Raw genomic sequence first — 144,179 nt, 5'->3', positions numbered from 1 at the left:
AAACGTTATAAGGTAACGAGCACTAAAGACAGAAAAAAAAGTGCTGTAAATGTATTTGGGTAACACATTATAGCTATTAGGCCGCGTTTCCACCAGACATATGCGATGATAGGATTGTTTCTCATGAACTAATAGAAACGGTTCATTTACCTATCCTATGGCAACAACCTCGCAACTGTTCGCAACACGTCCTCGCACATCTCTGGTGGAAACGCGGCCTTAGATAGGAAGATTTGCCTGTTCTAAATGTTTTAACTCGTCTCTATCAAACATCTGTTTCTAATCAACAATATCAATTCTCAAAAGTACGTTCTAAAACCAGACTACTTACAAAGTGCAGATATAAAACAGCTAATATGTGTTTGCGCAACTGTACTTACTATTTCCAGAGTTCTTCACGAAATGGTTCATGATTGCCTCTAATTAAAGAATGCCATACACTTGAGTCAATATAAGGAGAAACGTGGTGAGAACGTTTAAGTTAAATATTTGATTAATACGGGATTAAAAGTCCGTGACATGTTAAGTTTGGTGAGTTAAAAGCGCTTTTTTGTGAAGGGAAAGTTCGACATTGAATAGTTTCGAGTTTTAGGACCATATTAATATTTAGAGGCCGTAATTTTACGGGTAACTTTTAAGCTGTCATAGTGAATCCTTATCGAATTTCATATTGATCCGTTATACATATTTATAAATTTAATTGTTTGACTCATGTCTACCACCCTAAAGTTTATTATCGTTAGCATGTAATTAAACAATAATGTCGACAGAACGTGTCTGTTAAGAAAAGTTGTTAAAAAATTGATACACCCGTTATGTGGCTGACTATGCAAATGCAAACGAGCATATTTCCAGTTTTACTTGCATTTTAGCGACTGTTAAAAAGTTTTCGTATCAACAAAGTGCAACTCGACCCAAATCCTCTTTATCAGCTTTTGTTGTCAAACATGATAAAGTGTTTATTACAGCCTTTATATGACTTGCTGGCAAGATAAGCTCGTCTTATCGTACTTAACTCGTCCAACTCGTTGCGAAATTTATAAAGCTTTCCGCATCGACTTTTTGGTATACTAGACTTTACCCGTGGTTTCGCATGCGTAATCCTTATCAAACAAAAATAGTAACAAACAAAAATTTTGGTGGTCATTTCCAAAAAATACATCGTGGTTTTCATTGACGATGCATTAAAATCAGCCAAGCAAAATTTTATGACTCTAAGCCGAGTGGTTGTGGTTTTTTTATCCCCAAGAATTTAACCCCAAAGCAAACCTCGGTCGACCAGGCACTAATTATATTAATAGAGGTAAGTAGATATGTCATTATATTAGCGCATTGAAAATGAACCGTAAAAGGGCATCAAAATGAAGTCTCATAGCCTCATGCTACGTCGAAAAAAAGGCTCAGGCCTGGAATGTCTGTTTTCCTAAAATGTACAATTCTCAAAACGTCTGCGTTTTCACAATGTTAGTACCTCTATTTTGTCAGCTTTCTCAAAATGTCTGCTATTTAAAATGTGTACAATCTCAGGAAGTCGTCTATTCATAATGTTTACATTCCTATAATATTAGCATTACCATAATTTCTGCTTTCCCGTTATGTTCACTTTTTAAATAGGCTATAGTCTTGTTATGTTTGTTTTCCCATAATGTCTGCTTTATTTTCAAATCAATGTTCTAAATGTAAAAGGTTTAATTCCTTGCATACCTACTTACTCTTTGATAACATAAACATCTATACCAAATATAAAATTACTGGCATTCAAGATAACATTAATGACCGTTTCGTACCCGAACGAAGGGATTTGCGTAGTTCAGTTTTTTACTAAAATCAATGCTTATAAATGTGAAAGTAACTCAGTCTGTCTGTCTGTTACTCTTTCACGGCTAACCCGCTGAACCGATTTAGATGAAATTTGAAGACCATGATTGGAGACATTTTGGGATTAAGTCTTTTCTAGAAAGCCAACGTTATAAGAAGGCGATATTTTGCGGTTGCAGACATTTTGAGAATAAGCACTTTCTGAAAAGCGAACATTATACAAAAAACTGTCATTCTTGGAGACAGGCAATTTTAAATAGCTGACATTTTGAGAAGCTGACATAATGCAAAAGACGTGTGGACATTCTGAAAAGCAGACATTTTGCGAAAAATACATTTTAGGAAAACTGATATTTCAGGCCTGAGCCGAAAAAAATGACAACCATATGATTTTCATATGATGAACGGGAGTAACAAGGACATAAAGCGTGTATATGTATGTTCGCTGGTGCCGCGTTCGAAGCATTTTTATCGGTTGACTTACACTCATTGAAATATGTTACCTACTTTATTCGATGTTGGTGTCATCCCTAGCCGAGACACCAATTGTCCTAAAAGCGTGGGCGGGCGTCGCCCCGAATCGATCGACTTTAAACCTGCAAACTCTATGTCCATGTATGTGGCCTTAGCTAGGCCTGTACCCATGTGTTTAAACCAATAACAAAGGACCTATTAACCTATCTCACTGTCACGCGATGCTGCGTGTGAACTATCTACTGGTAACATACGACGGGAATACACCACCGACAGTAGCCATATCAATTAGCATGTAAGTGCGCTAGGCATTATTAAAACGGCACGAATGCTTCGTCTACTTTTAAGAATAAAACAAACACTTTAAATTTGTTCTCTAATAATATCTGTTGGTTGGTTTTTTAGAAAAATACGGCTCTGTCCATCGGAGGACAATTTTGCCAGTGTCTAGTAGGTTTTGCCGTTGTACGGTAAAAAAAATATATAAAACGAAATATGAGAGGTAATGGTGGATGAACGATGACAGCGCGAAATCATAATATCTGTTTTTTTTTTTCGTTCTGTCGCTTTTTGCGCCGTATTGAAACGTTAAATTGCCACCCCACGCTCTAGGGACGTACGTCACTTTTAGTGATGAGCCATTGTACGGTATAATTTACCAATCCGTGGGGCTCCGAGGCAAAACTTTTTTTTATTTAAGTGGGGCGCTTTCTTCGTGAGAGAGGTCTTGACGCCCGCTCTGGATCGTTTCTGGTGCAAAGGTTGTCTACCGCGGTTCAACGCGGAACGCGGCGAGTGTACCTATTGGGCACCTTTGCACCTGGTATGACGCGGGGCGGTTTATTTGACTAATTATGATTGTATATTTGTTTTAATTTTAATATCTTGACATTGTTATTTCCTTTAATAAATAGTACAATACAATACATCCGTAATCGTAATAATACAATTGTTGGCTTTTTTCTTCACATAGGAGCAGATCAATCTTATAAATTTTATTTTAATCATGGACGGCAAAGTAACGACTAAATATCGACTTATACGAATAATACTTCAAACAATTTCATTTAAGTCGAAATTTAATATGGTCACGCCTAATCCGTTCCGCTATAAGTCATAATTAAGATAACATTTATCGTTTAAAGTTAAAAAATCCTTAAAGCACTTAAAAAGGATCGCTTACTTAATGGCACGCGCGATGTGGGTGCCTAATGATATGCTGATTCGGATTTGGTTGCATGCGCCTACGCAGGCCTGTAATGACGGGTTGCGAATATTGTCAATGTTATTGTTTTAAGATTTAAGTTTACTTTTTTTGCTGTGGCTTATATTAAAACGGCTATTCTTATTCGTCGTAACAATTCAAACATTTGATTGAACCAAACAAGTATCACATTTTTAATGTTGATAAAAATCGACCATGATTATGTTATCAATGATGTTTGATGCATCAACGCATTTAGTAGATCGAATTCTCTCTTTGTCTAGTCGTTCCCTCATGCCTTAGGGTCGTAGTCATCAACGGGTGGTTTATTCTTGGAATGCATTATTCGTTTCCATAGACTTCTGTCTTTGGCCGTGGCCCTGATGACGGAACTATACCTCAGGAACTTGGAGTTCGTTATTTGATCGATTCATCTGGTAGACCAGTGGCCGTATTGTCTATCACTCTGACATTCGCGCTCGCTTTCACCATCATTTCTACCCTCACCCTACACCGTGTGAGGTGTGACTGAAAGAAATGGTGAAAACGATTGTGATTCCAAGTGTTTTAGACAATAAGGCCTCTGCCCTGAGGGTCTATTGCATAACGTTTCTGACACTTGCGATCAAAATCAAATGACAGTTTTGTAGGTATGCTAAAACTGTCATTTGATTATGATTGCTAGTGTCAGAAACCTTACGTAATATAGGTACTCTCTGAGACCGTAATACCTAACGTTTCTGACGCTCGCGATCGCAATCAAATGACAGTTTTCACATACCTACAAAAACTGTCATTTGATTGTGATCGCGTGCGTCAGAAACGTTAGTCAACTCGTTCTCTGGATTGAATTCTAAACGCTGAGAAATGTCACACGATTCAAACTCCTTTCTAACTACTGCTTGAACATATTTTGAGGACCCTTCTATCAAAACAAACCCAAGATGTCAGAAGCCAAGGTAGAGGTTACGTATGTTTGAAAATAAATTGTTTTCCAAAGGAATGTGCGGAATGCAACCGGTCGTGCTGGGATCCGTTACTATGAATAAAACATTATTACATGCAGGGAATGTACTGGAATACCTATATGCTGTGCCTGTTTGCAAAATCTCAGCGTTTCTATGCTAATGCTACATTAATTGAGATATTTATATTAGCTGACCAATAGGGATGTTGACACCACCAATCAATTGACGTACTTTTTATGAGCTGTCAAAACACAATTCTCCCATAGAGTTTGAATGGAAATAGCACGGAAATAGCAACTTATAACGTCACTTGTTCGCCAACTCAATCATCTTACTATTTATTTGTTTAAAAGCAACAAAAAATCTAATTTTGCAGTTAATCGAAAATGAATCTGGTTTTCAGGGCTAAAATAAAGTTTTTTTTTTACTGAAGTCGTGTCTTCGAATAATTTTTTAATGGTGTCAACATTCCTATTGGGTACCTAGTTTAAATTTTAATTCAATTAGTAGTTATTTTTAGTCCGTCAGTTAGATGACCAATCACAAATTATTGAACATACATTTTTTCTTTTGTCAATCAAACAAAAAATGACAAAGATGAAGCGCATCAAAGTTCGGGAGGGGGGGCTCGTGACGTCACGGGGAACTTTAACTGGCTATATCTTCATATTTTTTTCATTAATTGACAAAAGAATAAATTTGGTTCCAATATTTTCTGATAATCTAGCTGACGGATTTACTTATTACACTTTTTCAGAAAACTAGTTCATTATATTGTAAACTCGCCATCAGATATTTCGGTGCGGCCAAGGTGATCAAAAATATCGATACATGAACTCTAATACCTTAATAATAGAGTTCATGTGCCGATATTATTGACCACCTTGACCGCTCCGAAATATCTGATGTCGACTGTACAGCAAACTGAGCTTGAAACACAAAATGTGAATCACGATTTATATTCCATCCTGTATTAAGTAGAGATGTAGAGACGGCATCACAGATATCTCTGACAGAGGATAACAGGAACTTAACAGTGATTGGTAAAATACGCCCTGATTCTAATATTTATGTGCGGCATGTACTCCGTAATTCGTATTTCAACAGGCAAAATGCTCCTTAATAATTTTGTGTGGCTATAATATCTGTAGGCATATTAAAATAATTATTTCAACCTATGCTCAGTTTATGTAATTTTACGCTGCTGTCAAGGCTTTCGGTTCAATTTCCCAAATTAAGTCCCGCGACCGCGCCTCAATTATTCAGTACCACAAGTACTCAGTACAGGAGATGACAAGGCACGCTTTTCCCTCTACTACTGTATTAAAAACTTTATTGTACAAAAATTCGTGATGTCTTCTCGTCCAATATTCCGCAGTGCCTGAAGACTAGAGTCTTCGACCAGTGTGTGTTGCCAGTGATGACTTATGGCGCTGAGACGTGGTCCTTGACTGTTGGCCTCTTAGAGAGGCTCAGAGTCACTCAACGAGCTATGGAGAGAGCTATGCTTGGAGTTTCTTTGCGCAATAGAATCCGGAATACGAAAATTTGTCGAAGAACTAAAGTCACTGACATAGCTGGAAAAATATGCAAATTGAAGTGGCAATGGGCTGGCCACATCGCTCGAAGAACAGATAACCGTTGGGGGAGAAAAGTCCTCGAGTGGCGACCGCGAACCGGGAGATGAAGCGTTGGTATGCCTCTCACCAGGTGGACTGATGAGATCGTGAGAGTGGCGGGAAACCGGTGGATGCAAGTGGCGAGTTGTCGTTCATTGTGGCGTTCTAAGGGGGAGGCCTTTGTCCAGCAGTGGACGTCTTCCGGCTGATGATGATGATGACGATGTACAAAAATCAAGAAAGAAATGCAATTGATACACGTTGACAAACTTATCCTTTTAAGGGATCTTTACTGGTCGACCTTTGAGTGGATTAGAGATTAAGGGTTGACAAAGAGTGAGTGTCTGTTACTTTTGCATGAACCCATACTGCAAGTACGACTGTCCGGTCGTGGACTTAGTCTCTCAATGTAATCTATCGCGTCGCGTCATGGTGAGTTCTGATCTTTAGAACTTCAATATTTTTTTTATAAGTTTCTGATACTTTTTGTGATAAATTAATTTTATTCTGATAAACAAAGACGGCATCACAGATTTATCAAGAATATCATTTACTTATCAGAATAGTTGTGAATTAGGCCCTTAGTGTTACCAGTTTTGTTTAGTTTCTAGAGACGTAACAACTTTTGAAATGAGCGTAGACGTGTGGTGTGTCTACCTTGCCATGCGCGAAATGTGGCAAACAAAATAAAAAGCAAAGCAAGCTTAAGACATCTCCTGTCAGAAGCGCATAGTGTTCAACACCGTTCAATGTCGCCTTTTTGCTTGTTACGAGGTTTTACAGAAAAAAGCGTTCAGTTTCAATTATGTACCGATAAATCCGAGTTCACGGCTACAAATTCTAACGTGTGCTGAAGTCTGTACCGTTGGGTTTGCAAGTGTCCTCAATTCCTCACAGTAGGTACAAAATCTTTGAGAATATCAATGTCTTCAGTAACAGACGTTCTGGTTTATTCCATTAAGATTGAACCACTTCAGGGAGTAATCAGGAAGCATTTAATTTAACTTTTAGTGTGAACAAGAATGCAGTAAACCGCTTGATGCAATGGAGTCATATTACATTACAGCCTGAGTTATTATGAGAATATTATAAGAATGCGGAGATATTTTGCAACTGCAAATTGTTATTTATCGGTCAAACTCCGCCGTATCTCAACCAATCGATACCATTCAAGTGTTTACAATCAATTTAAAGGCTCGTTGTTGAATAAGACAATCATGTATAGGGCTAGGGTTACTAAAAGTATGGATTTGAATAAACATAACTTAAAATAACTTTCAAATTCCCGTGCCGTCCTGGTTTCAGAATAGGAGGGACCCATCTCTTCTTGTGGGTATCGTAAAAGGCGACCAAGTTACTTATTATTAAAGTGATACGAACTCCGGACTTTGCTGACCGCGTTGATGTGCTTCGCTTTCCGAACTGCGCTGTGAAGATGTGATGATGTGGAAGAACGAAAACTATCACACTATTTTCTCAAGAAAGTAACATGAAGGTTCACTTCTGATCCTCATACGCATTTGTTTGATTTGTTTTCGGACGAATAAAACCAAAATTATTAAACTAGTAGCTTTAAAAATGCCGTACTCTTTTCCACGTTAATATTTTTGGGGCTTCTAATTAATGATACTCGTAGCCCTGATAGTGAGTAATCGAACCGATATAGGGCACTGGGGTGACAGCGCGACACGACCTGAATTAAGGCGCCAATCAATGATGGCTATTGAAAGAATTGGACCCAACTGGGACAGGTTTTTGTTGAGTATAAAGGATTGTGTGTGTAATGATGGTTTTAGGTTACGAAATCGAAATATTTTGATCAACCATTACATTTTATATTTGACGGCAGTTTAGTGGTTAGAGAATCGGCCTACGACGTTTAAGGTTCCGAGTTCGATTCATGGTCAGGGTAGATAGATACAGTTGGTATGTACTTATGAAAAATACTTTTATCTATAGCCTAGTCTTCATAGTACAGGCCATCAGATATTTAAGGAGCGGCCTCGGTGTTCAAAAATATCGGAACATGCATTGTCCTGTCAAGGCATTAGAGTTCATGCTCCGATATTTTTGATCACCTTTGCTGCTTCGAAATATCTGATGGTGGCTTTGCTTAGTTTAGGACTAGGTCAATAGTGTCAGGTGTCCCATGATGATATTTATTTGTTTTACCAAATGAGGGCTATCGTATTTTGTCTCACTAGATGGCGCACTGTTGCGTGAGGTTTTTAAGTGTGGCTTTCAGAGTCTGTTATTACGGGTGTTAAAACAAAGTTTAGATTAAAATCATAATTAATACACCTTAAAACCGTACCATAAAAATATCCAGCAACCACAGTGTTGCTTAGTCCCGTTTTGTTCGGAAAAAAAGGGAGGACAAAAGTTTCCGAAAGACAAAACTGTCTCAAAACACGGACATTCATTGCCCCGTAACGCATAATTGCCATAATTAATTTCAGGTAATGCAAAATATTCACAAAATTATTCTAATTACAAATAAACCCGCGTAGCTCACCCAAAAACTATGAGATTTGACATTTCGGAGACCTCACGCTACACTAGCGCCTCTAGTGGCGAATTCATTCGCGATAGCCCTCATTGAAAAGAAATTTAGTGTCACAAAAATCATACCATATAATCGAGTCGACACAACGTTCAATTTGCGTAACAACGCAAGTTAAATGTCATCGACCACTTAGGCTCAAAATTGCCGGTTCCAACAGTCACAGTGGCTGCGCGAGATAATCGCCGGGGTCAAGGTTCGCTACCGGCGCGTGCGTTGTTTATAAAAAAACAGACAAATTCGAGTCGGACTCGTAAACCTAGACTTCCAAGTAGACAACCGATTTTTGAAAGTATAGCCGTGAAAATAGCATTCGAAAATGATTGAATAGATTGCTACAAAATCAACGCTCTGAAAAAAATTTGGTACCTATAGTTGACAAAGTTAATTAGAGAGGTACATTTTTCATAGCATATTTAAAGTTGTATAGATTTTTTCACATTTTATTACTGTACAGTCACCAGCATTAATATCTGCCACAGCGGAGCGTGCAAAAATATCTGACACGTCCTACCGGCCCTAGTAATAGAGTCGTATCAGATATTTATGCACGCCATGTTGCGTCAGATTTTGGTGCTGGTGAGAAGCCTTTAGGTATTTATGACCAAGACAGTTTATTTTATTATAATATTTGTACAGTTTCGGGTCCCGTTGGTCCCTTGAGTTCAGAACCCTAAATAAATCGGCTGATGGCGTCATGGTGTGTCAATGACTCATCGTTTAGTTTGTTTTTACATATTTACAGTTTTTTGCACATGTGCGCGGACCAGTTTATCTGTGAATTTAAATGTTTACTTATGGAGATGAGTTAAATATCGATTCTTCACGTGACAAGCTTTGTGGGCTATTTGTGGGACATACGGCAAGCATTTTGTAGAACGATACTTTTTAATAAACTAAGTACCTACTTATTTTTTCTTCAATCCTTTCTATTACAATTTTAATACCAATAAGCTTTTATTTAACTTGCAATGTATGCGTACATATGTAGGTATACGTGCGGGTCAAATCTTGCAAGTTGAACTTGACCCACTTCCAGTGGTCGAATTGACTTGAAATTCGGCATACTTATGTAAATCTGGTGACAATGCAATAATCTGGTAGTGGCATCCTGGTGGTCCAGGCAGAATCGTCTATGCAGGACGGAACTCCTCAACGGTTTATGGAATCGACTTGAATTTGGTACCATTAAGTGGACGGAATATGTCGCTAAAGTCGAACTTTCAAGTTGACAGACACGTCTACAATGCAAACGACGTCATGGTACGGAAATGTAGTTTGGATCACAATGCACGTACAGTCAACAAAAGTCTGTAAAAAAAGCTTGAACTAACAATGATAGTTTTAAAAAAGAACTTGTTTTGCAGGTAGTGTCGCATGATGAAAATATAGTTTCTAATCTAATATATATAAACACAAAAGTCACACAAAGAGTTTTCATGAACCTAACTGTTTAAGCTTCTATTTTCGCATAAGAAAGCCTCGTCGCCTGTTATTTCTTTTGTACCGAAATCAATCCTACACTTAACACTCGGCATTCGCAGTATTTTCCGCCGAGTGTGAACTCGTAGCCAACACGGCCGAATGAGCCGACCTTGAACCCGGGACGCAGGATATAAGATTTAGGGTCTCCTCACCACATCCTCACCATCACTAAAATCAATTTGTTTAACGGACCGTTGCTGTAAGACTGATGGCTTTTACAGCTTACCCAGCTACATGCTTTGAATTTTGAGTTGAACTTTATTCATATAGCAAAATAAAAGCGTTCACATGCAACTAGAGTTGCCAAAAGCATGTGAGTGACTAAAGAGAGCGAGCTGCCAGAGGGCCGCTCAAGCAAGGAAATTCTATACCAAGTATTTTCAAAAGAAGTAGCAGCTTAGATATTATAACACATAAATAATCTAACGCCCATCTCGAAGCGTAGGTATAACGCATTGTTTATCATAGCAGATATATTATGATGTTCCTTATTACGGCACATAATCTATATATAGATGTTGATGGGTAAAGATTTCTAAATTAAATGAAAAGGCAATTTAGGTAAAAAAACTTCAGGAAAGTCCTTCTAGCATGAAGCAGTGAGTTTTCACGGAAATTTTTTGTACATAACATACATAGGTATACATGTGTAACTAGCGACGCATCCTGGTATCCCACGGGTGTAATTTTGGGGAATGGGATAGGTGAGTTCTCTTGATGATATGAAATGATAGACTATTACTTTTTTCATTTCTTTTCTTTTTCAAAGTTGCATCCGTGGGAAGCTGGGGCGGATCGCCAGTTAATTATATATTGGTAAAGTTTCACGCGTGCCAACCCTACCTCTACCCTCGTCCTTTTAACGCGTGACGTCACACGAGACGCTGATTCGAGACGTCGCCGGAATTCCAACCGCCTCATATTCAAAATGCGAACGTCAGATGGCCCGCGAACCGTAAGATACTTAGGTAATGTTACTAATCTGACAAGGCACGCTCTTCAATGTTGTTGTATGACTAAAATAATTAAAATGTTAGAAAGAGACCAGTTTAAAAACAAAGAGCCATTAAATTAAGTTATTCTGAAACTATTTAACATTTAACAATGCCTGCTAAACTTTTTCTTGTTATCCTATGAGTATTATGTTCAGTGAATAGCATAAGGAGAGCAGTTCTGAAGCCCAACATGTTTATAAGTCGTGGATGAATCATTTTGGGATCCACAACTACTAATTGACTTCTGCTGCGGATTGCATCTATTTATTATTCTTATTATGGGTACATTACACAGTAGATTATTGATTATGAAGGCATTACTTTTTTGAAATATAAATTGCCAGGAATAATCAATGAAATTTTATAAAAAAAGTACAAACATTGGAACATAGAACCTCCTCCTTTTTTGAAGTCGGTTAAAAAGAGGTAGAGCTATTAGCGCACCCTTTGTAGCCTTTGACGTTGAAGAAAATAACCTCTATGACAGGAGCAAAAAGGATATAAATTGTGTATGTGTGTTGTGGCTCAGTGTATTCGGAGCATATTTTTGCCAAAAAGTTAAAGTTAAATAAACAAACATGCAATTTAACACGAGTGATCTTTATACATACAATCGTACCTAAACGAAGACCACGATGTAAGTTTTGTGAATCCCCATTCGTCATCATCATATCAGCCGTAGGACGTCCACTGTTGTTGGACACAGGCCTCATAGGAGACATAAACATCCGCTTTGGCCTATGGGACTATGTATGGGGTATTTGTCTTCATTACCTTTTTTTGTTAAGAAAATAACCCCATTTATCCCGAGAATTTCCGAGAATCAAATAATAATATATTTGTGTACCTATTTGTTTATTTTTGGAACAATGTTGCCAGTTGATTCGACTTAATATTTCCTTCCTTCCTTGTACGGTACGATATAGCAAAGAACAATACTTACCTATAGTTCTTTGTGCCAGTAATGCTACGTACCATTATTGTGTTTTCGAATAGTTATGGGAGCGTAGCTGTCGAACTTACTTTTGTTTATTTACGTTGTCAAGATATATTTGGGTCAATCAATTTTTTTTTATTTGTTATTCTGTCCTGTTATCCAAGAGAACAGTGACAGAGTATCTTGAAGAACTGTTATGATATGTGCTACTTATTGCTCACTGCGACAAAAAAGTACGCTTGATGAATTTAACATTCAAAACATATAGAAAAATCATGATTTATAAGAGTTGGCCAGGGGACATTACCATTGCAAAGAGGTAGAAGAAAATGTTGATCTACTTATTTTTTAAAACCTAACAGAATATATTAAAGCTAAAGCTAAAAATGAATTGCACAAAAAGTACGAAGAAAGGTACCATCAGCCAAATATGTGGTCTACCATCCTAAAGTTGATTATAATTTGCATGTAATATAACAATAATGCCAATAGACTTGTCTGTCAACTTGAAAGTTCGACTTTAGCGACATATTCAGTTGATAGGAACTTGTTTAAAAATTGATAGACCTTATTTGGCTCATGGTACCTAGTTCATGCATTTCGGCTCTACATTTTTCACAGTTAACCGGTGTTTGATAACCGTTGGGAGAGTTCTCGAGTGGCAACCGGGAATCGGAAGACGAAGCGTTGGCTGGCCTCCCCCTAGGTGAACTGAAGACATCGTGAGAATTGCGGGTAACCGGTGGATGCAAGCGGCGAGTTATTGTTCATTGTGGCGTTCTAAGGGGGAGGCCTTTGTTCAGTAGTGTACGTCTTCTGGCTGTTGATGATGATGATTGTAAGTTAGGAGGAAAAAACAATGAAACTACCGTTTATTTACCGTGGTTGGATTTCAAGAAGAAAAGTAAAGGGATACCTTTTATTAGAGCTCCGTAGTCCTACAAGGAACCCTTGTAGTTTCGCTATGTCTGTCCGTCGGTTTGCGCCTTAGCGTAGAGACTGTTAGAGCTATAAAGCTGTAATTTAGAATGAGTATTCGTATACTTGTTAACCACGTCGACAAAGTGGTAAAATAAAATTAAGAAAAAAAATAGGCTATTCCTTATTGGTACCGTCAGTAATTATAGAGAAATATATGACCCCACTGCGGTACATACATGTATCGTAGGGATCACCTTACTCTGCAGCTGACTGGTCGTAGTGGGGCCTTTTTTTTGTCCTAACCCACAGCATGTGATTCTGTTGGATAGGTCTTTTAAAAACAATATAAGTTTGGTAGAGCCATTTGTCGATTAGTTTGCGAAATATAAGGCCCCCTCTACAAGCTAAACCGTTGGTTTGGTAAATCTAAAAGTGTAGTTAATATGGGTAGCCTATGCTTCTCAATAAGCAATAGAAGTAATAGTCGAATCCAAACTTAGTATTGAATATTTTGCATATAAGTACGGAACCACACTGCGCGTGATCTGACACACACATGGTCAGTTTTGAAACACCTGCCTCACTATTCCAGGTATTAGGTTTAATAATTCCGTTAAGTTCTAAATGTGACTGTGGAGTGTATGTTTCTAGAGATTCCTATTATACATAATTTATTGCGCCATTTTACTAAGAAATGATTAACATGTACGGTGTTTCGGTGTAAAACGATGAGTAATTATTTTTTACTTTACGAGTATTTTTTGTTTACTGTATCTTGCTATGTCGTTTAATTTTAAAAAGAAAAAAGACATTAACAAAAGCCGGGCGGGATCCCAGCTTTATTAAGTAACTTAATTGATACATATTATAAGAAACCACTGTAGAGTGGTTCTATTCCACTAGCCTTGAGGAGTACAGCGAATCTAATTAGAGTTTATATCACAAGAAATAAGTAAGTAATATTCAGTAGAATATTGTTAAATAGTTTACCAGCAAGTGAAATAAATATTGCGGAATAAAGTGACCGTAAGTAACACCTGGACTCTCTCACGACTATCTAGTATCTAATTGTATTAGTAAAAAAGTAAATATACATAGTTAGCTTCAATTAGGTACCTGCATTTGCATGAGCCTGGAACCACTCTTCTCCATCTTGATTGATTAGGAACCAAACTTTAACACAGATCGAAAACTACTTCACCACTCAAATCACTACTAATTGTAAACAGTCGTATAAAAGTAAATAAATACGCGTGATTTTACCGAAATAAATAAATTAACAATCATAACGTTGACATAATTTGACACTGGACTGACTTTGCCATTTGCGGTCGGCGGGAAAATGAAAATTTGAAATTCGAATTCGCGTTCGGGATCGAGTGAATTAAAAAATATAAATTGTTTATGCCCGGGCTTGCGTCCGTAGCGATCAAACAGGCTGTCGCTTGGCGACTAGTGCTGCGCGTGTTCAGTTGTTGTGGCTTGCGAGCGAGTGACTCCAACTTGCCGGCATGACTCGACGCTGACTAATCGACTGCACCTACATGCCCTACAAACCTCGCCATTGCACATTTTAGCTTAACAAAGTAACAACCGACACGCAACTGTATAAGGCTTAAAATTAAATGATATCTTGAACTAAACTTCAAAAAGCTGACTTACTTTTATTCGCGCTCGGCTCGTTCAAATTTGAGCTATAAAGCATTTTGATACAATTTATTTTAGACTCGTTATATATTTTGTTTAGGTTATGAAAGAAATTTGCAAACCCGCAGCTAATTTCAGTGAAAGCAGTGTTATCGCGAAAGCAAAACGATAAATCTGATTAAAGTAACTGTTTATCGGAGATAATAGTTTATCCAATCAAAATAATTTGACTTTGGGGAAGCCTCTACAGTGTAATTATGTAACGAGCTACAGACAATATTTTATATTATTAAAGTCATGTTCAGTACACGGGTTGTACGCAAGAAGCATCGGATTAAATTGTACTTTTGTTTCATTTAAATAAATAGTTAATGTATGCCTGAAGTTTAATCGAGCAGTAAATTTATTTTCTTACCTATGGTACGTACAGTCAGCACTAAAAATAGCTCTCCATATCTGTACTTTGTCGTTTTACAGCCACGTTTACCTACTCAGCGCCATAGTAGATTGCCAAATAACAAATGACAGAGTAAAACGTTGATCTGCTACTTTTGATGCTGACTGTACAGGAAGAGGTACTTGTAAGTATTGATTTTATATGCCAACCAAGAAACGTTATTGAACTGATACCCACGCTTTTATCAAAATTTTAGTCTTGATAGGTTCTAGGATGTTGTATTAATAATACGTGTAGGAGGACTTAGGTCTCTCTCTACGTAATTGGCATTTTACGTCTAAGGCACTTGTCCCACCACCGACGATGAGCGAGAAGCGAGCAGAGCGAGTAACTAGAAACGAGTGGGCGAGAATTGAAAAGCGAGTGTTTGAGCGCGACGGGCGATTACTCGCTCTACTCGCTCGAGCGGGGCGGCCGCCAAGCTAACAGTGCTGAGCGAGTATCGCTGAGCTAGTTTTATAGCTTAGCGAGTCTTATAGCTCTTGTCGCTGCGACAAATGATGTAAGAGCGAGTTCTCGCCGGCAGTGTGAACCGCCAGCGATCAACTATTAATATATGTGTCTCTTTTACTCACACAGGATCTTATATCTTTTGTTCGTTTCTTGAGCGAGAAAATAGACGATAGCCAATCGTTTCCTCGCCGGCGGTGAGACAACTGCCTAACGCCGTGAGACGCTCTTCCTCAAATAATAGGCGTCATAATTTGTAAAAAGTTTTTGGCGTCGTCGTCATCGAAACCCGTGATCGAAACCGATGAGGAGGAGGGCTTCGCCCGCTTGAATTTGGTCATGGCGCGCTGTTCCCTCAGGTACTGTGCATTTTTTGGGGATAAAAAGTAGCTAATGTCACTCTCTGACTCATAAACAATCTTTATGCCAAAAATCACGTCGATCCGTCGCTCCGTTTCGATGTGCAAAACAAACACACACTTTCGCATTTATAATTATTAGTACTTATCTTTTTAAAGTGACGTCGGTCGGATAGATGAAGAGAAGAATAAAACAAAATTTTGCCACAACAGGCGTTTATTTTACAAAAGTTACATACAAACATTCATAATCTGTAATGTGAACATCGCTATGTACGAGTAATGTATATCTGGGTGTAATGTTGCATTGTCCGTCCGCTGAGAGCACTAAACACTGCAGTAATTTTATATATTTAATATTATTTTAAATTATAACATTTGATAATTACATGTGTATTGCTACAAAATAATTTTTCGCCCAATTGACTAGATTTATTAGAGCTGTAAATCACCACATTTTTTTTGAGTGAAGGGATTTAACACGGATTTTAACAATTTGGCTGCCAGTTCCATTTGAGTACTTATATGGTGTCAAGTAGATAATAAACTAAACGAACTATAAGCGTATTGTAATTAATATAAAAACTGCTTCCAAAATGTTAATCAGTGGAAGTTTATTTTTTTTACTATAACCGCGCTTTTGCTAAATGTAAAACTACTCATCTTTCAGCGGCAAAGAATTAGTACCTATAGAGAAACAGTGGCATGGCAGGGCTCAATTTGCCATTTGCCACAGAATGTTGAACTTATAATTGATTATGGACAATAAAAACAAAAAGATTGTAGAGATTTAAGCGTTTGTTATCCATGAACATCGTGATATTTTGACTGGTACTTTATTTTTAAAATTTCACGACACCTTGTTAGGGGTGTATGCTTGGTAACCTCATTGCGTGTCTAAAAGCTACGGTATCCTTCTGAATCCGTTCGCTGAGAAGAGCTGGACACCTGAGCATCGTTAAATGATGTCGTCATGAATCAGATTGGGCTAATAACCCGACACGAGAAGGAAAGAACCATAAACTTATACAGTACTTACTTAATTTATACTTTGACAGATTTATAATTGTTAAACCGCAAATATTCATAGCTCGATTGAGCAAATGAAGTAAAAAGTTAGGTTATGTATGACGGTAGGTATTTCACTGCCACAAATGGTCTAAAAAAATAAAGACATGGCGTAAAAACTATTTTCCAAAGTACTAGTAAGTTTTAAAGTACCTAACCCCGTTTTACGGAATATAGTTTAATCTTCCGAATCCGTAACTTTTTATACCAACTGTAATTTTTTTATATTAACAAATTATTGACATTGGCACAAGCATCGTGGTTACCATTAACGGAAGAAAAAGTATCTTCAACTTTGTAAATAGTAAAAATAGGTATAAGTGTGACTCATTGAAAAGGCTTCTCAGCAAGACGGACGGGGTCCTAAGTCTCCCAACTTAGACATTGCGATGGCATTGTAACCAGTAAACATTTATTACCTTATTGACTGTACAATGGCAATGTCTATCATAGAATACACCCCATAGTGTGCGCAAAAACTTGACTAGGTTGAACTTGTAGCAGTTTGCATTATATTGTTTTAAACCTTTTTAAGGCGATTTCCTTGTTTAAGGAGCGTCTAGCAAGATTTTCAAAATACTTAGTACCTACCAAAATATACATGCAGATCTAAAGTTCAACCCACTCAAAGTTTTGTGCAAAGGCTGCACATTTACGGTGATACTTTTTACGCCTTCATCTGTAGCCATAACATGAATTACAAACTTTGTTTCAATAGGATATTTCAATTTGGATACACGAAGAATGTGCATTACTTCAGTACTTACAAAAATCAGTTAATTTGCTAAAGATCACGTAAGTATTGTAAAGGTAAAGCATCCTCGCAAATGTGCAACCTTGAGGCCAGATCTGAGCCTAATACCACTAAACAAATGGCAAACGCATTTGATACCGGCACAGCCGTGCATGGGTCTACGCAGCGGGTGCTCGGCGCGGGCGCACGCCTGCGGGCGCGGGTACCACGCGACGCGTGCAGTTAGCGCTGCTCACACTATTTTTTAATAGGCTCCACCCGCTCCGTGCAAACCGTGTCAGCTAGCGTAGGCCTTAAGAGGTTAGGCCCAGGTACGGCCTAACTGTAGGAATGGTAACAGTAACACGTGGCACGACGTCGAACTTATCTACTCACGTCTACGCATCTTACTTGTCAATACTGGGCATAAGCCTATGACTACACTTGGTCTCGTTAGAAACACTTGTACGCTTGTGTTACCTCAAGAGTTGGAACTGTTGGAACATTTTAATAAAGGAAAAAGCTAAATTATGAGTAGTATGTGAAGTTTAATGCACATCGTTTTGCATACTTGTAAGTAGGTAAGCTTCATTAGGCAAATTTTGTCATATATTTTTTATATTTTAACTTTACCGAGTTAAATTTGTAGGTAATTTGTTGTTTTAACAACAGACGGCACATTCGACGAATATAATACAACTGTTCCGAGTTTGATTGTAGAAATTTTAAAATAGGGACATGGTGTTGTTTCAGAAAATACAAGGTATTCCTAAACGAGACCAAGCAGCTATAACCACCTAAATATGCATGTACACATGCATATGAAAAGGTCTTAAACCACTCTAGCAAGCACTCACTATACTCTGACGATACCAGCGTCTTTTATTGCTGCTTTGCCGTAACTTCAAATCTTAGTTCCACATTTTTTCTAAACTATAACCTTACCTAGAACAGATTGAGAAACAAAAAAATATATATAGCAGTGCTTCATTATTTCGTGATGCGTGCTTTACCGTGTACAATCGAACCATTGGATTCCTAACCTACCGTAGAACGTTCTCACAGTTAGGTACGTGTCATAATGAATACGGTATTTGACAACTCCTGATTTTGCCATATCTTAATATTATTATGAAAATATAGATATGCAGATAGTGTTTAGCGAAGAGAAAATTTAAATCGGTTGAAAAATGTATTTATAGTGATATTTTGAAAAATCTGTATACCTGTCTCTTTCTCAAACGCTTTTCTCTATGCACCAAGTATACTGGCAGCGGTACTGGCATGTAACATCACATGCGAGTATGTCTTTCTCTGTCTATCTTGAATTTCAAACCTTTATAACTTTGTTATTTGTAAAGGTAGCTTAAAAATTGTTTTTCTATTCGATAACAAGCATTGTGTAGTTTTAATTTATAAAACGTATACAAAATAGTCAAATACCGTATTCCCTTGTCAAGCAATGTGATGTCACTGTGATTTTTTCTACAAAAAGGTTCTACAAGTAGGTTCGATAGCACTCCAATCCGAGGGTTTTTGGTACATAAGGGAAATTTTCCGAAGTATTCTCGAAACTTTTATTTTCATATTACTTAATTCTGATTTTTTGGGCTATACTTTTCTGGTTTTTCAATATGTTCCAGTTGTGGTTTGATTCAGAAAAAATAATATCTAACAGGCAAACCGTGAAAATAAACACAAAAATCGGAAAATATTTCCGAGTTTGATAGTAGAGTAGAGTAGGTTGGATTTCAAAAAGTTGGACCGTACCATACGAAACGTATGAATGGAAAAGAATTCGTTGTGACATAAAAAATATCAATACGCTTACAGGCTGTCGCACAACGGATTCCTTGCTATTTTTATCTAGCGGTGTTACTTAAATGTCCAAGTTTTTGAACTTCACCCTTTTTTTTGTGTAATGAATGAATGGCTTTCGGTCCAAACTTATGTTTTTAAAGGCAAGAAATTTCGGAACCATACAAGTAAATATTTACCTATGTATACAAACGAGCTCGTTATTTGTCGAAATCATATGCTATATTGTGAAACAGGTGTCAATATAGTTTAAAAATCAACAGAGCTTTTCCACATTTCCAATTGTAAGTATAACCTCCTACTTAGGCACAAAGTAGTTATAAAGTTACTTTTTTAAAGTTGAAATTCGACGTAATACTAAAACTTGGTTATGGTTTGCGATTTCTTGCCTTTTAATCGGACAAAGTCAAGTCAATTTTACCATATTAGTATGTAATTTCATTAAAAAAAACCATTTCACAATACTTAATTCCATGTCTTTGACGCCTTCCATTTTGATACAGGCAACAATTATTCGTTCCGCAAAACAAACCAAGTTCTTAAAATAATTTCAGACTCTATTTTCAACATAAAATATACATCAAAATGCAATATTTCTTTACAATTTTCTTTCTCTTCAACGCAGCACACAATCCCGAATCGGAAAAATCCGTTCGTATAAATTATTAAGGTGCTCAAACTTGAGCATTCACAAGTAACAGAACATTGAGCATTCGTCTTATTTAAATATAAACTTAAATAGAGCCAAACATTGCCACAAACGTTTTTTTACACGGTAATTCTAGGGAACGCTCTAGTCTAGTAAATGCTCGTCAAAAATTGTATTATTCACCATGATGTCGGACGGGTACTCGACTAAAAGCTCGAAGCTGGGGGCTACTACGAAATCCGAAAATCGAAGTTCGTATCGTACCGGCCCTCTCACTCTCGTATTAAATAATATAAGCGTCAAAGGAACGGCAACATACGAAGTTCGAATTTTGCACTACGCATTAAACCAGATTCCGTCGTTTACCGTCGTTTCGCTTGAATGCTCGCTATAACGCTCCTTTTTGTTCTGTGAGCTTTTAACCTGTGATGTAAAATTCGCTTGAACGCTCATAACGAGTGAATGCTCAAGATTATCAGCACTTATTTTAACCGTTTCAAACAAAATTTACTTATGGCACATTCGCGGAGTACCGCGCTTACTAAATTTCATAACACCTAAACTTATATAATACTGGTACTGGGCTAACTCCTGAAGTATTTTTCTTACTTACAATTGTAAAGCCCTTTACACCGAATTGATCTACCACATTAAAGGCTTCATTGCAAGATGTCACAAGTAAAATGTTGAACTCACGTTCAAAGTTTTACAACATATGCTTAGATATGTTAACACATTGTAATAGACGCGAATGGAATCAAACTAATGCGACGTAGGTCGATTCCTTGAACGAAGGACCAAATGCTTGAATAAGTTCTTGCAGAATTCATGTGATTAGTCCACCTTAAATCATTCAAGGTCCTCTGGGGTCATGTAAGGCCCAAGCAAAAGAAAGAGGTAACATTTGAAATAGAAATATCATTGTTCATTATCTCCAGGACACACAAGACCCGTATGACGCGCTCATATTCACAATCGCGTTCATTATCTCTTTCTACCACCATCTTTTAGTTTGGCGGGTTGCCAGTGCTACAATACTATACAATAAAGTCCCCACCGCTATCGTTGACTTAACATTGCCATGCAGCTGACTCCCGAAAGTGTAGGTACTCTGTGATTGAACATGAAACTACCGTGAGACTCACTCATATTAAATATAATGACCCGGATAACTCATGTCTTAAATCGAGTTTAGCTCGATATTATTTATTTATTATTTATTTTATATGTTTCGGGGTAATCCGTAGCCCTTCGTCTTCGGAGCAACGCGACTCAGCGGCTACTGCAACACGCGCACTGCGCGCCGCCGCTCTGCTCGCGCGACGAAGACGAAGACGAAGGGCTACGGGTTAGCCGGAAACATGTCGAGCTAAACTCGATTTAAGACGTGAGTTATCCGGGTCATTATATTTAATACCTACTCTGTGATTGCTATTACACTTACACCGTCGGCGTTGAGCCGAATTTAAGAAGAAAACTTGTTTTCTAATAAGATCTGTTATTATTCGTTCTCTCGCTTTTCGCACCAAATCGAAACGCCAAATTGCCACCCCGAGCTCTGGGAATGTACATACCTAACTACGTCACTTTTAGTGATGTACCTACCATTGTATGGTAATGACCAATTCGTAACCACATACACTTCCCCACAGCTATCATTGGTACGCACTGATTCTGTTGTCTTTGGTATTGGTAACTGACTGCTACTCAAGACGCGTTTTCAGATTATCCGATCCGATGTCGGATCATATTTCATACATTTAACTTGCCCCGATATCGGTATCGGACGCCGATATCGGATCGGATAATCTGAAAGCGCTCTTACACCGTCGCGTCGGCGGTAACATGGCTGGTAGGTGAATATAGAGGTTGTCAGACACGAGCGTCGGATCTGTTTGTGCTAGGTACATGACATACCTACATTATATGATTGCCCCATATGTCCCATGTGACCTTTCATCGCATAAGTATTTGGAAAAACTCGATATTTACTACATTATCGTGGTTGTAAAGAATAAGGTAACTTATTATAATTTTATTATTGTATCGTCTTGAATATTGCATTGAGCCGCACCGGCTAGGGAGGCGCCGTCGCGCGGCGTAACGCTACGCAGTCTTTAGGGTAGGTCGGAAGAATGGCGCCTAAACACTCGAGCTAGCTACATCACTAAATATGACTATGCCGACACGACTTAGGCCCTTGAAAAGGAACTGTAAAGGACCAAGAATCTGCAGCGCTTGGTCGAAAAAAATGCACATAATCTCTATCTCGCTCTGGGCGAAACATTTACAATTTTCGTTCTTGTAAATTACATATTATGGCTTTGAGTAGGTACCAGTAGCGTGGCGCTGTAACACACGATTTCCACAGGGTAAATGTACACGTGTCTGTTACTCTCCAGGTTTATTCACTCCACGCCAGTACATGCCTTATAGGTACAAAGTTTTAAGTTACTTTTTGGAGATCATGTGCATTTTTATTGTATTAAGTGCTTACTTAAATTGATTTCCAAATTACTTTTCAAGAGCCTAGATCCGGGGTGTTACAATCAACTTCTCTCTACCGACCACAATCTCTACATGACTAACATCAACTCTAACTTACGCTATTTAATTTCTCAGTAATTGGTGTTTTTGGAGACCGACCGCAACTATTGAATTACACAAGTATTGTGACTTAGTCAAAGTGTAGATGGCTTTTTATGGGTTTGGCGGTAACCTGCTATAATTGAAAGTATCATCAGAGATGGGGCGACTAATAACAACAATTTTCTTAGACCACTTGCTTCTTTGACCAGCTGCTTTTATATAAAACCAAGTTTCAGTTATTAAAAATCAGTGACAATCTACTAATAACGATGTAATTATTGTACAAGGTGACACAAAATTAGAAGTAACGTGTCCGTATAAAGTTGACGTTACAAAAATTAGCAAATGCCATAATTTTTTTATCAGTTGTATGCAGTTCAATAAAGTTTTTCAAAGATTCAGTTTATTAAAAAGTAATGTAGGTATTTATTAACTGAACTAGTTATACAGTCATAGTATACCGCCAAAAACCAGAAGCCATTTTTTCATGTATAGTCGAGCTAGCATGTGCTTTACCATTTTTTTGTGACCGTTCCTACGAATAACAACAATAAGGATGATTGTCATATTGTCTTTTAAGTGAAAAAACCTTTGATCTTAGGCTGGTAGGGAATTTTTTGGTCGAATATACAAAGTTACACTCATTTTCGAATCTCCATTTATAAATTTTGTGCGAAATATTGTAACTTATCTGTTCAGATTGTGAACAAAAACAGGTACCCTGAATCAAGTAAATATTCCAAAATTTCAATGCAAAATACGATGTCTAAAGATTTGTTTATAACAATATCAATTCGTAACCATGGCAAGCTCATCCTGTTAGGCACTTGTCCCACCGCCGACGATGAGCGAGAAGCGAGTAGAGCGAGTAACTAGAAACGAGTGGGAGAGCAGCGAGAAGCGAGTGTAGTTTGTCGCTCGGCTTAAGCCAGTTTTTTGTGTGCTTCCTCGATGTCAAATGACATTGCTGAGCGAGTATCTTTAGCTCAGCGGTTATAGCTTTGTCGCTCGACAAAGAGTAACACTCATTCTCGAATCTCCATTTATAACAGCCAGCGAAATATTGTAATTATCTGTCAGATTTTACTCAAACAGGACCCTTATAGTCTCTATTCAAAATTTCAATGAACGATGAAAATAGTCGATAACAATCGTTTCCTCGCTGGCGGTCTGTTATGTTAGTTTAATTAGCTGACTTAAATGTACAACAGCAGATTTGTTTTCCTAAAAATATAGTTAAGGAAGATATGAGCTTGCAAAAATTATTAATCGAAATAGATTTCACTTTCAGAATTACGAGTATTTCGTTTTTTGGAAAAACGCCTTACAAAGCATTTCGATTGTCATCTATAACAACACCCTGTTTGTTTCAGAACCGCCACGACTTTACAGGCTGGCATACATATTTTTTCAAGTCACGGCTTACATTATTTTTCTGTTTGGAATATTGGAAAAACAGTTGTACTGACAGCAATATCACAAAATATACTGAGCGGAAAAAATCTAGCCCTCGTGTATGCAGTAATAGGTAATTTTGTATGTAGAGCGGGCCAAATTTTGTGCCGCTGAGTATATAAGTATATTTTTAGTACAAAAATTCCAGGTCAGTACAAAAGCATGCATTTAATATAAAAAATACATTTTCATTAATGAACGAAACGCGGTACCTCTGGGGCTTAGACTGCAGACCAGCTGGTTCCGTCGTAGGCCACCACTTAGTAAGTAAATATTAATTACTTTATTACTACACACACCATTCTATGTGAACACACACTTACAGCTACGGGGCATGCAACTAACCAAGGCGTCGATCGTAGAGACGCGTGGCTATCGCGAAGAGCGCTAGCGTTGCTATGATGACCAAAAACCCTTGTTCCGATTATTTATCATTATCAAAATTAAACTAGGTCATTAGGTAAACATACCTAAAACTATAAACATGATTTGTGTACTGCACTAAGTACCTATATATAATTAAATATGTCTTATGCCGTAAATATGCAACAGACAAATGTGTATAGCAATTAATCTTCGTAGGTTTTTATTTGATTTTTCTATATTTATAGAGCTTCGCGTCTCTACAACTGACGACTAATATATTAATAATATACTATCAGATCTTCGATAAAACAAATCCCCTTACTACATTAAATGAAAAACGAAGCGCGAGAACCCAATTGAAATTTTACTAATTTAAGCTACTTATTTTTCATTTATCAATTCTAATAGTCCAATAAAAGTGTTGGCTGTATAATTTAGCTAACGGAAAATGAATTACACGAATTTTGCTCCTTTATTTTGGTTATGAAATTAATTAGCTCTATCGCTCCGCTTCTCAAAGAATGAGTCCTTAGTGTACTTTGAACCACAGACTTACACCAATATCGATATAGAACAGTACACCTATACATCGATAATGTATGAGAAGGTACGAGTGACTCATCGTTTCCGGCGAAACGTTTCATAAGAACATACAGTTTGATCATAATTGGCACATTTACCCGTCACCAGCACACTCATCCAATCTTGAGCAACAAAGCATTAGTGTATAATTGTACAAAATATGTGCAATAAATACAAAAACGATCGAAATGTACTCGCAAAAATATTGTGTCGAACGCTTTAGTTTACTGCAATTGTTACGGTAAACAGTAATTCCGATTGGTGTGATTGTATTGAATCGATATTAAAGGCAACGTTCTCTCTGTAATTTTACTAAGTACTTACGCTACCATTTAACACATGGACAAATTTTATGGAACTGCCTAGTGGAGGACCGCAACCACAAAGCGAGAAGTTTTATCCAAAAGGGGTAACGACAATTATCAATCTAGTCCCTAGTGTTTACGGTACTATAGATATCCTTGCAGGGTTACAACGTCGAGTTACACTAAAGTACACTCTGTATTACCACGTAGTCTGAACCAGACTAATAATAGGCCCTTGTTCCTTATGAAATTCAGCATTTTACCCCTCAAAAACAGGATAAGATTGCGGATCCACCAGACCTGTGCGATGGGAAACAGTTTCCGCGAGAGAAGCTAGGATTTTTTCTTCTTCTCTTAGCTATCTTGCACAGCTAGTGCCCCACACGTCACTACATAGAATATACTATGCAAAATCGCTATTGTTGTTAAGTTGTATTCTTTTTGGCAGTTGACGCTCGAAAATTGACTTTGTGAGAGTTAATGTGCGGGCCGGCTGGCAGCTAAATATAGCGGCTATCTTCTGGAGTGTTGAATCTGTCACTTAGTTACTATTGTGTAGTCTGTGGCACAGTTCTGGTGGATGCACAGCCTAACGCTCGATAGTGTAAAGTTAGAAATTATCTATCACACTTATTTGGTAACTGGCAGTCGTATCTAAATCTAGAGAAAAACCATTTGTGGAACAAGGACCCGATGATTCTCACATCATTTAGCAAGTAAAAAAAGGTCCTTAAATCAGTTATTAGTTACACTTGTCTCGGCCACATCAGTCGCGTGACTACATTCGATTCTTTATAAAATTGTTTTATCAAAATTGGATAGCCTTCGCGAAACCCAATGCGCTAAAAATTGAACTGAAGTACCGCGACTCAAGTTACTCGACCCTGATTGGTTGATGCTGTTGCTGCGCGCCGCGCTCAACGCACTAAAGTGGCCCGGACACAAGTTTACATCATGAAGTCTCCGCAGTCGACCCCCATGTCCCAGTCGTCGCTGGTGCCGGAGTCGTCATACTCCGACAGCGCTTGTTCGTAGGCCGAAGCCTCGTAGGCTGTGACGCCGTCCAGCATGGAGCAGGCTTGGGACACGTTGGTGTGGTGCATGATCGGCATTGCGTGTAGAGCGAAGTCATCCCCATCCTGAGACCAGGTGAGGCCTGGAAGTAACAATTTTAAATCACTAAAAGAGTCTTAGTTAATATCTAGCCGTGGTGGCCTAGTGGTTTGACCTATCGCCTCTCAAACAGAGGGTCGTGGGTTCAAACCCCGGCTCGCACCTCTGAGTTTTTCCAAATTCATGTGCGGAATTACATTTGAAATTTACCACGAGCTTTGCGGTGCAGGAAAACATCGTGAGGAAACCTGCACAAACCTGCGAAGCAATTCAATGGTGCGTGTGAAGTTCCCAATCCGCACTGGGCCCGCGTGGGAACTATAGCCCAAGCTCTCTTGTTCTGAGAGGAGGCCTGTGCCCAGCAGTGGGACGTATATAGGCTGGGATGATGATGATAATATCTAGGTCCCAACTGCGTAATAAAGTATAAGCAAATAGTAGGTATTAGTGAATATAATACATAATACCATACCATACAAAATCTCTAATACTATTTACTTGTAGTTTGCTATGCAATTAGGCACAGTTATGAGTAACAGTAGGTATTTGTACTATTACTTAATCTGTGTAAAAAGTAAAATATATACCTTTAACTAGACATCTCGAAGCAAAAAAACCGGCAAGATCGTGTCGGACACGCCCAAAATAGGGTTCCGTAGTTATACGAAAAAATTAAGTAATATTTTTCTAACGATTTCGTATTTTGTACGGAATCTTCCAAGTTTAGGTATATTTTATACCTAATGTCCACTTGCAGTATTTTTAGTCTAGGTTTAAGTGGTTTTAAGTCCTGTCATATCAATACAAGAACTGTCAGTTTAAGCCTTAAATCGAGATTTAAAAAAGCCTGCAAGACGTCCTTAGGCTGCTATTTACTCTTAAACTACATAATTCTCAAGCAAACTTAGCCGTTATAGTTTTCCTAGAAAATTTTCCACCCACCAGTTTAAATTTTAGAGGGGGGGGGGACGCTCGATTTTTATGAAAATTTGCACTTTAAAAGTTGAAATATTTCGCAAACAAACCACTGAAAAGAAAAATCGTCTTAGCAAACCCCTAATGGTTTAAAAGGCCTATCCAAGGATACCCCACACTATAGGGTTGGATGGGAAAAAAAAATCTCCCCCACTTTATGTCTATGGGAGGTAAACTAAAAAAAATTTTTTTTGAATTTTTTATTGTACCATTTTTTTGGCATAGTTTACATATATATCCGTGCAAAATTACAGCTTTCTAGCATTGATAGTCCCTGAGCAAAGCCGCGGACCGACAGACAGACAGACAGACTCATTCTAAATTACAGTTTTCTAGCTCTAACAGTCTCTACGCTAAGCCGCAAACCGACGGACAGACATGGCGAAACTATAAGGGTTCCGTTTTTGCAATTTTGGCTCCGGAACCCTAAAAAAGACACCTACTTTAAAGCGGCGAGTGAAAGCTCATTTTCATTGGTCGATAAGTCGGTCGGACTCCCAGCATGCGGGATAATGACCAGTGAAAATCATTGAGCAATAACTCAGTCAATATTAAATTTGCTGCAACCAATGACCAATGAAATTCATTGATTGCTTGCGACGGCATGCGTGAACAAAGATCACCAGCATCCCTCATGCGTTTTCTAGCAACATGTATGAAATGAAAACGGTTTCCGCAGGCGCGGCTGTGGCATGCTACAGACAGAAATTTCCCGCACCTCACATGCGCCGGCCCTATCAACCAATGGAAATGAGCCTTTAGGAAAGGGCGATTGGGAGAAGCGTACCTAGAATGTAACACCTCGTAGTTAAATATCATTGATTACATGACAAATTAACTTTTTGTCGTGCTGGTCTTGGTGACCCAATTGGCTAAGTAAAGTTTTTTTAAGAGGTGTTAATTATTCCACCCAATCCCAGCTGTTCCTACCACAGGCTATAGATGATAGTCACCAGACCGCCGTCTTTCTGTCAATAAATACACAAGAGGCACTCACGTCCGCTCCAAACGCCGTTGGGCATGGTGACCCAGCCCCAGCCCTGGCCCCAGGCCAGCTCGTGACCCAGCTGCCCCGCCAGCGGGACCTGCCGCTTGATGACGGCCACCAGACCACGGCTGTCCAGCGCGCCGGACGTGCCCCGACCGCCGCGGTTGTACATCTCAGATGATGTTGCGGCTAGAAAATAAAGTAGCACATGGTCACCTTGGTTAAACATTAGTACACTTAAGGTCTCTACTCACTACATCGTATCATGCATGATCGTAATAGAAAGCGACAGTTGGTTAGGAAACTTGCTAGTGGGCATAGTCTCATCAGTGGCGGAGCATCAGATATTTCCGTGGCAGAGCCGAAGCCAAGATCGCATACATCTTTCATAAATTGTGTATTATCCTGTAGTCCCATTTGGGCAATCCGGTGGGAATAGGGTTCTATGGACGCTTCGCCACTTAGTCTCATACTTTTGATACAAAGAATATCTATTTGCCTGACACGTTGCTAATTTTTTCTCTGTGTATCTGTTTTCTGTTTCGCTTACGGCTTCTGGTGTACAATAAAGAGTCTTTGTATTGTATTGTATTGTATGCTAATACCGTTTGGAACTCAGACAGAAGCAAACAGAAGCAAACAGAGCGACATTAACATTCTGGTTGTACTGTAAAGAGCTGTGGAAAACACAATAATCATGATTCAACAAAAATCGGATGACTTGTAAATCTGACGTAGTTGAAAATCCCATTGGATTAAAATGGGTTATGGGTTTGCCATTGTTGTCGCTGATCGGTTGTTGGATATCACAAGATTATTATTATTATTATTTTACATAAAATAGGCTTATTATTATTAAGCGATGCAGCAGCTCTTCAGAAACGTCAAACAATTTGTTTTTTTAATATGAAAATACATAATCTAGACGAGGTGTCGAGGTGGTTTGTGAATACGTTAACATTTTTTTTATTTGTTCCCATCATTTTCTGTGTTGTTAATAACACGTTTAGCGTCAGCGTCACAGTCACTAAAAACACATGAATGAAATTATAATACTAGTGGATATAAATACTTAAAACAAAAGAGCCTTTTACTACTTCGGTAACTAAAATTGGACTTCATCGCAACTTCACAAGGTCTAATTTAAAATGCGACTAAAGTAGAAATAAGACCTTTTGAATAAGTGAAGTCCTAAGTAAATGAATTCTTGAATAATATACGAGTCGGGTCCGTAATTCGGGAGCCGTTGTTTCACCTACGCAGTGACGTCACAGCCCGGTGGAGTGTGACGTCATTCGATCCTGATCTGAGTTCATTGATAAAGCCATTGCATGCTAGTTTCACAACATTGCGGTATTTGTTTGATCAACTGAATTCATTGTCTCTCAATAGTCTGCGATGTAACGCAACTTGCATGGTCCAAATGGACTTAAGTAAAGTGAGGAGTTTTGTTAGGTAATAACATAGGTACCCACACATACATACTTGCATAAAAACATAGTAAATCAAATCCAAAGCACTGAATTTTTGTCAAATAAAATTAGTACATGGGCCAATCAACTATTTTACCGACGCTTTGGGCGTCTCCTGCGTTACCAAAATTGTCTCTGGCGTTACCAAAAAATCGTACTTCCAACAAGATATTTCACGATTTAATAGGTTGAACTTACGTAGGATAGCATGTATTCATGTACACCATCTATTAAATTACAGAAAGAACATGTTTACTACAAAAATCTGCAACATCATTTATTCATATATATATAACAAACTACTGTTTACCTGCGGCTTCGCAAACGTAAATGATTAGATCCAGCAGCTGAATTGAAATTATAGGATTTTCCCGAAAATTAAAAAAAAAAAAAAAAATCTGCAATTGTTTGAAAAATGTCGCGGACAGATTAGTGTCGGTAAAAAAGTTGATTGGCCCACCTACCTATAGTAAAATTAGTTAGGTTATTGTTGTAGGTCGGTATTAACAAATTATAAGCAAGGTAATTTGTCGGCCGTCTAACAGTTTTGCAACAATATCAAAATAAGCTAATGGCTCCTGACAACTTGGCATAAAGCTCGCACTGGGCGCCAGTGGGCGGACGGGCTTTACCCGCTGCGGTTTCAAAAACAAAATGGGCGGTTAATAAATTTATGAGTTCCCGACCGACCGGGCTTTGCCTATCCTTTTACATATCTTTACGTAGTACTACTATTATTATTATTAATGCGAAAGTTTGCGAGGGCGTGTTGTGTGTGAGTATGTGTGTGTGTGTGTGTGCGTGTGTGTCTATGTTTGTTACTCCTTCGTACGTGGGTTGAAAAGTTATAATACAAAATAACTTCCAACCTGTATATTGAGTTGATATGGTTTATTCAGTTTCTACACACACAGTTCACTGCGCGTGTTCTAACTTATATAATTAGTCTACGGGGCCCAATGAAACTCGGTCGGGACTTTAAATATAAAAAGTACGACCCAATCAGCAGCCGTCGGAGGCCTAAAGAGGATCACATAAGGAATTAGTCCCACCACCTGCGAGTAGCCAAACGAGAGTATTTTTTAGTATGGAAATTTTATCGCTTTTGTCGCCGAGCGACCAATTTTTCTTACTAAATCAGTACAAGCTTTTTGCTGTTCACTGTACTTGCATTATTATCAAAAATAAGTACATTTCCGGACCAAATTTCAAGTACGATGCCATAACTACTGAGGAGTTTGCCGAGAAGACCCTAGCTGGACCACCAGGATATCCCTACCAGATTATTGTATTGTTACCAGATTTACATTTAAGTACCTACGTAAGTCAAATTTCAAGTCAATCGGACCACTGGAAATCGGTAAATTTAGCATCCAAGATTTGACCCAAATAAATAAACAGGGCAAACTAAATTAAAAGCATCTAATAAGTTTTTGTTAAAAATTACATTTTTAATACAAGATTTTTTGCTGACTGTACTTTTTGTTGACTGTACTTGCATTGTCATCCAAGATACATTTCCGTACCAACTTTCAAGTCGATGACATTGACTATTGAGGAGTTTCCTCCTGCGGAGACGATCCTGGCTGGACCACCAGGATGTCCCTACCAGATTATTGTACTGTCACCAGATTTACATGAGTAAGTATGCCTTATTTCAAGTCAATTGGACCACTGGAAGTTGGTAAAATTTAGCATCCAAGATTTGACCCAAGTAAATAAACAGGGCAAACTATATAAAAGCTTCTAAAAACACTATCTTTTCGCTACTCGCCGGCGGTGGGACCAGTGCCTTAGGCTGCGTTTTCACCAGAGACGTGTGAGGATGCTTTGCGAGGAATCTGTTCGTCATGAACCAATAGGAACGCTTTATTTACCCATCCGAAATTCGCATAGAAACACCTTGGTTAATAAATGTATCTTTGGATTGCGCGACTTAGAAGTTTGATTTTTCACTGCTCCAAGGGCAAGGGGTAGTATTTAATTTCAGTTTGATACCTACCTCCATGCGTTCCTGAGAAAAGGGTCTTGACAAACGGACGGAAGGACAGACAACTAAGGAGTGGTTAGGAAATTTCCCCAAAATCGTCTTTTCCTATAGTAGCTAAATTTCCAGTCACACTTTTTTCTATTCTTGATTTACACCAGACGTATTTTTATTCCTGGAATGATTTGTCCATTCGCAGATTTCCCTAAATGCTTTTTTTCCCAATATGCTTTTTTACTGAAGCTTATTTTCATAATCGCGTTTTTCCCAATTTTAATCGACACAGAAATAGTGTCGACGGAGCTCCGCTCAGTGAGCGGAGCTCCTAATTTTGTGTAGTTTTGGCCCTTCGGGCCGATGCAAACTTAACATAACCTAAACCTATTTATGTTTCTGTGTCGATTAAAATTGAGAAAAAACGCGATCATGAAACTATGCGAATGGAAATTTGCTACTAGGAAATGACGATCTTGGGCAAATGTCCTAACCCCCCCAACTAAATGGTCCTATAAAGGTTCCGTAGCTGCTTACTGAGATACGAACCTAAATAATACCTAACTGAACTTACATTCAATCAATCGTTCGCTCAAAGTTAGCACAAAGCCTCAGCGAGTATCTAACCAAGGTATTACATACACATTGCGAAGCATTGTTTGGGACGACACAGCTTACGCATTATAAGTTGGTCGACTCCCGAGGCCCTGTATTGTCTACCGAGTCGGCCCTCTGTACCCATTGTGCTATGCTCATCAATACTTATAAGGAACTTGCTATGCAGCAATGAGGGCTATCGCGTATAAATTCACCACTAGAGGCGCTAGGGTAGCGTGAGGTCTCCGAAATGTCAAATCTCATAGTTTTTGGGTGAGCAACGCGGGTTTATTTATAATTAGAATAATTTAGTGAATATTTTGCAATACCTGAAATTAATTATGGCAAATATGCGTTGCGGAGCAATTAATGTCTGTGTTTTGAGACAATTTTGTCTTTCGGAAACCTTTGTCCTCCCTTTTTTCCGAACAAAACGGGGACTATGCAACACTGTTAAATACTTGTGATGTATACATATCATTTAATAATATTGTAAATCTGTTTTCATCAGCAGAGGTTTTTCCGAACCGGTGGTAGATTTTTTTTGACATTCATAAGTGCTTGTTATAGCCTAAATTGAATAAAGATATTTTGACTTTGACTTTGACTTTGACTGTGGCATGCTCAATATTTTTATGGTACGGTTTTAAGGTGTATTAAATATGATTTTAATCTAAACTTTGTTTTTACGCCCGTAACAACAGACTTTGAAAGCCATACTTCAAAACCTCACGCAATAGTGCGCCATCTAGTGAGACAAAAAACGATAGCCCTCATTAATAGATTGAGGGTGAGGATAAACACGTCATTAGAACTACCACACGTCGCCCGATGAAAGATGAACTAAAGGTAGGTGGGTAAGGATATACTTATTTAAAGTTGTACTTTTTCAGGGTTTCGCAGTTCTGTAAGGAACCCTTACTGTCGCTTTATCCTTCCGTCCGTGGTTCAGCTAAGTGACCAGTAAGAAAACTGTAATTTTGTATGAGCATTAGTAACCACGCCGACAAAGTATTAAAATAACATTTTGTAAATAAATTTTTAGCTTAGGTAAATACTTCCCCGTACACATAAAGAAATGTTGTAAGTTTACTTTTTCTAAGACGGTTTTATGAAGTAGTACCTAATCAGTTTGCAAATTTAAGCTATTAGGTGTAACGAATTTAAAAGCAAAACCTATTACTTTTGTATTGTGGCAAAACTATAACAGCTTAATAGTACATAAGTTAACGAGTATTCCAGAGTAGTCAGGGTTCCGTAGCCAAAATGGCAAAAACGGAAACTCTAAAATCTAAACCGGTGGGTAGAAAAATATGAAAAAATTCTGGATGGTAGTAAATATATATCATCAAACTTACAAGGAAAACTATAACGGTTAAGTTTTCTTGAGAGTTATGTAGTTTAAGAGTAAATAGCAGCCTAAGGTATAAAATATACCTAAACTTGGAATATTCCGTACAAAATACGAAATCCTTAGAAAAATATTACCTTATTGTTTCGTAATGGCTACGGAACCCTATTTTGGGCGTGTCCGACACGCTCTTGGCCGGTTTTTTTAATTTTGTAACAAAGTTTTTTACTCAAAATTATGAATGGATACTACTTATTTCTAATAAGAAAAAAGTCTGAAAATTATTTGATCGTACAAAAAATGTAAGTGAGCAATTCATATTAACATTAGTAAGTCCGCACCGCACAGCAAAATTCCCTGTAGCACCTCGCCCCCCGCGAAAAATGCCACAAAATATAGGAAATGCAACGACAATTTATCGGCATCTCCAGTCATAAGCACTTCGTGGCTTTAGCTTGAACTTCCCTTACAGATTGTAAATGTCTTGGATTCAGTGATTAATGGGAGAGTCATTAACGCTGTTTCACTGTTTGAGGCTGTTATTCACTATCGTCACAGTTACCATAGTTTCTTGATTTAGATCGAAGGCCGGATGGTTCAGTGTTAGTGACCCTGACTATGGAGCTAGAGGTACCGGGTTTCAATCGGTGCCTTTTGAAAGGTGTCTTAAAATTACGGGTGTTTTTTTTATCATTTCGCGGGTTCGATTCCCGGTTCAGACAGGCGATTATTCAAAAATCTATAAATGCAGTTAAAATTGTTTTTAAAATTAAAACGAAGCCTCCTTTCAGTAAAATTGTGAATCTACAATATTTAACATAATTTCAATTCAATATATTTATCATGAGTTGAGTTTTATATACTCGTAGATGATAATTATAAATTAAGTTCACAGTGCAGCACATCATGCCCCGTGAAGCCGTGCTGGCCGAGTGGTTTGACCTATGGCCTCTCAAGCAGAGGATCGTGGGTTCATGTGCGGAATTACATTTGAAATTTACCACGAGCTTTACGGCGAAGGAAAACATCGTGAGGAAACCTGCACAAACCTGCGAAGCAATTCAATGGTGTGTGGGAAGTTCCCAATCCGCACTGGGCCCGCGTGGGAACTACTGCCCAAGCCCTCTAATTCTGAGGGGAGCCCTGTGCCCTGCAGTGGGACGTATATAGGCTGGGATGATGATGACATGACATCATGTCCTGCCTCGGAGAGGCGTACAATATTCATTTAATAAATTAATACTTTCCCTCCATGTGGTATGGTCTTGGGTTGCCCTGTCTGTATAGATTAAGTTTTACTTCTAAAGTTTATTTAAATACGTATCTTTAACAAAGCACGATTTGGCTCGCTAAGGTATTGGTGTAATAGTAGATTATTCAATAAGGGACTAAAGCAAGTCATTATGGTTGTTTAGTCTCGCGTTCGTACTTTTCACTTTGAATGCGAGGAAAAAAACGACGATCTGTACAAAATTACAATATTACTTGTTCAAAATTCAAATAGCAAAAAAATTCTTACGCAGTCTCTCTTTTCTTTTTTTTTTGTTAAGTTACGCTAAATTCTAGCATACTTAGCTAACAGATTCAAACTTGAAAACTATTTTAAAACCAATTGGACTATGCATAATAAAATGAATTCATCCTTAATATAATAAGTAAATCCATAAATATTCGTAATCATTCATTGTGTTTCACGACATTAAATCGTGTTTATTTTAATATTTTGAGGTTATTTCCACGCCCAAAAATTATCTAATACACAATCACTAAAAACGGCGATAATCCTCCATTAACAAACACCGTTATCGGCTGTTTAGGGGTTTCCATAGTAAATTAAAAAGGAAATAGTTCCTAGAGATTAATGAAGAGACCCGATATGCAGACTAAAAGTAACATTTTAAAAGCATGAGAAGTTACAGATGGAAACTACTGGATAGTGAGAAGTACTCGGACGTCTACCATTGGGTCATGGTATCAAATACTCTTTTTGTATTACAGCTTCTGTCATTAACTAAAGCAAAAAGCATACCGCAAAACGAGGCTACTTTGCACCAATTTTTGCTCCAAATTTCGTAATCTTTGTTTTATTTTAAAAATTATTATGCTGTCGTATGTTCATATATGTATTTATGTAAAGTAGATCACCCCTACTATCATGCTGGCTTGCTTAAACTACGTCATAATGTTGTTTTAATATATATATTAAGACTTTAATTTAGGAGCAATGTTACCCGGCGTTTGGGTAACTATGCTACTGAATTTAATTTCATTCATAATTCATACTAGGAGGCGTTTGGTGTATTTTTACCCCATCATTATCATTGCACTCTGTCTTATCACTGTACGGCGTCTGACAGGAAAAGAAAAGAAAATATCGGAGCAAAAATTGAAGTTCAGTGTTGCCACTTTATTGGGAAGTGTATCTGTTACCGGGACTTCGACCTGCATGACATTTAAACAAAATACAGAACAGGAGCATAGTTACCCAGTGAAGCAAAGTAGCCTCGTATTACGGTACTAAGAATTCCATTCGGGTTAGCACTTTTTTTGACGCCGGCCCTAAGAGTCTTGCATTATGCATAGTTCCGATAAGCAATAATAAGCGCACAATTTGCCGTCGCCCGCAGGCCTGATGAATATGGAGCCACCCTTTGTCTTGGTGTTTACAAATTTATGCAAGGATTAATTTCGCTTAGGTTGATAAGCGTTACGATTCGTTTGCATATATTTCTAATATTCCGTTTTGCCGACCCTGAGTTAGTTAGCGCGGTTACAGTGAGTTCATTAACTGGTTGTTTATTAAATTAAATTTGGACTAATTTGGAACACTATTATAGGAGTGTATTGTTGGGTTTGGAATCTCTAGGATTTGGTAAACTTCTCTAACTAACCTCGGTCATTCTTCGGATTGGTGCACTTCGTTTAATTAAGACAAGTAAATCTTCACATACAGCAGTTTGAATTGCAGCAATTCAAATTCCGGGATTTTACAAAATTCCCCTGGAAATTACATCGCGGTTTTCACTGACGTTGCATTTAAAACAATTATGACAAATTTCACGACTAAGCCCAGCGGTTGTTATTTCGAGATTTTTTCCCTATCCCGTGGGAATATCGATTTCATCCAAATTTATCCAGCTTTTAGCGTAAAGGAGTAACAAACATTCACACACAGACACAATTTATTAGGAGTACGTTTACCACGAGACTGACTCGTTAAATAGATTGAGTGAGTAAGTACACAAATATTGCTAGATCTGGAGAATGGTAGGCTACCATTTCACACTCACACTTTGACAAATAGGGATCTTTTGTATATTTACTCCTCCTTTACAATATGTACGTACCATCTCTGCAAAGAAGCATGTATAAACAAAATAATTGACGTTGTAAACTGGAAACATAACTTCCCTTCGCACAGTCGGGTGAAAAAGCGCGTCCCCACAATCCCGGCTCATGAAAAATTCCCGCTATAATCACAAAGCTAATTAAGAATTCATTTAACACATCTTCCCGGCCTAATCTAATCCGACTGCATTATTTAAAAGGTACACGAATTCCACTTTTAAGGCGTCGTTGCTACTTTTATCCGATTATGCCTACGAATAAATAATAAGTCAGGAATTGTAACTGCGTTAGAAAAATGGCCTTGCGTGTCCTAGTAAGCGGGGCTAAAAACCGTGTTCTGCGCGTCATTTGTCGTGCATCTGACATTGCATCACGCGCGCAAACCAATCCCTGCTTTGTTTCTGAATTTTAACCAATCAACAAGCACGTCTATTTGCAACCTCGAAAATGATTCGCATTTGAATCATAAGTCGTTTTGGTTTAAAGTGTGGCCACTTTTTGTGTGGAATTTGTTCTGAGTTACGCTACCTGACTTATTATTTATTAGTAGGATTATGCAGAGTAAATACTGCGTTTTATTTGTTCATAATCGTCATACATAAAGATTTTCATCATTTAGCATCACTAACTAATAAAGCTCCATATTATATTATGTAATAGATTATGGAACTACCGTGCAACGGCCAACTGATACATCATTTTTAACTCGTCTTTGAAAATTTTAATTGAGATAGATATGAAAATGTCAGTCATTTCAAATTAAATCAAAAATCAAAATATCTTTATTTCATATTTATAAGTAAGTAGATTGACCAGGGGCGTCCCTTTAGGCTAAAATGTTAATGTAAAAACGATCCCCAACTATGAAATTTATTTATTCTCGAAGGTCTGGCTGCCGCGGGCTCTTGCTTTATACATGTTCAACGTATGCCTATGTTGTTGTGGTAGCAAGGAATGACTCCAAACCTACGAATTACGCGGATTCTTACACTGCGTCGTTCACCTAATGCGGTCGCCGAATTTGATTCAAACTACTTCGGCGAACGAACGTCATCTTTACATTAGTCTGTCCGTCTACTGCGGCGGCCATATTAGGTTGGTGGCAGCTGTCGCTCGCCGAATGCGACCGACTACTTACCGTGTTTTTACACTTTTGCGGTGGCCGTATGCAGCATGCGGCCCTATGAGTATCCTAAAAATTTTTTTTTGATTTCTTTATTGTACCATTTTGTAGTTTACATATACATTCGTGCAAAATTACAGCTTTCTATCATTGACAGTCCCTGAGCAAAGCCGCGGACGGACAGACAAACATGGCGAAACTATAAGGGTTCCGTTTTTGCCTTTTTGGCTCCGGAACCCTAAAAACGACAACATTGAACATGCCATAGTACGAAGTTACAATTTTAATCATAACTTTGGAGAAACACGAACTAAGAAGTCTCCAACTTCAGACATACTTTAGAAGTTCTGTATAGGATTTATAAAATCAAAGCATTCTTCGTGGTCGGAAAAATACTTTTGTTTTAAATTTTAAGCGTTATAAATATTGACTTTATTTTAAGATTAAAGTAAAGCCAATATTAGAAATGGTTATTACAGGATGTGCCTATAAAAGACCAAGGTACCACGGTAAAGAAGGGAACCAATGAAATCACTGATTTAAACCCAGTCGGGGTAAGGTTAGTTTTATTCTTTAACAATAAACGTAGCATTTAGAAATTCCCGTGGGAATTAAGTAAAATCTTGGTATTTCAATTCAACTGTTGGATCAGACTTTCATTTAATTTCATGTACTTAATCTCCAAGTAAAATGCCTGCTAAGTAAAATACCTGCTTAGTAGTTCTAATAACTAAACAAAAAGTACGTTGCCGGCCTTTTAGGCAGGAGTACGCACTTTTTTTGAAGGCTTGAAGGGGATATCATCTGGGAATACCGCAGGCGACAGTTCGTTCCAGAGTTTTGCTGTACATCTAATTATCTAAATGGTGAGGATGGACGTGTTGTCGCATAGGGCGGTGGCGGAAAGATACGGCAGTCATCCAAATTCAAACATCCACATCCAATATTCAGTAAATACTCGTAGGCCGCAATGGGCACTTTTACACGTCATTTTTTGAAACTTGGCAGAAAGTCATTTTTTCAAAATAAAATAATTACAAATAATACTTAAAAACTATAGTATAAATTAGAGAAAAAATTACATGAAAAGATTAAAGAACAATAGGTATAGGTAATAAAATAATACAGGGATGTATGGGGTCCGTTAGTTACAAAACTAAAACTAAACATGTAACTACCTATATCCACGTACAGTGGAAAACACCCGAAAGTGGATCAACCCGAACAACTCCTCAGAGCACACCCCGACACCTTAACACTGCTTCGTGTTTGAACTTTTGTATAAAATTGACAGAAGGCATACCTACTGACAGAGAGTAGTACTATAGTGTAAAGATATTTATAACCTCGACTGTGCCTACTTTACAAAATCACAAGTAAGATAATACCATGCGGTTGTTAAAACGAGCAGCTTGGAATTACTAAAAATATTCTGGCTGGACGAAGAATATGGGAACAAATGAGACAGCGGACAAATGGGGGCCCCGCCCGGCTAGTCGCGCTTTCTCCACAATTTTCCCTTTATACAGAACAAAAGTTCTAGATGTGAGTTTAAGTATTTTTTTGTTTAATGTTGAACTTATTTTCTTTTACTTAGATTTTTTTATACTTCAGACCTAAATAGCTTTACATTGTTTTGCATGCAACATTGCGTTGTACATAATTATATTCGTATATTCCTTTTATTATTGTTTCAGTAACATTATAATTATGTATGCTAATCTGTAAGGTATTTATTATAGGGAACTATATTTTCTGACACTTAAATTTAAATTTGTCACTAAGCTGCGATACCCTAATTATTATATCTATCCCTTAGATATATATTGGTCATCAAATTAATCAAATCTGTCTCTAAGTATGACTCATCAGATTAATGTTAACCTGTATCCTAAATTATAGTTTGATCATCAAAATTTGATCTCTAAAATAATAGATCTGTCACCTAATAAATATATCAGTTCCTTAATTCGATGCTTCTACCTATTCTACTAAGGCAGGTCTGGTTAGGTACGACGACGAGCGAAGCGAGGTGGAGTGTTAGGTAGAACTGCGACCCTTAGTGCGCGAGCCGAGCGAGCGAAGCGAGCGTGCCGCAGCTGTGGCCGACGAAGTGCCAGAACCGAACATTTTTTGCTAATACTTGTATGATGAATATAAATGTTTGTAGTAGGTACTTGAGTCTTGGATGTTTGTATGTATTTAAGTATATATGTATGTATGTTTACCCGTTGTTTAGCACCCATAGAACAAACTTTGCTTAGTTTGGGGCTGGGTCAATTGGTGTAATTTGTGAGAAGATATTATTATTATTATTTCATTCAATGTATATCATTATCGTCAAATTTCAGTTCAATTATTTGATGATCAATATTATTTTCCAGTGATTATACTTAATTAATTTTTAGGAAGCCATTTCTATATTGTTTGGTGATTCAGTTTTAGTGACACATCTATTATTTTGGAACCCAATATAATTATTTGATGATCAATATTATTTCCGGGTAAGTAATTTTTAAATAATATTTAGGTAACCGTTTTAATATTATTTGGTGATTCAATTTAGGTGACAGTTCTACTATTTTAGGAACAAATATTATTTATTAGGTCGCTGTAAACGCATTTCTTAGGTGATCAATAAAATCATACCCTTTATTATATTATATAGGCTATGTCGCCCGATATAAATGTTTTATTTATTGAAAAAGAATATTGGTATGTGTATGTTTTGCATTTGTGTTACCCTTGTAAGTCTTAAGAGTACTTTATAAAGTAGATACATAATAACTGCAGGAAAAACTGCCAAATATACTGTGGGGAAGATACTATGGAAAACTGGGAATTCTCGGTCGGTCTGAAGCGCTACTACGGTAAGTCTGGACTTACCGGTTAACAGTTTTGACATGAATGGAAATCTGAATGAATGAATTAAGTGAGTGCGTGTGTGTGTGAATTACCGCTAAAAGTTTACAGAATAACCTAAGGAACTTAGAATAAATAAATAAATAAATATCACGGAACAATTCACACCATAATTGACCTAGTCCCAAAGTAAGCTTAGCAAAGCTTGTGTTATGGGTACTAAGCAACGGATAAATATAATTATATAGATATAGATATATACTTAAATACATATTAAACACCCAAGACCCAAGAACAAACATTTTTCATACAAATATCTGCCCCGACACGGGAATCGAACCCGGGACCTCAAGCTTCGTAGTCAGGTTCTCTAACCACTAGGCCATCTGGTCGTCTTAAAAAAGTAGAAAGTTACTTAGAAAAGTTGAAAAATCCCTGTCGTTTCAAAGTTCAATATCTTACAAACCGCTGAACCGATTTTAATGAAACATCAACTGGGTAAGAACCGCCGCAAGGAAACTTTCACATAATAAACCGCATGGTATTTATCCGCTGGCTATGATGCCACACTCAAACATATAACACCCTTCTTTTTGCGTCGGGGGTTAAAAATGAGGATCATGTCATAATCGATTCGCGCCAGTAACAATTAAGTCATCATCATCATCATCCCAGCCGAAATACGTCCCACTGCTGGGCACAGGCCTCCTCTCAGAATGAGAGGGATTGGGCAGTAGTTCCCACGCGGGCCCAGTGCGGATTAGGAAGTTCACACACTCCATTGAATTGCTTCGCAGGTTTGTGCAGGTTTCCTCACGATGTTTTCCTTCACCGTAAAGCTCGTGGTGAATTTCAAATGTAATTTCGCGCATGAATTTCGAAAAACTCAGAGGTGCGAGCCGGGGTTTGAACTCACGATCCTCTGCTTGAGAGGCCATAGGTCAAACCACTAGGCATAAGTACCTACGAGTACAACAACACAAAATTAACCTTTTTTTTTTGTTAAGAAAAGCCATCCTCAAATACCTGAATCCCTGACAATGATGACTAATATGAAAGCATCGGACCCATCTGCGCGTGATGAAAATAAAATGGAGACGAAGAGGAACCCAATCCACATTTCAATTGCGACCCTTATCCGAAGGAAATTAAACTTAAATTCGACTGTCAGCATTTATCTGATTCCTGGCCCATTCGGAACGTTGATTAATGTAGAGTTTCGAATCGATCTGTCCTTGTTTGAGCCCTAAACTGGAGGGCTACTACGAAATTCTATAATCGAAGTTCACATCGTACCGTCCCTCTCACTCTCGTATTAAAAATATAAGCGTCAGCGGGAAGGCAAGATACGAAGTTCGAATTATTGGTGTCACGAACCAGTGACTTCAAAAAGGTCTTGCATTACTTCATTTTTTTTTACGGACAGCTCTTGTGTGTAGAGTAGAGTATTATCCCATGGCTTCGCTCGCGTTAACCAGTTAATTCGGAATTTCAGGATTTTGCTAAATTCTCGTGAGAATTCCCGCAAATAGCACCAAGGTCTTTATTGTCACCTGTACCAAGTTTGATGTCTAGATCTCGTGGTTGAGAATTCGGGATGTTACTCGTGCACAATCTTTGCGTTATTCCAAAATATCCAGCTAACTACGAACTATTATTTAATACAATTCCGTCCAGCCGTGTCAGTGTTAAAGAGTTACTTACAGATTAAAAATATACCTACAACATGCCTGACTGCCTGCAGGGCTACTACGAAACTCGAAACTCGAAGTTCGTGTCGTGCTGTCCCTCTGACACTTATACCGGATAATACGAGAGCGAGAGGGACGGTACGATACGAACTTTGAGTTTCGAGTTTCGTAGTAGCCCTGCTGCACTTACGAATATTGGCATGTACAATTTTACGACGCAAATAAAAATTTGGCTAGTGGCTTTACTCGAACTCAACCTCAGTCCCAAATAAAAATAAAACAGTTGACAAATTACATCAATTAACATTATGGCTGCAATTAAACTAGTTCGCTAATGTTGTTCGGAACTCGAAACAGAAGATCGGCTTTCTTTTTCTTTCTCATGTGAATCTTCATGAAAACCGAAGAAAACCGACGAGTCCCGAGTGACATTAACATTATTGTACTGTACTTACGTCGAACTCTGACTGTGGGCTTCTTGAAAGCTGTACGAAGGTAAGGCATTGACATCACCAGCTCGATGTGTGGTGGCGGAGGCAGCTGGAACCAAAGTCATCAACTAATCATCAACATAAAGGTCTGTATGTACATATATGTTTTCATAATAGTTATTACACATTTACCCCTTGTTTCACCATCCATTGATTAATTTTATTTGAAGGATAAAACAAATCAATGGGTGGTGAAACAGCCCCTTAAAGTCAGAGGTGCAAGTCCGTATCTCACTACCTTCTGCTTGAGAAGCCATAAGTGGAATAAACTGATTCATGTACCAAAGTGGAACCTTTTAAAGAGATAAAACTATTTATCAGCCCGGATAATGTTTACAAACTCATATCAAACTGTCATGAGTTTATAGGTATAGGCGTGTACAGTCACAAGCATTAATATCTGCCACAGCGGAGCGTGAAAAATTATCTGACACATCCTTCCGGCCCTAGTAATAGAGTCGTATCAGATATTTATGCACGCTTGTTGTGTCAGATATTGGTGCTGGTGACTGTACACGAAAAACTGACCCGGTATTTTCCATGTCGGTATTATCCGGGCCGGAAAAACAAACTCATGTCAAACTGACATGAGTTTATATGGGCGTGTAGGTACAGAAAAAATTTGGGTCGGTATTTCCATGTCGGTATTATCCGGGCCGGTAAATACTTGTAGTGTCACCCCTTTTAATAACCAACTTCACTTTCTTGACAAACGTATGGGATGTCAATATGACATTAGTACCACAAAGGTACCTCCCCGTTACATGATTCAATTTGTTCGACTATACCACCACCACTTACCTGTAATTTTTATTTTAGATTTTTATGTGTAAAAAAGAGATATTGAATAATATTGAACGTGATACAAATTAGCGCTTCAAACTCAGTTAATGCTGAAAAATGTAATGCATTAGCTCCTTTGTTGAGATTAAAATAGTCTGTTAAAATTTGCAGTTTCCTTACGTTGTTTATTAAGTAAATCACGAAATCAATGACAGTTAGTGAATACCATTTCCCTTTGGTTCAATGGAAATACACCGTTAAAGTTGGAATACAATTAGGGCGACGACCCCTGCCGGGTCAGTCTTTTTCTATCCGTTCTAAGAAGGCAACACTTAGACGAACAATTTGTTGGAAGATCGCCCTTTGAATACGATCTAGAATTATTGAATCTACCCTAGCAATATACTGGCATCTCTGTCACAAATAAGGAATAACGAAGATAAATATCAACTATAACTTGTAACGTTTTCGGTTTCGAGAATGTAGCTATTTTTTTGCGTTGAAGAAAAAAATTTTTTTTCATTTCATTTAGCGTTCCAAATATTGTGCAAAAACGATTTTGGCTAAACAAGTTTATGGATACAATAATTATGTTTGGACTAAAATCAAATTTTACGAATTCAAAACGTTCACAAATTTAGCTTCTATTACAGGGGGGCTACTCCGAAATCCGAAATTCGAAGTTCGTATCTAGCCGTTCCGCTCACGCCACGGTTAACACGAGAGCGAGAAGGACCGTCCGATACCAACTTCGAATTTTGGACTTCGGAGTACTAGTTCAGCGCTTCTAAAATGCAATGTTTTCGTAGGTACTACCGCGTTGAGACTAGCCATGGAGCGAATATAGTTTTACCATGTAATATACCGGATGTGGCCTATAACAAGAGTAAAATTTCATTATTTATCAATAAAAAATTACAGTATTACAGTTATAAAACTAATGCACTGTAAAGTAAAATTCAAATGATCCTCCTAAGACCCAATCAATTTTTAGGACATTTGTAATAGCGACCCAGTGTCCCAATTTTAGGTAAGCACAGAACTTTGAATTTTAATTAATATCAGCGATCAATATCATCAGCGACATATTTAAGAAAGTAAAATTCTGATTCACGCAGATTTCGAAGCTCCGGACGTGTCTTTAGTCTATGTCATAATTTTAGGACCTTGGGTGGATATTTCACAAATTTATATATTTAGTTGGGTCGGAATGGGTGCGCTTTCTGATCCTAAAAAAAGGCCGTCAGGAGGTTATACACAAAAAAAAAACAAAAAGACACAAAAACTCAAACAAATAATTAATACACAGATCGTACTCGTCAAATGAACGACATTAGTTCAGCGACTTTTAAGAATATTTATTTTATTTTTTATTTCTACTACACTTAAAGTGTATTCGAAGAAGCAATGTAAAGCAAAATGTTTGGTGTTGTAGCGTGACGGGCAACGTCAATTGCACTCTAGGATGGCGTAGGTACATTGATAACACTATTTAATTTGTATGAAAACGGGAAAATCTCAAAATTTAATTATTTTAAAAAGTCGCTATACTAATATTGCCCAGTCTGACGAGTAAGACCTATGTTTTAATTATTTGCTCCTATTACAGGCCACACCCGGTATATTTGCATTTAGATGTGTATTTTGAAAAACTGTAACTGTTAAGATATAATTATAATCACTTACCGTTTTTGATATGGCGTTCATCCAGCCCCTAAGCAGCAATAAAAAGATGAAACGATTAAATTACATATTCATAACAAATTATTTGTTTTTTATATACAAATGAAGTTCCCAATCCGCACTGGGCCCGCGTGGGAACTACGGCCCAAGCCCTCTCGTTCTGAGAGGAGGCCTGTGCCCAGCAGTGGGACGTATATAGGCTGGGATTATTATATTATTATTTATTTATACAAATGAAAACGGCTTGGCTTTGCGAATTATTCCCACGAATTTTCTTTTATATCGGCCTTATTTCCTCGCATTTCTTACATATTTAATCATGACACTCGACAAATTAGATTTCCAACCTTTTCTCAATACACGTCATAATGAATTTTCTTCAGTAAATGTACTCATACCACATCAATTACTCGACGAAAAAATCTACGTACAGCATGCAGCGGTCTAGATTCATAGTAGATAACTTTAGATTAACCGAATTTATGACCTAAAAAGGCATAAGGCATTGATGACGTATCTAAGTAAACTTTTAGGATAGCATTCCACACGTCAGAAAAAATATACATATACCTAAGAAAACCAGCTTAGCATACATTACCCAAAAATTAAACCGACCCCGTGACAGCAAATTTTGACGCCACACGAGAACAAAGAGTAACAAATAAAATATGAGGACGCGGGAGGTTGCAGGTGAGCAAAGTAATTGTTAGAGTTCAAAAAATGCAGTTGTAAAAGGTAAAGGATAACCGTACCTAGTTATAAGACCGCGGACTAGAATCTAGAATACAAAATTTCTCAGTACCTAAAGACGAAAGTTTTCAACCAGTGTGTGTTGCCAGTGATGACATATGGATCCAAGACGTGGTTCTTCACTATTGTATTGGCCTTATAAATAGGCTCCAAGTTGTCCCGTTTGCGATAAACGGCAGTGTGCTAGTTGCTAAAGCCGCAGGCGCAGGTGTCTTCATAAAAAATTGAAGGAAGCAGATGGCAAAGGCAACGCCGAAAATACAGTCCGACCTTTTATGCTGAAGAGCAAAAATAACGAATACATTTCTATACAAAGTTATACGAAAAGAGACCCGTTATTTTTGCTGGGCAGTGTAGTTGCCGACACTAAGGCCCCAGGATTAAGGCAAAACGACACATATTTTCCGGCTAAAAGTGACCAGTTAAAAGACGGCTTCTTTTAATTCTCTACAAGTACACATTAGCTTAATTGAGGGATTTAAAGAGAGCTTGGGAGGAGTCGTCTTCGTCTGGACAAGGGAAAATAATCAAAATGTCTTCACGAGAGTTGAATATTAATATAATATAGAATTGTTGTGGATGGAATATTTTTCGCTTAGATAGTAGTGGCATGGTCTCGTAACAATTAGATTGATTCTATCTGGTTTCCTGATACTTTGGTCATACGTACTCCATACAATAACTAAACGGACGTCAGCGATGGTAAGTATTAGTGCTACTAACATTATGGATTCGAAGTCCGAAATAAATGATTTATTAGTGTTTGTATTACACAGGTGACGTACAATCAAACAAATTTAATCATTACCCAGGATGGAACCTTTGTGGTACCATCAGCCAAACATGTGGTCTACCACCTTAAAGTTGATAATCGTTTGCATGTCATAAAACAATAATGCCAATAGACGTACCGTGTCTGTCAACTTGAAAGTTCGACTTAAGCGACATATTCATTTGATAGGAACTTGTTTAAAAATTGATAGACTACTTATTTGGCTGATGGTACTAATATCATGTGACATCCGATACCTTTGTCAAGGAAATAATATTAAAATTGATTATTAAAAGGTTCCACATTAGTCACACTTCTCTCAGAATATTAGGTACCTATTTGAAACCTACGCAACTTAGGTACCTAAGTCACACTTCTCTCAAATATTTTACTCCACTTAACCTACCTGAAAATATTTACTCCACGCCACTGATGTGTGTGTGTGAGAGAGAGAGAGAGAGAGAGAGATAAACATTTATGTACATACACATGTTGGATACACAGAAAAATACACAAGGACGAAGGAATAAATAAAAAGAAAATGCCTCGTAATCAAAATCATCACAACAAAAAATAGCAATGGCGAATTGTTAAGAGATAGCTGCCAGCTATTTAGTCTCCAGTAGTGCCGACCATCGAAAATCGAAGTTCGTATCGTACCGTCCTTTTCACTCTCGTATTAAATAACATTAGCGTAAGCGGAACGGCAAGAGACGATTTTCGAATCTAGCACTTCGTAGTAAAGGGCCAGGCGGTTTTGCACTTTAGTGCGCCAGGGTACAATCAATACAATATTAATTCTTTCCCGTGTATTGAATTTAATACTCGTAACGTATGAGTGCTCGTCACTGTCCCAATAGTTGGCATCTTTAATCTTATGTCATTAGCAATAGAGACGACAGCAGGGTGTCGGCTATTGGGCATTAGCGTGTCGAACACTCGGACGTTTACCTTATGTGTGTCAATTGTCTCCTAACCATGTATATCAAATTTCACCCCCTAAACTAAATTAAATTTGAGACATTTTGAAAATTTGATAATATACTAGTTATTTGAGGAATGGATCTGACTGTTCAGAGAACTTTGAGCGGCTGTATTATATTGTATTAATTAGGATTTATTTGCAATTAAATATAACACGTATTTCTGTACGGACTCCATCTTGAATGCTTGATTGTTTATTGGTAGAACCTTACTCTATGGATTATCCTAAAGCCTCTTACACACCTACATATGACACAGCGGCAAAGTTTTTGTTTTCGAGAAATAATCCCTAATAGTGAAGCGAGCAAACAATCAAATTGCGAAACAAACCGAAAGTTTCGTACTTATGCGACGAAGTTGTTTACGATACGACACTAACGCTCTACTTCACGAATTTACTCTTTCTATGGCACTACATTTTTCTTTTTCAGAAATGCTCACTGAAACAAAGAAAGTCAGGCCATTTTAATTTATGGCGGTGGAAGCATTCTAAACTTCCACTGAACGTAGATATAGATAGCTACTTATATGTTTGTTTAGTTTTAGTTTTGTAACTAAGGGACCCCATACATCCCTGTATTATTATTTAATATTATTGATCTTTTCATGTAATTTTTTTCTTTGATTTTATACTATAGGTTTTAAGTATTTTATTTGTAATTATTTTATTTTGAAAAAATGACTTTTTGCCGTTTCTTGCGGTGCGTTCTTCTCGGCAATGATGGTATTTCCGAAAGCGGTGGTAGTTTAAAAAAAATTACGAAACTTTTTATACAAAACTTCTGTATACGCCTATTATGTGTTTGCTTTTTAAACTCTAGTCTTCCCGGGAGTAGAACCTACAGCCAACCGGGGACTGTGCCAAGGTCTTCGGAGAACGTGGCGATACAGATACCCGACAATACCGTCGTAATCAGGCCCGCGACGGCGTTAGACGGGGCGTGATGAATTACTCCTTTTAGGGTTCCGTGCCCAGGAGACGGAGACTGTAACTACTAGCGCCATCTAGATATCACAACTGTAACTGCAACATTAAGGTGTCAATGATGGTTACTGTGGTTGGCGCTAGTATCGTTACGGTGCATTTACAGGCTTGCCAAGCTTAGATACGGTTTCACAAGCACAAGCGTGTGAACGGGGGCGTTTGCCACACTTGCGTGAGAGCTTGCCGCCGATCCGGGCCAGTGTCGGTTTTTGAACACAGATCAAAGGAAGCTTGACGTCTTGGTAGCGGTACCTACATATACTTATGACTGTGACTACAAACTTTAGCATTTATAATACTAATAGATATAGATAAGTCGCTTACTTGGTACTACCACTTAAGTGAATTTAAGTCTCTAGAGTTGTTAATGACTTTCAGAAACTACAGACGTGTGAAAGTGTCCATTTAATGTAGATGGGGTCGTTTGGTCCCCCGTGGCCTAGTGCCCGACAAGTTTATTCCAAAACAAGGTTAACTATTATATGCTCTGTTTACTCAAATAGTCGTTTGGAGGTCAAAACCACAAATAAGTTATAGGTAGAAATATCATCTTAAAAACGAATTTTTGGATGCCGGCACTAATTTTACGAGTATTGTATTGGCATGATTTAAATTTTTAGACACATAGGTAGGTACATAAAATTTCAGAAGCGGTCAAAAAACGAATTGCAAGATTTGTTCTAAATTAGTCGATCTAAGATTTTCTTTCAATAAAATAAGCCGGATGGGATTATTCTTACACGCTGAGTATTCTACAAATTGAACCACGTCGTCTCGTGCATTTATGTAAATGTTGTCGCATGAGAAAAAAATATACCTAGTCAAAGGTACAAACGTGCTTAAATTTCGACGTTAAATGCATAGTTTATAGTTTACTATTGTAAAATGTATAAAACAGACGAATGATAAAGTAAGAACTATACTCAAGCATTATACATCAAAAATATCATCATCATCATCATCCCAGCCTATAGACGTCCCACTGCTGGGCACAGGACTCCTCTCAGAACAAGAGGGCTTGGGCCATAGTTCCCACGCGGGCCAGTGCGGATTGGGAACTTCACACGCACCATTAAATAGCTTCGCAGGTTTATGCAGGTTTCGTCACGATGTTTTCCTTCACCGCAAAGCTCGTGGTAAATTTCAAATGCAATTCCGCACATGAATTTCGAAAAACTCAGAGGTGCGAGCCGGGGTTTGAACCCACGCCCCTCTGCTTGAGAGGCGCAAGGTCAAACCACTAGGCCACCACGGCCGGCATCAAAAATATAACAGTCGCGAAAAAAGTTGCTAACTCATTTAAGTAATCTCTACTCGTTTAACTATAGATACCTATTCAGTGATATTGCTACGGAACCATTTGGCACAAATCCTCGCGAACACCCGCATTTTTCCACTCGACTCCAGCAACGCACTCGTTTCGTATTCCGCTCCTTACCCGCTTTCACCCAATTATTATAAATAATGAGACAGGATCGCGTTACGAGCGCCGGGAAATAACGCCAATTTTAAGCCTCCGCGCAATTTTAAACGACGTAACAACAGAATAGTAGCAGCAAGCAACACTCGTCTATCTCGGAACGGCCTTGGAAGAGATGAATTGCTAAAAAAGGTTTCATGTAAAAATAAGCTTAATAAAGTTGTTGTCTTTTGCTATCCGACTTGCGCTTTGTTTTGGTTAATTTTTACTTGTACTTATCAAAGCAACGGAATCGAGACGAGACCTATCCTATAGTGCTTGTAGCGACTCCTAGCGCCATCTAGTGAACAACAATAGAAACTCCGACCATGTTCTACGTCGCGCTATCGAAGTTTCTCAACGCGGTCGCATATATACAAGTTCCGACGCTCGTCCTTCGGACTTCGGTCCCCAGGCATAACACCCGCCTGGAGAGAGATCTCTCTATTGGAGCCTTCCCCCACATGCTCTCACAGAGTCACAATGCAGGCGTGTATTTTGAAAAAGAAAAGTTCTACTTACGATATATATTGTATGCGTCATTATTTGTATACAAACTTGGATCTTTGTTCAACTATTTACAAAAGTTGTGTATGTTCTCAGCATCGGAACAAATTATAATATACTATTTATCACGTCATTATTCTCTGGATCAAATAAATAGTTATGTATGTGCATAAAAAATAAATGACAATGTTCTAGTCTAGGCTGTAGGTATAGTTTGACCCCAAATATCGAAGTATTACCAATGATTCTAACGGCTTTACGCTCCTCTGAATCCAAAGCGGCTAACTGCTAGGTAGTTGGTGGAACAATCTTCAATATAGCAGCTGTACTCCATGCACGACCGAACTTGTGACTGGCAGAGATAGCCCTAAAAGCTGTTCCAACGTCAAAAACTACCTCAGCTTATGTAGAACGCCAAGCTTTCAGGAGATTATTTCTGGAAAGTGACAGACAACGTTGGGAATCGAGTTACGAGGCTATATTAGTGAAACACTCACTTCATCTTCTCATCCGACTTGGCCAGCATCCAGATCACGTGACCAGGGTTCTGCCGCGACCCCAGCGCCATCAGCTGTGACAGCCGCACGCCCGGCGGCAGCTCCGGCGGCCGCGGCACCTGGCCCGTCTACATAGCAATTGCCACAAGCCACTTTACCTTTATCTAACGGGCTCTAATCCGCTGAATCGAACGCGACTAACTGCTAGATACTTGGCAGCTGTACTTTATGCACGACCCTACTTGGGCCTGGCATAGATGTAGTGGTAAGTCTTATTCGCATTGTATACTCAGCTTTATGTACTCTTTATAATCGCATTTAATTGACAATACAGTCCAGTTCGATCTTAACATTTGTTTGATTTACATCTCTCAAACCCACTCCGTACATAGATAGAGATTGAAGCTCTTCCAGCATCAAAAACTTCAGTTCTTCGGCGAATTTCTGGAAAGTGACAGGCAAGCCGTAGGGGCCATGTTAGTGTGATAGACTCACTTCATCTCCTCATCCGACTTGGCCAGCATCCAGACCACGTGTCCGGGGTTCTGCCGCGACCCCAGCGCCATCAGCTGCGAGAGCCGCGCTCCCGGCGGCAGCTCCGGCCGCCGCGGCACCTGCCCCGTCCACGTCGCGATGGCCAGCATTTCGGGGCACTCCTTCACGAGGTGCTTCTGTGTGGCCATGCATTTGCCTGATGCGTCCTGTAAATAATGCAAACGGTTAGTGATTCGCGGTTAGCCCATCGCAAGACCAACGACTTTTTTGGGTCAAAATACCACAAACGGGACTTATCACGCTATTATTACACAAGTAATATTTACCTCGATGGGTATAAGCTTTCATCTTCGTGGAATCCTGTTCTTAATAAGTGTCGGCGTCGGGATGAATGTTCGGAGGGACGATCGGACGTTGTTAGTGTTGTGTGTCGGTGTGATAGGGTGACTAATAAAAGTGACCAAGTGCGGGTAGTTCGTGATACGAGTGCCGGCACTATTAGTGATCAAGTGCGGGTAGTTCGAAGAACTCGCGCTGCTAGGCAGACTTGACACCCCACACTTCAGTCTACTCGTGACCACGGCAACTGTAACGTTGCCGAAACGTCGAGGTAAATATTTTACTTGTGTAATAATAGCGTGATAAGTCCTGTTTGTGGTATTTTGACTATGAGTGAGAATCACGAAAGTTTAAGACTTTTTTGGGTGATTTTGGATAAGTAAACAGCACAGCTCTGGTGGAAACAACTGAGCGGAGCGAAGCGAGATAAATTAAGCATTTCCTATTGATTCACGAAAAACACATTCCTCGCAACACATCATCTCACATCTCTGGTTGACACGCAGCCTAAAAGGTGATGGAAACTATAGTACTTAGCAACAATCGGTGAGAAACCTTTACAGGAGTGCAGTCGAAGTAAACAACTTAAATCAATCTTTTGAAATGTTTCGGATTACTTTTAAAACCTCTCTCTCTTGCTCGGTAAGCCTGCCGTGAAACAGCAGTGCTTGTACTGTTGTGTTTCGGCGTGGAGAGTAAGACAGCCGGTGAAATTACTGGCACTTGAGGTATCCCATCTGAGGCCTCTAAGTTGGCAACGCATCTGCAATATCCCTGGTGTTGCAGATATTTATGGGCGGTGGTGATCTCTTACCATCAGGAGACCCACTTGCTCGTTTGCCATCCAGTCGAATAAAAAAAAAACCTCGTGTATTATGAGAGACTATGATAATGTATCAGAGAGTATATCGGCAGTGAGAGAGCGAAGAGCAATCTTCGTTAACGTATTAAACAGCCATTAGTTCCTACTTATGTAAATTTAATAAAACGACCAAACAATACCGCGATTCAGAAATTCTTCTGGACATGACGGTGACCTATTTTGTGATACAAAACTGACAGTGTTCGATCACAACATTCACAACCACCACAATATTTATATGTTTAATACAAGACTCGTCACTTGTTAAACCGTGTTTAAATTGGCTTTTATAACTATTTAACTATTATTATTTATTTATTTATTTTGTAACTATTTAAGTACATGTACAGTTATATCGCACTAATATTATAAATGCGAAATCGAATGCGACTTGTAAGTATGTAGCTAGTCATGTAAAAAAGCAGGTTTAAAAATTCACAAAATTGACGAGTGACATGGTTGACGTGACACATAAGAGAGGCATAAAAAACTCACTTTTTTAATGTTCTTTTGTTAAATGTGCGGATTAAAATCATTAATTACGAATAAAAAAAACGTCATAAATTAAAAAACCAATTTAAATCCTGTGTAATACGGTATTTGACTATTTTTTATTTACTTTATAAATTAAAACTTAAAACAAATATTTTTAAAGATATCTTTAAATATAACAGAGTTATAAAGGTTTGAATTTCAAGATTAGACGGAGAAAGACTTACTTGCATGTGACGTCACACGCAAGTGGCGCCATACTTGCTGCATAGAGAAAAGCGTTTTAGACAGATATATAGATTTATTCAAAAATTTGGTACTCATATAGATCCAATTTTCAACCGAATTACTTTTTCTCTTTGCTAAACATTATCTGTGCATCTATATTTTTATAACAATATAAAGGATATGGCAAATTCAACAGTTGTCAAAATACCGTATTAATTGTCAAACTTCTTTATTATCTTCCACTGTAGTGGTCGATAATTACCAGTGGGTATATAGGTAAAAATAACTTAATTTGACCTGTTGAACGTTCCCTTAAAGTTAACGGAAATCAAACAACACGTTGTACTATCTAGCTGACGAAACACACGCGTTCCGAGCTCGCTTCCGCGCACACGAAATTTACACGCTCGAAAATACCTGGTAATTACACCTTGGCATTAAGAGTTGCCTTTCAGCGCGAGGACGCGTGAAATAAAAAATGTTTAAAAGCGAGTGTAAGTGATGGAGGGCTGTCAGCTGTCGCTCGTGCATGAAGCCCAACTTGTGGGGCGAGCGCCGAACGCGGAGTGAGCGGACCAATGAGAGCGCCGGGAAATAAGAATAAGTAGGATAATGTGGATTGAGAGATTTTGGCTTCATTATCCTTACATTTGGTTATTGTTTGTGACTGGTCTGAATGTTTTGTAACTTCGTAGAAACGAGAAGTAAAATTTGTTTTTCAAATGTTATTTTTGTGTTTACTGAGCAAAATAAAAAGGCGATAGTCGTGAATTTCATTTCAAGTATTGAAGGCTAGACCAAGTGATTTATTGATACTTTTGTATTGTACAAGCAAAAAGCTATATTTTATCTGGTATAGTAGCTTTGCATTTTCTTAACCCCTCGAGTGGCACGCGTTTTTATAACAAATTGACTGTTATGTTGTGTTCTATGGGTCACATACAGCATAAATAATATAATGATTAGAATTATAGAATGAGATAAGCAAGGAGTTACCCCTGTCATCGTGGTAACTAAATCACTTAGACATAAATTTACAATATAACACGCGACCTAATAGTTTAATTTCAAAGACGTATAAATTCCCTAGTTATTACAAAATGTAGCGTCCCATAAAAACCGTCCCACTGCGCGCACGAGCACACAAGAAGCCATTCGGCTAAGCCGAGCTATATATAAAGATTTAACCCTTCGCTGGCCTGTCGTCGGCGTAATCCCATTGATGATCAAAACGAATGACGCGATTACGATGACGAACGCAAGGGTTAATTACTTTAGGCCTCTACCTATTAACTGAGAATAATAACAACAGATAAATAAGGTAGCGTAGTTTGCTAAAATGTGGTAGAATGTAAAGTTCCTTTTATCTTCATACATTGAAAACTATGATTTATTGAATAAATTGTTTTAAAATTTGTTCAGATTATTTTAGAAGACGTCTAGAGCAAGTTTGACTGAACACTTCTGTAAACATTTTTCAAGTATTTTTAGAGTTAGGATCATAAGGCCCTCGATAAGGATTGTGAGTGAAATTTAGAAGTGTTAACTTTTATAGTTACGTTTTCCTCTTACTTTAGGCTGTTGCCCTGGTACTTTTTCTGTGTGAGTCTAGTACCCGTATATTAAGGATTCTTTCTAGCCTGATTCCGTGGGAAAATCAAGATAAGAAGTAGCCTTGGCGTTATTTGCTAGTTTATATTAGTAGGACTAATTTTATAACACAATATATCGTTATGTAATCCTAATCATAATCAATCATTGCTTTTGTGTTTAACTTACATTTTTTTTTTCAATTTAAAAATTACATCAACGTTAAGTTAGAAGAATTGATATTAAGATTGTCATTCATAATCGTGTTTGTATTGTGTTAAATCGTTGATGACATCGTCGTTGTCGTTTAGTTCTGATTAAACGGTATTAATTTATGTACAAAATTAGATACAGTCAAAATTAGATACATTCAAAATTAGATACAGTCAAAATTAGATACAGTCAAAATTGTCAAGACTTCTCATTGCGTAGGAAAGGTTGGAACGATTTTTTTTGCTAACCAAGCCTTAAATTACTCTGAGCGCAATCATAAAGAGTAGAAAAATAAATAAATTAGGGGAGCGTTTTTACTATTCAATAACAAATCTATACGCGAAAAACTTAAATATGGCAACTTTTTTAGTGCCTCTAATTTTTTTCTGGTCTTTGTAGTCACATCATCATAATTATCAGAAACTAAAATATACTTAAATGTTACCTATGATGATGAAATATTTATATATCGACCGAATATTGTTTTCCATCCTTTCAATTGTACAGCGTTAAACACTTCCAGGTCATGGTGACAATCAGTCTTATTCTTTTTTCTTATATAGATGTCGTAATAAAAAATGGTGAAGCACTTACATAGTTGACTTTACACATAAAATATAATAAAAACTACTTACATTCAAAGTTTTATGTTTACAACAAGTCTGTCAATATCAATAAGAGCTCAATTTCATCATTGCCCTTTTATGATCATTTGCTAAGCCAAATGCTGAGTAAGGCCGTGAAACGCGCCCGTAACTGCGGCACGTAAACGTAGTAATTTATACGCGGAATCCCCGTATAAAATAATTTATTTTTAATTAAAGCGATAAAAAAGTTAATCAGCTTAGCGATGGGTTGCGCGCACCTGACCGTGACGTTCATTTTCGGTAATAAATACGATGCTTTTATATGATGCCAGGGGTACTAAACCTGGTTGATATTTGGTTGACTGCATGGAATAGATGACAATAATCGGAAATATTGGTATCCATCATACATAACGTAACTATAAGGGACTGTTTCACCATCCATTGATTAAATTTATTTGACGGATAAATGTGATACTGTCTCCGTCTACATCACATTTATCCGTCAAATAAATTTAATCAATGGATAGTGAAACAGGGTGTAAATCTACTGAATTAAGGAACTTCACGACTTTTGTTCGGTAAAGTCCTGATTTAAACGGCACGTCACTGCGATTCCGTATTTTAAACAGCGGTGTGGAGAGCATGCGATAAAACCGGTGCGCATACGATGCGTCACTGCGATTCCGTACCGTCCGTCACCGTTTTTTAAGTGCCGGTGTGGCCGCTCCTTTATGTTTGGAGCTTTATTTTGTTTGGATTATGGATGGATTATTATTTTACGATAATATTATTATCGATATCATTTAGGTAGAGTCGATTAGTGAGAAGTCACTATGACAGATCAAATATGTTTTCGTTTATATTTCGAGTAAAAGGCACATATTACCAGCGACCCTATCCTTTTTTTTAATTACGTAAACCTCCAACATAATCGGAGCCTATGTTTATCTCATTCATACCAGTTCCCGCGTTTATTCTTCTCGTACTTTTATTCCTCATGCTTTTTCTTTCTTGCTTCCATCATCTTTCGCTGCTTTTAATGTCTTCATCTTTGTGAGCTTTGTGTAATTTTAAGGTAAATAATTGTATCTGTTACTTTATTATGACTTATTGGTTACATAATTTGTTATCAGTCTACTTAACATTATATTACATTCTACTTAATCTAACGTAACTCATCTACCTAATTGTCAATATGTTTACGCTACTGTTTAACTACAATTTGTCACTCTTATTTTGTATGCTAAGTATTAATATATTATAATATATTATATTAGCATAATTAATTACCTATTTTTATTTCTTAATATTACCTTTCTTGCTATTTTAATACAGTGTTTTATAAATTTATCTCTATTTTGTCCTTTTATTATTTCCCTTAAGCTCTCTCCATCTCGCTCTCCAAGTTATGGCGTTCTACACCGTACACTGGACAGTCCAGTATCAGGTCTCTCGGGCACTCCCGGTTCACAGGAGCACGATGGGTCTTCTTTACACTTGAAGCGATTTAAGTATTCCGAGAACCCACCGTGCCCCGTCATGACCTGCGTTATTATGCCGCAAAGTTTAATTTTCCGCACCGTCCGGTACGCGGCTACAGCATCGGGGAAATATAGCTTGGTCGTTGAAGCAGTACTGTTAGTCACATATCTATGGTTCCACACCTCAAGCGTTTCCATCCGGATAATTCGCTTGACGTGTGAAACCGGACAGAGGTCTTAGTCTGGTGGTCGTAGTGGACCCTATCCTATTGAAACATAATCAGCCATTCAGAGTTATTATAAATGGAACATTTTTGCGTACCGGTCTAATTAATGGTAGAAAATTTTAGTGGAATTCACCAAAATATTGTAAAGGCGGTGTAATTTTTGTAAGAGTGCCATTTCTGACGGCCGTGGACTTCTTTTGTGCCAGACCGACGAAAGGCTCATTCTAAATTCAAAGAGTTCCGATGCGAGTCAGATTTACCTATTTAAATCGAGCTTTCCATCCCTCGCCGCGGTTGTTTCATTTTCTCTCAATTACTTAACCTAATACTTGTTAATTGGCTAATTTTTTATAGCGTAAAGGAAAAAAAAAACCATAAAAAACTGACTATGGGTATTTTTGAAGAAAAAAACAAAATTCCAAATGTCTTGAAAATGGTGGTGAAATTTAATTTTTGGGCAGTAGTCCCACCGCCAACGTGTAGCAAGAAGCGAGTGTTTTGTAATATGAAAATAAATATAACAAATGGGATAAAATCGTCATACTAAAAAGCACTCGCTTCTCGCTACTCGCCAGCGGTGGGACAGTGCCTCAGAATTTCCTGGATGCCCTATATCCGTAGATCAACGAGTAAGCAAAGAGTATATATCCACTACTCAAGAGTGTATTTCGATACAACTTTTGTAAAGATCGTATCTCAAAATACTTAGATAGATAATCCCACTGAGAGCTAAGAGTCGGCCGCTTATGCGTGTTTACGTACTTTGCCAGTCAGTTCACTTCACAAAGTGAATTGAAAGAACACGTCAGATGAGTCTAGTTGATGTGATCGATCAATGACTTTCTGCCAAGTTTCTTGCGGCGCATTCTTCTTGGCAGTGATGGTCTTTACGAAAGCGCTGTTAGTATAAAAAACGTGACATATAGGTAGTTAAAAAAGCCCTTTGCGGCCTACTTGCAGAATAAACGTTTATAATGAGGGCTATCGTTTTTTGTCTCACTAGATGGCGCACTGTTGCGTGAGGTTTTTAAGTATCACTTTCAAAGTCTGTTATTACGGGGGTGAAAACAAAGTTTAGATTAAAATCATATTTAATACATCTTAAAACCGTACCATAAAAATATCGAGCATGCCACCGTGTTGCATAGTCCCCCTTTTGTTCGGAAAAAAGGGAGGACAAAGGTTTCCGAAAGAAAAAACTGTCTCAAAACACAGACATTTATTGCCCCGGAACGCATATTTGCCATAATTCATTTCAGATATTGCAAAATATTCACAAAATTATTCTAATTATAAATAAACCCGCGTAGCTCACCCAAAAACTATGAGATTTGACATTTCGGAGACCTCACGCTAGCGCACACTAGTGCCTCTAGCGGCGAATTCATACGCGATAGCCCTCATTTCGATTTTGGTTGCAATTTGCAGCGTCGCGTTGTGCGCTGTTTGGCGCAATCATGGTGCGATACCTTTTAAACCACTCTTATAACAAAACAAATAACACCATGGAACAATGGACACCAATTGATCTGGTCTCAAAGTAAAGTTTGTTAATTATTTAATAAGTAATTAAGCAACGGCAAAATACTTATAAAATTCAAATTCAATCAATGGATGTTGAAAGAAGGGGTTAGTGTCTTAAATTGACTTACTTTTTGTACCATTATTGAGCAATTTTGTCCAAAAGAATGAATAAGTTCAAACGTGTCGCTTAGGGCGCTGGATCTAAACGAACTTAAGAACATTACTCATTCTTTCCCTCTCTCCCTCGGTTCGCCAGCCATGAGAGTAACAAAGACAGTTTATTTCGAGAGCTCAATCACTTGATCCCTAATCGGCCGAGCGCTTAATTATTTTTCAATTAAATATTATTGTTTTTTTTTTATTTGAAGAGCGCTTCAAGTTTATAAAACGAAGGTTGAGTAGGCAAAATAAAACCCTTCTTAATTATTAATTTTTCAATTTAGAGTTGGTAAACTTAAGTGGGACTGGGCCGGGCATGTCTGCCGGATGCACCCACAAAGATGGGCGCACAAAGCCACATGGTGGGTACCACATGACTGGCACCGACGGCAAGGCAGGCCGAGGCGGAGATGGCGAGATGACCTGGACGCGGAATTGAGTGAGTGGCCAAATATAGCTCTGGATAGGGAGATGTGGAAGTCAAGAGGAGAGGCCTTTGCCCAGCAGTGGGACACAGTTATAGGCTAAATATAATAATAATATAATAATAATAGAGTTGGTTGTGTAAACCGACCACTTTTTATCTTTTACTGTACCCCCTCCTTTTTTACTGTGCACAGTCTAAAAGTTACAAATGCAACATGTGCCAATTAAATGTTAGATAACGTAAAACTGGCCTTTTTGCTGTCAGTTTGATGTTCTTCTAAAAACGTCGAACAGCAACTGATAATATAAAGTACTTGGGTGACCGAGCTTTGATCGGACTAAAACTCGATAATAAGCGTTTTCCCAGAGATAAGACCATGTTAGATCGATTTTGCATCGCCGGAAACCCCTATATACCTACCAAATTTCATCGAAATCGTTGGAGCCGTTTCCGAGATCCTCGAAATATAGGTATATAGGTATATACATATATATAAGAATTGCTCGTTTAAATGCATTAGATTACCTACGAGTGTGGAATTAGAAATCAAGCCGAATTAGTGACTTAGCAAAATACACGAATATTATTTTCAATAATGAAGGTATCCGAAAATAAATTCATATTTTTGGGTTGTCTGAGGTTTTCATTTAATAAACACCTTGTACGGTCGAGGACTTTAAGTCATGAGTCACCGTGGAACCTTTTTAAAGGAAAAGTCATTACGATTTTCCTTGTTAATTCATGCGATGTCACTATGACGTTTACTGCAGGTGGTAGGACCTTGTGCAAGGTCCGCCCCGATTGCTACCACCATCTTGCTCGCTAATCCTGCCGTGAAGCAGCAGTGCTTGCATTGTTGTGTTTCGGCGTGGAGAGTAAGACAGCCGGTGAAATTACTGGCACGTGAGGTATCCCATCTTAGGCCTCTAGGTTGGCAACGCGTCTGCAATACTGGTGTTGCAGATGTTTATGGGCGGTGGTGATCTCTTACCATCAGGAGACCCACTTGCTCGTTTGCCATCCAGTCGTATAAAAAAAAACTGTGAAAGGTTTCCATTGTGGCTCATGTATTAAAGTCCTCGGCCGTACACTGAGGTAGAAATATGTACTAACTATACAATACACCTATCTTAAATGTAAACAAACCAAAAAATTAATTCAATTACGAAACCCTTAATAAGTAACGTGGAGGGCCCTCGGGCCCCCGAAACTCTGCAGATTCGCTCGCGACGCCCCCGAAGGGCCCTCGACGACTAACGACACCGCAAGTGACATGTCGCAAGTATTCCTTTTATACTCTAACGATTTATTACTGGGCTCAAGCGTGGACTAGCTTCTGGAAAATTGTGGAACAGTTTCGAAGGATAGTCGACCAAAGAACACTCTAAGCTACTGTCATCTGTACGGCTTGAGACAGTAAAGATTATTCTCACTTACAAGTCAGTGCGTGTGTACTGGGTCTGCGTGGGAACTACGGCCCAAGCCCTCTTACTCTGAGAGAAGGCCTATGCCCAGCAGTGGGAAGTGGGCAGCAGTGGGCTGGGATGATGATGCTTATTGCTTTCGGATTTTTTTTTGTAATTCCTACGAGATAGAGCGTTAACTACTTAGAGGCTGTTTCACCATCCATTGTCTAGTGTTAACTGACGGTTAAATGTGATGCCGTCGTCTCAGTCTATTCAATCAAAACAAATAGAGACGGCATCACATTTAACCGTCAGTTAACACTAATCAATGGATGGTGAAACAGCCCCTTAATATTTTTTATTCCATATGAGCAAAACCACGGGATACGTTTATTCACGTATAGACGACCACGTAGGTGCTTTAATATTTTATTAACTTTTATTTAAACGTCGGCATGTTTGTAGGTCGTGGTTTCAAAATTTACAAACAATTTTTCAACTACTTCCTAGTTCCGATTGAGCTAAAAATTAGCTATAAATCCGGTGATAACAATACAGTAGGTACCTAATATCTATGTATAATAGTGAAATTCTAGTAGGCAGACCCTCCACAACGGTTAATGGCAACGACTTGAAATTGTATTTTTTTTTTAACAAAGACTTATTTTACGGCAGTCCTACATCGAAACAGTAAACCGGCCAAGTACAGTCCAACCACTTGCAGTGTAGGGTTACGTACTAATATATGAATATGTGATTACTTTTATCGAGATATAGCTCTATGACAGACAAGCAGGTGAATAGCGAAGCGATAGTAATAGGATACAATTTGTCACCCTTCGGGTAAGCCCTTAGTATAAGTTTTCGGTTACAAAATATGTCTTGATCGCGTTCGCGTTAAAATCTCAATTTGTATGGAAACACGAGTATCGCAAACGTTCCTCTAGAGGCGCTGTTCGTGTCTCCATATACATTGAGATTTAACGCGAACGCGATCGAGACGTATTTAGTAACCGAAAACTTACACTAAGGGCACAGAACCTTAAAAACAGAACAAGCGCTGAATCGTGTAACATATAACTTTAAAAAATTCCAAACCATTCTATACTTATTTCAGTTTTGTTTCAAAGTCAAAGTCAAAGTCAAAATATCTTTATTCAATTTAGGCTATAACAAGCACTTATGAATGTCAAAAAAAATCTACCACCGGTTCGGAAAAACCTCTGTTGAGAAGAATCCGGCAAGAAACTCAACGAAGTTTCAGGCTTGTATTTCAGTTTCAGTTTTGTTACAAATACGAAATGGTCCCATTGTGATGGCGTAGCTGAGTGCTACAACAGTGCTCGTAGCTCGTAGCGTCTAGTCACTACTCTAGTGGTATAGAAAAGCCTCATTATAGAATGGACCACTACAATAAATATAATGTTTTTGTTGAAATAACTGCTTGTTTTTGTTAATAGTACATTATGTTTTTAGGGCGGTAAATAAGGAATTACGATACAGAGTCTATTAGAAGCTCGAAGTCGAAGACCGAGGGTTTTAATGAGTCGATGTTGACGTGTGACGTAAAATTGTTTTTCATATAAATATTTTTATTACTAAAATGTACAATACCGTTTATTTTTTAATGGACTGCGGTTCCATAGTATTATACAAAATGTTTCGTTTGAAACGTATGTACCTACAACACAACGGCGCATACAGCCAGGGCATAAAACCAGCCAAACAAGTTGAGAAAAAATTGCGATCTATTTTTTCATTATCTTTATGTAATAGAATTTAAACTCTGTTATTAATGATTATTAATTAAACATTTAAGTAAATTGTAGTTTAATTACAATAAATATCATGTTTGTATTATATCGTATTTCGAAACTCTTATTGTACATAAAAACACATCAAATTAACATGCCTATCCGGAATAAAATAACGAACTTGGAGATGTGTAAATAACATATTACACGCGTTTGTATACACTTGGAGCTTACGTTTGCCAAGTCTCGGTAAGCGTGTAAATGTATCATTATAAAACAAGCCATATATTTATATCTTCAAATTATTAACCAACACACTGTCACATCTACACATACTTGTTTACTCCTAACTTTTCCTTCGCTCATTTATTTTTGCACAACTCGATCGGCGAGGCAACGAGTTGTAACAACTCGTTATAAGTTCTCGTAATCTTGGGCAGGGTCCGGCTTTGATATTTGATGCGAACAACAGTCGTGGGAAAATGACCGTGAAATTCTCGAGTTAGCAAGTTGTCGCGAGGGGCGGAATTATATAGAGCTGGGTTTACCTGAAAAATATTTCTTTTATATTTTATAGCTACGTGAACCGGTAAATAATGATTAAAAACATAGAACGCAAAACTACTTTCATGGTGGTGATGGTCACATGTACTCGTACAGGTAAAATTTTCATACGTTGTATGTAGAAACCAATTTTCTTACCGAGTAAATGAAATAAAATTAAAGTTAAATACGCGTATGTTGTAGCAGCAACTTAATTTAGAATTATTTTATTCATATAAAACACCGGCTAAGAGCGTGTCAAACTCGCCCAAAATAGGGTTCTGTAGACATTACGAAAAAATTAAGTAATATTTTTCTAAGGATTTCGTACTTTGCACGGAATATTCCAAGTTTAGGCTGCTATGTACTCTTAAACTACTAATAATTTTCAAGAAAACTTAACCGTTATAGTTTTCCTTGTAAGTTTGATATACAAACTTACTACCATCCTCAATTTAAAAAAAAATGTCACCTACCAGTTTAGTTTTTAAAGGGAGAGTTTTTAATGAAAATTTGCACTTTAAAGTTGAATATTTTGCAAACAAATCACTGAATCGCAAAATCGTGTTAAGAACTCCCTAATGTTTTTAAAAGACATATTCAACGATACCCCACACTACAAGGTTGGATGAGAAAAAAAATCACCCCCACTTACCGTCTATGGGAGGTACTCTAAAAAATATTATTTTTTATATTTTTATTGTACCATTTTATAGGCATAATGTACATATATATTCGTGCAAAAATACAGCTTCCTAGCATTAATAGTCCCTGAGCAAAGCCGCGGACGGACCGACAGACAGACAGACAGACATGACGAAACTATAAGGGTTCCGTTTTTGCCATTTTAGCTCTGGAACCCTAAAAATGAGGAAAAATTATTATTATTAATATTCATTTGCAAGATTGTTCGTCACAGTGACACTCCAAGTGTTGAATAAATTATATTTTAAAGTTTAAATAAGACTTTCAGATCGATAGCGTAACGTTTAAACCAACAAATAATGCTATTGCCACTTTTAGCACTAATAGGTAGGTACATGGAAGGGTATCTGCTATCCCGGGGCAACTATACAATTTTCCGGGATAAAAACTAGCCTATGTCCTTTCCCGGGACTCAAACTATCTGCATACCGAATTTCATCTGGATCGGTTCAGCGGTTTAGACGTGATGAAGTAACAAACCAACAAACAGACACAAACTTTCGCATTTATAATATTAAAATGAATGAATTTGAATGAATGACAAGCGGAACGTACATGCCATTCAGATGTTGAGTTAGGTAAGGATCAGAATAGCTTTTTGTTGCGATAACATTCCCAATTGTTTGTATCGATCTCTTTCATTTCGCCATGATATCTAGCACTCTTAATTATGTGCTGAATGGAATCTAAGTGGACAGCCAATAGATGGCTGCGGCCACCGACCACAGATCTAACTAGATTACCTAAGTACAGTCAGCATCAAAAGTAGCGGATTACTTTTTACTTTGTCGTTTTAACACATTTAAAGAAAAGATTTATTCACATTCACAAAGACACAAGTACAACAGAATAAAATTAAAACAATAAACAGCAAACATAAATAAAACAAAAAAAAAAAACAAAAATTTGACATTTGTCTGTATTGTGTTAAGTACGTTGCTGTAAAACGACAAAGAACAAAATTATGCAGCTACTTTTGATGCAGACCGTACCTCAATCTGAATGAAACTAACTGTGTCACTTTTTTAGGGTTCCGTAGCCAAATGATGCAGGTGGTAGGACCGTGTGCAAGGTGCGCCCTGATTGCTACCACCATCTTGCTCGCTAATCCTGCCGTGAAGCAGCAGTGCTTGCACTGTTGTGTTTCGGTGTGGAGAGTAAGACAGCCGGTGAAATGACTGGCACTTGAGGTATCCCATCTTAGGCCTCTAGGTTGGCAACGCATCTTCAATCCCCCTGGTGTTGCAGGTGTCTATGGGCAGTGGTGATCTCTTACCATCAAACCCACTTGTTAGCCATCTAGTCGAATAAAAAATAAATAAATAAATAGTGAACAACTGAATACGGATTTTCTTTATTTTTTCGCCTCTTTTTTCAAAATTATTAGAAATCAGTTGTATTTCATGTTTCTTCTGTACGAGTATACCAGAGAAAGATAAACAATTGTCAATATAACGTAAGCTAACAAGCGTTTATGAATGAGAAAGTAGGTATTTTTAAATGGCATAGGTCGCCGGCCAACGGCGACGGAGACGCGGCAACTCCAACTATTCCCATTAACCGCCGACAACTTTAATTGCTCGCAACATTACAAACAAATGTAATGGCACGGGGCACGATCCTTTAATTTAATTTGATTTATATCTTATCTGCTTACTACCATAGTCTCATAATAATATTGTATACACTAACAATACTTGGATCTACTCAGTTATCCGAAAATAAATTATTTTGTTTTGATTCTTTGATTTAACTTGAAGGCTACTTTTTTTAAGTCTGAGTTTTTAAGTAAAGCCAGCCTATTTTAGGCTGCTCGCCCACTGCGACTTTTTGTAGCGATGCAGTAGAAAATACTTTCGCATACCATCTGTGCCATCATTTATTTTATCCGTGTACTATGAACCTACTTACGCGGTGTAATTTCACGTGATATCACAGGTATAAAATTGACACGGGTGCAAACGACGTCGCATTAGGCTTCTCCTTGTCACGCTGGTTATTACATAACACGGCGATTTACACATATTTATACCGTCAAAAAGAAACGGGAAGATACGATATTAAAATACGATATAAAAATGTACTGGCTATTACCTACTTAGGAAGATACACTATCGATGTAAGCTATTGCTGTACAAAGAAGTCCTAGTGCTCTTGTGGATGTACCATCAGCCAAATATGTGGTCTACCACCTTAAAGTTGATAATCGTTTGCAAGTCATAAAACAATAATGCCAATAGGTCTGTCAACTTGAAAGTTCGACTTTAGCGACATATTCATTTGATAGGAACTTGTTTAAAAATTGATAGATCACTTATTGGGCTGATGGTACCTACGTATGGTATACAGCTATGTGGCTGTACCAAACAAAGTGACGTATTGATACCTAAATAAAGTGCTCAGTGCAAATGGTATATGAGAAAGAGTTTATGTGAACCGAAATTCTATAGGTAAAATAAACCTATAACTACGAAGTAGGTACTACCACTTTTTTCGAACTGTCACTATTGCTAGATATATCATACCTTGAACCATGCCATAGTAGAGTCGTCGTAGAGCACCACCCATTCTTCCGACCAAGAGTTCCATAGGTATTTCCCTGAGAACAGAAAAGCTGGAGTCTGTATCTGCGGACTAATCATTTCCAGGCTAGCAGAGAAAAGCGTTTTTCCACGCAAAAGCAAAAAAAAACAGCTTAATTTACACCCATATCCAATCCTCCATTATGTCTTCTAAAACCATAGATAATGACCAACATTACGACATTGGATTCTATTATGACCACGGCTGTATCGTAATGAGATTTCATACATCATTACAGTACCGGTGCAGTAGGGTGGCGTTCACGTCGCGCAGGTCGTCGCGCGCGCACGAGCAGATACGCAGGTCGTCGCGCGCGCAGCGGGCGCGGCTCGTGGGGGAGACACACCTACTCGTACCTCGTTCTCTTCAATGCAAGTCATTCTCAATGGTTCTTGAACGCATGATAGAGGATTTAATATATGGATGTAGTTAAAATATTGTATGCAACTGTACGTAATGAGGCCTTAAAACACTCATGTGACCCTATTATGAAACTCGGCTAAACCACACTCGAACAACCTCCGTTGTAGCTAAATTATTGAACACATTTTATTTACTAAATTTCATGGTGACCCCCACGCTCAACATTAATTAATTTAGTTATTTTGACTGTACATTATGTACAGCACGCATTGTTATCTTCCGGTTTCAATTACTTTCAGAATCGGTAGTTCTGTTGCCAGCCTTATAACCTTTTAAGTTGATTTGACTTCCGTTTTCCGTTACTATGGCAACTACATAACTAAATTCATTTGCTAGTACCAATAAAAGCTCAGGGGTGCAGAAACTACACCGTAGCGCAATATCCTCGTATCAGCTGAGTGGATTAACCAACAAAATCAACATTTGATGCCATTGTACTGTACAGTTCAGCACGAAGATATGTATATTAATAGCGTTTGCCTACGGCTCGCATGAACCATTAGGTCTGAATACCTACGGCTTTTTTAAGGAATCTTAGAAAAATCAAGAAATAAGTAATAACTCACTTTTGTACCGCAGCATGTAGCCTCCCTTGATTTGCGTACCGCCATGTTCTGAAACAATTAATTAATTCATTAATAACTGTACACACTTTAGTTAAGGAGGTGGGGTAGTTTTGCAGGTGGTAGGACCTTGTGCAAGGTCCGCCCGGATTGCTACCACCATCTTGCTCGCTAATCCTGCCGTGAAGCAGCAGTGCTTGCACTGTTGTGTTTCTGTTTCGGCGTGGAGAGCAAGACAGCCGGTGAAATTACTGGCACTTGAGGTATCCCATCTTAGGCCTCTAGGTTGGCAACGCATCTGCAATCCCCCTGGTGTTGCAGGTGTCTATGGGCGGCGGTGATCTCTTACCATCAGGAGACCCACTTGCTCGTTTGCCATCCAGTCGAATAAAAAAAAAAAAAAAAAAGCTAGGTTTAAGTAATGCAGAAAGATACCCTTAATCTTGCTGTTTGCTATTAATATATCTGATAGTTTTAAATGGAAATAATTTATTAAGTATGCAAGGCAGAGTGGATGTCCCCACTCTGGCCATATGTAACAATAATGTATACATTTTACATATCGACATAACATATGTACACATAAAACTGGCAATTTTAATTTATACTCATTATGAACGTTCATATTCAAATTGTTCCGTTTCCAGGTAGAAAATCCCTTTTTGTAGAAAAGTTTCACGAAATTTTTCGATACAGAAGTTTCGTGCTGGAGGTTCAATTAAAAAACTTTACTGCGTAACTGAGATAACAATTTCTTTTTCGAAAAAGTAAAAAATAACTGAATAACATAATAACTCTCATTCTAAGCTATATCTCAACTTTGGTAATTACTAATTAACATGTGCCTAATAAGCCGTGGTGGCCTAGTGGTTTGACCTATCGCCACTGAAGCAGAGGATCGTGGGTTCAAACCCCGGCTTGCACCTCTGAGTTTTTCGAAATTCACATGCGGAATTACATTTGAAATTTACCACGAGCTTTACGGTGAAGGGAAACATCGTCTGCCTGAGAGACCTGCACAAACCTACGAAGCAATTCAATGGTGTGTGTGAAGTTCCCAATCCACACTGAGCGCAAGTGTAACTACGGCCCAAGCTCTCTCATTCTGAGAGGAGGCCTGTGCCCAGCAGTGGGACGTATATAGGCTGGGATGATGATGATGTGCCTAATATAACGTCAACTGTTTTAAAACAGATATAAAAGCGGCTGCAGTGACCTTTGGACTAATTTTGACTATATGGACTATAGGTTTATTGTATTCATACTTGTTCATGCGTCATTGAATGATCTGGTATTAGGTAGGTAGGTAAAATTAGCAATCTCAGCTTGCCAGCCAGTTGCGGGCAACCGAATAGAGGACCTCTTGCATCTTTTTAAAAGTACCTACCTATGAGAAGAACATATTATTCATCTTATTCGTGATGAAAACTAGCATAATGTTAGGTTCGAATGTCAATTGTTTCAGTCACGTGCACGTCTAATACTTCTATTAAGACTACGCGTGACCAACAAGACGGCGAGCGTTTACTCCGTCCATTGCGTGTGCTGTCAGGTAACCTTTGAGTAGCGAGAATGTTGGCCGTATAATGGACAGAGAAAGTGAAAGAAAGCCGCCTGTAGTTGCAGCCAGCAGCTGGTCTAACGTCAGCGTGTTCACGTGCCGCCGAAACGTGAGCGGAGTGTCGAACTAATGAAAACCGTTTGTATGAGGACCGGGCATTCAAGGGATTGGATCAATAGCATGGTTTAATAGCTTGTTTACATATTTTGGATACGTGGGGTACTACATAGATCGTGGAATCGAAAACAGGTTTGACCGAAAACTGTAGCGACAGTAACAGAGTTCTGTTTGTCACTCTTCGGGTACGGGACCCTAAAAAGAAGTACTTTATAATGTTGCTGAGTAGTTAGGCTGCGTTCAGACATGGTGGGAATCGCGCGGTTTTAAGCGCACCGTCTCTTTTCAGAGTATCGCTTGAGAAAGAGACGGTGCGCTAAAACCGCGCGATTCCCGCCGTGTCTGAACGCAGCCTAAGGCTTTAGACCCGTAAACCTGATTTTACCGTCTATCCAGGCGCCGAGAACAAACACTGTTATGGTATTTTGACTATTTCTTATTCATGTAATAAATTAAAGCTTGGCATGGTATGTTAAAAAAAATGTAGCTTAAAACATTTACATACCGGGTGTGGCCTGTAATATGAGCAAAAAATTAAAACATAGATCATACTCGTCAAACTGAACAACATAGTTCAGCGACTTTTAAAAATTATTAGTTTTTAATTTATATTACACTTTTAAGTTTATACGAAGAAGCAGAAGCAGAAGAAGCAGAAGTTTATATGTAAAGCAAAATGTTTGATGTTTGTAGCGTGACAGGCGTCAGTTTAGCAGTATTTAATTTGTATGAAAAAGGGAAAATTCAAAGACCCCATTATTTTAAAAAGTCGCTGAATTATTGTTGTTCAGTTTAACGAGGACGATCTATGTAGGTCTGTAATTTAGGATTAGACAAAGAAAGACAAGCCATACCTGCTGCATAAGAAAGGCGTTTTCGAAACAGATATTATATATTTAAAAAAAACACTATAAATCCAATTTTCAATCGAATAAATTTTTCTCTTCGCTAAACATTGTCTGTATATCTATATTTTCATATACAGAATACGGCAAATTCAGGAGTTGCCAAATACCGATTTTCGAAAAAGCACCCGTCAAACTTCAAAGCTCCAAACCATTTTAATTAATTCTTCCCAATACGCAAAGACTCCCGACAGTTGCGAATGCTACCCTTACAAGGCAATTTAGCTCTTTGCTAACACCCCGGGGGCGGGGGCGTAATCAAAACGCCAATCATCCATCATTGTTACGGCATTCATAATAGCTTCATTCATTCCGCCACTTCATAATTGAAAACAGAGTTAAGGCCATCGTCCACGACACGCCGAATGCTACGTACAAACTTAAGACGATATCGGGCCGGGAGCGGGTCAGGTCGAGAGTACGGCGGGCCTCAAGCAGTGTAAGCTTCTTGGCGGGCCTGTTTACTTAGCTACATCTACATCTCCTACATATTTATTATATTTGTTAGTGCGTGTGTGTGTGTGTGTGTTTGTCTGTGTGTTTGTTACCTACTATTTCATACTAAAACGACTGGGCACACTTTAATGAAGTTTGGTATTCCAGGCGTAATACGAGTAGGTAGGTAGTAATTATTTAGGTAAGGTTCTTTTTGATCCTGGTGCACCTTGCTATCTCAAGAATGATTTAGTTATATTATATCACTTCGCTCGCTCGGAACATTCTTCTTTATACCTACCCTCCTTCTTTCCAGCTCTAAATTCTATGTCTACTCCATTACTGCCTAGTAGGCTATTCAGTTGAGGAACTCCCTACCGATAGACCTACGGCGTATTTTTTGTATTTTTTTTTGTTTGTTTGTAATGGATAAACTTCAAAAGTACTGAATCGATTTTAAAATCCTTTCGATTCAATTCAATTTTATGATTTTTATTCGGGTTTTGTCCCGCGTACCTTGATTTTAGAGAAGCTCGATATTTCGGCAGTTGTATGCGCCATGATCATGAGACGACAAACAACAAACATCACATATAACATAGACATGATAGACAGTCTAAAACATTGTGTTCTAAGTCGGTACGAGCCGGAACAAAATAACAAATTATGTCCATTCGATTTATTTAATTCAGATAAAAATCCATATTGGGTTAGTAACAATGTCCGTATAAGCTAGTGTTAGTATGGTACATTTAAAGTAAAGAAGTAAAGACTTTTATCCACTGCATGCAATTAACATATGACTATAATTTTATTCATAAAATTTGTTAACTTCCCAAGGGACGCAGACAAAGTCGCAAGCAACAGCTAGTGGTATCTTATACTTTACCACAAAATCTATCTCAGCTGTAACGGTTCTCATTTTAAATTATAAAACAAAAGGCTGTATATAATGATGACACGAATTGGCTGTCAAGTTTTTTTTTAAATGCGCTGGTTCTAAACCTAGCTCATCCTCTGATTCGTAACTTCTATTGGACAGAGATCCTTAACTCAAATCTCGAGTACACAAAATGAAACCGACTATGATAATATTTTACTGTTGCGACCACTTAGAACTCGTCATAAATAATTCATTTTGCTCACTGTATTCTAGCTGATAAGTCAGTTAAAATCAAATATTTAAGAGCAGCCAGCATTTTAGTTGTCGTTTAGTTTTAATGCAACCACATAAAAACGGGCACATTTCAATGAATTTGTTAACGTAGACGATAATAATTAGTAGATTTTAGTACAGTTATCAGTACCAATGTCTCACACATCAAAACGTGCATAAATATCTATCTATCTCCGGTAGGACATGTTACATATTTTTGCACGCCCTTCTGTCACAGATATTAATGCAGGTGACTGTACGGTTGAACAAATTGAATCATGACCCAGGTTGGAACCTTTTAATAATCAATTTTACTATGATTTCAAACACAAAGAACAAAGGTTCTACCCTGGGTCATGTCATGATTCAATTTGTTCGACCGTACATGTACATTGCTTTCTGTACAAAAATACCTACACCGGCGAAGCAATTTAATTGTGTTTGTGAAGTTCCTGATGCGCGCTGGGTGAACTATAGCCCGAGCCCTCTCAATCTGAGAGAAGGCCTGTGCTCAGCAGTGGGATGTGTAAGATATTTTATAAATTGAAACGCTCCGATGTGTTGATTAGGCGTTTTGTCTTGGTAGCACCTTGATTCCCACAGTGTTGGTTATTACTTTTGCCATAGTCAAAAACTTCTCGTGACGTCGGTGATAATAAGTGTGGTAAAGGTATACAATCAGTGCCGTAGCTAGGTGGACAAGGGCCCCGGTGCATAGAGAAAGAATCGGGCCCTCACCCTCTCTTTCCACGTAGCTTGAATTTATATTGGCTTTCAATATTATACCGGATGTGGGCTGTAATATAAGCAAATAATTAAAATACAGATCATTCTCCTGAAACAGAACATCATTAGTTCAGCGACTTTTAAAAATAATTAGTTTTTTAAAGCAAAACACTTGATGTTTGTAGCGTGACAGGCGACGTCAGTTGTGTTCTAGGATGGCGTACATTGATAGCAGTATTTAATTTGTATGAAAAAAGGAAAATTCAAAGTTTTCATTATTTTTAAAAGTCGCTGAACTAATGTTGTTCAGTTTGACGAGTATGGTCTATGTTTTAATTCTTTGCTCGTATTACAGGCCACACCCGGTAAATAGGATTAAGAATGAAAGAGCCTGCTCACAAGTTTTTTTTCTGACTCTTTTTCTTTTATGCTCCTCTCTTTTCAAAGCTTAGGTTAGGGCCCTCTGAGCTCCGGGGCCCTGGTGCACTGCACCACCTAGCCCTACGATAGCTATGCCACTATTGTATAATACAATACATGTACTTACACTTACTGCGAGATGTACCTACCTAACTAGTTTAGTTTAACATAGCTATGGTAAGAGTGAAGCCCAATTTACACCGCGAGGGCAGCGGACTCATTAATGATATAGTTTCATCGACCAACTTCATAGAGGGCCGGTGTACGAGTAAGTACTTTAATGCAGCCAATTCGTTACGTCAAACTATAGTATTTTATGCAACAGTTGTATAACAGGGTTCAAAAAAGGTGAGTGGCGCTAAAGCTCACATCGTAAGAAAAAGACGCCACGAGCTTTTATTGACATACTTATACAACGTTGCATACAATACTTTTTCTTCGACTGGGTACTTAGTAATTACAATACAAAATTAGATAAATAGTAAACTTTAAACGTTATCATACTTTAGTAAAAAGTATGGCAAACGCAAAAAGAAGGTAAACAAGAGATAAATATGAAAATTTTGTTTTTGATTAACGGTTACTTGCCAGTGATGTTTTAAAATACGCGTTACTTATGTTGGCAGGCTATGGATTATGTTCGGAAAGTTTTTATTCTGTATAAAAGCCATATGAAATATGTAATATAACTGGCTGCACCTTAGCATGCCCGAATGTACGAATTAAGAAAAAAAAGTAAGTGGTTGCAGTATCGTTTTAGCAACATTACGATACAGTGCTGTTATGGGGAATAGACAATATAGACTTTTCCAGAATCTTGTTATGTATGCTGTTATATTACTGTTCGTGATTAAGTAAATCACGGATTACAGTATAGGAGTAGAAAAAGTCATTAAAGAGTTGGCTCCGCTCCGCTCGCAGTGTAATTGGGGTTGAGCGAAGCTTCTCTCTCTCGCCATTTTGAGGCAGTGTCTGGTTTGGCTCGGTTTTGTCTGACGAAAATTCTCACTCCACGCTAGGCAGACATGGCCTTAGCTTTCCATACTACACCCGTACACATTCAAAGAGTAGAAGCCTCAAGAAAAACTCACCATTAAATATTAATCTAGGCTATCCTACCGGTAGAGCTTAAAAGCCTTTATACGTTCCACCTGATTTTTATCAAGGTCCATAATTTTATAAGTCGCGCCAGGTGGCAGCGATATTGGTTTTATGGAAATACTGTTGACTCGCAGCGAGCCACTGGCTTGCTTTGAGGTAGCCAATATTTTATAAGATCGAGGGAATTTAACGTCGCAAACAATGGAATATTTTGGTAAAGATCCCAAAATAGATTTTGGTTGGAAAAAAAGTTTAATTTTTAGGTAAAATTTTAATGAGTTTTGTTTTCACGTGGGCCAGGTGCAGAACGAGAGCTTTACATTCACTACGCAAGGTTTCCTTTCTGCTAGGATATATTTCTAGGCAAAGGCCTCCTCTCACATTGAGAGAGCTTGAAGTTCCCACGGGGGCCCAGTGCAGATTATTATTATTAGGGACAAAGTAAATACCTAATTATAGGATACGTTTCACTGTATGAATCAATGTATCTATCTATCTATAAATGTAACAGAATCTTTGAATGTAGTTTTCATCCATTTCTTACTGTTATTTTGATACAAAACTAACACCAACATCCCCGTTGCCTTTTGTTCCGCCCTCAATCTGTAGGTACAGTCACCAGCACCATAATATCTGACGCAACAAGCGTGCATAAATATCTGATACTCTATTTCTAGGGCCGAAAGGACGTGTCAGATATTTTTGCACGCTCCGCTGTGGCAGATATTAATGCAGGTGACTGTACATGCAGCAGTAGAAGTAGATGAGCACTTGTGGTGCTTAATTTGATCTACACGCTCTCTTATCCCCTTTGCCACAGCAAATGTTACTGTTTATGTCTAGTTTTTATATTAATTAGTAAAATTAAAATTAGTACCTGATGTAATAAGTCTTTATAATAAGTTTGTAATTCTCTGTAATAAGTCTTCGTTGTACTATGTGTTGTGGCAATAAATTATATTTTATCTTTTTATCTTTACCTTATTTTACGCAGTAGAGTCCTGTGTAGATCATTTTGAGCGCCGGAACTGCTCATCCACTTCTGCAGCTGAATGTACATTATAATTATTACGTAAATTTACTTAAAATTTCAAAAATTACTCGGCTTAGCTCAGCATGGCTCACTCCCAAATTTATATTCTATACCAATTCAGAACTCCTCATAATAAAGTGTTAACTCATTTAACATTCGCTTCAGGAACTTCAGTGGGAATTTTGGCTCCACTAATACTTAACTGAACTTTATGTAAAAAGGGCTGTTTAACTTTTCCTATTAATAACCAACAATCAACTTCTTCGACTTTAGAACAACAATTATCTCAAAAGCCACTTTAGTAAATAGGAGGCTAATTGACGTGAACTTGCGGGCTTCATACAATGTTATTGTATATACCAGCGGCTTTGTCTGCGTTAGAAATACATTCAAAAATGTTACGGTAACATTTTCTTTGCCTTGAAAATGTTACCGTAACATTTTTGAATGTTCGTTCGCTCGGAGGACAACGCCATCTATTGATAGTAGAAGAAGTTAACTCTTCATTTGAAAGCGGGTACTTCAGCATTCTTTAACAGCGCCCCTATTCTTGTTTAAATCAAAATATTACGTATCTCGGGATCAATCTAACTGTTAAATCTAATTAAAAGGTTAGGTAATGTTCTTTACTTAAATATTAGTAGCGTCAACGAAAAGCTAAAAGTTATATATTTCCGAGGCTGTACTTATTAATCAAACACCGAAGTGTATCACAAGGAATCCACGTGTTTGTAAATTATCCCATAATCCTGTTACGGTGCTCGGTAATCCTATACCACTACCATGAGTTTACAGTGGCCGTACTCGATAGCGACGGCGTAAATTATTTGTATGGAGAATTGTACAGCGCCTCTAAAAATAACTTACGCCGTCGCTATCGAGTACGGTCACTGTAAACTCATGGTAGTGGTCTGGAATAAGCAAAGTCCCAGTGAAAACGTTTGCTATCTCAAATTACACACATTTTGCGAGTAAAGGAATTAACTTTACCACTTAAAGATACTTCCCACACCACACAGTAGAGGTTTGTTGGTAATTTTCATTTAACGTACTGGTATGCAACAGAAGAACGATGAAATAAAATACATGATAATAAATAATAAATAAATAAAAATAAATATCATGGGACAATTCACACCAATTGACTAAGTCCCAAAGTAAGCTTAGCAAAGCTTGTGTTATGGGTACTAAGCAACGGATAAATATAATTATATAGATAGATACATACTTAAACACATATTAAACACCCAAGACCCGAGAACAAACATTCGTATTTTTCATACAAATATCTGCCCCGACACGGGAATCGAACCCGGGACCTCAAGCTTCGTAGTCAGGTTCTCTAACCACTAGACCATCTGGTCGTCTAAATGATGGCTCTCACTTTGAGTTTTTTGTGAACTATCGAAGCTGTAGCGAACACTGCAACTATTTTTTTTACTTTATTTGCTAATCACAGTAATATAAAGAAATCTACTATATCGTCCTGAGTCTTGTTTTTTTTAACTGGTTCACCAGCTTTGTTATTTCAGATATTATTATTATAAGTACGCGAGGAAACACGAGGATAATTTGTTAATAGACCTAATAATCTTGCTGACAAATTCGATTAACAAATAACCTAATCATAACAATACAATACAATAACTCTTTATTGCTCACCAACACTAATAGCAAGCACTAATAACAGAAACACAGGTATATACATATACAGAGACTAACTAACTAAAATGGGGTAGAGGTCCCGTTTTTGGCCACCTTAAGACATTACAGTAATCAGTAATCAGTAACTTTATTTGTGTTTAAGTACAGTACCTAATACATAAAAAGTTATAGTATTAAAACAATATGTTTAGTGACTTTTCAAAAGTTTATACTGTAACGAATAAAGCTTGTTATGTTTTATTACTATAAATTTATTTCAAACGTATATTTAAACAATAATCGCCATAAACGGTACAGTGGCCACAAACAGTACTTCTGCCCTAACTTTACACATAAACCTCTCATAGGTTATATTTTTTAGATTTTCCTGTGCTTATATGGTTTATATGTACATACCAATGATCCGCATTTAGGGAAAAAATAAAACCCTCCGAGGCGAGGGCTAAACCACGTCGCCTCTCTTTAACAAGGTCAAACATTTTTCCTACAGTCTAATCTGATTATAAATACGTTCCAAACTTTCCCGGCCATTTGAGGATAATGTAAACAGGATAATGCTGGCACCGAACGTGTGACCGATTCGGAGCCAAATAAATCTAAGTAGAGCGTGATTTATACCGGGAAGTTTTCTAAGTCGGGTTTCGATCGACATTTTCAGTGTCGCCTTGAGTTTGTTTTATCGGTAGCGAACAATGGAGTTGCCATTTGGTTTTTAAGAGTAAGTAGACGTAGTCGCAATGGTTGTTGGGAGTTCTTACGTACCTACATATTATGAATGAAGCATCAACACATTTTAGTTTGCATTCGTGTTAATTCAAAATGTATCAGCAGATGTTGACTTTCAGAAAATGCATACGCCTTTAACGCGGTATAGGTACTTTAAACATCGACCACATTTAAAAAAATCTTGAAAATCAAAACCGGATCTTTTAACTCTAAACTAACTCAGCCACCTACAGTCAGGGATAATTAAAAAAATCTTGCATATCGCAGTGTATCAAATCAATCTAATTCATCTGCTTCGCGGAACCCTAAAAGCTTCAGGGTGTTTGATTTCCATGACAAAAGGGCTCTACCCTGACAAAGGGCCCAAGTTTGCTTATCAGGAGAGCGCACTCCCCAAGTTTATGTTTACTTCGACAAGATTACGGTATTCTACTGTCCAGGGGACGTGACAGCGGCTCGCTAGCCAGATTACATCCCGCTCTTACAGGTAACACGTGGTGGGTAAGAACGAGACATGAGAGTGGTTAGCGAAACGGTGCGATATCGTTTGAACGTTCGAATGGGGTCCTATGGAGCGGACAGAATGGACGAACGCTTATTAAAATGTATACTTACTTACTGTTTTTTTAGCCTACAGTATTTATCTTGTATCCTTCTGCCGTGCCTCTTGCTTTTTATAAGTACCACGTTTTTATAAGGTTCATTAAATGAACCTTAAGTTACAAATTTAGTAACTAAGTTTGTTTTTAACTATGTACGTAATTAAGCCGTAGTATCCTAGTGGTTAGATCTACAGTTGTAAGAGCATAGTGTCGTGGGTTCAAATCTGAACCTCACATCTTTGAGTTTTTCGAAATAAGTGCAAAATTAAATTTGTTTAACACGAGCTTTACGGTGAAGGAAAACATCGTAACTAAACATGCAGAATAATTCAATGGTATGTAATGTACAAAGCTCTCAATGGGCACGCGTGAGAACTACAGGCCCAGCCATATCAATCTGAGAAGAGGCCTGAGGGGTATGTATGTATGTATGTAAACTCTTTATTGTACAAAAGACAATTAACAAAATACAACTGACAAACATAAAGATACAGTACAAAGGCGGACTTATCCCTTACCACGGAACCACCCGGGTTTACCACGAACCTCGCAAATCGAAGTTCGCATCGCACCATCCCTTTCACTCGTGTATTAAATGACATAAGCGTCAGCGGGACGGCAACATACGAAGTTCGAGTTTTGCACTTCGTGGTATAGGACCAGTACCCCAACTGGGACGTATGTAGCCCGATGTGAGATGTAATTAAATCTTATTATTTTTTATTTTACATAGTTTAATTTAATTGCAGTACCTAGTACGTTATAACACATAGAAACTTATAGTTTGATCGTGTTAATAAATATAATAGGTATTAAAGGCACTGTTACACATGCTCGTTACTAGCATACTTATCTTATAAGCGTGCTTATGAGCGTGCCACTTATGAGCATGCTCATGGACTGAAGCAAACGCGTTCACACTTGCTTATTACCTTTCCCCCTTCCACCCACGTCTCGAGCATGCCACTAATAAGCATGCTCGATAGTAGCAAAGACTACAGTATATATAGGGAGAGATAGTAGCATGCTCTCTTGCTACTAACGAGCATGTGTAACAGTGCCTTAAGTCTTGAACGTAACTTTTAACTCACTTAATATTAATCATATTCTCAGATAGGCATTTAGGTACTTCAATAGTTTTCTTGCTTTGTAATCACGAAAAAACATCAAAAGATTTTTTTAAATTGCATCTTTATTTTCGTTGCTTCACAAAATGCACGTATTTTCCAAGCCTTTTCCGCTGTAACTTGATATTGCCCGGAAGCAATCTTATATTATCTCGATCATACATTTACTTTATCTGCGATTTTCTTAATTGGAACAATATATTGTCACGCATTTTTAATAATTTGTTCAAACAAATTTAAAAAAAATACCATACCCAAGTGCGAGTTGGACTCGCGTACTGAGGGTTCTGTTCAAGTTTAGAAGCTAGCAAGAGATAGATATAAGCTTGTACTGCATAGTATTAGGTATTTATTGCGAATCAGTGATATTGTACACCTTTCTTCCATTTCGTAATAAATGTTTGGCCGGATTCTTCATTTTTTGTATGAAAATACACTTTCACAATTTTTTTTTTATTTGACTGGATGGCAAACGAGCAAGTGGGTCTCCTGATGGTAAGAGATCACCACCGCCAACCTAGAGGTTTAAGATGGGATACCTCAAGTGCCAGTAATTTCACCGGCTGTCTTACTCTCCACGCCAAAACACAACAGTGCAAACACTGCTGCTTCACGGCAGGATTAGCGAGCAAGATGGTGGTAGCAATGCGGGCGGACCTATCTAGTCCTAAGCTAGTTCGTATCTTTTGTCTGCGTGGATTTATAAACTTTTTTTTCACAGCTTCAAGTAAAATTATACTTGAGTATTTGATATTAATTTCAACTTGATACCTCCACTCGTTTCTGCGAGAAAAGGTCTTGACAGACTGACAGACTGACAAATGGACGACGAAAATATTTTATGTAAGAGTTTCTGTTTTACAAGCTTTTATTTAACTATTTCGTTCGTTTAGTTATTCGTTTGTAAGTATCATTGCAAAATTTGCCATCGAAAATTGCAAACCGTTTTATGTTTTATAAGGTAAACGTCCGCGTGCTCGACACGCTAATCCCCAATAGACGACAGCCTGCTGTCATCTCTATTGCTCATGACATAAGATGCCAACTATTGGGACAGTGTGACGAGCACTCGTACGTTTACCTTACCACTTTCTGGCTCTGGTTGAGCAAAAATTTGGCATACTTTTGTAAGTCTGGTGACAAAATGATGACAATACTTAATATCTGGTAATTAAAGTCTGGTGGTCCTGCCAGGATCGTCTCCGCAGGACGGAACTCTTCAAATGTTAGTGGCATCGATTTGAATCTCCGTACGGAAACGGATATGTAGTTAGGATGAAAATGCAAGTGTAGTTAACAAAAAACAGCCAAAAGCGTGTCGGACACGCCCGAAATAGGGTTCCGTAGCCATTACGAAAAAATTAAGTAATATTTTTCTAAGGATTTCATATTTTGTACGGAATATTCCAAGTTTAGGTATATTTTATACCTTAGGCTGCTGTTTACTCTTAAACTACTAATAATTCTCAAAAAAACTTAACCGTTATAGTTTTCCTTGTAAGTTTGATGTACTTACTACCATCCTGAATTTTTTCAAATTTTTCTACCCACTGGTTTAGATTTTAGAGGGGGAGGGGGGACGCCCGATATAACGAAAATTTTCACTTTAAAGTTGAATATTTTGCAAACAGATCACTCAATCGAAAAATCGTCTTAGCAACCCCATCATGGTAAAAATGATTTAAAGACCTATCCAACGATACCCCACACTATAGGGTTGGATGAGAAAAAAACAATCACCCCCACTTTACGTCTATGGGAGGTACCCTAAAAACATTTTATTTTGTATTTTTTATTGTACCATTTTGTGGGCATAGTTTACATATATATTCGTGCAAAATTACAGCTTTCTAGCATTGATAGTCCCTGGGCAAAGCCGCGGACGGATAGACAGACAGACAGACAGACATGGCGAAACTATAAGGGTTCCGTTTTTGCCATTTTGGCTCCGGAACCCTAAAAAGTATGGTCAGCAAAAAATCTTATAGTAAAAATATTTTTTTGACAAAACGATACCCTAAAAAAAAAGACCAGTTCTGCTACATAATTTACTATGCCACTTCCCAAATGCGAAAGTTTGCAAGTCTGTTTGTTTGTTACTCCATCACGTCTAAACCGCTGAATCAATTTTTATTTTTATTTTTTTTTTTATTCGACTGGATGGCAAACGAGCAAGTGGGTCTCCTGATGGTAAGAGATCACCACCGCCCATAGAAAACTGCAACACCAGGGTATTGCAGATGCGTTGCCAACCTAGAGGCCTAAGATGGAATACCTCAAGTGCCAGTCATTTCACCGGCTGTCGTACTCTCCACGCCGAAACACAACAGTGCAAGCACTGCTGCTTCACGGCAGGATTAGCGAGCAAGATGGTGGTAGCAATCCGGGCGGACCTTGCACAAGGTCCTACCACCTGCGATTTAGATGAAATTCGGTAGTTTTGAGTCCCGGGGAAGGACATAGGATAGTTTTTATTCCGAAAAATTGGATAGTTTCCGCGGGACAGCGATAACCGAATTCTACGCGAACGGAGTCGCGGGTCACGGCTAGTCAAAAATAAGTATGTAGAGTGACACTCGAGAATCATGGCGGATTTATATTCAATAATAATTCTATCCTAAATAGTATGCCCTCTATTCTTAGAAACACTTAAAAGCATTTACAAGAAGAATTTAGAAGCTTATAAGTGGTTTTGTTTTAATTTCACTTTAAATTTTCCTTTAATACTTATAGCTAAGCATTTTTTCCTAAGTAAATCCACCGCCTTGAATGGAACTTTAAATAGGCGTCCACGAGCGAAACGCCCTCACCATTTTTAACGTGAGAAAGCATTTTCATGTTCACATTAAACAACCTTAAACGACGCGACTCTGAAACCCATTCTCTGTCCATCGCTGTTTTTCTTGCGCCATTGTTTTTGGTGCACGGCCTCCAGACGCAATGGATGCGGTGACTTGCGAAGGAATAATTGCTTTGGACGTTTCTTGGTGAATAGGTGAGAAGATTATCGATCGGGCTTAGTTTTATGAATGGTCCTCCCTCCCCGCGCGCGGGACGTGGCTCCCCGCCGACGCCTGTGGTACCTGCTAAAACTACATAATAATATGAAGCTGCCTGAATTTAGCCAGCTACGTCGTGTGAGCACAATTTCATACTAATCAACCTGATTAGCATGCATCCCGTTTTAACAAAGTTAAAGGGAAAGGGATGAGGGCTTTTAAATTACGACACACTATATAGTGGATCGTAGCGACAAGTTGGAAGCATTGATTCATTTTATTAGGTTCCGGGCAATAAAACCTAAGTACATTACTCGCGAAATTGTAAACAAGTTGAGTTAGGGAGATATGCGTTGGAATAGCTCAGCTTTGACTATGAATTACGGTGTTGAATAGCATTACAAATAGTGTTTTGTGTTAAGTAGAGCTTTGGAACACAAATTTACATGAAAATATTTGTAATAAAAGTACAAGTTTTTTTTGTCGACTGTATCTACTTTTTGTTGACTTATTTACATACCGTACCTAATTTCAAGGCAATTCAATCACTGGACGTGTTCAAATTAAACTAAATCACACTTACAGACGACCAGATGGCCTAGTGGTTAGGAACCTGACTACGAAGCTTGAGGTCCCGGTTCGATTCCCGTGTCGGGACAGATATTTGTACGAAAAATACTAATGTTTGTTCTCGGGTCTTGGGTGTTTAATATTTATTTAAGTATATATCCATAACACAAGCTTTGCTAAGCTTAAAAATAAAGTTGTGTTAAATACTTGTGATGTATACATATCATTTAATAATATTATAAAAAAATATACCTCGTTGAGTTTCTTGCCGGATTCTTCTCAGCAGAGGTTTTTCCGAACCGGTGGTAGATTTTTTTTGTCATTAGTGCTTGTTATAGCGTAAATTTAATAAAGATATTTTGACTTTGACTATGACTTACTTTGGGACTAGGTTAATTGGTGTGAATTGTCCCGTGATATTTATTTATTATTTATTTACTTAAATACTTTCGAAAGCGGATTGTTGACTACCAAATCGGACGTTCAAACTGGAGGTTTCATGTATTATTGTTTAAAACAGTTTTATTTGCCTTGTTTATGTCTTGTGTAGGGCAAATCCTTATTGCGATTTTACTCCTTTTCGACCTTTTTTTTTATCTAAATATTGTTTTATAGAGGGAGGCAAACGGAGTCACCTGCTAGTAAATGATCTGATCACCATCATGAAAACCAGCAGCATTAAAACAGTTTGCCGTCATTTAAGGTAATAAGTTTTAGCTCTTTGTTGACTGTACTTGCATTGTTATCCATACATCAAGTAAATTACATAACCCTTGAGAAGTTCCGTCCTGCAGAGACGAACCTTGCTGGATCACCAGAATTCCACTACCAGATTATTGTACTATCAACAGATTTAGGTACAGTCAAGGGCAAAGATATCGACACGGCCAAAGTTGCAAAAATATGTAAACACGACTTTTTGCACTTAACATTAAGGCCGTGTATACATATTTTTGCAACTTTGGCCGTGTCGTTATCTTTGCCCTTGACTGTACATAAAAATGCCAAATTTCAAGTCAATGCAACCACTGGTAGTGGGTCAAATTAAGCTTTTAAGATTTGACCCGCACATACATTTCAAGCAAGTCAGTGGCGTGCAGTTGGAGAGGCCTATGGCCAGCAGTGGACTAAGATAGGCCAATGATGATAGGCACCATCAGCCAAATATGTGGTCTACCACCCTAAAGTTGATAATCGTTTGCATGTTATAAAACAATAATGCCAATAAACATGTCTGTCAACTTGAAAGTTCGACTTAAGCGACATATTCATTTGATAGGAACTTGTTTAAAAATTGATAGACCACTTGCTTGCAACTTGTAACTTACAAAACTTGTAACTTACACTATTTTCTTCGAAACCCTTGTGTCATAGTTATTTAGGACACCGTTGAAGAGAGTGTAGTACGCCATTGAGTTAATACCGTAGTTACCTATCTATCTGTGACCTTGACCCGAGGCTACGGTACTGCCTGAGATTCATCAATTTAGACTAAAGTGATGTCTACCAGCTTTTATCTACGTAACACTTGTATCGTCACATTTTATGATTACAACAATACATAATGGTCATTCATTTTTTTATTGTATTAACTTTTATGATCGTATAATTTATACGTACAGTTGGTTTAGGTTCGGTTACCATCCCATCCCAGCCTATATACGTCCCACAGCTGGGCACAGGCCTCCACTCGGAACAAGAGGGTTTTTATAATCATTGGGTTCAAAGCCCAACTAATCCATCATGTGGCGACCTTAGTCCTCACAAGACAACGGGACACTATTATAACAGCATGTCCCGAGGAAAGGCCATCTCCTCAGATTGGCCACTTTCCCAACCTCGTATAACCTGCACCGTCTAAAACGCTGCGCTATTCTCATAAGGTTGACTTTGGAATTATATTATGGTAAGATACGAGCTTCAGAAATTAAGAGGTTGAAATTCACACGTGGATCATTTGTTCTAACCCTACTCAGTGTAATGACTTAGACTTACGGTCTTGCTTTGCATACCGTGAATTCAAAAAGGTCTCACGCACTTATCTTCAGGTATTCGAAGCTGAGTTTTGTAAAGTCGGAAGAAGGTTGGTTTTCGTTTGCCAGAGGTAAGCGTAGTTACTGACAATTTGATTTTAGTGGATTTTATTGACTTGCAAGCGTATGTAGATGTACCTATTAACCTACAACCAATTTGAAGTGTCATTTTGCAGAGAATTTTGTCCACAGCATTTTGTCACTGTAGAATCGCAGTGAGCAATCAATGTGGCATTACGACGTCATTCTACTAATATTACAAAAACTAAAGTTTGTGAGTATGCGCTTGGTATGCGTGTGTGCGTTTGTTACTGCTTTTTAACCAACTTCAAAAAAGGAGGAGGATCTATGTACCAATGTTTGTATTTTTTTATGTTTGTTCGCCGATTACTCAGTCAATTTTGGACCGATTTTCAAAAATTGTTTTTTATTCGAAAGGGTACTCTTCTGAGGTGGTCCGGTCCCATTGTCACCAAGTCAAGATCGGATGATGGGATCCTAGGGAAATCGAGGGCAAACCTCAAATTTTATAGGCACACATATGGCGATTTTGGCATTTTTAGCATAAGCATTTACATTCAGAAAGTATCATTTGGTAAACTGGACCTGATGAAGAAGACCGTAGATGACCAATGGAACTCGTCAAAGCTAAGTAATGCTCGCTCGTCTATAGACGATCATTATTAATATACCTCGTACTGATCTGATGCTGAAGCCGGAAGGTAGGCAACGGAACTATGTTATAAAACAACGTAACTAAGCCGTGTTTGGGCTTCATGGAATCGTTGGGCGATGTACTTTGGCTACAAATCACTAAAAAGTGAGAAATAAAGAAAAAAAATTAACAAAAAAGTAAAACCGACTCCAAAAAAATAAAAAAATAACAAAAAATGGAACCGACTATAAAACCCTTGAAAATATTTTTATAGCACTAGGTACCTACTAGCTCGAAGTCAGTGCCTCAGAACGAGCCAGCAGGAACGGAACAATAGTCGTGTACCTCACCTACATACTATGGGTTGAAACCATCCATCCATCCATCCTGCTGGGTCGTGCTGAGACAACGACTTCGAGCTAGTAAGTACCTAGTGCTAGAAAAATATTTTCAAGGGTTTTATAGTCAGTTCCATTTTTTGTTATTTTTATATTTTTTTGGAATCGGTTTTACTTTTTTTGTTATACGATGAACTTTTGGTGTGTAGCTGGTAATCTAGAATAAGTCATAGGGGAGTTTACAAAAAAACGTGTACCTTTTCTTTCAAAATACACTTGATTTTTTCATACAAATTTTATGAGTCAGTTTAGTGACGCCCATACCGAATGTATACGTATGAAAAAAAAAGTCACAAAAAATTGTATTTTTGATTGAGACATTTTTTTATAACCATCGGAATCTATTGTCATTTTGATTGTGAGTAGGGAAAACCATATTTTTTACAAAAATTTAAAAAAAGAAAGGGTACCCTTTTTTGGGAAAATGCCCATAGGCTACTTTTTATCCCGATATTCCTACAAGATAGGAATAAAATCTCGAAATCTCAACCCAGCGGTTTAAAGTCATGGAAGGCACGGTAAAAAGGTAAAAAGTGTTTGGTGCGACATCAAGAAAAACACGATGTAATATTTGGGAATCCACACGAAAATTCAGTAAAATCCCGTAATTTTAATTAAACTTATAATGGTTTACGGTTGTTTCACACGTACCACAACCACACCACGTCGCAGCGTTAAAATGTGGTCAAGCTGTGGTTACGTGTAAGTGAATAGTGTCGGTGCGGCATTTTGCAGTGCGTTGTGGTGCCTACAAAATGTGGTTGTGATGTAGTTCCGTCGTGTGCAGACGCAGTTATACTTCGGCTTTCATAGAGGAAACACGCTTTGACTTGACTGACCGTACTCATGGAATTCGAACAGGAAACATTGGCGTTGCTATTCTTATTATGGCTTTTATTAGTAAGAAGACGTCGGAATGAATGAAGGGGGGAAAGCGCAGGCACGTGGTTGCGACGTTGCCGGCCGGCCGCTGCGGTGTCCCCGGTTGTTGCGTTGCCGTTGCGATGTGGTTGCGATGTGGTTGCGATGAGGTTGCGATGTGGTCGTATCACAGCGGTCGATAATGACGGCAAAATGTGGTTCGTGTGAATTGTACTATTCATTTTCAATACAAAATATGCGCCCGACTACGTGTTGTGGTTGTGGTGTGGTTGTGGTACGTGTGAAACAAGCCTTACGCGTGCGAAGCCCCGGGTAAACATTAGTTTTGTATAATGTTATCAATCGATTTCACTCGAATTATACTATTCAAAACTGATGAATAGACTGGAGTAGTAGGTAGATAAAAACTTTTTAACAAAAAATTAACCGAAAAAACTAAGAAGGTAAAAATAATTAACCATTTTTATTTAACCTTAATCTAAGTACCAGTTTGAAGTCGGTGTTTCAGCGCGATTCGAGCCAGGAGGAGTGATAGAAGCCCATCCAGATAGACGACTAATAGGTCAACTTCTGCTGGCTAGAGCTGAGGCACAGACTTCAAAGTGGAATCTAGATCAAGGTTAAATAAAAATGGTTTTTTATTTTTAGCTTTTTAGTTTTTTTGACAGTTTATTTTTTGTTAAAATGTTTCTATTTTATAATTTTTTCCCACCCTTAGGGTAAGATATTTTTTTCCAAATTTATATGGGACCAATTTTGAGGTATACCCTATTTAATAAAAAAGAGTTATCAAAATCGGACTACTCTGTAAAAAGTTATACGTGGTCATACATTACAATCAGTGAGTGAATAATCAATCATCCCCTGTTTTCCTACCCTTAGGAATGGTTTTTTTTTTCAAATTTATATGGGACCAATTTTGAGATATATCTTTTCCAATAAAAAGAATTATCAAAATCGAACTACACTGTAAAAAGTTATGCGTGGTCAAACATTTAAAAAAATATATAGATATACGCGTTCACTTGAGAACGTCCTCCGTTTCTTTTTCGTCGGTTAAAAATTACAGCTGTAATGTATCTTATCAACTAGTTGAAATATTAATCTGCGATTTTTACCACTTTCTAACGGCGTAAGTTCGGTTACGATTGACATGATTTGAAATGAAATAAAATTAGTCCCATTTACGAATGGTTAGCTATTTATTCCATTATCTAGATAAAAATCTTCAATAACCTTCTAAATCAACGCTTTAAATGTTTATTTTCATTATAACCATTATTTTCTTTCCCCATTTCAAATTCTAATTCATCTAAAACTGGTTATAACCAGTAAAGGCTTTAAGCAGCGCCACAAGTGCCACTCACTTTTATCTCCGCCGTTTGCTGAAAGATTAAACACTCTTTTCTCTAGTTAATTCCGGACATTAGTGTGTACGAGCCCTACGCTTATGTTGTCGGCACTTCTCATTCTTTCATGTTAACCCTTCTTTTGAACGGTGTTGTACTGGACGATTTTTTTAATGATCTCGTTAGTTACATCACACTGTAAAAAAGGTATCCGCCTACCTGTCTATTAGGTACGTGGTGTTTTGAAGTGTTGTATGGAAAATTGAAACCGCTGAAACGACATGTCAATTTGTGGCAATCCATAGTAAGAGGGTCCTTATGGCAGGTATTGAGTTAAGCATAGATCCTAATCTAAGTACCAAAAGTTTCAGTAGCGGCTGCAGAAAAACTAATACGATATTATTAAAAGACTAGTCCTGTTCAGGTTAGATTTTAGTCTTTGGATGAGCTCGAGCAAGCCATATATATAGTTTGTGAGACCTAACTTCCAACATTTGACACATGTCAACGCCCACGAAGCCGTTTACCTTTACGTGCCCGAATTTCATTTGCCCGAATTTTACTTGCCATACCAACGTTTGCCATAAAATATATAGAACCGTGCTGTTTTCAGGATTTTTTAAAATGTCATCATATAGAATGCAGTAGGTTAGGTTAGGTTAGTTTAATATCAACTTTGAAGAAATTACTATTTCAGAAATAAATTACTTTATGGCAAATGAAAATTCTAGAAAACGATACATTCGGGCATATGAAATTCGGGCAAACGATAGAGAACCCCACGAAGCCATAGAAGATAAACGCGCGATCAATTGAAATTATAAATAAAATCCCGTAACAATATTAAGTGCTGTCAACTTATGTTACATTTTTCAAAGAATATTTTACGATAATAATTAATCACGTAAACCGTTACCTATTGTCTTTTATTTTTTAAAAGCAGTGTTGTGACTGGCCCTATACCACGAAGTGCAAAACTCGAACTTCGTATGTTGCCGTCCCGCTGACGCTTATGTCATTTAATACACGAGTGAAAGGGATGGTGCGATGCGAACTTCGATTTGCGAGCTTCGTAGTAGCCCCTCTGAGTCTGTCATTTCGATTCATATGACATTTCCGTAAGTTGATAAAACTCGATTATAATATTATAATATCAAAACAAAATGACTAAAATGACTATAAAATGAAATACGATGTGAAAAAAGGTTACAATACAAAATACCGCTTGTTTTTTAAACGGTTTTATTATGGGCGCTCTACACTTAGTCCGCGGATCACGGCGCGATTTCGCGGAGCGAACTTGCCGCGAATTTAACAACGACTCTACACTCGCAATGGTTCGCGGTATTTTCACAGTTATGTTCGCAACGTTAAATGAAATGGACGTTGAAGTAGCTGTTGCTGCGTCCCTAACTTTATGCGCGTTAGCGTACTACAACTATGCACATATTAAAAATAAAACGCAAATTAAGAAACGGTGGAGAAAACGAAGGTGGTGGATGACAAGTATCCATCGTAATCGATTTTTCACCAATTTCACAACGACGGTGCAGGTCCAAACACTCGAACGACTCGAACAATACTGACCGTCGCGGACTGCGAGTGTGGAGTCATGCACGTTCGCGTCGCGTTCGCGCTTCGCGCTCCCTTTGACGCGGGACAAAAAACCGACCAAAATTGGGGAACAAAGCGCGAAACCGCGAAGAATATGCGAAACGGCTCTACACTTAGCGTTCGCGCCCCTTCGCAGCCATTGCGCGCGATCCGCGGGCTAAGTGTGGAGCGGGCTTTAAGCTTGCCCAGTTTCTTTATTTATTTATTTATTTGGGTCAAATCTTGGAAGCTAAATTTGACCCACTTTTAGTGGTTGGATTAACTTGAAATTTGGCATACTTATGCAAATCAGGTGACAATACAATAATCTGGTAGTGAAATTCTGGTGCTCCAGCCAGGATCGCCTCCGCAGGAGGGAACTCCTCAATGGTTAATGGTATCAATTTGAAATTTGGTACGAAAATGTAGTTTAGTTAGATGACAATGCAAGTACAGTCAAAAAAGTAAAGTCAGCAAAAAAAGCTTGTATTAAAAATGTTTTTTTTAACAAAAACTTATTTATCACTACTTTCTCAATATGGGTATCAAATGAAAGGGCTTGATTAGTAGAATAGAGTTCTCTATGAAAATAAAATGAAAATCCAATATGGCAAAATAACAAAGTGGCAGATTATCTTTTCTTTTCACAACCCCAACAATATGTGTTCAAATAAAAGGTACTTAGACTAACTAGTAGAACAGAGGCCGTATTGCCTAACCTTTCTGACGCTCGCGATCGCAATCAAATGACAGTTTTTGTATGCGTGTTGCGGTTACACCGAAAAATAAATAAAATCAAAAAATCTGAAAATAAAAAAATAAGTAAAAAAAAATTAAGTTGAACGGTTTTATTGAAAAAAAAATAGATTAAAATGATGTAGAAAATTTACTAAAAGCTAAAAAAATATTCGGTAGGTCTTAGGTACCAGTCATCACACTACTCTCCTCATCAATCTAGAGCATTGAACAGACAAAAAATATAATCGTTGGGCGTGTGAAATTTCTATCAAGTCAACCGCTAAATCATAATATGTAGGTAAATGCTATTTACATTTACGCAGGTTGCGCGTGTGTGTGAGGTACCAGTGTACCTAAGACCTACCGAATTATTTTTTAGCTTTTAGTACATTGTCATCATTTTAATCTATTTTTTTTTTCATAAAACCATTTAACTTAATACATTTTTTACTTATTGTTTTTATTTGGACTGTTTTTATTATAAGGCCTTGTTGAAAATCTGAAACTTTCTGTTTGAAGAGACTGCCTTAGATGTGATAAAGTATATATATATGCTAGATATAATAGATAAATCGGCTGTAAGATCGATTCGACCAATTCATTAATATTCGTTAGATGCGACAAAAGATACGTCTTAGTCTCATCACTACAAACTTTAACAGACAAATATCAAATGTTGAAAGTTTGATCTCACAAACTAATCCAAATTCGAATTAGAACTTGTTATCTTTGAACTTGTTATCTTGCCATCTCGCCCACACTAATAGCGTCTTATGTGAGAGTAAGAGGTATGACACGAAGTTCAAATTTCGGATTTAGGGAGAATTTGGGAGTGCCTATGCCCCCAGCTGGCGCAGCTTAGGAGTTTTTTAATCTGCTTAAAAGGGCCGGAGCCCTCAAACAAATGTTTTTGTTTGCGATAGATTTGCGTGGGAATTTTGAAGAATGACAGCCAATATATTATATAGCAACTAACGGTGCGTTTTTTTGTATTGAACCAAAAAATCAGTCGTACATATTTTTGAAGGGTTTTGGATAAATCATAATATTTTTACACAAGCCTAGGGTGATGGCATCAGTCGCGAACCAATAATGTTTTTTTTTTCGTTAACCCAAATTTTAAGAAACAGACCCAATTCTTTTACAACTAATAATACTTAATGTTCAGACAAGTTGACCATAACTAGTAAAGTTCATGAATGGTGAGCCATAATATAAGGTATTGAATCTTTGTTGTCTTACCGGGTACCTACTACGTGCTCAACGTCCAAGATTGGTCCCGTCACCCTACTCAAGACACATGGGTTGTAAGTACATTATCCTGCAGGGGGTTCCAACTTCTAGCGAAACAAAAATTCCATCCAGCCGTTTCATACAGCAATCCCCGAGGCCCGGAATAAACAATCTCCAGCCCATTCATTACCGCTCTTAATAATAATTAATAATGATTAATTAAACGTACCGTGTTCGTCTTTGTAGCGCCGGCATAAGGAAAACATCCTGCCGTCAGGGACCTGTGGAGATAATTCATTGTTACTTCAATGCCGTCTATGACAATTTAACGATATATTAACGTACATAAATAAACGTCGAGATATTAATGAAAATGGGACCGCCTGAAAAATGGAAAGCGCAAATTATCGGACTAACAGTGACTAACTGAATCGTGGCCTAGTCTATTTAGGCCAGAGGCTCCCAAACTTTTTTTTCTAATAGACCACTTTCAAAATTTTACTGTTTTCGGTAGACCCCTGTGCTGCTACATTACTACTATATTCCCAAAATATCTAAAAAAATTATAACGCCAACTTGGACCCCCGTCTGGTTTCCCTTGGAACTCTGAGGGACACCTAGACCACTTTGGAACTGTTCCAGACGAATTTTCGCGTGTTGCCTATGCACACAGTGCGCAGCACAACGTCTTTTGTGGCTGACTAGACCAGAGGCTTTCAACCGGTGTGCCGCGCACGGCACACTGGTGTGCCGCGTATATTTTCAGGAACACCGCGAAGTGTATACGATTCGTACAAAAGGTGTCAACGAGACCCTATTAATAAGCCTCCGCTGTCCGTTCTGTTATACAGTTATAGGTATACGCTTCGGAACCCTAGGCACTCTACGCGCCAGTCCGACTCGCATTTGATTATTTTTAGTGTGCCGTTAAAACCAAAAGGTTGAAGTTGAAAACGCCTGGACTAGACCGATTGCGCGAGCGACATGTTCGTCCACAAGCCTGCTGGGCTACTACGAAACTCGAAACTCGAAGTTCGTGTCGTGCGATCCCTCTGACACTTATACTATTTAATACGAGAGCGATAGGGACGGTACGATACGAACTTCGAGTTTCAAGTTTCGTAGTAGCCCAGCTGACAAGATACATCGCATTGGCGGACAAAGAAAACCACTATGATATTTGCTGTAATCTTCTACAGTGGCTCAGGATTCAATTGGTTCGAAATGTATGTATGAATGTATAGATAGTTAAAAGCTGGATGTGTATATTTTTTATACTTTTTAACATCTAAGTACACACCCACCCGTCACTGCCTCCGAATGAGACATCCTAGTAAATATCAAGTGCCAAGAACACGCTAGGCGCGTTCTCTGTTCGTAGGGCAGTTTTCGCTGCAAAGCGGTAAAATCCTGCTACGCGCTACGAGCGTAGCCGCGTAGCGATTGCGGCTGCGAATGTGTTAAATAGCAATCTGCTTGTGCTAACGACTACCTACGATAAGTCGTAGATGCCGCTACGGCGTAGCAAGTGCTACGAGAAAACTGTACTGACTATTGTCGTTCCAATCGTTTATTTAACTTTTGACAGCTCGAGTACTAATTAAAATAGTGATGCCCTGATGCGTTACTGATTCGATTTCTTTTAACAATCGATTTTATTCATGAAAAAGTTTTAATCGATTTAACACATTCATATTTTATTTTTGCTCAACATTTTGCATTGTTTTATAAACATTCACAGGTGTTTAAGTTACTTTATCTTACATATTAAAATAAACCATTTATGTTAAGTTAATATGTTTATCATTTCCGCCGATAATTTAGTAATTTTGTCAATTATTAAGCGGCAAAACTGGACGCGGCAGCGACGCCAGTTTGTTGTTACTCACAACGAGACGCCCGTGGTAGGTATAATTAAAAATAGTATTACAGTGCCTATTTTAGTTGTTTTAACTTTTTAATCCCTAAAGGCATATTAATGTATTTATTATTTTTAAATGATTTTGATATAAAATATAATCACAATAATTTTAAATGTATGTTTTATTTATAAAATCGATTTACTTCAAAACGGTTTTTATAGTCTATGGTCATTCATTACGAATGGCACATCACTAAGTGGGCGGTACCCGTCCATAAAGTACGGTATTCTCTGTAGTACATTGTACCGAAAATTATTGTAAAACTTCACGTGCGTGATCTGTCAAAAGTTAAATAAACGATTGGACCGACAATACTAAAGTATTGGAATTTAAAATTGTAACAAATGGTAAAGAGTGATATATTTTACATGTCTAAGAAGTTTTGATTCGTCGAAGAACTGAAGTCACCGACATAGCTGGAAAAATAAGCAAGTTGAAGTGGCAATGGGCGGGCCACATCGCTCGAAGAACAGATAACCGTTGGGGAAGAAAAGTCCTCGAGTGGCGACCACGAACCGGAAGACAAAGCGTTGGCATGCCTCCCACCAGGTGGACTGACGACATTGTGAGAGTTGCGGGAAACCGGTGAATGCAAGTGGCGAGTTGTCGTTCATTGTGGCGTTCTAAGGGGGAGGCCTTTGTTCAACAGTGGACGTCTTCCGGCTGATGATGATGATGATGATGATGAAGTTTTGAATTAAATACTTGACTAAAGGACCTTATACATCCCTGTAAAAATATACTGCTTCTCGGAATCCCAACAGCAGCGGTTTTGATTTTTAAGTTTATGCGTTTGCTTTGTTTATTTCCTAAACTAAAAAAAAAGTTAAATTTTTATTTGTTTGTAGGTTAAAATAGTCAAAATTAGTGTTTAGCTATTTTATATAAATCAATACATAGATAAGTAGATACTAGATACTAGTAGACAGTAGTACTGCTTAAAAAAAGGTTGGCAATATATTAATAACTATTTAAACCCTGTTACCAATAAAAAATAAATCATTTCATTTTATTTAAATATAAATGATGACGTAATATGTTACCCTAGCCATATAACTTTATAGTTTGTATTTTGTTAATTTACTTTGCCTTTTATTAATAGTAAAGTGAATAAATAAATTTATGTTTTCAAAAAAATATTTCCTGCCTTATTTTTTGCGGCGTCTTCTTTTTGTCATTTAATGGTCTTTCTGAAAGCGCTGGTATAATATCTAAGTGGCATGTAAAAGAGCTTTTTGCGGCCTACTAACAGAAAAAAAGTTTTGATTTAGATTTTCTAAAGTGCTGCAAGGAATATAAATATAACCACTATACAGCGTGCTACCGGCAGCCAGGCTTTTTTAAGGGAGTTTAAAGTAACGTATCTCTGTAACTTAACCATGCCATTAATTTCATTAATAAACCAAAATTCAGACTTTGTTAACTTTCTAACATAATTGTAATTGCCAGCAATGTACAGCAAAGTAAATTGACAAGTAAGTGTAAAAGACAGCCCACAGATACTTTGATTATTACCTTGTCAATTTACTTTGCTGTACATTGCTGGAAATTATAATTTTGTAAGAAAGTTAACAAAGTCTGAATTTTATTTTATTTATTTATTCAGGAAACCAACCAGCGTTAATTAACAACAATTGTACACTTAACTAAAATGTTCAAGGCGAATAATAGGTTACCACAGTAGATACGTGATAATAGTAACTAGAACATTCGTTTATGAAAATATAGATACAGTAGGTATGGATTCACAACAAATAGAAAAACAAGTTTATTAATTAGATTAATGCCATGGTTAAGTTACAGAAACACGTTACTTTAACCTCCCTTAGAAACAAGCCTGGCTGCCGATAACACACTGTATACGATGAGCAGCGTATTGTGTCTGCACCACTAGCTGTGCCCTTAGTGTAAGTTTTCGGTTACAAGAAACGTCTCGATCGCGTTCGCATTAAAATCTAAATTTGCATGAAAACACGAACATCGCAAACGTTCCGCTACAGGCGCTGTTCGTGTTTCCATATAAATATTGATTTTAACGCGAACGCGGTCGAGACGTATATTGTAACCGAAAACTTACACTAAGGGTACTGGACCCATAGATATTGTCTCGTGCCTGTCTGTTGCAGTTGTTACGCATACAACTCGCTGTGTCATAAGCTGTTTAAGCGATGAGCTGATAGCTGAAGCTGTAATTTCGCATCCTTACTTTTATTATAATTGGGAAAGTGGGTATGTATATTTGTTTGTTTGTTAGGTAGGCTTCGCTTAAAGTACTCCAATTGCGATGATATTTGATATAGAGATAGTTTGAAACCTTAATAGCGCAGTTTAAATTCCGTAAATTTAAATAAGTAGTTCCTGCGCTCACGCCATAAATGAATTCTTGACAGACAAAACCATTTGGTGTACAGACAGTTTGAAGCTCATAGAATAGTACTATCCGCGAAAATTTTATAGTTACTGCGGACGCGGAAAAAAACAATTATTCATAGACAAAGTTGCGGGCAACAACTAGTATGTATGTATGTAAACTCATTATTGTACAAAAATGGAGATAAAAAAAACACATGCATATATCTGCCGCAGCGGGCGTGCAATAGTTAATTGTGTAACAAGAGAGCAAAGTTGTTTTTTGCTGCGAGTGTAGAAAAAAATCGAATCCCGAGCAAGCGAAGGATTCTATAATTGAATCACGAGCGTAGCGAGTGATTCTAGGTTAGAATCCTGAGAGCAGCGAGGGATTCAAACACACGAGATGCAAAAAAACTTTGGTCTCGTGTGACACATACAACTTTTCACCTCAGCAGCAAGAACATAAGGTTAGAAATAAAACTACTTATACCCATTTACAAAACAAATAATATAAAAAATATATAAATAATCCAATTATTAAGAAACAAATATAATAATCACATTTAAAGCCTTTACTCAAAAATTATGCATACAGTCGCCATTACATCTTTAAAAGGTCACAAAAAAGTTAAGAATGCCAGGCAATGATCAAAAGACTCCGGCAAGTTTTTGAATTCGGAACTAAAATGTGTTCTAGCAGGTATGACACAAATCTCATACTCATTGCATTGTAATTTGAACTTAGAACTACTTGTCAAATATGTCATATTCTTTTTATTCTGCAAAAAGCCTCATCTTTGGGTCATTAAAAAGGTTAAATAATAAACGTATAATTAAACCTTTCAATATATTTTTATGATTTCTATTACATAAACATAAATAGATTAATTGCAAATTAACACATATTTAACAAATATTTAATATATATTATATATTATTAATATTTTATTATATATTTATTATTAATATATATTTAATATATATAACAAATATTTATTCCAACTCTAAGAGGTAGGCAGTATATGGAACGCTTTTTAAAAAAAAAATCAAGACCTACTTTATTAAAGAGCGGTTTTTTTTGACATTTTGGAATGTTTCGTTGTCATGTAATTTATTATTGAACGCTTTACTACTTCTTCATAAACGCTATCTTTTACAGTTTGTTCCACGCTCGCAACTGATAACCGCCCAAGGGCGGTTGACAACGGGTCCGTGTAATTCGATCAGTAATTGATATAAATTAATAGGAGGCCTGTCGGTCCCGATGTCAACCCGCTCAATCGAAGAGCTTCTATTGTACTGTCAAAGAAACCGAATCGTGTACCCTTTTAATAATCAATTTCACTATGATTTCTTTGACAAAAATATGGGATGTCAACATGACATTAATAGCACATAAGTTCCATCCTGGTACATGATTCAGTTTGTTTGATTGTACCAGGATTCACGTACCAGGATTGGAATGGAGTGTCATATTCCATACATCTGCCAAAGAAATCAAAGCGAAATTGATTTTAAACGGGTCCCACCGGGGTTCGCGATTCAGTTTCCTCGACTGTATCTTCAAGACATTCAGGGTACTGCTTTTTTATATCACTGCAGTCGAAAATACCAGTAAAAAAAAATCAAAACCTTTATTCTGTAGTGCGGCCGCAAAAGGCTCTTTTACGTGTCGTTCCTTTATACCACCAGCGCTTTCGAAAAGACTTTCAATGCCAACAACAAACATATGGGAGAAAGTGACCTGTAACGTCACATTTGCCAACAATTAAATATCGTCGCTGAGTGTACTGTGAAATGGACTTACTCGAAGTATATTTCAATCCTAGTTTTTCTCATCTATCTTGTATAATACAATTTTATGTCCATCAATTCAGCTAACCATAAAGAGATATTTGTCAGACAGACAGACCGAGTTGCTTTCATCGTCATCATCATTGTCATATCAGCCCGTAGGACGTCCACTGTCCACACGTCAAGTGTGTAGTGTGTGTGTGTGTGTTAGTGTAGTGTGTAATGTGGTCAAAATTTCGAGGTAAATATTACTCGTGTGTGTAAGTCCCGTTTGTGGTATTTTGACTATGAGAAAATCACGAAAGTTTAAAACGTTATAGACCTCCTCCATAAAAGTTGCTTTGGCATTTATAATACGGACACGGATGTAATATTTTCAGTACACAGCTGTCATATTTTCAAAATCGCATAATAAACACATTGTGTTTATGTACTAGTTAAAGTTAGTATTTCAAAGTGCCGTCTTGACCTCGTTTGTAACATTTTGTTAGCAATCATTTTTATTTCTTCATAATGTAATCGGTTCGCGCAACATGTTGCGGTTATGGCTCGCCGTCTGCTCCAACACTTTGCTAAATTAAAGCTAATTTATTTCGCAAGTTCTCTTCGGGTACAGCGGCAAATGTGCAACTTCTTATATTTCAGAGCCTTAGGGGCTGTTTCACCCTCCATTGATTAGTGTTAACTGGCGGTTAGGTGTGATGCCATCTCTATTTGTTTTGTTCGAATAGACGGAGACGGCATCACATTTACCGTCGGTTAACGCTAATCAATGGATGGTGAAACAGCCCCTTAGAGTCGATTTTATAAATGAAAGCTGTGAAAAACATTGATAAGTAGTTCCATCAGTAGCTGCAAAGCTGAGGAAAACCTTTGAGTGCTGGCCGCTGTTACCTTTGTTTTTTATTACCGCTTCATCACTAAACCGCTAAACCGATTTAGATGCAATTCGGTATACAAATAGTTGGAGTCTCGGGGTTGGACATAAGTTAGTTTTATCCCGGAAAATTTGCTAAGCTCCCGCGGGATACACATAATATAACAGCTAATAATATATTGAGGGTATTCTGGCAGAACCGGATAAGTGCACAAAATTTATTTACTTAAACGGTTTTGCTAGATAAATAAAGCAAAAAAAAATTGAGTATGCCTATGTATGGAACTATTTTTTTTTAATTTGCACTTATTCTGTTTTGCCTGAATACCCTCGATATATGCATAAGTATAATAGTCTGTAAGGTTATTTATTATATGGGCCACGTTGTCCGAAATAAATAAATGGTTTTATTTCTATTTTTTTTCGTTTAGTTTTTTTTTTATGCCACTGAGCTGTCCAGCGGAGGACAATTTTGGCAATATGTAACAGGTTTTACCACATCGTGCTGTAAAAAAATCTAAAAACGAAATATAAAATGTGATGGTGGATTAACGATGACAGCGTGCATCATATTATCATTTACTTCTCTTTTTTAATCCCCGACGCAAAATGAGGGGTGTTATACGTTTGACCGCTATCTGTGTCTGTGTCTGTCTGTGGCACCGTAGCTCTTAAGCGGGTGGACCGATTTGAATACGGTTTTTTTATTTGAAAGTAGGTTTTCTAGTGATAATTCTTAGACACGCTTCATCAAAATCGGTTTAGCCGTTTTTGAGGTATTGAACTTTGAAGTGACAAAGTCGGGGTTTTTTTTGTTGTTGGTTAGGTTAGGTTAGGTTGGGTTAGGTTAGGCTTTCCCATTCTGTTCCACCTTTTAGAGTGCTATTTCAGATGTGTCAGCAACCAGTTTATCGTTCATTAAAGTTAAATTGTTTGTCTCCGAGGATGGTAGTACAAAAGTTTTCCATTTATACTAGAAATACGCCAAGTTTAATTTATTGTCCAAACTGATTTAGGTAAGTACTTAAATCCCACTTGTTTGTGAAAACTTGCAAACTTGTACGAGTGTCCAGAACGTTTAAGAATACTGACTTGCATATTAATTTACTTAGCTATTGTTTAAGGAATTGAACATTATTACAAGCTTTTATTTAGTTTCACCTGTCCCGTTGTCAGTCTGTCCGTAATCAAATCTTGCAAGTTAAATTTCACCAAGTTTCAGTAGTCAGATTGACTTGAAATTTGGAATACTTATGTAAATCGCGTGACAATACAATAATCTAGTAGTGACATCCTGGTAGTCCAGCCAGGATCGTCTCCGCAGGACGGAATTCGTCAACGGTTGATAGCATCGACTCGGAATTTGGTATGCAAATGAAGTTTGGGCGATAATGCAAGTACAGTCAACAAAAAAAGCTTGTATTAAAAAAATATTTTTTATGGTTAGGTTATTTAACCCTTAATAAGGTAGAGGCGATTTAGCGACCACTTCCGTTTGAGTTGGAAACTGGACCTTATTAATTCGTCGGTGAAATTACTGGCACTTGAGGTATCCCATCTTAGGCCTCTAGGATGTTTATGGGCGGAGGTGATCTCTCACCCACTTGCTCGTTTGCCATCCAGATGAATAAAAAGAAATAAAAAAAATTGTATCCGCTAGTAGGCGCTGTCATCGCGCACCCAGTGAATAAAAATATTCTTTGTCATTGTCAGGTATGTATTCGATAGCTGCTTTTGATTCTGTGGTAGTATGCTCCAATAAATGGAGCCTTATTAAGGGTTAAACCTTAAATCTTTACTAATATTATACAAAGTGTATCTGCGCGAGGAAGATGAATAGAATGTGACGTGAATAGGACGTGAGTGCGCTGGTTGCAGCAGCCGCAGTCGCGTTGCTCCTAGAGAAGGGCTTCAGATTAGCCCGAAACATGTCGAGCTAAACTCGATTTCAGACGTGAGTCCAATATACTATCAATTAATATGAATGGAACGTGTTCATTTGGGTATTTTTAACCCATGTACAGTCGAGTTCATAAACTTGTGAGCGAAATTTTATCAAAAATATCTGAACACGCTTCTACGCCGTTAACAATAGAGTCGTGTTCAGATATTTTTGATCCAATTTTTGCTCACGAGTTTATGAGCTCGTCTGTACAAAGAGTAATAACTTTTAACGATTTAATACCTTGAAAATACATTACATAATTTAAATTGTTTTTTTTTTATTTATTTCATTTGATCAAATAATTTTCCAATACATACTAGAATATTTTTGAGGAAGAACTCTACTCGAGATTTCGGTCATTGTCCAAAGGGTAGAGACACAAATATAATGTACTAGCTTTTGCCCGCGGCTTCGCCCGCGTGGAATTCGGTTATCGCGCGCTGTTCCCTCGGGAACTGTGCATTTTTCCGGGATAAAAGTAGCCTATGTCACTCTCTGGTCCATAAACTGGTTATCTATTGTTTGCCCGAAAGTTATATGCCATAATTTCATTTGCCCGAAGTTAACATGCCCGAAAGTTCATTTGCCCGAATGTTTCGTTTACTAGAAAATTTATTTGATATTTTCTTATTTTCCCGAAAATAAATTTATAATAAACAATATTATGGCGGTTGAATATTATAGCACATGAAATTCGGGCAAATGAAATTCGGGGTAGTACAGGTATACCCCATAAACTATCTCTATGCTAAAAATCACGTCGGTCCGTCGCATTTCACACTCACACTTTCACATTTATAAATTAGTATGGATGAATGATTCAAAGTTTTCTAGTAAAGATACTTACTTAAGTCACTTAAAAAAAAAACAGTATTTACAGCTCATATGATGTCGTCTACATAAATAGGAGTTTAATTTTTACAGAGCTAATTGATAAATAAATAAATAAACAGTCTTTCAACTTTAGTTAATTATAACCAAGCTAATTAAAATTAATCATCTATGTAAAATGCTTTCGAATAACTAGGCATCAATGCTAAGTAATTATTCACAAAAACAAGTTTTATTATAAAGCATGGGACACTCATCATGTATCTGTAAACTAGACACCGAACATATACACAAACCTTAGGTAGATATCCTACAGTCTCCGCCTGGCTGTCTCGACGAAACCCATTGCGCTGTCAACTTAAAAACAATATAAAAAATAAACCAATTTCAAAAATTGAATACGGAATCGCGGAACTGATCCTTGCACTATTAGAAAAAAAAGTTTATCACATGTGTTAAGTAAGAGCAAGAAGGTTGAAAAGCAAAGTGCAGCCAGCGAAGGTTGTGTAGCAACTGACTGTCGGGCCGGCTGGTTCGGGCGAGGTCGGAGGGCGTCGGAAGAGCTCGGGAGGCCGCCGCGTAGCCCTTTCAGACGGGAACGAGAGACTCCATCAGCGGAGTAAGTAATGGTTTTTAGTCAATTTTGATGCTCAATTTAGTGGAGATCTGATAAAAATGCATTAGAGTTGAGCGAGCGCCGTGTGCGATGGAATTGGGACGCTGCAACGTCCACGCTCGTTTTGAAGTCAAGCTCACTTTTAAAGTATATGTAATATGAAGACGCAACTACTTTCATTTTGCTAATGGAGATAGTAGGTATGTGCAGTTGTGCATACTCGTACATACTACCGTTGAATTAAAGTCGCTTAGAGAGGGTTCTGTATTATCCTAGACATTACAGATTTTTTAAGTACATGAATTTAAAAAAACATAGATCTTACAGCTTTCCTGAAATCTTTACTTATTTTTAGTATTTTTGTTGATGAATTATATTTTATTAAGAAAGTTTCGCCTTTTTTGGGCTCCGTAGCCAAAATGGAAAAAACGGAACCCTTATAGTTTCGCCATGTCTGTCTGTCTGTCTGTCCGTCTGTCTGTCTATCCGTCCGCGTCTTTGCTCAGAGACTATCAATGCTTGAAAGCTGTAATTTTACATGAATATATTTGTAAACTATGCCGACAAAATAGTACAATAAAAAATTCAAAATTATTTTTTTGAGAGTACCTCCCATAGACGTAAAGTGGGGGTCATTTTTTTTTCTCGTCTAACCTTATTGTGTGGGGTATTGTTGGATAGGTCTTTTAAAATCATTAGGGGGTTGCTAAAACTATTTACAGTGATTTGTTTGACAAAATATTCAACTTTAAAGTGCAATTTTTCATTAAAACTGAGAGTCCCCCCCCCTCTAAAATTAAGTTTAAAAATCCGGTCTCTTATCATCGTCTCTTGCAATACCTGCGGGCTCAAGTAACGAAGGCACGTTGACGGTGGCAAGGGACCGGCGTATTATGTCATTAAGTGCAGCATGTCTGGAGAAGCGGCCTGCACTCTTTTGGCAAGAGAGTCCGTGATGCCCTAGCTGGTCGACGTCACTGCCACAGGGCACTTATGGGGAGCGCAGACCGAAACCCCGAGCCGTAGACAGGTTACGATTCGAAGCGTGTCAGGCTCAAGAAATGTTCCCGTGTTTGACGATGGGAAGGCGTGAAGCCAGTAGCCGGCCTCGTGCGTTCCCACAGCCAAAAGCCTGGCACGTTCCGAATCCGTACTGCAATATATATTGGATATTTTAATAGATATGTATTTGAATTTAGCTAATAGCCAACCAACAACGAGTACCTAATTTTATAAATTTAGTAATGCAGTATTAAGTATCACAAGAACATTATGGGTCCTATATACTATGCTCATAGTAAACAGCTATCTTTTTCGGGAACGTGTATTCATGTCAATTCTTTATATGTTTAAAAAAAAACCAAGTAGTTTAGGTACCATAAAGGCTAACTGACCGTAATTAACAATATGGTTTTATAAAATTGTCTGATTCACTTGTATAATTATTTCCTTTTTACCCGACTGCGAAGAAGGAGGGTTATGTGTTTGGCGCGTATGTACGTATGTATGTCTATTCCTATGTCCTCTCGTTACTACTCAATGGCTGAACCGATTTTGATAAATGATACACTGGGTAGGTACATGAAATTCTTGAAAAATCGAAATGGCGGATTTTTGGCGCCAAATTGTAAGTATTCAAAAAATGTTTTTTATTCAAACCTATCGAGTGGGGTATCAAATGAAAGCTTATAATTAGCCCATTCTTAATAAATATAGTTTATAATCGTTTCATATACCATTTTCACAGAAAAGTGGGAAATAAAATAATAAATTTAAAAAATCAATAAACCCGACTGCCTTAAAACATACTAAAAAGAACAAAACAAGTCTAGTGGGCTAGAACTTTGTTAAGTAGCTAACTTAAAGTTCAACAGTCGGGACCCAATTCAATAGTGGCGCTCAAAAATTATTACCTAATGGCTAGCACCGAGTCGAAGTGTACCCGCCTGGCAACTCGAACGAACCTCTTTGTTATGAAAACAATAAAATTCAATTTAGTTAAGTAGGCTTATATCAATTTGGTACGGAATCACTGCGTTCACTGCGCACAATTCGGACATACTATATATTACTTTGCGGCTTTGTTCGCGGGTCGTTTAAGAGATTGGCATTTTTAGGGTTCCGTGGCCAAAATGGCAAAAATTGGTGTGAAGTGTCCCATGATATATTTATATTATTTATTATATTTATAGTTTCTCCATGTCTGTCTGTCCGTCCGCGGCTTTGCTCCGAGACTATCAGTGATAGAAAGCTGTAATTTTGCACGCAAGTTAAACGAAATTATTGAATATTGTTAAAAAAATCTAAAACAGAGAGAATTAAAAAGTAGAATTATGCCCTTGTTCTACTGAAGGTACGAAGTGATCTCTGGGGTTCTTTAGAGACGGGACCCTAAAAAATAACCGATTGCCTGGAAAAGATTAGAAACTTACTTATTGGAATATGATGGCGCCATCTGTGACGTACGAATACTAAGTTCAGTTTGCACATCTCCAGCGGCTTACATGAGCGATAGTTGGTGAGGTCTACATAGAACTATGGAATACTGGAAGTAACTAATGCTTTTTAGGGTTCCCTTTATCTTGCATAATATCGATTCTCCGAATTACACTTCGCATAACAGGTATCTCATAATTTTTTATAGCCTATTGATACTTTTGCATAATCATCGCTTTGCATAATTATCAGTTCGAATAATAGTAATTTCTCAGAATATTACATAGCAGTACACTCATATCGCCGAATATACTTTTGCAGAATATTAAATAGCAGAACATTAATAACGCAGATTTTTATATGGCATAATGGCATAGCAAAATACTAGTTTGGACTATTGTATTTACACGGAATTTTAAATAGCGCTGACTTTAACATGGCGTAATGACATAGTTAAAGGAACTAACAGAGCTACCATAAGAATGGGTTAAGGTTAAAGTAAGGCCAGCAAAGTAAGCGTGCTGTACCTAACAGCAGCAGGCAAAGCGCCAGATCAGAACAGCAGCTACATAGTAGGTTGAGCTAGGTTAGAACTGCGACCACAACAGCGCGCGAGCTGAGCGAGCGAAGCGAGCGTGCCGCGGCAGCGACCGGCGAAGCGCCAGAGTCTTACTGCTGCCAATAAAGGTTAAGTTAATATAGAACGCTAAAACTCGGTACCAAGCATTTTCCCAGAGATAAGACCAAGCTAGATCGATTTTTCATCCCCGAAAACCCCTACATTCCAAATTTCATCGAAATCGTTGGAGCCGGTTCCGAGATACCCGAAATATATATATTTATATATATTATTCTGCTTTTTATTATCCTCATGCAAAGTAATATTATTGAGATATGTCTATCTGTGTAGCAACTATTCGAACATATAAATATTATTCTCGTCGATATTATGCGATGTTAATATTCGGCTTTATAAAATTATGAGAAATGATAGTATGAAAAAAAAGTATGCGAAAAGTAATTCGATGATATGAGGATTCTGCTAAACGTTGTTCAGAAACAAAATTATGAGATTCGAATTTAAGCAACATATTAGTAAACCTAACTAAGTAAATTCGCGTAAATTTGACTAAGTATAACTCTCCGTATAACTTAAGATTGGTTTATAGTATTTTTTTATTTTATCTTCAAATTTTGTTACTTTTACGGTCATCCCGTAAAACCCATATCGAAAATAAAAACTGAAATCGAACGGGAATCGAACCCAGGTCCTCATTTTATTATTATTTATTCCGTGCCGCGTACTATACCGCTACACAACCACTGGACAGGAGTACAGACACGAATTTCTCCTATGCACCACATATCTCAGCTTGTTTGTTTCTCTTATTTAGTCACTTAAGCAGCGACACTAGCGACAACTTTGCTGTAGCCCTCATCGAGAAACTTTCAGCACTCCATTGGAGATGTCGTTATTAAGCAATCAAATTAAGATTGGTTTGACTAAATAAGAAACAAACAAGCTGAGATATGTGGTGCATAGGAGAAATTCCTTAGTCAAACCAATCTTAATTTGATTGCTTAACAACGACATCTTTGATCATCAATCTTTTATGGAAAAACATTTTTTAGTGCTTCCAGAACAAATAAGGCACGGCGTCAAAGTTCAGACCGCACTCGGCTCCGACACGGATCGTGCGGATCACGTTCGTATTTGCACTCGCACTAATCCGTTTAGTTCTCACCAACTGAATATTTTAAAGTTTAGGGACAGGACTCTACCCCACGGCGGCTGGTACAACTGTCCGCAGAAAACCATATTTAAATACAACTTGTCTTAAAATGAATACGAAATATTTCAAATTAGTTTCATTGACAGATGGCGGTTGGGACTGAAAAGTTTTCGACTGGAGACCGCGGATCGGCAAGCGCAGCGTAGGATGCCCAGTAACGAGATGGACGGATGAACTGGTTAAAGCCGCGGGTTCACGGTGGATGCAGGACGCTGCCAACCGTAGCAACTAGAGGTCTATGGAGGAGGCCTATGCCCGACTGTAGACGTCCTACGGCTGGTATACATAACAATGATGATGAATTGTTTTTTTTTCGACTGGAAGGCAATCGAGCAAGTGGGTCTCCTGGTGGTAAGAGATCACCACCGCCCATAAACATCTGCAACACCAGGGGTATTGCAGATGCGTTGCCAACCTAGAGTCTAAGATGGAATACCTCAAGTGCCTCAATTTCACCGGCTGTCTTACTCTCCACGCCGAAACACAACAGTGCAATGCAAGCACTGCTGCTTCACGGCAGGATTAGCGAGCAAGATGGTGGTAGCAATCCGGGCGGACCTTGCACAAGGTCCTACCACCTGCAATTGCATAGGTAGGCTGCCTAATACCTAATTGGTCCCACAACATTAAAAGAAAACATCTAGAGCAGTTAGTTACGAGTAAGGTTTGCGATTTTAGAGCGATTTCTAGGGTGCTATTTGACAGGTCTACATTATGTATTTTGCCCTATTCTTATTTTCAGACTGTACCACAAAAACCACATTAGTTGTCGCCAGCCGTCAAAAGGGAAGAAGGGTTTTTTTTAGATGAAACAAACATGCTCTGTTGTTCCAGGCCCGCATAAACAAGTGAAAATAAAAGGATTATTTGTGGGCGCGGAGCCAAATCGACGCTTCATTGACTTGGATTTATGCCGAGACCTGTTATGGTGTCATTTGGCCTTGATAATTATAAGAAATCTTGATACGAGTAATTTAAGAAACTATTACGAATACAACGTGAGAAAGTATTGGGGGGTAGGTAAAGGGGTTTTTTGAGCTGCAACTCATGGCCCGTGGAATAGGAACAGGAGACTGAGAATAATGTATCATTTTAATTTAAAATCAGTTTTTTGATAAGATGGCAATAAAGTAGGCCTTCACGTAGTGTTAGCCGAGAACGACACAAACTCACGGTCCATATATCCCTGGGAAGATGGGTTCGGAGAGAATATGTGAGATGGAACCGTTTCAGAAACTCAAGTGCATCCAATATTATTAGCCTAAAAAAGGATATAGGTAACATGGTTGGAGGAAACTAAGTGGAACAGCTACATTTCGGCCTACAGAACACATTAGGTGCCATGAACCAAATAAGTGGTCTATCAATTTTTAAACAAATTCCTATCGAATGAATATGTCGCTAAAGTCGAACTTTCAAGATGACAGGCACGTTCATTGTCAAACGATTATCAACTTTAGGGTGGTAGGCCACATAATTGGCTGATGGTACAAGAGAAATTGATTGATCACATGAAAGATCTACACAAAGATTCAAGCGGTCCCTTTAGGTACAATAATTCTTGAATTGAAACATGATTTATTATTAAATAAACCCTACTTAACTAAACTATATATAAACTATAATTATTGTTGTTCAGTAGTAACGTGTCTACATTGACGGAGCATGAAACGGAGTGAACATATTATAGATATTGCAAATACATCCATCCTGGCATGCACCTCAGCAACTCCATAAACACTTAAACAATCCATTTCACATTTAAGCTCGCAATGATCACCCATCGGCAGGAAGTAGGTCTGCGTTACCCGGGTTACCCCGGTTACCCGGCGACCGGGGCGCGAGCTGACCCGGTCACGACATGACCCGGTTATCAACCCGGGCAGTGCATGGGCGAGGCTTGCAGATGCACCGATGGATCCTGTCGGTTGCTAAGGGGCTTTGTGGGGGTATTGGGATGATTGTGCAACGTTATTATTGTCTAAGGACTACTTACTATTACCGATTTGGGACCATTTCGTGACCGTGATACGTATTTTCACCTGTTTATTTTAACCCTTTACCAGGCGAAGGGATATATTCCTCCCACATCTTATATCGGTTACCGTAGTCAGGTTTTAACTCCAAACCTCCTACAAAATATTTTGTCGATCCCTGAAAATAGTATTTTATTATCTTCATTCACAACACGCTTCTAAATCGCGTAATATATCTTTGGCAGCCGTTTAGATTCACTTGAACTCTAATTTCAGTAAACTACGGAGAAATTGGAACACTTTCCTTAATTTCTATGAAACAGAAGTACATAGATCGAACAATTTTTTGATAATTTATAGATTTTGAGTGTTGAAAGGTAATGTAATCTTAAACATTGCTAAATATTCATGCATTTTTGTGTATGACCAAAATTAGGATGTGGGTTGACATTATCCCATGGCCTTATTAGAGTTTAACTGTGCGGGAGCTATTCTTCCCATGGCCCGGTAAATTGTCTTGTCGTGTCATAAAAACTCGCGTAAGTAATAAAACTGTTTTTGTGTTCAACCTAGAGCGAATTCATGTACCTAGCTGTAAAATCTCCTTTAAAGACTTTCCCTGAAGAATAAGATGTGGGAGGAATATATCCCTTCGCCTGATCAAGAATATAATAAGACAAAATCGAGTATGACAGTTAATTACTTAGACAGGCGATGGGATAACCGTAACCCACATTTTTATTTCTGGTTTAAAGGAACATCTCCGACTTTCGTAAATACATTTTTACAAGGCGTTAAATACGGTTGTAACAGTATATAAAGTACGTATGAAGACACGCTAGTTCTAAGGGGCCTGGTAAAGGGTTAATTTTTCGTGATATCGCGATTAGGTAATAGTTTCCTTTTTAGGGTTCCGTAGCCAAAATGGCAAAAACGGAACCCTTATAGTTTCGCCATGTCTGTCTGTCTGTCTGTCTGTCCATCCGCGGCTTTTCTCAGGGACTATCAATGCTAGAAAGCTGTAATTTTGCACGAATATATATGTTAACTATGCCGACAAAATGGTACAATAAAAAATTCAAAAACAATTTTTTTTAGTGAGGATGATTTTTTTTCCCATCCAAACTTGTAGTGTGGGGTATCGTTGGATACGAGTAGGTCTTTTAAAACCAATAGGGGGTTGCTAAAACGATTTTTCGATTCAGTGATCTATTTTCAAAATATTCCACTTACTTTAAAGTGCAAATTTTCATTAAAATCGAGCGTCCCCCCCCCCTCCCCCTCTAAAATCTAAACCGGTAGGTGGAAAAATCAAACTTACAAGGAAAACTATAACGGTTAAGTTTTCTTGAGAATTATTAGTACTTTAAGAGTAAATATAGCAGCCTAAGGTATAAAATGTAGGTACCTAAACTTGGAATATTCCGTACAAAATGAGAAATCCTTAGAAAACATTACTTCATTTTCTCGTAATGGCTACGGAACCCTATTTCGGGCGGGTCCGACACGCTCTTGGCCGGTTTTTTACAAGCTTTTCTTTAACTCTCCCTGTTTATTTATTTGTTTGTTAGCTAAATTTGAACCACTTCCAGGGGTCCCATTTACTTGAAATTTGGCATACTTATGTAAATCTGGTGACAATACAATAATCTGGTAGTGAACTCCTGGTAGTCCAGCCCGGATCGTCTCCGCAGAACGGAACTCTTCAACGGTTAATGGCATCGACTTGAAATTTGGTACGGAAATGTAGCTTGGATGACAATGCAAGTACAGTCAACAAAAAGTACAGTCAGCAAAATAGTTTGTATTAAAAATGTAATTTTTAACAAAAACTTATTCCTTTCTAAGGTGCCGGTGGAGTAGCTGTCGGTGAAAAATTACATACTTAAAAAATGAAAAAGGCGTGGTAGCTGAGTGGTTTAATCTCTCAAGTAAATGATTGTGGGATTCGTGGGTTCAAACCTGGACTTCCACCTTTGAGTTTTTTGGAAATTATGTGCGAAATCTACCACCGGTTTTTAGCGAAGGAAAACATTGCGAGAAAAGCAGCGAAGTTATTCAATTGTATACGTAAAGATTCCAATCCGCACTCACACTCATTCTGAAAGGAGGTTCGTACCCAGCAGTTATTTTGTGAGCTTATCAAAAAACGCATATTAGACGCATATAACCAGGAAAACTATTTGGTTCGTCATGTTTAGTGGTAATGTGTTATGGTAAGACGTTATGAAGGGATTCGTTTTGATTTTTTTATTTCCGACGGAAATGCGTTGTTTCCCTTACTGCTTATTGTATTATTTGGTTATGTAAGATATTGCAGGTACCTATCAATAGAAGAATAAAAAACCATTTTCAGGACTTCACTTTGTTATAGACAAACATTAAAACAGAGTTCAAAATTAACATGATTGACGAAAGCTTTCAAAATAAACCGAACTATTCAAAATCGTTTCTCAAAAGAATTCGCGAGTGAATTCTTCAACAGGGAACTATCGATTGTGTCCATGGTATCCATCCTAGGTGAATCTGCGAATCTGACCTTACAGTCTCTCTGTAGGTCGTTTTCGAAATCCTCATAGTCCAGATCAGAGAAGGTTATATTCTCCGGTACTTGTGGTGCGCTACAAATACCTGGGGACAGATGCATGTACCTATTAAGCTGCGTTCCACCAGTCTTATGAGGATCGGTGTGCGAAAAAAAAATCGTAATGAGAAAGGATCAAGGGTTGTGCATTTAGTACCTAATCCTGTTTAGTACTTAGTTTTCCTCGCATACCGCTCCGCTTCTCACACATCTCTGATGGAGGCACATCAGTAGCGTTGTGCTTGGAGTGAACGCGTTTTCGTGTCTGTACTTAACCAGGAAAAACTAAACCAATGACGTTTTTCGTCCTCGAAGTCCCTGAGTTGCTTCGAGCTGTCTGTTCTTTTGCTCGAGTTGTCAGAGACATTACCGTGCCCCCAGACCATATTTTTGCGTCATAAAGTTCCTACTCGTAGTTCACGATAAAGACTATTCGTGGTAAAGTCTTTTCGTGATAGGTACAGTCTATTCGTGATAAGAAAAAGTTTTCGTGATAAAGTCTTTAGTGGTAAAGTTTTCGTGAAAAGTCATTAGTGGTAAAGTTTTCGTGAAAAAGTCTTTAGTGGTAAAGTCTATCCGTGATAAAGTTTTTCGTGAAATAATACCAGCGCCAACATTTTAACGCCATTTTATAGATCGAGGTATATTTCAACCAGCATGATCAGAATACACTGTATTAAAAAATAACTACCTACACCTAAGAAAATACCAGGTGGCACTGCTTTACATTTTATGACAGTAATGCGAGTGCAACTTGCTCGTCCAGGTTCTACCTAATGGTACTAAAACCCACCTTTAATAGCAAACTTGAGTACCCTCTTCATACTCTGCAATTCTTTCTTAAGTTTATCAACTAAAATCGTCTTGGACTCCAACAAAGCGTGCAATTTTTCATTCTCCAACTGTAAACCCAAATTCTTCGTTTGGATCTCATTCTCTCGCTGGTTCGCTAAGTCTAACTGTTTTTTTAACTCCCCTGTGACTGCTTTAAATCCATGTCTCGATGACTCCAAGTCAGCATTCGCTTTGTTTAATTTGTCTCTTAGTTTTTCCATGTCGGTCTGGAGCCGTTTAATGGTCAATCCGCGCGATATAAGATTGCTATTTGATACCTTTTGGTTCTTTAAGGATGTGTCCTTTACTATTAGTTCTATGGCTGTGTCATTGTTCCTGAACACTTCGTATGATGTACCAGGGTCCATTTATAATTTTTCACTTCTCTTACTGAAGAAACGTACTTTCAGAAAGTGTAGAATCTTAAAATAACTGGCTACAAAAGGTACACTGAACAACTAGTTCTCCTTCAAAAATATAAAGTAAAGCTGTCTTTTTTTTACTTTTCAATTTGACATGTTTTTGTCCATAAAGTAGAATGATTTGTAAAAAATCGTTTTCGAAAAAGTTCATTAGGTAAGTATATTATGTACGAAATGTAAAAAGTTTCTAATTTAATTAAGATTATACGATGTTAGAAAAACAATTTTTAAGTAAGTTGGCTTATGAAATCGGTGGCTAAGAAAATGCTCGGCTATAGTCCTACAAGGAATCCTTATTATTTCACCGTGTCCGTCCGGCTACTCGTTTGTCTCTGTTCATATCTGAAAATGTTCATGGCCATTATGCTATAGATACATACGTACGTGTCTCTTCTGGACAATGACCGAAATCCCGAGTCGAGTTCCTTCTCAGGAATGTTCTAATATTGTAATTTATTAGATTGAATGAATACCCTATTAAAAAAATATATTACGCTACGTATCTTTAATACATACAGGCTATTCCGAATAACAAATCGTAAATCATTCATTTCTCTTATGGTGTTTGGTATGAATCTTTGTACATTATGTACATAGCTTAGAAATACCCTAATCAATACGTCCTATTTATCTTTGTCCAGGGTAGAGACACGTTGTATAATATTAATCACGCGAACCAGTAGCGTAGCTAGATAACCAATGGCCCTGGGATAAAAAATAAACTAGGGCCCCAACTACACTATTTGTTTCGTGTTCCGAATATTCCGAATGTGGGAGAAATTTTCACTAGGTAGTTCGGTTTATAGTTTTTAACTCAAGAGTCCGAGGGGCCCCCTGAGCTTGGAGGCCCAGGGCACTGCCCTGCCTAGCCCTCCGGTACTCTACGCCACTGACGCGAACCTACGCGAACAAAGTAGTAGTGAAATAAAACCGGCCAAGAGCGTGTCGGACACGCCCAAAATAGGGTTCCGTAGCTGTTATGAAAAAATTAAGTTATATTTTTCTGATGATTTCTTATTTTATAGGGAATATTCCAAGTTTAGGTAAATTTTATACCTTAGGCTGCTATTTACTTTTAAACTACTAATAATTTTCAAGCAAACTTAACCGTTACAGTTTTCCTTGTAAATTTGATATACTTACTATCATGCTGAATTTTTCCAAATTTTTCCACCCACCGGTTTAGATTTTAGAGGGGGGGGACGCTCGATTTTAATGAAAATTTGCACTTTAAAGTTGAATATTTCGCAAACAAATCACTGAATCGAAAAATCGTCTTAGCAACCCCCTAATGGTTTTATAAGGCCTATCCAACGATACTCCACACTATAAGGTTGACTGAGAAAAAAAATCACCCCCACTTTACGTCTATGGGAGGAACCCAAAAAATTTTTTTTAATTTTTATTGTACCATTTGGTCGGCATAGTTTTCATATATATCCGTGAAAAATTACAGCTTTCTAGCATTGATAGTCCATAAGCAAAGCCGCGGACGGACGGACAGACAGACAGACAGACATGGCGAAACTATAAGGGTTCCGTTTTTGCCATTTTGGCAAAAAATGAAACTAAAGTGAAACGCAATTACAATAGATACACACGACACCAATCCGTGGTTCCTTTTCAAGATAGGAATATTTAGTTTTCGTCGCTGAAAATATTCGAGAATCGCTAACATACTCGCAGAGCATACTAACATGGAGAACGTACATGTACCTTATGTATCTCCACTCTCCAACAGTCGTCGACCTACTTCCCACCGTCTAGTACGCCTTTGTTGTATCACCTACGTTGTTTCTAGTTATGTATAGAAATACAATAGTCAATGCAGGTAGGTTATAGACATTAGTAAAGATTGACATTGTACTACTTTGACATTTCGCGATTTGGACCACCTGAGACTTGGACGTGGCACGACTTAGACGCTGTAAGACATGGACCTCTTACGATGTGGACGCAATTTCGACACTGGACATTTTACGACTTTGACGTAAGACGCCGGAGGGGTTGTAACTTTGTAGTTTTTCGGGGCCTTAGGGTTTCCTACGAAGTTTCAACAAATTTCAACTTACCAAGATTTTGGGTTTGACATTTGGACGTAACTAGCCTTTACCTACGGTTGCTCTTTGTCATAATGAATGTCGTTATGATTTCTTTGGTAAATGTGGGGGTGCCAACATGATGTAAGTAGCACAAAGGTTCCACCCTGATACAGTCACCAGCACCAATATCTGACACAACAAGCGTGCATAAATATCTGATACCTACCACTCTATTTCTTGGGCCGGAACGACGTGTCAGATATTTTTGCACGCTCCGCTGTGCCAGATCAGATATTAATGCTGGTGACTACACGTGATTCAGTTTGTTCGACTGCACATTGCTAAAGATTTATTAATACATTTTTTATTAATAAAACTAAAATCAATCAAATCAATCAAAATAAATCACTAAAACTAAAAAATGTATAATTATATAGTAATGCATAAAAAATTAAAATTTACGTAGTTGAGTGAACAATTTTTTTCACTGTTGCTATTTCATTTCCTCGCCATCGAAGTGAAAAGCAGAGTGTAAAACTCGAGCATTTAAATCCATTTTCCCCTCGACATGTCTATCACCCTCGCCGTACCGGCTCGGGTGGCTATATGAACGTCTTGGTAAAATGGCTCGTTTTATGCTCTTGTTGTACAATCTACTATTAGTTCATTTTTGATCTGTCATAGTGACTTCTCACTTATCGACTCTACCTAAATGATATCGATAATAATATTATCGTAAAATAATAATCGTAATATGTTTTATAAAGACACTAATAATAGTACACCTATTTGCACTACAGCGGACTTCGATTATGATATAGAATTATTAAATTAGAAATTAAATCCAATTTCTATTCATTGCATAATGCTTAAACATCTTGGTAGGTATGGCTCTATGCACTTCGACTGTCAATCTACTATTAACTGGAAGAGATCGCTCTTTAACGATAAACCCGGCTATTGTTGACTTCTCCTTTTAATCTTTTTTAACATGTTGTGTATATTGACATTGAATTTCGGAAGTCGATAAGTGAGAAGTCACTATGACAGATCAAAAATGACGTGAAAATTCCGGGCTCTGGTCATCTTCATTCAACCCATAGCCACAAGATAAGGCCCAGCAATGTAAGGCAAACTAGCACGATATTTCTCACACCGCTACACCGTATAAATGGATCTTAGAGCGTTTTCACATTATCCAATCCGATATCGGTATCGGACGACGATGGACGACACCCGATAGCCGACACCATGTGCGCATGTCACATTTTTCCGACAAAATCGTTCCGATACAGCCGGCTCACAATAGCCGCCACGAATCGGGCTCTCCGCACACAAGAGATAATTTCGATACACGCATAGCACACATACAAACTTTATGGACCGAAAGCCCACGGGCGTCCGATGGTGCCGTGAACATATCGGTGTCGGCTCCGATATCCGATATCGGGCCGGACAATGTGAAAGACAGGTTCATATTTGATACATTTTACTTGCCCCGATATCGTATCGTCGTCCGATACCGATATCGGATCGGATAATGTAAAAGCGCTCTAAAGCGTAAACAACCACGAACATGGCACTTTTTATTAGATACAAAAAACCCCCGTCTTTAAGCGTCTTTGTCACTACAAAGTTCAATATCTCAAAAACGGCTGAACCAATTTTGATGATACATCTCTAAGAACCATCGCTAAAAACCTGATTTCAAATAAAAAAAACCTCATTCAAATCAGCCCACCCGTTTAAGAGCTACGGTGCCACAGATAGACACACATAGCGGTCAAGCTTATAATACCCCTCTTTTTGCGTCGAGGGTTAAAAAGAGTGCACGCACGTGCCTCGCGCTTAGGTAACGATATCACGTGTTCACTTGCATATTATTTTAAATAGAACATGTGCTTACGAACACGTGCTGATCAAGTTTATTAGTGGGAGTGGGTTTTCTAAGGCGCACTTGCTGAAAATCAGGTGAACTATGTACAGTCAAGGAAACTAAATCGCGTACCGATGTGGAACCTTTTCATAATCAATTTCACTATAATTTCTATGGGAAATGTTTGGGATGGCAACATGACGTAAGTAGCTCGGTAGCACAAAGGTTCCACCCTGGCACGTGATTCAGTTTCCTAACTGTACCTGCTTGTGACTCGCCGAGTTAAAGCCTGACAAGTTCCTATTTAGCACTCGGTGGAACCCTGTCGCAGGGAGCCTCTGCTGTCGTTATCAAGTTTTTTTTGACAAGTGCGGAAAATGCTGACTGTGACAGGATTCTACCGAGTGCTAAATAGGAACTAGTTCTAAACGAAGTTTTTTTTGAGGTTGCATGCATTTTCTATTTTTTTTTTTTATGGAATAGGGGGAAAACTAGCAATCGGATCGCCTGATGGTAAGTGATTACCGTCGCCCATGGACACCTGCAATTAATTGCAAGTATCTAATATCGAAATGTATGTAATTGTCGTACATTATGCCATTAGTGAAGTAAGAGTAATCGTAGGACTGTGTCACTCTCACCCACTGAGATCCACTTATAAGTTGATCTAACAAAATCACACAGTTACTAGCACCCGTAGCCGGCAACAGAGTGTCATTTTCTTCGTAACTATTATTTTACGTAGAAATTTGCTTGAATATGTCAAATATTTCAAGTTTCCTACTTTTTCATCGTCAAATTATGAGGCTTCGTTTAATTAAGTACTTTAGTCTTTCCGATTACCAATTTATTTGTGCTGTACGGCAAACCTGTGCCGCCTGGATTATACATGTAAAAAAACAATTCATATATTTGTCGAAAACTCATTTATTTGGAGATTCATAAGTAACAAAGTCGTCCAAAGTGCTTGATATATTTGATATCAAAAGTTCTTCTTATACATATCACTATACTGCCGCCACTCAATCAAAAGGCACAACTGCACACTTGTTATTATATGCAATGACGGCAGAATAAATATTTATCGCTTATATTACTTACTTATTATACATATCTTATTACATACATTTAATATATTGCATTTTTGTACATAAATTACACCCAAATCTAAGTTGTTACATACATGTTGTATACACGTATAAATGAAGTTTTTATGTAGGATTTTTTTGATACAAATTGTCAAGAAAACATATTTTAACGAAGAAAATAAAAGTGTGCATAGTTCATGCAGGAGACAATAATTCACTAACATTATAAAACAATAATGTCATGGGACTAGTATATAGCTTGCTAAAACAAAAATCATAAGAAAAACAACTTAACGTAATTTCATAAATGAGTATAAGAAATAACTACTAATAACATCGTCAAAGTTTAACAATAATTTATAAGTTGATTTATGCATGCTCTAACTTAACCGTGTAAGATTTTTTTTAATTAAAACAATTACAAAACTTCCCGTCTTGACATTTTCCTTATTATTAGGTACATGTATTCCAACTGCCACTGGGCATTTTAACCAAGGAATAAGTACAATATTTTTGTCACAATAATATTTAAGACAACCACTGGAAGACACAATGTTGCTTTATGAAAACAACACGTACACACTAAATATTAATGAAGAGATTCATTATTTGTCACTAAATGTCAATATAACAATTTCTTTGTACACGAGTAAATTCAAAAGGGAGATTCATAGCGATCACAGAGGGACATGTGTAGACTTTTGAAATGTTCATTATTATTGTATATCAATAATCCAATTTCTACTCTTTATTGTGGTCTACGTATTTCGAAAGGTTGACTTAAAGAACTTCCCGTCTTAACTTGGTTTATACTACGGCGCTGCTCGCCATCTGGTTGACGCCGCACGTGCCGTCCCCTCTGTACACGCGGTAGTAACCTTGCTCTCCCCACTGCTTGCCCCAAGAGTTTTTGATCACCCAGTACGGCAGGTGCTTGTGGAAGAGCGGATAGTCTGAAAAGGAAAATAGATTATTTACAAAAATCTCAAATCAAAGTCCGATTTCCATATAAAAACCCCAAAAATTTCGAGGAAAATCATAATCGTAACTTTCTCAAAAATATATTAATCTATTCTATTTTAGTAAAAAAAAAAACTTAAGTTTTCCAAAGTCCGGTTGCAATCTTAATATTGCAGAAGTAAAAAATTCTAAAACCTCCTAAATAGAAAGTAAGCACAATGATTTAATTAAGTAGGTAAAGATCTCATAGGCTTACAATACAACCGAAAAACATGCTCCGAACGCGGCAGCAGCACACATACATGCCTAATGCCTTTTTTACTACAGTTAAGAAAAGCATTGTCATTTTCTTCGAAGTCACAGAGATTCCGACTCCGACTACAGACTCCAAATTTGTGCCTTTTTAACCGACTTCAAAAAAAGGAGAAGGAGGTTATTTTCGGTTGGATGTTTGTTACCTCAGAACTCCGTCATTTATGAACCACTTGAAAATCGGTCATACTGAACAACTTTCATGGGATACGAACCGCGAAAATGAAAAAATCAGCAATTTCATGGGAAACCTCAGCACTCACCAGCCTCAATGAATGAAACCAGGGATTTTTTTCTCGATTTTCGTATTGGTCCCATGGGAAAAGTTATTCAGTATGACCGTCTAAATCGCTTTTTGTTATTCCTGATCACCGATTAAAAATCACCGTCTACTTCCTCTGGTTTAACATCTGCCTGGAGAGAGACCTCTGAAGCCTTTCCATACATATTAATATCATTGACTATTTAAGCTGGGTTCGCTTAACGACACGTAAAAGACAGAAATATTACTTCGATTGAATACCCAAATTTCCCCGGCCGTCCTTCAATGTCTATCTAATTAATAAACATATGGCTATTTTAAGATGTACAGGTAACCTCAAAATCGATTTTCCTTATTTACAATCGTCATTAAATGTCAAGTTACGCAATCAAGCTTTACTTTTTATATGCGTTGTCACATTCAAATCTGGAGTCAGAAAAGGTTCTTATCTTTCTTTGTTATTTATAAAAAAACTGGCGGAAAATAACATTAGTGGGGTGTATTGTATACTCAGTACGGGTGCACGTTATTACTAAAATCAGAAAATATAAACATCTCAAAACTGGTGAGACTTGTACCAAAGTAATTTTTCTGTATTTATTCTTGGTGTAACATTAGTTTACTGGATTAGTAGGTGTTATGTAAGAGGGGAAACGTGAATGCGGGTCAACTAATAAAAACACTCACCGCCGCCCATGGACACCCACAAAACGAGCGGTATCACACCTGTCCACCTACCTCCCACTAGTTTATCGTGTAACTTACGGAACACCCTGTATCATTTTACGATTCTTATCACTTTTTATTTAGGTACTCTAATGTGAGATATTAAAAGATGCTAACAGTTGCATGTGCATATGTGATTGTATTTTCCTAAAAATAACTATTTCCGTTGTAAAACCCATAACTTGTATAAAATTGCTACGACCGCTACCTTGACAACTGGAGTTATTTTTCGGTAGTTTTTGTCCATGTATGCCCACTCACGAATATTCCAAAAAAGACTGACAGGAGGAAATTGTTTGAAAAATTATAGAGAAAAGTGAAAATGTTGAATTCAAAAATCGCCACAAGTATAAGAAAGTGAGTGAGACAAGGGAAGATCTGGTATTATTATGTTCATTCGTACACCCATGCAAAGTCGGGGCGGGCAGCTAGATTCTTAAATATAAAATTTTAATTGACCTAACCTATAATACAGGGCGAAAACCGTAGCTTTGGTATGAAAAAAAAACGGCTGCGCCCCCAAACTAGCCCACCTGACCGACTTTACACCTCTGCTTTCCCAGAACTTAAGACGCCGTTGATCGAAAATAATACCATAATTTATAATTAGGTGTTCTTCGAATACCTTTGGCTCCAAATCCAACTATGAGCACACCATGGTCCAGATTGGTCGGGCTGCAGAGCATCTTCCAGGGATGCGAGATGCCTCCGACGTAGAACTGCATGGCGTTAGCGTTTATACCTGAAAGTAACAATTCGTCGTATTAAATAAAATGTAACTAGTGGTTTCTGCGAGGTGTAGTCCAAATTTGTCTTATCGTTTACAGCACCAAAAACTTGATGGACAAAAAAGCTCATTTAATTATCAAACTTGCACAGAAAACTTCACGAAAATCGGTTGAGAAATGCGGTCTGTAAAGGGGATTTTTTTGTCCAAGGGAGGAGAAGCATTTTATCGTTCTTTTACCAATAGTCCTGCCAACTGTGACAATAACAAAATGAATAATCGACGAAACGAGTAAGTGCCATTATGATAATATGACAAACGTTACTCTGCCAAAAGCAACATCTGCGCAACTAAATTTGACGAATCGATCGGTCATCGAAAAACACATGTTTGCTCTTGAATCTTATGTGTTTAATGTGTATTTATTGATATAGTAAGTTCTATACAAGTAAAGAGTATAAGTGTCCGTTGTATTTATTTAACATAATTTATTTTAATGTGAATTATGTCAGGGAATTAACCTTGTTCGACCTAATTAGGTTTTGAGGTAGACAGGAAAACTTGCATACTCGTACAAACAACAAGACAAATGTTGGATAACACTATCCGTGCATGCCTTTTAATTCGACAAATAAACAGTCAGTTTAAAATTAATTACAATAGCACCTAAAATAACAATGTAATATCATATTTCCTCACACCTGGTATAGTTTACATGAATTTGCATTACACACGAGTGTTGCGGTAATTTAATCTTGCTGCAGTGAATCCATTAAAACACCAATCAAATCATGGTCCGCCTTCATATAGAGTAAAAAAATTAAAAGAGTTAGATTATCAGGAAATATTGGAAACATATTTTTTCTTTCGTCATTTAAACAAAAAACTAAGAAGATCTAGCCTGGTAGTTCTGCGTGACGTCACGTCGTGCTAAAGTGTCGCACATCACGGGCGAACCCCGAACTCTGAGGCGCTTCATCTTTGTCATTTGTCTGATTGACAAAACAAATCTAACGTGTAACTGACGGACTATTAGGTATAATTAGAATAATTTACTGTCATTTGGTGCAAATGGAAAATGGACGACTCCAAATTATACGTCACAGCAGAAAAATGAAAACTTGAAATACATCAACAATGAAAATTGTTCCTTGTCCTATGATAAAATTGACGAATTTGATGTATGCCGAAAAAAAAACGACTACTTGTATTTACGTACACTCAGAATTATGACGAATTGTAAATATGTTGCACCCGAAATCATTTGTTTTGGGCCTTCATATTCAGTTATGCCTTGATTTAGACAACATTCACTTATTGCTTATTTTATTTTGTTCCTAATTTATGATGATGGTTGATGGACAATATTTCATTTGGGTTTAATTAATTTCCAACAAAAATAAATTTGGTTGTAAATATTTTTTGGCACAATTACATTTTGACAAAATCCACTTTGGATGGTGTTCATTTTGATCCAAATTCAAACTGGCCAATTCAAGTGGACGATTTTCCATTTGTACCAAATGACACTAAATCACCAGAATTATATAGGAATTTTTCATCCAGGAATCGTGGTCTAATATTGACGTTGTATGATTAGTAGAATAACTCACCTATAGAAATCGGTCCGTTTCCAACAAGCCATTTGGCCATATCGGTTTCATTGGAGGAGATGTTGACGGCGCCGCTGATCTGCACTTTGGCGATGGTCTTGTTGAACACGCATTTGTCGTCCTCCCCCTCGTAAGGATAGTCGGATTCCAACTCCAGGCCACCAAGCTCTTCTATTGCTCTGAAAGATAAATATAGGTGATAACCGTCACGCATTCAAATTCATTGTCGAGAAGATTATTAGTATCAAAGGCGTATTACAAAATTAGTGATTATATACTCTGTTTCTAGGGCTGGCGAAAAAACGAACGTTGAAGAAGTATATATTTTGTCCGATGCACTTTTTTATCATTTGCTCTCAGTACAAATTTTTGAGTGGAGAGCCTTGGGGGAGGCCTATGTCCAGCAGTGGACGTCTTTCGGCTGACATGATGATGATGACAAATTTTCAAAGTACGGGCTGTTAGTGGTCACTCAAGACAACAAAACTTGTTGTATCATGTTTTAGAATGAGTAAGTTATAGTAAGTTTTTTCGCCTGCCGTAGAAACAGAGTATATCACGGCATATCAGCGTTTCCACCAATAATGTGCGAGGATGTGTTGAGAGGAATTTACTTCGCCTCGCTCCGCTCAGCTGTTTCCACCAGAGATGTGCTGTGCGATGAAGCATTTCTATTGGTTAATGAAAAACGCATTCGTGGCAACACATCCTCGCGCATTATTGGTGGAAACGCAGCTTTAGGGTGCGGGAATATTATAAATATGATTGTAAACGATCCATTATCATTAGTATCATTAATTACTAAGGGTGTGGGGTTGGTCCTGCTCACGTCTCCTGAACCACCCAATATACAAAAGTAACAAAGAGATAGAAAAGAGAGAGAACTAAATAATTCAGATAAAAAAAAACTTATAGAAAACTACGTTATCCCTGCTTTGATTAATATAGGCTACTATTCGGGAAAGTTCAAAATTACGGAACGCTGACAAAGTTGGGCACAACACCTAGTGAAGAAATAAATTGTTTGTAGTACTAAATTTTAATCATCATTAAATGCATGATAATCAATTAGTCTCACAAAATTGATTGTTTTTTTTTATTGATTTGTGGAACGAATGAATTAACTTATCTATACCTATAAATTAGTAACGCGACTGACTGAATGACTGACTCACAAGCTACATCCTAAACCACTGGAGCTAGGGTTTTGAAATTTGGCAGAAATATTCATCGAGGACCTTAGAAGGTCCAAGATTTATCGAAATTCCCGCGGAATAGAAAGCTATCAATTTTTATTATGCCGCAAAAGCGTAGACGCAGGATAAAGCTATTTAACATTATTTACATTGGTAATTTAGATACACAGCAATGTATCCATAATTACCTCAAGTAATCAAATTATACGCATAAGTTTAATTTAAATAAGAAACAGAAAAGGAGATGTCTCCTGTCTGGATCTTCAGGCTTGCCTATTGAATTGAAATTCTGGATTTCTCTACAGGGTGACAAATTTCAGCTCAATCGGAGACCAGGAACTGGTTCAAAAATGGTTTGCAAATTTTGAAAGTTACATTTTTTTTTCTTTTTTACATACGCACATTCCAAGTGAAAAGCTTGTAAAAATATTTTCAAAATAAATTTTCTCAGTAGTAATTTCTCCGTCAATACTGTGGCGTTTGGTATGAGGGTTAGTACATAGGGTAGAAATAAAAAAAGGGACACTTGACACCAATTGACCTAGTCCCAAACTAAGCAAAGCTAAGCCAAAGTACTATGGATACTAGGCAACGGATAAACATACTTATACATATAGATAAATACATATTCAAATACGAGTACATATTAAACATACGAGAACAAACATATTATAAATCAAGAGTTCTACATTGTTATTATAAACATAATAGAGGCAGACCGAAGAGAGATGGAGGGACGACTTAGGTGCCTATATTATATCGCCTTTGATAAAAAAAATGTTCTATGATATTTGTCTAGGGGTTGTATTTTTTTGCCTCCGACTGTGCGGAACCCGAATTATCCGATTATTGTGTAATTATTAATTAACACTGCAACATAGCTTTAAGTTATGTTGCAGTGCGGGCTACTACAGGTTTTCATGTTTGGGAAATATTTTTTTTTAGTTTAAGATCCTATGTGATACATGAAAGCAATGATTGTATGATTAACCCTTAATAATGCCCCATTTATTGGAGCATACTACCACAGAATCAAAAGCAGCTATCGAATACATACCTGACAAAGAATATTTTAAAAACTAGTCGTATTTTCAATAATACAATGGGAATTGTGACGTATTCTGAAATTAATGAGGTTCAGTTTCCAACTCAATGCAAGTGGTCGCTAAATCGCCTTTTTAGGGTTCCGGAGCCAAAATGGCAAAAACGGAACCCTTATAGTTTCGCCATGTCTGTCTGTGTGTCTGTCCGTCCGTCCGCGGCTTTGCTCAGGGACTATCAATGCTAGAAAGCTGTTATTTTTCACGGATATATATATATAAACTATGCCGACAAAATGGTACAATAAAAAAATTTAAAACAATTTTTTTAGGGTACCTCCCATAGACGTAAAGTGGGGGTGTTTTTTTTTCTCATCAATCTCTATAGTGTGTGGTATCGTTGGATAGATCTTTTAAAACCATTAGGGGTTTGCTAAGACGATTTTTCGATTCAGTGATTTGTTTGCGAAATATTCAACTTTAAAGTGCAAATTTTCATTAAAATCGAGCGTCCCCCCCCCTCTAAAATCTAAACCGGCGGGTGGAAAAATTTGAAAATCATATCAAACTTTCAAGGAAAACCATAACGGCTAAGTTTGCTTGAGAATTATTAGTAGTTTAAGAGTAAATAGCAGCCTAAGGTATAAAATATACCTAAACTTGGAAGATTCCGTATAAAATACGAAATCCTTAGCAAAATATTACTTATTTTTTCGTAATGGCTACGGAACTCTATTTTGGGCGTGTCCGACACGCTCTTGGCCGGTTTTTTTATTCGACTGGATGGAAAACGAGCAAGTGGGTCTCCTGATGGTAAGAGATCCAGAGACCAGGGGTATTGCAGACGCGTTGCCAACCTAGAGGCCTAAGATGGGATACCTCACGTGCCAGTAATTTCACCGGCTGTCTTACTCTCCACGCCAAAACACAACAGTGCAAGCACTGCTGCTTCACGGTAGGATTAGCGAGCAAGATGGTGGTAGCAATCCGGGTGGACCTTGCACAAGGTCCTACCACCTGCAAAATCACCTGCACCTGCCTCTACCTTATTAAGGGTTAAATGAACCCTCGGTGCACGAAGTCGACTCGCATTTGGCCGGTTTTAATTTGGTCTTGATTGTTTATATATTTGATCTTGTTATATTATTGTTTATTCAAGTTCGTCGGTCGCTGGCATTTGGTTTGCTGCATGACAACACCGAATGCTTCAACAAAAGCCATTCAAACAAGTCATAACTATGCTAATTATCCTGTTTACTTTATTGCTTCATGCAAGTGTTTATGGTTCTTCACTACAACAAACAATATTGATTCGTATCATAATCATAAGGATAACAAGGTTACCTAATTTACTTTACGAGGACATAACTCACATCTAGATCGAAACCTTCTATCTCTTAAGTTAAGATCCATTATGGATTTACTAAGATTTTATTTTCCAACTAGATCTTTCAACCCAAAATAATACAGCAATTAATTTTTTTAGGCCTTTCAAAAATTAAATGTAGGTCTAAATTAAAATGGTGTATTATTATGAGTTGATATCGCTTTACATGGGTGACACTCTTTCCCGGCCCGGATAATACCGACATGGAAATACCGACCCTGTTTTTTGTGTACATGCCCATAGAAACTAACATGAGCGTGTACACGAAAAACAGGGTCGGTATTTCCATGTCGGTATTATTCGGGCCGGGAAAGAGTGTCACCCCTTTACATTTAGGTGTGGGATAATATGAATGAATTTATGAATTTCGAACATGAAACTACCGTGAGACTCACTCATATTAAATGATATTAATCGATTAAAGACGTTAGTTATCAGGTACAATATCTTTTTAGGGTTCCGTAGCCAAAATGGCAAAAACGGAACTCTTATAGTCTCGCCATGTCTCTGTCTGTCTGTCTGTCCGTCCGCGGATTTGCTCAGGGACTATCAATGCTAGAAAGCTGTAATTTTTCACGAATATATATGTAAACTATGCCGACAAAATGATACAATAAAAAATTGAGGACACGCTGTTTCCCGGTTTTTTATTTGATTTATGAATATTGTGGAAAATTTGTGCTGATGTTTATTTATCCATCTAGCTTTTCCAAGACAGGTGGTAGGACCTTGTGCAAGGTCCGCCCGGATTGCTACATATTTCGCTCGAAATCCTGCCGTAAGCAGTAGGCGTGTGCACTGTTTCCGGTAAAATTATTGGAAAATTGTGGAGCCCATCTTAGGCCTCTAGGTTGGCAACGCGTCTGCAATACCCCTGGTGTTGCAGATGTTTATGGGCGGTGGTGATCTCTTAACTTTCTTTCGATTTTTTGTGTACACATATGTATAATACCTGTAAGCATTGTCCGGTAGGCCTCCGTCGCAGCCCTGGTCCAACTTATCGCAGTCGACCAACTCTTGCTCCGACAGCGAAAGCAACTTGCCAGTCTGCAGCTTCCATTGACCTTCAATGTTGCCTGTGCAAAAAAGCGTATACATTTTAAGAGCGTTTATACCTGCTGAGCTGGCAACGTTGAATTTTTGTTAGTTTTTCTCGATTATTCCATAAAAATGTAATGAAAATTAATAATGTTGTCTGATAGAACACTTCTTAATATATAAGTTAATGTGTCTACTCCAATAATTATGCGTTTTAGACTTTTATTTTCTTAAAAAACCGGTCATTAATTCGTTGTTAAGGAATAGAAAAGTCTATTCGCTGGGCTTAAGTCATGAAATTTGTTATGTAGGTAGCTGGACGTCTCGAATAACACAGGCTACTTTTTATTATGTGTTTTCGTAAACAATTAAGTAATGTGATTTGAGCGCGGCGCGCCAACAAACTGGTCACTCCAGTTTGGCGCATTTATTGTAATTGTGTAAATTGTAATTGCTTATATATGAATAAATGATTTCTATTCTTCTATTCTATTCTATTCATGTGTTTTTCTGTAATTTATTATTATTATTATTTTTATTTGTGTAAATTTTTGCTGTATATGTGTCTCTTCTGTGTTAGTGAATAAATGTCTTCTTTCTTTCTTTCTTTTATCCCGATATTCCCACGGAATAGGGATAAAATCTCGAAACAACAACCGCTGGGTTTAGTCATGAAATTTGATATGGGTATTTTATTTAACGTCAATGAACACCACGATGTCATTTTCGGGTATTCCCACGAGAATTTAATAAAATCCAAATTTTAATTCAACTGCTGTCTCTAATGTTCTACGCGTGCGAAGCTGCGGGTAAACGCTAGTAATATTGTAAATGCGAAAGTTTGTGTGTGTGTGTGTGTGTGTGTGTGTATATTTGTAACTCCTTCACGCTAAAACGACTGGACGCATTTGGATGAAATTTGATGTGCAGATAGCTGGATATCGGTTATAACACATAGACAAATTTTTATCCCGATATTCCCACGGGATAGGGATAAAATCTCGAAATAACAACCACTGGGCCATAAGATTTGAGTCATGAAATTCGGCATTATTGTTTTTAATGCAACGTCGGAAACGACCACGATGTAAGTTTTGGGAATCCCGACGGGAATTTCGTAATATCCCGGAATTTCAATTCAACTGCTGTATTTTAATGATTTAAGCGTACGAAGCCGCGGGTAAACACTACTCGTGTCGTAAACTTGTAATAAAATAAATTAAATAAAAATCACAATCTTCGTCGTACCATCAGCCAAATTTTAAGTGACCTACCAATTTTTAAACAAGTTCCAATCAAATGAATATGTCGCTAAAGTCGAACTTTCAAGTTCGACATGTCTATTGGCATTATTGTTTTATGACGTGCAAACGATTATCAATAGGGTACCTAGCTTGTTAATTAACTTCGGACATAATTCATTGTAATGCATTTCATGGAACTGTGAAAATATTAAGTAATAGAGTTTAAACTCGTGTAAAATATCTCACTTCAAATGGGAATATGTATCTTTAAAAATAGAATGAAGCAGAAACAAAACTCTACACCAAATCAAATTGACTCACCAGTAACGCTAAACGCCCAACAACTGCCGCAGGAGCCCTGGTTCTTGACCTCCGTGACAGCACCATGATCCCGCCAGTCGAACTTATCGGGCAGCTGCACTTCTGGGATCTCTGCTTTGACCAAAGGAATGTTGTTCGCATTCTTCAGATCAGGCCTCAACCCCAAGTACTTGCTGGTAAACTCCTTATAGGTCAAATCAGAAAACCGCGTCATTGCGTACCTCGCAGTTCCCCTCTCGTGGACATTCAACTCATGCACCTTCCTTACGTTAGCTCTGAATATCGTAAATCTCTTTGCCATTTCAGTGTAATTGTCCACGTAATCGGGGCTGTACGTTGTCAAGAAATCATAGAAGAGTTGCTCGGCTTGCAGCATATGGTGGTGTTCGGTCGTCAGACTCTCTTGGTAGTCGCACCAGACGCGGAAATTCGGAGCGTGCTCCGTCCAGGGCCTTATCCACACATTCACACGGCAAAATTTGTTGGAATTGCCATCCTGCTTCAGTTTGCAATCAGATTTCACGCTCAACGCCATACAGTCGGTGACACCCACCTCTATTTTCATCCTGTAGTGAATGCCTGCGAGAGCCTGTTTCTCAAGGGAGAATATCCTTACCACTTTAAGCCTCCTCGGATACGGATATTTCGCTTCGATATGCTTTACTGCTTCTTTCGCTAATTCCATAGCCATTTCTGAACTTTCTAATCCCACATGTGGTTCTAATGGGGACTCGTCGTCTTCACATATTACTTCTATGTTTCTACCGTTCTCCACCCATAGTCGCTCAAAAACATGGGAAACGCAATGCCGCCTCGGAAGATGCTCGATGAACTCACAACTAGAAATATTCGCAACGTACTCGTATTTTAAACAAGATGTAAATCCCACGTCGAAGTCTATTGTAGTCACACGTCCCTTTTGAATTTTTGTAGAATAGGTATTAATTTGGAACACTCTCTGTTTATATCTGTGCGCGGATGAAGCTTCTAACTTCTCCAGTGATTCGTCAACTAGTTTACCAATCGTGATATCAATACTAGCTTTATCGGTATTTATATTTGCAGATCGTTTCTTTCTGTCCACGGTATTACCGTAGCATTTGACAGTAACATCCTTCACCTCCATACTGTTGGGTACTAACCAGGTCATGGACTCGCAGGCCGTAGGCGATTTAGCAGTATCTACGAAACATGTATCTCGATGTTTATAAACATCTACGTCCTTTGAACAATTGGTACTTGCAACTATAAAATTCATCTTAATCGGATGTTTTGAACTGAGAGTAGGAACTATATTTGGTTCCCCTTGATGGACTAACTTGAATTTTATATTTTGTGCTTTTTCTATTTCTTTTATTGAGGCTGTTATTAATATAGGTATTGATATTCCTGTCACCGAAGCGAAGTCACTGTCGTCATCGCATACTACAGCCACATGTTGGACGACCAATTCATCATCGGGATCAGGCCATAATCTAACAAGACACAATCTACGATTTAAGCCATCTATCTCCTCACATTCTGACAATTGCACACCTGCTTGTGGACGCAAACAGAAAGTGACAGCCGTTTCAATGTACATTCGGATCATGCGTGCACCCATTTGCATAGTGTCATCAATAGCATGGACAGTTATAAGTTTCTGTAAGTTATGACTTTGAGATCTGTCATTTATTTCTTTAACAGCGCGATCTGCATAGTAGAAAGTAAGATCATCCTCTATATAGTCATCATCTTCTCTAAGCTGACGTTTTTCTCTTTCAATTTGACGAGCACCAGGAATTTCATCATCCCATTCGGTAGGATTTGCGTGTTTGGATTTTCGATTTTTACATGACACTTTTATATCTTTCAGATATATCCATGACCTTTCCCATATAGTAGAGAGGCATAAAAATTCAATTTTAGGTTCTTTGAATTTGCAATCGTTGACATTTATCGCGTTACCAATAAGACACTCCGTAGGTGACATAGAGAATTCAATCGTAGTAAGAATCCCTTCATTGATTTGCTCCGAAACCCGGTGAATTTTTAGTAGTTTGTGCATATATTTTGCATTAGACAATCGTTCGAACTTAAGAATTGCTTCTTGTGCAAGGTCTCTATTTCCTTTATAATTAAATTTGTCGTCCTGCGAACCAAATGGTTTAACTTGTATCCCAACTGGTTTACCTTTTAACTCATCATTTAGAACTTTCGTTATGTCTTTAGGTTGTCGTTCTTCATTAGATGTAACCACTAAACTTCTTTTCTTTTTGTCTTCATCAAACGTTTCATCATTTAGATTTTCGTGTGTGTCGGTATTGCAAATCACTTCAATTTTGTTTGATTTTAACCAAACACGACTCCAAATTTTTGAGTGGCAAAACAGTACTGTTTCATTATTTGCTCCACACTCAGAAAGGAATATGTCATTATTGGAGCATCTGGTAGGGGATGCAGTGAAATCTATTTCATAAAGCCTTCCTGCTACTACCTAATAAAAATAATCATAGAGTAAATTGACAACATTTGATTATTTTCGATGGTACAAATGTGAAGTTGTACATTATAGCAAAATATTAGCAGTTTCACTTTTTCACAGCTAGTTAAGTTCTAATGATTCTTATTTTAATAACATGCAAGAATGGTATCATGATATCATCTACGAGCATGCAGTTTTCGATTGGTGAGCAAATAACGTTTAAAATACTGATATACGTAGTATCACATGCATGTCACTTCATTTGTAGTTTAGTATCATGCGTTTCAGTGTGTATATATATATAGATGTGTGCATATTATGTTTGTGGTTTTATAATATAAAATGTGTGTGCATGCGTGCGTTTATATTTTTATTTGTTTACCTGAGATGTAACATGCTTGACTTCTAGAACGTCGTGGCGTGTTTTCTTATTTTGCAACTTCAAGTACTTTTGCAAAGATTTTTCCGCCAAAGCTTTGTACTCTGGTTTGCTCGAGTCTTCTTCTTGTGGTGACCCACGTCTTCTACTTACGCCAGCGATCTCACGTTTTCTTCTTTTGTCGATATGACAGTCTACATTGATTTCTTTTTTATTGGCCCAAGTCTGTTCTAGCACTTCTGAACGGCAAGAAAACGAGTCTCCATTTGCAGGCAGTACATCGAATTCAAGTCCTGTGAATACCCCAGAAACGACTTGGACTGTAACTTTAGTTACTTCGATTTTCCTCTCACCCAGAGTACCGCCGGAATTGTGAAGATATTTTTGCAACGATTCTTCTGCTAAAACATGGTACTTTCGGTCGCTGAGGTCTGGTTCTATTAGGCCGCCGCCTATCATTTCTCGCTTCTTTCTGTTTAGTTGATCACTTGGACCACACATTACGGTTATATCATTTTTATTAATCCAGGGCTGTTCCCACACTTCAGAGTGACAAGTAAAGGAGTCGCCGTTCAGTGGATGTACTATAAAAGCAATTCTAGTCATTGATCCAGAAACTACTTGGGAAGTCACTCTAATCACATCGATCTTTCTCACGTTTAAAACGCCACCAGAATTTTGAAGGTATTTCTGCAGCGACTCTTCCGCCAAAGCCTTATACTCTGGCTTACTCGGGTCTTTCTCTGTTTCACCGCCTATACTCTGTCGCTTAACTCTAGTCTGTTTATCATTCCTATTGCAGTTTACAGTAATATCTTTTTTCTTAAGCCAGGACTGTTCCCACACTTCAGAATGACACGTAAACGAATCGCCGTTAAGTGGGTGAACAGTAAAATCAATTCTAGTCTTAGATCCAGAAACTACTTGAGTCGTAACTTTAGTCACTTCAATCTTTCTCTCGTCTAAAATGCTACCTGATGTCTGAAGGTATTTCTGCAGCGACTCTTCCGCCAAAGCCTTATACTCTGGCTTACTCGGGTCGTTCTCTGTTTCACCGCCTATAATCTGTCGCTTAACTCTAGTCTGTTTATCATTCAGATTGCAGTTTACAGTAATATCTTTTTTCTTAAGCCAGGACTGTTCCCACACTTCAGAATGACACGTAAACGAATCGCCGTTTAGTGGGTGTACAGTAAAATCAATACTAGTCTTAGATCCAGAAACTACTTGAGTCGTAACTTTAGTCACTTCGATCTTTCTCTCGTCTAAAATGCTACCTGATGTCTGAAGGTATTTCTGCAGCGACTCTTCCGCCAAAGCCTTATACTCTGGTTTTCTCGGGTCTTTTTCTATTTGGCCGCCAGGTATCTGTCGCTTAACTCTGGTCTGTTTGTCATTAATGTTACAGTTCACGGTAATGTCTTTTTTGTTGAGCCAAGCCTGTTCCCACACTTCAGAATGACACGTAAACGAATCGCCGTTTAGTGGGTGTACAGTAAAATCAATTCTAGTCTTAGATCCAGAAACTACTTGAGTCGTAACTTTAGTCACTTCGATCTTTCTCTCCTCTAAAATGCTACCTGATGTCTGAAGGTATTTCTGCAGCGACTCTTCCGCCAAAGCCTTATACTCTGGCTTACTCGGGTCGTTCTCATTTTCACCGCCTATAATCTGTCGCTTAACTCTAGTCTGGTTATCATTCAGATTGCAGTTTACAGTAATATCTTTTTTCTTAAGCCAGGACTGTTCCCACACTTCTGAATGACACGTAAACGAATCGCCGTTTAGTGGGTGTACAGTAAAATCAATACTAGTCTTAGATCCAGAAACTACTTGAGTCGTAACTTTAGTCACTTCGATCTTTCTCTCGTCTAAAATGCTACCTGATGTCTGAAGGTATTTCTGCAGCGACTCTTCCGCCAAAGCCTTATACTCTGGCTTACTCGGGTCTTTTTCTGTTTGGCCGCCAGGTATCCGTCGCTTAACTCTGGTCTGTTTGTCATTAATGTTACAGTTCACGGTAATGTCTTTTTTGTTGAGCCAAGCCTGTTCCCACACTTCAGAATGACACGTAAACGAATCGCCGTTTAGTGGGTGTACAGTAAAATCAATTCTAGTCTTAGATCCAGAAACTACTTGAGTCGTAACTTTAGTCACTTCGATCTTTCTCTCCTCTAAAATGCTGCCTGATGTCTGAAGGTATTTCTGCAGCGACTCTTCCGCCAAAGCCTTATACTCTGGCTTACTCGGGTCGTTCTCATTTTCACCGCCTATAATCTGTCGCTTAACTCTAGTCTGGTTATCATTCAGATTGCAGTTTACAGTAATATCTTTTTTCTTAAGCCAGGACTGTTCCCACACTTCTGAATGACACGTAAACGAATCGCCGTTTAGTGGGTGTACAGTAAAATCAATTCTAGTCTTAGATCCAGAAACTACTTGAGTCGTAACTTTAGTCACTTCGATCTTTCTCTCGTCTAAAATGCTACCTGATGTCTGAAGGTATTTCTGCAGCGACTCTTCCGCCAAAGCCTTATACTCTGGCTTACTCGGGTCTTTTTCTGTTTGGCCGCCAGGTATCTGTCGCTTAACTCTGGTCTGTTTGTCATTAATGTTACAGTTCACGGTAATGTCTTTTTTCTTAAGCCAGGACTGTTCCCACACTTCTGAATGACACGTAAACGAATCGCCGTTCAGTGGGTGTACAGTAAAATCAATTCTAGTCTTTGATCCAGAAACTACTTGAGTCGTAACTTTAGTCACTTCGATCTTTCTCTCGTCTAAAATGCTACCTGATGTCTGAAGGTATTTCTGCAGCGATTCTTCCGCCAAAGCCTTATACTCTGGCTTACTCGGGTCGTTCTCTGTTTCACCGCCTATAATCTGTCGCTTAACTCTAGTCTGTTTATCATTCAGATTGCAGTTTACAGTAATATCTTTTTTCTTAAGCCAGGACTGTTCCCACACTTCAGAATGACACGTAAACGAATCGCCGTTTAGTGGGTGTACAGTAAAATCAATACTAGTCTTAGATCCAGAAACTACTTGAGTCGTAACTTTAGTCACTTCGATCTTTCTCTCGTCTAAAATGCTACCTGATGTCTGAAGGTATTTCTGCAGCGACTCTTCCGCCAAAGCCTTATACTCTGGCTTTCTCGGGTCTTTTTCTGTTTGGCCGCCAGGTATCTGTCGCTTAGCTCTGGTCTGTTTGTCATTAATGTCACAGTTCACGGTAATGTCTTTTTTGTTGAGCCAAGCCTGTTCCCACACTTTAGAATGGCATGTGAACGAATCGCCGTTCAAAGGCCGTACCGTGAAATCAATTCTCGTAAGAAATCCGGCAACAACTTGCACTGTAACTTTATTCACATCAATTTTTGTTTCAGTTAGAGTACCACCAGAAGTCTGAAGATATTTCTGCAGAGACTCTTCTGCCAAAGCTTTATACTCTGGCTTGCTTGGGTCTTTTTCTATTTGGCCGCCAATTAGTTGTCGCTTTACTTTCAGCCGCTGCTCATTTATGTTGCAGTTTACATCAATTTCTTTTTTGTTGAGCCAAGGCTGTTCCCACACTTCAGAATGGCATGTGAAAGAATCGCCATTTAAAGGCCGTACCGTGAAATCAATTCTGGTAAGGGATCCGGCAACAACTTGCACTGTAACTTTATTCACTTCAACTTCTGTTTCAGTTAGAGTATCACCTGAAGTCTGAAGGTATTTCTGCAGGGACTCTTCTGCCAAAGCCTTATATTCTGGTTTGCTCGGGTCTTTTTCTGTTTGGCCGCCAGGTACATGTCGCTTAACTCTGGTCTGTTTTTCATTAATGTTACACTTTACGGTAATGTCTTTTTTGTTGACCCAAGGTTGTTCCCACACTTTCGAATGGCATGTAAACGAATCGCCGTTTAAAGGCCGTACCGTGAAATCAATTCTTGTAAGGGATCCAGCAACAACTTGCTCTGTAACCTTATTCACTTCAATTTTTCTTTCAGTTAGAGTGCCACCGGATGTCTGGAGATATTTTAGCAGCGACTCTTCTGCCAAAGCTTTGTACTCTGGTTTGCTCGGGTCTTGCTGTGTTATGCCGCCATCTATCTGTCGTTTCACTCGACGTTTTTGACCAAACATGTTACAGTCTACGGTGATGTCTTTTTTATTCAACAATGGTTGATCCCATATCTTAGAGTGGCAGTCAAAGACGTCGCCGTTCGTAGGATAAACATCAAAATCTATTTCAGTTATTAATCCAGATACTACTTGAGTCGTCACTCCTGATACTTGAACAAGTGTTTGACCTAATGAAATGCCAACAGATTCGAGGTATTTTTGAAGAGATTCTTCAGCTAACTGTTTATATTTAATATCATTCGGGTTCCGCTCTGTTACTTTTCCAAACTTTACATACTTTTTCGGAATTTGCTTATGTTCAACTTCTGCAGGTATTACAATTGGTTCATTTTCGCATTTAACATTGACTTGTCTTCCATTTTCTAACCATGGTCTGTCCCATACTTGTGCTTTACACTCACGGATAGCTTCATTTAGTAACAACTGGCAGGTATTTATATCGACATTCTCGTCATTTTGGCAATCACTATATCCGACGGTAAATGCAACTTCAGTTACAAGTCCTGCCACAACTTTAGTCGATATTGATTTAATCGATACTAATTTTTGTTTCTTGTTTATATTTGATTGTTTTTCTAAAAACTGGAGCGCTTCTTGTATCATGTTTTGTATTTCCGGATCATTCAAATTTTTATTTTTTTTGTTTGAATGTTCGGTATCTACGAAACTTTCATGTATACCTCTTTCATTGCAGATATAATTAATTTTCATTTCATTCTTTTTATTTATACGTTCGTGTATAGTTACGTCGCAAATTTCTGAACCCAAGTCTTCAATTGTGCTGCAGTTCAATCTTTTGTTAAAATCCAATGTCTTTTTACAATTTGTATACGATAATAGCATAGAAATCCTAGTAAGCCTTCCCAAGGTGTTTTGAGTAGTCGCGTCTAAAATTTTTAATATCCTCATTGCTTGATCTTTGGTAGACTGTGATTCAATTTTTATTAATGCTCGTTTTGCTAGTTTAGCAAGAATAGGATCGTCGAACGGAATTGTTTTTGACTTTCTTGACAAAATCTCTTTCTCGTCGTCATAACAGAAAGTGTTCAGTATTTGAGGGAAAGTTTTATTAGAACCGTCTATAACACCGTTACAAATTTTACGGGAATACTCTTTCTCTTTGCAATGTTCACTATCGCATGGAATCGTAATTAAAGCTTGCAAATAGAAGAAGTGTTTATCGTTTTCAATTTCTTGCTCTGCTGCTAATACATCTTTCAATATTCTGTTCTTAACAAACATATCATGCTCGTTTAAGTATTCCACCATAAATCGTGCTAGTTTGTGTACATAGTTCGCATGGTCAATTGACCTTTTCATTTTTTGAAATTTTTTTGCAAGATCTAAAACTTTCAAATCGTCACTGTAACTTCTTTTGTTCCTTTGATGGTCATCGGACGGTTTATGGAAACCAGCAAAGTTGAAAAAATTCATCATGTCATCAATTGCTCTCCTTTGGTCCTCATTTAAAGAATTAGGCTGATTAATGTGTGATTGTGGTGCTGGAGCGGATTCTTCAACGTAGTGTTTAACCGTTTCGTCTTCATGGACATGTTCAGTGTTTTCTAAGGTTGGTGCAGAACTTTCTGCAACAGAAGCTGTTCCAGGACCCTCGGGTGTTTTAAATTCGCTAAATGGAATAATTTGATCTTCCACGCTTTTAACCATATCATCGGTTAGAGTTTTTTCTTGGTTAGGCTGCGCTTGTGTGTCAAAATTGTGGACCACTCTTAAGTCATCATCAAAATTGCCTGAAGAATCGGGGTAAAGTTCATTGTTCTCGCTGTTTCTTTCACTGGGTAGGACTTCTCCCTCGTCGCCAAACAGCCATTCCGCGGTGCAGTTATTAGCTAGTATAGCACGATATTTAGAGCCATCCGGCAACTTCTTCCAGGGTTTTTCTAGTATCGAAATTTTGCAAGGAGTACTTACTGGACACGGCTCGACAGACGGCGCCGTACAATTGTTGAAATCGACCAGTAACGTGAGAATGTAGCGCACCCCATTTACTACCTGCAAAAGTTGTTAGAGTTAAAATCTGCATTGATTGCGCCCATGTGCAATAACACTATACATGCAATAAATGTAATCAAAAGTAAATGCAATGAAAAAGAAAAAAAAACTCCTTTGTTAAATCAATGAATTAAAATAATTATTTCTTTATTTCTTTTAAGTATTATTTTAGTTCATTAATATGGACCTCCGCAAAGTAACGCCTGATTCAATAAATTAATTGTTAACTTAAATGAAACTACACTAACATTATTTTTCTATCTTAAATAATTGTAGTTAGGTATCTAATGCAATGTCGAAGAATACTTCATCAAATTAATGGATCATTAGTGGAACTACTGGGTAACATATTCTTCCATTAGGTACTTGGCTGGCAGTCATTGACATGCCCTTACTGCGGAGTAGTTGTTAGAAAAGTAAGATTGGTTTTTGGAGTCTATTTGTATTCTTTATTTCAACTCCAAATATTGTTACTTTTACGATCATCCCGTAAAATCCATATCGAAAATACATACTGAAACATAGATGCACAGAAAAACCAGAAAAAGAGAACAGTGCTGGGAATCGAACCCAGGTCCTCAGCATTCCGTGCTGCGTGACATAACCACCCCTACACTACCATTGGACAGGAGTACAGATACGAATAGCTAATATGCACCACATATCTCAGCTTGTTTGTTTCTTATTTAGTCACTTAAGCAGCGACACTAGCGACATCTATGCTGTAGCCCTCGTCGAGAAACTTTCAACACCCCATTGGAACAAACCGCTCACCCGGACAAGAGATGTCGCTATCAAGCAATCAAATTAAGATTGGTTTTTGGAGTCTTTTTGTATTTTTTATTTCAACTCCAATTTCTCCAAAAAACAATTCTCGATGAGGGCTACAACATAGATGTCGCTAGTGTCGCTGCTTAAGTGACTAAATAAGAAACAAACAAGCTGAGATATGTGGTGCATAGGAGAAATTCGTGTCTGTACTCCTGTCCAGTGGTAGTGTAGGGGTATGGCACGCAGCACGGATTGCTGAGGACCTGGGTTCGATTCCCAGCGCTGCTCTCTTTTTCTGGTTTTTCTGTGCATCTATGTTTCAGGTTGTATTTTCGGTAAGAAAAGTAGCTTCCAATTACATTGCTGTCTCTTCAACCTACCTGAACTTGCCTCTCCACATCGACAACAGACTTCAGCGAGTGTTTGGAGCCCGGGTCATGCAGATCGAGGTGCCTGATGCCGAGATGGGCCATTTCTGGGACCCCCGTGGCCGTGGGATCCACATGGGTCGCGCAGCCGATGCACGGGGCGCTAGGTCTGGGTACCGCCACGAACTGCTCACCCGATGTCACCTGATGAATGACAAACTCATGGGTATTATTTTGCCCTAAAGAGCTGTACCAAGATGTAGCGGTTAAGGTACTTCCTTGAAGTAAGTGTCAGCCATACAAAACCGCAACGTCGGCAAAAAAAAACTGTCCATTACCCGGTGAAAGCAACGGACTTCTACAAGCGGCCTTAAGCGCCTGCTCAAAGGATTAGTTAACAAAGGGCAACAGAACTGTCTGGTCTACCTAAACTATGAACGTACCTATAAATTAACGACGTGATATACTAAAAAGAACAAAAGCTAATCATATGGGGCATTGGCACAGGTTTATAGGTTATCAAGCCGCCCACCTAGTAAAAATATTTTCATAATAGTTGTTTTATAAAAGAGCGGTTGTACCTAACGGTTTTAATGTGGTTTCTACTTGATTTAAAAGATAGTATTTTACGAAAAAACATTTGAAAGGAAGGATAAGATATAGTTACCTAGGTATTTATTGCATTGTGACAAACAATAGGTTATAAAAAGCAGGTAAAGGACTGTAACTAAAAAAACCTATTTCGACTTAACGACCTGAGGCTTTGTTGTCTAAAACCTAAAACTAAAAACAGTTGGAATCACAACATTTTTCACCGAAAGAAAAAACGAGTTGCCTTTTTTTGCTGATTTCGTCATTTCACTTAACAAATTCAGGGATTTGATTTGATTGCATTGATTTGCATTTCCATGCAAATACGCATGCTTTAGGAATATGCATAAACAAGAGCAAATTTTAGTAAAAAAACAATAAACTATGCATTACATAAATATGCATACACGTGTAAACAAAACGTTTGGTAAACAGAACATTGCAAGACATTGTCATGTTTATTAAACATAACCGAAGCATGCCATGTATCTGCTGAATACTCAAATTTCAAAAGTAAACAATGCATTGCACTCTACACGGTTCGTTGTGAAAACAAATACAAGTATATATATTTATAATTTTAAAAAATATTTAAAACATTGACAGCGTCTTTACAAATCTGAGAACAGGCGGCGCGCCTGCGACTAGACCAGGCATTTTCAACCTTTTGGTTTTAACGGCACACTTTTCGTGCATCAAAGTTTCACGGCACGCCAGTAAAAATAGTTAAGTGCGAGTCGGACAGCCACGTAGAGGGTTCCGCACAGTATAACCATAATATGTATTCCGCCGACTGCAAAAGTGTAAAGAACACGGTAGTCGGCCGCATTCGGCGAGCGACAGCTGCCACCGCCTTAATATGGCCGCCGCAGTAGACGGACAGACTAATGTAACAACGACGGTCGTTCGCCGAAGTAGTTTGAAACAAGTTCGGCGACCGCATTAGATGAACGACGCAGTGTAATTGCCGCTTAACATAACGGACAGTGGAGGCTTATTAATCGCAAACGCCACGCGTCAATTGTTTTCGTATTATTTTCTCATTATTAAAGTAGCTTTCATGATTTCAATGCAGCATACACCTCGCGGCAGTCACGGCACACCTGGAAATATACGCGGCACACCCGTTGAAAACGTCTGGACTAGACAGACAAAGATTAAGAAGATGGCGGGAGGATTTGACGCGGAATAAAAACACATTTGAGATTTATTAGCGGATGGCCAAGTGGTTAGAGAACCTGACTACGAAGCTTGAGGTCCCGGGTGCGATTCCCGGCCGGGGCAGATATTTGTATGAATGCGTGTTCTCGGGTCTTGAATTTTTAATATGTAGGTAGGTATTTAAGTATGTATTTATCTATATAAGTGTGTTTATCCATTGCCTAGTATCCATATGCTTAGGATTGGGACTAGGTCAATTGTTGTCCCGTGAAAATTATTTATTTATTACTTTGTAAACAATCAATACTAAGCAAATCTAGCTATAACCAACTTAGAAAGTCAACTCATTGTCATTTCAAAGTTCCATATGTCAGAACATAAACAAACGAACCAATTTTAATCAAACACAGCTAAGAACAACAGAAATGATGCTAAACCGCGTGGAAATCTGTCCATCCGTTCGAGAGTTATGATGCCAGAGACAGACTGTCCTACGTGCGATCGGACGCACCACAAAAAGTCTATGTTTTTTTTTTCATGGAACAGGGGGAAAACGAGCAAACGGATCGCCTGATTGTAAGCGATTTTTTTATTCGACTGGATGGCAGGGGGATTGCAGATGCGTTGCCAATCTAGAGGTCTAAGATTGGATACCTCAAGTGCCAGTAATTTAACCGGCGGTCTTACTCTCCACGCCGAAACACAACAGTGCAAGCACTGCTATTTCACGGCAGGATTAGCGAGCAAGTTGGTGGTAGTAATCCGGGCGGACCTTACACAAGGTCCTACCACCTGCGATTACCGATTAATGTTGCAAACTAGCACATTCACTTTCTCTGGCTGCAGGGAACCCTAAATGCGTTAATTAAGCAGGTCATTAGGGTTAACGCTCAATTAAAATAGATATAGACTGGTGGCGCCTCAGGGGTCATTGCCACTTGTTGACAATATAGTATACAAATCGTCACTACTTTGAAAATATCTCGTATCTAAAATCAATATGCCAACAAAATTGAACCTTCATGTAATGTCTATAAAGTTCAATCAGAAAAATTGTCTATTTTGAGCTACGAGTTTTTTTAAAAGTAGTGACGAAATGTGTATCGGGTCGGCTATCAGTAAGCAACAATTTTACAATATATGGCTCTTCAAGGCAAGAGTGAATAGCGAAAATACAAACTGAGACATCAACAAAAAAACAAAAAAAAGTAACAAATTTGGAGTTGAAATAAAAAAATACAAAAAGACTCCAAAAAACCAATCATAGAGTGAATAGGCTGTTACTGAACCAGTGTGATATATCATTGGCCTCATCTGCACTTTTCTTCGGGTCAATCACGGTCAGTTTTAAACCCCCGACGCAAAAAGAGGGGTATTATAAGTTTGACCGCTACGTGTCTGTGGCACCGTAGCTCTTAAACGCGTGGACCGATTTGAATGCGGTTTTTTTTTATTTGAACGCAGGGCTTCTAGCGATGGTTCTTAGACATGTTTCATCAAAATCGATTCAGCCGTTTTTGAGATATTGAACTTTGAAATGACAAAGTCGGAGGTTTTCTAACTGTTTGTTGGTTAGGTTATGGAAAATTTTTATGTTAAATGATTTTAATTTGAAAAAAAATATGTAAGTACCTATAAAACTGATTACGTGGCTTGAGGATCATTGTGATTATAGTTTAATATCATAATAGTTAAGTATCATATAACCTAAACAACAAAAAGTTGGATAACCCCGACTTTGTCACTTCAAAGTTCAATACCTCAAAAACGGCTGAACCGATTTTGATAAAACATGTCTAAGAACCAACGCTATAAAACTTGCTTTCAAATAAAAAAACCGCATTCAAAACGGTCCACCCGTTTAAGAGCTACGGTGCCACAGACAGACAGACACACATAGCGGCCAAACTTATAACACCCCTCTATTTGCGTGTTAAAAAAGGGAGTTTTAAAAGCATCCATTATTACAGATATCATAAATATGCGAAAGTGACTGTCTATCTGTCCGTTACCCCTTCGCTTAAACCGCTGAATCGTGTTCGATGACATTATGTAGGTATGCAAATATCCTGACAAGGACATAGAATAGCTTTTAACAGACGATTTCTACGTAGACGGATTCTCGATAGCTAGTAGGCGATAATGATAAAAGGTTTATTTCGAAAATACAAAATGAGACATGGATGCACAGAAAAACCAGAAAAAGAGACCAGCACTGGGAATCGGACCCAGGTCCTCAGCAATCCGTGCTGCATGTTATAACCCCTACACCACTGCTGGACAGGAATCTAGACACGAATTTTTCCTATGCATACATATCTACCCGAGCCGGTACGGGAAAATGGGTTTAATGCACAAGTTTTACACTCTGCTTTTCACTTAGAGTGCGAGGAAATGAAATAGTAACATTGGACACAATTATTCACTTTATATGTACCATCAGCCAAATATGTGGTCTACCACCCTAAAGCTGATAATCGTTTGCATGTCATAAAACAATAATGCCAATAGACGTGTCTGACAACTTGAAAGTTCGACTTTTAAAAATTGATAGACCACTTATTTGGCTAAATAAAAATAAATACTTACTTGTACTAGTCTTATCCATATTAAACTTGTAATCGCTACTTCAAATCTGCTCTCTATTTATAAGTAGAGTCATTCACGATGACGCGCGCCGTGGTTCTTATTACAATGTCATAAGGCACTTGTCCCACCGCCGACGATGAGCGAGAAGCGAGTAGAGCGAGTAACTAGAAACGAGTGGGCGAGCAGCGAGAAGCGAGTGTAGTTTTGTCGCACGGCTGTAAGCGAGTGTTCGCGTGCGACGGGCGATTACTCGCTCCACTCGACTCGCTCGTGCGGGGCGGCCGCCAAGCTGACATCGCTGAGCGAGTATCTATAGCTCAGCGAGTTTTATAGCTCTTGTCGCTGCGACAAAAGATGTAAGAGCGAGTTCTCGCCGACAGTGTGAACAGCCAGCGATCAACTATTAATATATGTGTTTCTTTTACTCACACAGGATCTTATATCTTTTGTTCGTTTCTTGAGCGAGAAAATAGTCGATAGCCAATCGTTTCCTCGCTGGCGGTGAGACAAGTGCCTTAATGTCTAATTTTGACAAAATCACGCGTCTTCGTGGATGGCACTAGGTATAAATGTATAACACACAAAGTCCTTGGCCTTCAAAGAACATTACGTAAACTTAAGCCTTAGCAGTGCAGTTCAATGAATTATTCTTGCAATAACATATTTACACAGTTGTCAAGTTGTTAACCCGTGACATAGATTCAATGTTAATACAATACAATGAATGACTATATTAAACACAGAAGCAATACAGAAAACAAGCCCAAAGAGAAAAGATACAAGGTATACAATAAGCGGCCTTATCGCCTAATAATGATCTCTTCCAGGCAAATTTTTACAACAGAAAAGTAAGGAATGGATTTCAGCAGGTGGTGCAGTTTACAACAAATGAAAAAACCGGCCAAGTGCGATTCGGACCCGCGCACGAAGGGTTCCGTACCATTATCTATACAACATTAGACATTAGCAAAAAAAGGCAAACAAAAAAACAAGTTTGGT

At 38.0% G+C, this 144,179-nt stretch overlaps 3 protein-coding genes across 3 annotated transcripts in view; all 3 read right to left on the bottom strand.

Moving 5' to 3' along the window:
• Positions 1-23,929: 23,929 nt before the first annotated feature.
• LOC141432869 (uncharacterized) lies at positions 23,930-102,714 on the bottom strand. The gene is made up of 9 exons (XM_074094674.1): positions 102,520-102,714; positions 92,732-92,783; positions 68,482-68,529; positions 67,435-67,508; positions 52,370-52,575; positions 45,924-45,951; positions 43,419-43,503; positions 28,548-28,727; positions 23,930-26,618 (listed from the first exon to the last, which is right to left on the bottom strand). The coding sequence occupies exons 2-9, from the start codon at positions 92,766-92,768 to the stop codon at positions 26,410-26,412; spliced, it is 867 nt and encodes a 288-aa protein (XP_073950775.1). The 5' UTR covers positions 92,769-92,783; positions 102,520-102,714; the 3' UTR covers positions 23,930-26,409.
• An 8,686-nt stretch (positions 102,715-111,400) lies between these two features.
• On the bottom strand, positions 111,401-112,981 carry LOC141432380 (uncharacterized). Its single transcript, XM_074093920.1, has 2 exons — positions 112,422-112,981; positions 111,401-111,675 (listed from the first exon to the last, which is right to left on the bottom strand). The coding sequence occupies exons 1-2, from the start codon at positions 112,828-112,830 to the stop codon at positions 111,485-111,487; spliced, it is 600 nt and encodes a 199-aa protein (XP_073950021.1). The 5' UTR covers positions 112,831-112,981; the 3' UTR covers positions 111,401-111,484.
• Positions 112,982-117,711: 4,730 nt separating this feature from the next.
• LOC141432845 (uncharacterized) overlaps positions 117,712-144,179 on the bottom strand; it is a 32,014-nt gene continuing 5,546 nt past the window's right edge. The window contains exons 3-9 of the mRNA XM_074094641.1: positions 138,852-139,043; positions 131,563-137,700; positions 128,717-131,192; positions 127,066-127,189; positions 122,491-122,669; positions 120,776-120,892; positions 117,712-118,843 (exon numbers count right to left, since the gene is read on the bottom strand). Of these exons, the coding sequence (XP_073950742.1) occupies positions 118,698-118,843; positions 120,776-120,892; positions 122,491-122,669; positions 127,066-127,189; positions 128,717-131,192; positions 131,563-137,700; positions 138,852-139,043 (9,372 nt within the window). The 3' untranslated portion in view covers positions 117,712-118,697. The remainder of the gene's footprint in view (positions 118,844-120,775; positions 120,893-122,490; positions 122,670-127,065; positions 127,190-128,716; positions 131,193-131,562; positions 137,701-138,851; positions 139,044-144,179) is intronic.

This window comes from Choristoneura fumiferana, chromosome 11 (assembly GCF_025370935.1).
Source record: "Choristoneura fumiferana chromosome 11, NRCan_CFum_1, whole genome shotgun sequence".
NCBI classification, from domain to species: Eukaryota; Metazoa; Arthropoda; class Insecta; order Lepidoptera; family Tortricidae; genus Choristoneura; species Choristoneura fumiferana.
This window is presented reverse-complemented; position numbering and strand designations above follow the sequence as displayed.

Excerpts from the sequence above, each read along its gene's own strand:
- LOC141432869 (XM_074094674.1), bottom strand. The coding sequence starts at position 92,768 with ATGTTTTCCTTATGCCGGCGCTACAAAGACGAACACG. Across the intron at positions 68,530-92,731 it reads GCGCTACAAAGACGAACACG|AACATGGCGGTACGCAAATC; the intron begins GTACGTTTAATT and ends TAATTGTTTCAG. Across the intron at positions 28,728-43,418 it reads GCCCACAGTCAGAGTTCGAC|CCGCAACATCATCTGAGATG; the intron begins GTAAGTACAGTA and ends TTTATTTTCTAG.
- LOC141432380 (XM_074093920.1), bottom strand. The coding sequence starts at position 112,830 with ATGGACCCTGGTACATCATACGAAGTGTTCAGGAACAATGACACAGCC. Across the intron at positions 111,676-112,421 it reads ACTCAAGTTTGCTATTAAAG|GTATTTGTAGCGCACCACAA; the intron begins GTGGGTTTTAGT and ends ATCTGTCCCCAG.